The following is a 111,588-nucleotide window of genomic DNA, read 5'->3' as shown; positions in this document are numbered from 1 at the left end:
AAAACAGGAATGGTTTAACAGGTGGAGGCCACTGACATTTTTCCCTCCTCATCTTTTCTGACTGTTTCTTCACTAGTTTTGCATTTGGCTACAGTCAGTGTCACTACTGGTAGCATGAGGCGATACCTGGACCCTACAGAGGTTGCACAGGTAGTCCAACTTCTCCAGGATGGCACATCAATACGTGTCATTGCCAGAAGGTTTGCTGTGTCTCCCTGCACAGTCTCAAGGGCATGGAGGAGATTCTAGGAGACAAGCAGTTACTCTAGGAGAGCTGGAGAGGGCCATAGAAGGTCCATAACCCATCAGCAGGACCAGTATCTGCTCCTTTGGGCAAGGAGGAACAGGATGAGCACTGCCAGAGCCCTACAAAATGACCTCCAGCAGGCCACTGGTGTGAATGTCTCTGACCAAACAATCAGAAACAGACTTCATGAGGGTTGCCTGAGGGCCCAAATGTCTACTGCGCCCTGTGCTCACTGCCCAGCAGCATGCAGCTCAATTGGCATTTGCCATAGAATACCAGAATTGGCAGGTCCACCACTGGCATCCTGTGCTTTTCACAGATGAGAGCAGGTTCACCCTGAGTATATGTGAAAGACATGAAAGGGTCAGGAGAAGCCGTGGAGAATATTATGCTGCCTGTAACATCGTTTAGCATGACTGGTTTGGTGGTGGGTCAGTGATGATCTTGGAGGCATATCCATGGAGCGACTCACAGACCTCTACAGGCTAGACAACGGCATCTTGACTGCCATTAGGTATCAGGATGAAATCCTTGGACCCATTGTCAGACCCTACGCTGGTGCAGTAGGTCCTGGTTTCCTCCTAATGCACGACAATGCCCGGCCTCATGTGGCAAGAGTATGCAGGCAGTACCTGGAGGATGAAGGGATTGAAACAATTGAATGGCCTTCACGATCCCCTGACTTAAACCCAATAGAACATCTGTGGGACATTATGTTTCGGTCCATTAGGCGCCGCCAGGTTGCTCCTCAGACTGTACAACAGCTCAGGGAAGCCCTCATACAGATCTGGGAGGAAATGCCACAAGACACCATCCGTCATCTCATTAGGAGCATGCCCGACGTTGTCAAGCATGCATACAAGCTCGTGGGGGCCACACAAGATACTGAAAAGCATTTTGAGTAGCAGAAATTAAGTTTTTGAAAAAATGGACTAGCCTGCCACATCTTCATTTCACTCTGATTTTAGGGTGTCTACACAATTGAGCCCTCTGTAGGCAGAAAACTTTTATTTCCATTAAAAGACTTGGCATCCTTTTGTTCCTAAGACATTGCCCTGTCGTTATTTGTATAGATCTGATGTATCTAATGTGTTTCTTTAAAGTGTTCCTTTAATTTTTGTGAGCAGTGTATATATAATCCTAAGTCTAAAAGTGCAACAACTTTGTGCAATGATTTTATATGACATTTTTATGCAACTTTTTTGTCACGTTTTAAATTGGGCTTATTTTTAAACCTACATGTGTCTGGTATCATTCTTTTCAGAATTTATCGAACTTTAATGTGATGTTAGATTTTCAGATTCTTATTCCGTTTTTAAATTATCAACTAAAGTACAGTATCAAGAAATCTCATCCCGCGAGATGAGACTTTGTACCAACAGATTTAACCAGGCCCGGGGCTGGAAATAAAAGACAAAGACAGCTGCTGTACAGGCTTTTAAATGTTCGGAGCGATGCATGAGGTGCAGATCACGCACAGCAGTAGCTGATCAAGCAAAGATGAGGTAAAAAAACCCAAACTATTTCCCATTGTATCACTGTTTCGGAGCAGCGACTACGTCTCCTTGGGGGTGCATTTAGCCCCCTCTTCACAATGCGAGCAGCAGAGACACAAAGTGGCTGGCGTGTAGCACAGGCCACGGGGGTTGGTGAGCAGGGAGGAGGTAAGCCCCCTAGTATATGTACATTATAATAAAAAAGTCCCCACTCCCTAAACACACACAGTGACTTCTGACTTGAATAATCAAGAGCTGCTCCTGCTGTCTATAACCAGGAGTAAGTCGATGTCAGAGCTGCTCACATTGTACCATAGGTTTAGATTAAAAGTCCTTAACTGTGAAATGCGTATCAGAATTCATTGCTTTTTACAGATATTAAAAATGTTGTACAAATAATGAGATTGTTTTGAAGATGAGACCAAAAGACATCCAGTTTGGATTTCCTTTAACAACATGAAATCTGCCCAACAATGCTTTTGGTGTGCCCGCCACTGCCTTCTGCTTATCTGTGAACTAATTTTTCCAATGTTTGGTTATTTAATGAATTTATATAAATATACTACAAAGCATCTTAACTACCTGAAGATAAATGCCAGCACAAGTCATTACAGAAGGTGAAGTATTACTTTTTTTTTTATAAACCAGTTACCAGGTTTAAACAAACTGTTTATCCTGTATTAAGTTTAATTACATTAGTATGTTTGGTTAAAGCATTGAAATGTGATATGTGGATTATCAGTCAACAGAAGTTGCGATTAAGCAATTTAACACACTAATAAGACCTCATCTGGAGAATAGCTTGATTTTCGGTCTCCATATTAAAAAAAAAACAAATTCAAAGCAGCACTTGATAATGCGTGTCTGTTGCATTCAGTCAGCCTGTGTATGTGTTTTGAAAAAGAGCTCAAGAAGATTACTTTCCCACATAAACAGAATTTTTTAAGAAACTTAACACAGGTTACTCACCTTAATCCGGTATGTGTGTGCACGTAAGCACAGTCAGTGATGGTTGGCCTGCTGGAAGTTTCTCTCATCCCCATTCAGGTTCTGGGAAGCTCAGCCAAAGTTATCATATCATCTTTGGTCACCTCACCTTGTCCCACATTTCCTCATTTTGGTTGGGCAGCCAGCTTTTAGAAAGAGTCATTTTTGTTCCAAATTTCTTCTATTTAAGAATTATGGAGGACCCTGTGCTCTTGGGAACCTTAAATGCTGCAAGCAAATCATTTCACCTCATGTCTTGGCTTTCGCTTACTTGGGGGACCTTCGAAAGACAAGTGTGTGTCTTTACAAGTCATGTCCAAACAGTTGAATTAACCACAGATGGGCTCCAAACAAAGTGTAAAGACATCTCAGCTATGAGCAATTCAATGGGATGCCCCTGAGCTAAAGCAAAGGATCAAAATACCTGTGTCAATGTGATACTTCAGATTTGTATTATTAATACATTTGAAAAATATCTGAAATTTGGTTTTCATGTTTTCAGTCTGGGTTATTAAGTGTTACTTAATGTGGAGAAAAAAATGAATTGAAAAGATGAGCACAAGGCTGCAGCATCAGAAAATGTAGAAAAACGTCAAGGGGTCTGAATATTTTAGAAAGGCACTGTAGGTTTGGACTGTAAAAGGAATTTAGTTTAGGTGAAGGTATTTGTTTAAGCTTAAAAAAATAACAAGACCCCCTAAGTGTGTTCATTGTACTTCATCTACGCACAGAAAATATGGTTACTCAAACTAATAATTGCTCATTCTTACGTAGTAATAAAAAGTACAATCATAACAATAATAAAAATATGAAAATTATACATAGGAGACTTCCAAGTGGTACTTCGTCTAAGTTTGGTTCCTGCCTTGCACCCAATGCAGCTCAGCTAGGCCTCACTCCCCTTGACTCAGAACTGAATTAAGCCATTTTATATATCCCCTTTAATTCAGCATTGCAATCCGATTGGAGAGACCTCAAATTAAACTCATAACGGAATATGTGTTTCCATGTGTGAATAAGGAAACTCTCTATAAGGTAATAGTGTACATATAAATTGTTGCAACTGACAGTTACTGTGAATTAAAATTATTCCCAGGATGTAGAGACCATTGTTCTGCGATCATAATAAAAATTAGACGGATTAGCGCAGCGCTCAGACGATCATTTCAGCGCCAAGTGACTGCGCATGCGCCTTGCTAAGTACCGCCCAATTCCTGACGTCACGTTGCCACTGCGGAGCCTCGCGGTTTCGGGGAAGGCGGGTGAGCTGGACTCGGTGTTTAGTGTTCTGCTGTCCGGTGGCAGTGACACGCGCACTCTGGAAACTAAGCAAACGAGTGGGTTTACGTGGATTATCGTATACGGACGGCAACACACGACCGGGAATTCTTTATAACGTTGAACTTCGCAGTTGGACTTACCTGGAGTTTTGTGTTTTTTTGGTCTCGCGCTACTTTTTTTCCCCAGCGTTTGTTTGGTGTGTTTTTTTAAAGATATTTCACGCCCTTCTACCCGTAAAAAGGCGCACCATAGCGACGGTGAACATGAGCGGTGAGCTCACTGGGGCCGCTGCTTCTCCGAAGCCGACTCTTTGAGACATGGCCAAGATCCAGGAGAACGGGATACGGAGCGGCCCGTCGCCGAGTCTGAAGGGAACCCAGGAGAACCAGAGTGACAAGGACAGCAGCTCCATGGGCTCCGAGTCGGAGATGAACGGCTTCGCCGACACTCGCGCCGACAAGTACGGCTTCATCGGCGGAGCGCAGCAGAGCCTCGAGGACTCGTGAGTGCCCTTTTCATTCCCCCGTAGACTCGCTCTGTTGAAGCTGGGAGATTAGTGGGCTTTAGCTTTGTCCAGTCTTGTATGTGTTCGTGTGTGTTTCTAGATAGATGTCGCGGTTTGCCCCAAATTAGAAGGGATAGTCTTGGACTGAGACCCCCGAACTCGCACAGTGTGAACGGGTCCCAGGTGTTGGCTGAGGATCTGCGCTTCACTTTCTTTTAAAGAGCATCCGGTTGTCGTTACTGCATTTCTTTAAGGTTAAAGGACAGGGTTAAGGCTGAGAGGAGGGTTTGGCTTAATAACTACAGATGAAGCACGCTTTCTTTAAAAAAAAAGGATGTCATTCTTAATTTACATAAAATTAACAGTTAATATTTAAGGGTCCTCCTCTAAACTTGTGTCTTGTAATAGAAGTTGATAAAGTAGAGGGCTTTGTGCTTCAGCGTACTTTTGCAAAGGGTCTTCTTCTAAATCTGTAACCGTTTCCATGTGGGGTCGATGTATTGGACAAACTCTTCTGCTCCATCTCCATGTCTGATACCTCCTTTCACCACTAGCACCCGTCCCCCCTCACACAGTCAATCCACTTAATCTCTGGTCCTTCTCTTCACGTCCACCATATTCATGATGCTTCTCCCTACATTGCTTACCCCCATTTCTCAAGACTAGGGCCATTTTTCCAGTATGTTCTTTGAGATTTCCACAACTTGAACTGCATTTGCAAAGGTTAAAATGCGCAAATAGGGTTATAAAGGAAAGAGGCTGTGCATTTTAAAATTTTCCTTTTTTGTTACTGTAAGCCTTATTGTTTCTTGATGTTTGAAATTCCCGGCTGCTCTTTGAAGTCCTTCCATTTTTTCTGGGATTTTGTAGCACATTCTGGCAGCCACCCTGCCCCATTTACACATTCGGTGTCCTCCTCTCTGAGGCAGAGTCAAACACCAGCAGTTAATCGTTTTGACACAGTGGTCATGGCCTGTGCAAAGTTGTCACCCACTTCCTCTGTTCAAAGAAATGCTTCCTGGTTTTGTGACCTGAGCACACTTGTTATTTTTCTCCACTGTCCTCAAAGTTGTTTCCCCCCCAGAAATAAGGTTCAGTTTGCTTGAAAATCACCATGGCCGATAATGGAAAGTAATAAGGTTTGAATGCCTTAAATTTGCTTTTCCTCATACTGTCCAAAGCCTTGGAGTTCAGGTGGATTGGAAATAGTAAATTGGCCCCAGTGTGTGAGTGAATGTGTTCACCCTACGATAGACTGGCGTCCTGTCCGGGGATTGTTCCTGCTTTATGCCCTACTCTTGCTGGCATAGGCACCAGCTTCCTCCTGGTCCTCGCTCAAAATATGTAGCAAAGTTGGGAAATGGGTGGGCGTTGTCTTTTGCTGAAGACATACACTACAGTAAGTGAATAGGATCAGGTTATGGTAAGCCAGGAATGCACCGATGGCTTCGGCAGCCCTCCCAGAAGCCTTGACCAGTGCATTCTGCAAAGTTCATTTTGACAGGACCTGAGGCAATCTGTTCACCAGACGTTAAACCTGATGTCCCATTACGTGATGTCTAGTCATAGGCAATGTTAGACTTGCTGATTGCGGTGGCTGATCTCGTCACGGGACCATGTCAGTGTACAAGACTGACTGCATGGCGAATTTGTGTTCACCCCTGATTTCTGATCACCAGAACAGCTTGGTGCTTTTCTAAGGGCCAACAGGTATGGCAAGTTAAGCTGCAGTCTCTATTGTGATATGTAAAACACGAGACAGATGAGCTTCTCTTCTGTTTGTGAGATCCAGCGCATTCCAGGTTCCGTATTCCTGTTCATGTACTTCTGGATGTGCATTCATGGGTTATTGGCTCTCATGCACGCAGGGTCTACCCTTGAGTACTTGTCGTCTAGGCCCACCATCTTCATTTCTCCTAGCTGTAAGGGTGCACCTTTCAGACTAGATGACTAGCACTCCCGTGAGTGTGGCACCAAGTGCCTCCCCCTCGGTATGATTGTGTAAGTGAAGGCTATGCCTGAAAATCGTGAAGAAAGTCGTCTAAATCCGTTGTCACATTGTGCGACTTCTAGTTGTTAGGCCTGTCTAACTTTAGTTGCTGATCTTCTCATTGGACTCGTGTCATTTTTAACAACTGAAAATTGCTGAGCATGTCATATGTGGTGGGTGAGTGTCTACCTTCCACCACATGCTGTGGCAGATGATAATAATAATAAGTTCCATTTATAGAGCGCCTTTCACAAACCCAAAGTTGCTTTACATATAGATGGGGAGAAAAAAAAAACATCACACAGAAGACAAAAGTTTGTCAAAGGGGAAGGTTTTGAGTTGAGATTTAAAGGTGGAGAAAGAGGAGCAATCTCAGAAAGTTCCAGCACTGAAGGACCTGCCTGCCCTCCAAAGGTGGAGGGAGAGTCGAGTGTGTGGGACAGTAAGGAGATGACTGTTTGAGGACCTGAGAGAACGACAAGGAGTGTATGGAGCTCGGAGCTGAGTGAGGTAGAGAGGGGCAAGGGTTATGTAGGGCTTTGAAGGTGCGAAGTAGTGCTGGGCAGTATGACCAAAATTCTATATCACGGTATTTTTCAAAATTATACCAGTTTCACGATAGTAAATGGTGTATTTTTCCCATGCAGGAGTGGATGTTAACCACATTTTCCACTGCAATTACTGCAGTAGACTGGCTAAGAATAACCTATTCCACTGTCATGGCAATTGTAGATTGTATAAAAAGACATTTTAATGTGCACACAAGTATTAATGCAGGTTTGCATGGCCCCATAAAGTGATAGTTTTCAAGGGAGTGGCACTAATGAAGTGAAGGAATTGCATTGCATGACAGGAATAAATAGTCAGTATTTTTTGTAAACTAACTACACTTTCTGTTAATGTTAACAATCTCTGTCCACTGACACGACAGCTATATGGATTGAAATGGCGTTGGTTATCTCAGAGCAGGGGAGTGGAAATCAAATTTGTTTCTACTTGTCCACAGACAAGTAAACTTAGAAAATCCACTTGTCTGCCAGTTAAATTCACTTGCCCATAAACAAATAACAAAAGTGAATAATAGTTTATTTTTTCTGATCTCTTTTATTGATACCAAAACTGCCTTCCATTTTAAAACTGAAAAAAGTTCTTTCAGGGAGTGGTATTTTGCCACCTTGCTCTAGAACATTGTATAAAAAAGATTCCCTTATCATTTTTACTCACCAATAAACAATGCCTTCATTATAGCTACACTAGTTCCGTTTCACATATTACAGTTACATAACAGAACGCTGTCCTGATTCATTTTCTGCCATGTTGTTCAGCTTTTGTCTTGCAACATCTTCTCCCCCAAAGAATCTTTACCATCTCAGACAGCATGGGCTGAATGCTGTTCATTTCTACTTGAGCTGAACTGCATGGTTCCTGGACTGATGGTCCTGCAGAAGTGGATGCTGATGACTTTTCAGGTTTTTTATGAGTGATGTGCCTGGTGCCAGGTGACAGCCAGAATTCCACAGCTGGTCGTGGGTCAAACTCTTCTAAAGAAGCAGCATTGAACAGCCTAGCATAACGCTCAACCTCCGAGCGTTTAGCTTTAGAAAACGCTTTTTTAATTCAACCAACTTTTTTCTTACTTTTAGACTCATGTCTCTATTTGACGTACTAAACCCCCAGTTCCTATCCTTCTTCTTTCTGCACATAACCAATCGCCACACGATAAACGTATTTGTGAAATTAAAACTAGTTATAAGCTTAGACCTCTGAATGGATGGCATAATTAAACATGTATAACGAAAATTGTTTTTTAAACTCTGAAAACTGAGGTGCAGGTTTTAATTTCACAAAGACGCTTATCGTGTGGTGATTGGTCATATGGAGAAAGACAAAGGCTAGGAACTGGGGGTTTAGTACGTACGATAGACACAGCAAACATGCAATAAAGAAAGCCTGCTCAGAAAAACATCCATTGAATTCTTCGTTCGTATCTCCGACCTCCAGATCACGAACCCAACATTTACACAATATTTCAGTTAAACCTGTGAGATACCCATTCAAATACAGTATCCAGTTTTTTTGGAGCCTCGTCACACCTGCCATAAACTTCTCTACACTGAACGTAGACCTGAGAACCCTAAAACGCAAGGGAGCAGCACTACCGCCACACCACCGTGTCCCCCGCCACCCATGTCTAATACATGCTTTAATGCATTTCATCGTAAATAAGATATCAAGTATTTATCTTAGTATTCTGAATGTTCATTGAGCAGGAATATCATGAAGTCAATGTGCGGCGATTGCTGCCGGCGCCTCTCACTGCAAGAGAAAGCAGTTTAAGAAGCGCACAGAGATTAACAACTGGGTCGGGGAACACTTAATATAAAGCATTTAATGTGCTACATTAATTTATGACGGGGTTTGAGAAAATCTAGTAAATGAAACATTCATTTTAAGATGAAATTTAGTTTGAGACATTCAACTGACAAAATAAACTACGAGAATAAAGTCAACATGTCGACTTTAATCTCGACATTACATTTTTTTGTCTTCACTGTGTCCGTATTTTTTTCACAGTGGCCTTACTACGCTTCCTTAGGTTTTTCAAGGCCTATTGTGCCAGTTTTAATCAAGAAATGATGCTACTTGCTTCAGTTTCAACAACACGCATATAGCGAAAACAACATGCTTACCGCAGTGCATTATGGGTTACGCAGGTAATTCCTAATGACGTATTCGAAATTCAGCAAGAGGTTACATTTCCAAAGAAGTAAATATTACCGATGTTGTCGGGGGAAAAAAAATAATCGCGTCTAAGTGAAGATTTTTATTGATATTTCATAACATTTGGAAACCGTTAGAATATTTTCTTTATTTTTAAAAAACTGACAGCGCGAAACCCACTTGTTTATTTGAAAAATTCTCTAATCAAAAATGATCTATAGACAGCTCATCAAAATTGATGTCACGCAATAAATTTCTTAACTCCTCAATATATCACAACCTACGCGAAATTGCAAATTCCAGAAAAGATCAAATGCCTAACAACTTTATGTGGCGAAAACAATTGCATTGTAGGTGAAATGACCGCATTTTTATGTAGAAAAAATTAATTTTATTAATAATATATAAAAGTTACTGATTATAATGAAAAATCACCAAATTACATCGTTATGTCGGCATAAAAAAACCGCATCTCCAAGCGTGTAAATAGTAGGGTAAAATACTTATGTAAGGTCACAAGAGTGCTTCCCCTTTGAAAAATCAGCCATCATTTTGTAAACAATATTGAATACCAATTTGATACATGAAGAACATGCCTAAGTAAGCTGTTTCCGCACCAAGTACATACCCAAATGTTTAAAATTTGAAAGTAGTGGTAAAAATGTGCCCTGCACTGCACATTTAATCCTTTTTTTCCTCCAGAAAAATTGCACTTGTCCGCGGACAACTGAAACCAGAAAACACGCTTGTCCGACGGTCAATTTACCCGTGTCGGACAAGTCGGGCGTTGGATTTCTGCACCCCTGGTCTCGATCCACCACTGGGTTTTTTTGTTGTAGTCAAACACGTCTGACTCGAGCGTCTTCTAGCTTTTTCACTGAGGATGTGGAGGGTGCCAATCTTTGATCCATACATTCATGGTACTCCAAAGCATGTTTGCAGATAACTTGGTGCAGCAAGTTGCTCGTGGTGACAACCTTTAGCTCGACAGCAATGCAGTAAACGGTTGGTTGGTCCACATCCGACCTTTTAAAACCAAAGTATCTCCATACAACAGACACGGCTCCGTTTTTTTGGCAAAATTTCTTGTGTGTCACCATTTTCAACTTTATCGTCTGCTTCAGCTTCAGTTTTGGAATGTGCTCTGTCCATTTTCACTGCTCAATACCTCCACTAACATATGAACTCCGTGGCATGCATGTTTAGTGGTGTAGCAGTGAAAATTTTGAAACAATGAACCAGAGTTTGAGCTTCATTAAAGGACACACATGGACAATTTGCTGGAGGTGATAGATTGAAAGTTTGGACAGAATCATAGCCCCTGTTTTTTTATATATATTTTTTTCTGTTCTGTCATGGTACATAAAACTCTTCTGTTCATGAGGTTTGGAACATGCATGCTGTTTAATCTGCATCGCTGTGTTACATGCATTTGCTTGCACACAGAGCTGCCTCTGCCACCTGTCTGAGGGGCGCATTGTGGATTAATTAGAGTGAGTCACTGGACATATCACCTTACACCACCGACTACCTCAAACTCAGATTATGCAAGTGAAGGCTACGACTGACAATCTCTTGGAAAAGTCGTTTAACGTGACATGTCCTTAACTGGAGGTTGATTGATTAAAGTTTTTGTTTAGGGGTCTGTGTCTTCCGGGTGAGTAGCATCACATGAGTTGCATTGAGCTACATGAGAGGCTTGCTGTGGTGTAAGGCACCCTACATGGTGTATTCGTGAACATTTAAGGCTGGCAGTATGATTCATGGCTGACATAACATTACTCAGCGTTGCTGTTATCAGGTATCCTGGTGTCGTCTTTTTGTCTTCAAGAATGAGTTAGGTTGATAGCCTCCAGATTTGCTGTACTCAAGAACATGGTGCGTGCCTTGTGAGGGCTGTGGATGACCGTTCAAACTGATAATTTTTGCCGCTGCTCAAGTAGGCATCTTGACTGTGCAGCAATATGATTTTCATGCCTCCTCACAAAAGGCTGCCAACAGTTGAACATTCTGGGGTGTTATCCTCAAGCTGCGTTATACACAATGGGTGCCTTTGTCTCCCGGCTAGAGCAGCTATGTAGTGCTCCTCAGGACCTCATTTGGCATCTGTAGGTTTTGGAATATAGACGGTCACTGAAGTAGCCATTTACCCGATGCTAATACACACCCCCACTTCCCAGCAGCCAAATTGTGGAGTCAAACGTTAGACCAGTGGTTTGGTTTTGGCAGTTATTTTCTGCTCATGTGTCTCCTCTTACATACAACCGTTTGGATGCTGCAATACATTTCTATTTGTTTATCAAGCCACAGGTGTGAAGTTTGACACTCTGATCTTTCTTAACATGGGTTAGGCTTTTTTACGTATAACTTTTGGCCTTTGATCAGTGCATGTGGGATGAAATAGTAGAGTGTGATCGATTGATCGATCGATTATTAGTACCACACAGGCTGTGATGGCGCTATGATGGTTACTGTGCTTGCCTTTGTCATAGAAGGAAGAACTAAGAATACTGAAACTAACTGTAGTTGTGTGCTAAATGCAGCATGTTGTAAGGATAATAAAGTTTGGTAGTACTGTATATCATTTATAATTCCTTTTTACCGTCGTCATCATTTTCACTCTTGGGCTCTCAAAAAATATACTAGTAGAAAATGAAAAATAACACTGCATAGGTATCACACCACACGAGTGGGAGAATCATTCTGAATGTGCTAAGAACGGGATCTCACACACACACACACACACACACACACACACACACACAGGGTGGTACAGCTTGGTTTATTTAGTGCATAGTGTCACATGCCACAGCATACTCACATTATTACAGGGTGTAACCTCCTCATTCTGCAATGCAGGCCTGGCTTATAAACACTCCCACAGATGATGAATGTCCTCCTGTTGACATCAGACCATGCCCTTTTGACCTGACAGGTTTTGCCAGTGGTGACCAGTCTATTGCAGTCCCATATGTCCTTAATCAAGGAGAGCTCTCTTGAGCCTACTGTCCAGGGAAGTTGGTAAACAGCTGCTAGAGCATGGTGAGTTGTGTGGTTGGAATGGGGCTGGGCATTTTGTACTCTGGAGGACATCTCACTTTTTGTGCAGAAGCAGGATCAGTACTGGCTAGATGATATCTATTACATAGGTAGCACTGCCTATTGTCTCCACCGTAAATGCCTTGTTTGAGTAAGCACTGTAGAAGATGGTACCCTTCAGCATGATGCCTGGCATTAACTGTTTGTGTCACTGGTGTATACAGTGTGGATTTACCTGCTGTCCAGGTCTTTGAAGAACATGTACAGGACTCTCACCCATTTGCCGACAGGGTCTGCTGTCGTCACTAAAGATGTCAGGTGAGGAGAACATGAGACTGCAATTTATCTTCAGAAAAACAATTGCATATGATCCATATGGGCATTTCTGGTATGACAGTGTCTCTGATGAGTCCCTTTTGATGGTGCTTTGTTCCACACATGCATTTATATGATGTCTGGGCTGTCCAGAACCACTTCTCTGGCAGTGGATATCTTCCATTTTCGCTGTTGCTAAAGCTGATGCACTGTAGAACCATCCTTGGTTTATCTTACATCACAAAAGTCCACTAAATGACCCAGCTGAAACTCTAATTATACATTGCCATATTTTAGAGTGTGATGTCTATCATTTAGGAACAAAAACACTTTGTGCACCACCTACTGATGGCAGCATTGGTGTGACCTTCACTATACTTTGTCACCAAGGGGTGCTCCTCTGACCTTGGCACTTGGATCACTACATTACCCCCCTCTGTTATTCATCTTATTGTATTACAGTACTCCAAATGGATTCCTTCTGGTAGATTTATCCATGTGTAATCATATTAGCTGAAGTACCTGACATTGCCTGGATATAAATAAATGTGAAGAAATGGTCTTTTGAAATTCATCATTGCCAAACACAATCCACAATAAGACAAAAAGGCATAAATCTTAGACAATAGTTGTATTCTAATGAGACAATGATTTTGTTATCCAGATGAGTTGAGAAGAAAACTCTGTGCCTAGCGGTCTTAGGTGAAATCCTCCTTTGACTGGTAGAAAAGCTGGAGCTGATGGGAGGTCCATATCATCAGTGCACTCACTCCTGCTGACAGATGGGGATTGTAGTCCCTGGTTTCTGCAGTGTTTTTAGGGTTGCACCCTCACCTATTGGGACCCCTGTCGTCAAAATGTAATATAGTACAAGTCTCTACATTAAATTGGACAAATGACAACATAGGTGGGCAATTTAATGGAAAATGTTTCAGTTGTTTTTGGTTGTTTGGCAAGCAAACGGCTTAGAATTGTATTACTATAGATAAAGCAGTATGCACAGCTAACTGTGATTCAATGCTGAAGATTTCATGTAGTGCTCTACCAAAGGTGCTTCTGTTTTATTTCTTGTGACAGATGTATATTTATATGAATATGGTTTCTACACAATATGCAGACACACACTCTTTCCTCTTGAATATATTGATTAATGGTTGGTATTTGTTGCTAATCAATGGGTAGTTATTAGGGATATGTCTTAGAGAGGTAGTTACAGTAATTAAATAATGTGTCAGACAGAAAAGAAATATAATCGGAAGGGTACACCCACAGAAATGGAGATGCATGGACATTATTAAAGAAGAATCGATTGAATGATATTCATTGAGACCCTTTGCGGTGTACAGTTCTTATCTGAGTATTTTATCAATCTGTCATGAGCAGAACCTCACCTTTGCCTCACTGTGGGCAAACTCCTTGGCTTTTTAACAATATTCCTGGATAGGCTGCAAGATGTTTTCCCTTCAGCTGATGCCTGGGGTCACCTTAAGTGAATCTCGGTGCCTGATTGTTTCTGAGTTTTCACACTGATTCCATGCTGCATATTAAGCCATGTGGGTGGCGCAAAATTAAACTCATTTTGGCAGCCAATTGATTTAAAGAACACCAGAATAGGAACAGGAGTCCCATGTGAAAGTAAACAAATACCATAGGCAAATCGGTCATAGTTTCAAAATTCATGGCAAAAAAAATAATTAGCTTCAAATTTGGATCCCACAATTCCCTGTCTAAAACTATTAATACATTTCTTGCTCCCAAGTTTCATTTCCTCCATTTTTTGAGCAGTTTAACCATTACCATTTGATCCCCACAAACTATTTTTCCTCTTTGTAACAGCTTAAAGACTCTCTTTTTGGACTGCTTCTTAGAGGGGGAGAGTGCACTTAAGCCCTCATCTTTGGCCCCTTTGTGTTCTGCTTCTGAAAAATGCCTGTCAATTCCTACTAGTTCATGTAAGCTGACCTGCTCTGGGATGTTTATCGAGGTTTGGAGAAACAGCTCTATAGTTTCTTGTTTGTAAACCTACTTTGTTTACCCACTCATGCTAATTCTTCCATCATGTCTTAGCCTGTCTGAATAAAACGTTCCCTTTAACTGTAGGGATGGGCCTGTATCAGTAACTGTGCTAAACTTTTACTGTGTTTGTTGTTATGTGTAAAAGTTAGCTTAACTGCCAATAACTTCCCAGCTATTCCCACAAAGCTGTCCAAATTACAATCCGTGCAGTGGAGGTTTGCCCCCCCTCTGTCTTTGCCTGTACTGTCAGGGATCAGAGTAAAAAATCTTGTATTATGTTTGTGTGTGAGCTTTTGTAGTTTATTCATTAAGAATAGTGCTAGATAATGATTCAGTTTTAATGGGATCTTGTTTGTTTAAGAAAGGGTGCTGGGCTTCAGGGTTTAGCGGGAAGTAGGAAGTATTTTAAGTTTGTGTGTTAAATGATAAAGCTGTGGAAAATCACAGATTTCTTACCATGTCTGTATTAAAGTTTCATGCTATAACTGTGGAAATCCATTACTTACAAAATAAATGTTGTTTGATTTACACAACAAACAGACTGGATAAATGTGAAACGTCAAGGAATGGACACACATAAGTTAAAGCAGCAGCCACACGTTTTTCACCTTCACTTTGTATTATTTTTGGCTTCTGACTGTGGATACGATATCTGGTTGGCCCACCTGGATATGCAGTTGACATCCCTTCTAGAACTACACTGTGCACACGAGCTAATCCATTTTGCATATCTTCCAGATGTTATCAGTCTTGACTTTGACATCAAATTGTCTTCCGAGAAGATCACGTATCGTCTCCGTTCCATGATTTTTTTTTTTATAATAGATGATTTTTACAGGTATATTTATTTATTTATTTGGCTGATGCCTTTATCAAAAGCGAATTACAACATTTGAGGTACAATTGGTTGCACTTCTTTTCTTTTTCCAGTTGGAGCACAGGCAGGTGAAGTGACTTGCTCAGGGTGGGATTTGTACCCACATCCTCAGGTTTTGAAGTCCAAAGCCATAACCACTGTGCTACTTGTTTTCTATGGGCCAAGATGATTATTTTGTGTGAAAGGGCCTGTTAATGTTGGCTCTAATGTGCATGTTGAATTAACCTGTTACCAACAGATCATGCTAGTGAAGATACGGCTGATGCGTTTTGTGTTTTAATCCTCGGCTTCATAGCCCTGAAATAAGCTTACTTAAAAATTCTTACAAAATCACAGAATGCTCGGAAGGTGATTGTGAAATAAATTGTCAGATGGTTTACACATGGAAGGCAGTACATAATTTAAAAGTCAATCCCCATGACGACAGCCCATTTACAGAATGATCCACACTTACCAAATACAATTCTAGCAATTGTGTAAATAGTCTTCCTTCCTCAGGCATTCCAGACACAGAGTGATGCAAGCCATAGAATTTCTTGTCCAAGTGTTAGCACTGTTTTAATGTGCTGTCACAGCCATGTTTTTTTGAAAGCTGCACACTCTCCTATGTTAGAACAGCAAGTTACTCCAGTTTGACACCCATGCAACTGCCCTCCGCTTGCTCACTTCCTGATGCTGTCCCGTTGTGCTACTTGAACTACTAGCCTGTCATAACCAGCTGTGGTAATCTTTAATCTTATTTGTATATTAAATCTATTGATGGTAGCTGGTTCCCTCGGAAACGCTGACGCTGCTGGCAAGGGCATTGAAACATAACATGCAATATATTATGATTGTTACGTGTTGGACAAGATTACCCAGTGAGGCCTTCACACCTCTCAAAATGCTTGTTTGGGAAAATTTTAAAGCTGTCTGGCGTTTGGAAGCTTTCAGAAAGCAGCTATGAAATTTGTAGGTTATGGGGCACTTTACCTTAGGTGACATACACTGGAATGTGAACAGAAAAGGCAACCGATGACAATGTTCTGCCTACGTTTCTTAGGTTTTTGCTTAATTTCATGTTTTTATTTGCCCGCAGTATGAGGTCTGTATAGAGCTCTGTGTACTGCTGTTTTGTTTCCTTTTTACTTTTTGTCCAGAGTGAAGTGAAACCCCTTTCACATTTTATTGAAGTGCTGCCAGCTTCTAAACATGGTTGTTTTAGTTGGAGGAGGGGAAGCAGTTCTTTGCTTACAACCTCCCATTCCACATTAAACCATGACTGAAAAAGGTAGTGATTTTAAATTCCCTTATTAGCTTAGCAAATAAAGTGGCACAAATAATATTTGCCAGCTTTCCAGGTGCCCCTTGAGCTTGTGCTAAGACTAACTGGGGAGTAGACACAGCACAATAGCATATGGCAGGGTTCTGATCAAATCTTAAACATATGAAGATTATGTTGAGGATGAGAACCTATATTTATAGAGTACTTAGTGTCACGTGTGCAGAGTACAGTGCAATTCCTACCAGCATGTGCTAATCAACGTCCAACCTGTTACCACTCTCTGGAGCCTTAATTAGTGATGCTAACAAACTTAACCTTGAATCTTTTGTCTTCCTTACCTGATAAACCTCCAAACATAATTGTCATCCCATTGCAAACAGTTTAGTGTTGATGATCAGCTTATTGAAGGATTGGAACAAATTAGTCAGAGGCTCAGGGAGAGCCTCACTGATGAGTAAGATCCCAACCTCATTATCTCTCACAGATGAGAAACAAATGGGGCCGTATAACATAAAACATTTTATTTTATAATGTGTCAAATATTGAAATAATTCATCAACATGATCATTGTGGACGGCAGATGCGATAGTGTCAAGGACTTCAGGGATTCCAAAATAACAAGACGCAAGTCTAAAGAGACGAAAGAAAAGGGGTTTTATTAAGGAGCAGCTACACCAAGTATTTGTACACAAGGGTAAAAATAAATGGGCACTCTTAAATATGCTGGTTCTTTGATGACACTTTATGCTTCTTTACTGGGTTGTGTGGTTCATTGCTGAACTTTTGCTTGACAAAGCACCACTTCATTCTGGGTTGAGTTCTTTGTGTATGAAGTTGCTTTTTTGTGCTTTGAAAAACATCCTAATATGTAGGGAAAGAAAAAAACTGCAGTCTTTTTAATGTTTGGTAGGTTATCTAGCAGGACACCAACAGATTAAGAAAGTCTGGACATGGCCTTTGTTATTGTATGCAGCCTGAGTTATTGGTATTTCACAAACCTGTCCGCATAGATTTATTGTGATTTACTGTGTTAAGCCTGTTACTGATCTTAATTAATTTATTCTTAAGAGTGGATTGAAGCCTCAAGGCCTGTTCTGACCACCAAGTGGGGTAATTGGCCACCTAACCAATGTGCCATTTTTTTCCCTGACCATGTCACAATGGCGTTCCTTCCACCTGCTAGCTGATACCGTCTTTATCACTACCACCCAACTTAAAGCTCACAATCTAAGTGGTTGGAGGGGGTTTTGAAGCCTGCTTCTGTAATAACTTCTGAGTAACATGTGACAATCACTTTTGAATTACAAAGTTTTGCACGAATCTGTTTATGGCGCTTCAGGTTGGTCAGGAATGAAACAATAAATGTATAAAGCACAAGAATCTGTCTAGTTGGAAACATTATGAATATTATAAATGGAATGAAACGTTGGTTATCCACCAAGCAATCTGAGTACTGTGGCATTTGGCTCAGGCCCCCATTCCTCCCAAAAGGGCACCAGGTGTTCTCCTCACAGCAGTGTTGTACAGGGTAAAAGAAGAGTGACTACCCCTTTTTGGGGTTTGAGATACCACAGCAGCATTAATTTTTTTTTCTTCTTCATATCTGGCTCTTGGGATTGGAGCCATAGTGGTGTGGTGCCTTCTGCCAAATATAAAATGTTGTGTTACATCCAATCTGTGACAGTCTTTTATTCTCTACTGAATTTTTTTCTATTCTCAGTGACGTGTAAAGTTTGGGTGTTATGGCTTTGAATTGGAATTCTGATGTGTTAAATTAGAATACAATAGGCAGGTGCTGTAGTTTGTTCAGACCTTTTGTTGTGGATATTAAGGCACATCCTGACATCAGGACTATTGTTTGTAGGATACTTGTTTTAAAACTTTGATTATATGGAGTTCATTTTCTGGCACGCACACAGCATAATCTCATACTGGCTCAACCAGTTCACTGGTGGTGATTTTTTGTTTTTCAGAACATGAGAACAATTGTGATGAAAACCGGTTATTCAGCCCAGCAAGTGCTCCCTCTGTGTTCCTATTCACTTAATTGTCCTGATTGTCCATAAAGTCCTAGTCTCCTCTGCATGTCTATGGTTCTTTGCATGAAGAAAAATGCTCTTCTCTAGGTTTTCAATGAGGCTGGAATGTCGCCTTTGTAATATGGAGGCCAAAACTGCACACAGTATTCCAGGTGGGGTTTCAGCAGTGCAATTTGAAGCTCACATATAACCTCCTTTGTCTTGTACTCCACATATAGTAATACTTAACCTAACATCCTATTATTATGCTCAATCACTTGTGCCAGCTCTATGGATGCCGGTAGTGATGCGTCTACTGTGACTCCCAGGTCCTTCTCATAAGCAGTGGTGGGCCGTCAGGGCCTGCAAGGCCTTCTCTGCTAGCCTAAAAAAATCTGAATCACAAACTGATGTTAATTATATTTTGTCCATGAATACTTATTAAATAATTCCAAATAGTCTGTCCGCTTCCTTTCATAGCTTTTCCGATGGTTGTGCTGCTTCCAGACATGTATTTTCGTATTAAAGCATTTAACCAATCATATTTCAGCCATCATTTGTTGCCTGGCAGAATCAAAGTCAAAGAGGCCTTCACAATCTGTTCTGCAGGCCCTCTAACACAAAATAAATGTCGATTAAACTGTTGCTTCAACCAATCAGATTTTGAGTTGGTGTCAGTACGGCCCTCTAGCAGGCGTACGGCAACATCACCTTATTCAGACCAGTTGATTGGATAGAAGCCGATATGAGGAACTCTACGAGGCCACTGAATGCACCGCAGGCGCTCCGAGCGCACAAAGAGGTCAAGCGCAAGATCCTCGCGCACACAACTGCCAACTCCATGGCAGGATTCTGGACAATATTTGCCAGACACAGACCAGACTTCAAGACCACGAAAAACTGATGTCTCGCTCCGCGAGCCCCAGAAGTTTCGGGAATACAAGAAAAATTTCACACATGCAGCCTTCTCCAGTTTAACACAGAGCCACGGAGCACTTTTTGATTTGTCTCGGCTAAAAACAGAACTGACTGTAATGTATTGCATGGATGATTTTGCAGGAAGATCTCCCACTGATCTCCTTGATTTCCTTCATCAGAAAAATCTGAATGAGACCTTGGGCCAGCTGTACACATTGGTATATTTGGCGGTGACCATTCCCGTGTACTCTGCTTCTGTCGATCAGACATTTTCAGCCCTAAAGCGAATTAAAACTTATGCCAGAAGTACGACAGGGCAAGTTCGATGGCGATAGAAAGTGACTTTTTGATGGAACTGAAGCGCACGGATAATCTGTACGACAGAATAATTGAATGAACTGTTTTAGAGGAAAGACAGGAGGATGGATTTTGTTTACAAATAATCAGAATTTCTGGTGAGTAAAATATGGCGATTTTCCTAAATGATATTGCAAGTTTATGAGTTATTATTGATGTTTGTTATGTGTGTCGCGGCTGTAGCTGCAGTAGAAAGGAACTTGTTCACCCCTAGTTTGTATATTCAATAAAGGCATTTATTGTGGCTACAGGAGTTATCTGTCTGCGATGCAACAGCTCTTTATACTGTATTTCTGCATATTAAGATGGTTTTTATAACCATAAATTAGTTTTTGAGGGGCGGGTTGATTCACACGGAGCACTACTGAAGGCCTAGGTTTAAAATGCACGGTCCGCCACTGCTCATAAGGGGTACTTTCAAGTTTCAGACCTCCTATTGTGTATTAGGTCTTTCAGTTTTACTTCTTGCGTGTAATACAAGCCTGTATATTCAGCCCATGAGTGTCTGTAACAGTTGAGCTGATTTATTTCCATTATCTGCCCTTTCACCCAGTTTGGTATCATTTGTACATTTAACCAGCTTATTGATGATCCTCTTGTCCAGATTGTTTCTGTATGTAGTTGCATTAATGGTAACATTTTAACTAAATTGTGAAATTAAATTACAGTCCAATTTCATTAACCATATTTCACCAGTGAGATTCCAGTCTCGCAATACATGCTGTGCCATACATCTTGAGTACAACAGTATCTAATGGGGTACTGCAATTGTATATAATGATTTGATGTCTTTAATGAGATATTCAAAATAATCAAATTAATTTGAATCCACAAGAGAAACCAAAATTTGCCTAAAGTCATGCATTTAAGGAGGAAATGGGCTATGTTTCTTTATAGACACTGTAACTGACCAGATAGCTGGAACAGAGACCAGGACAACATGTAAGCATCAATTAGATTAGAGTTGGCGAAAAAATTTGCAATTAAATAACCAAAGCAGCTGTTAGAAAATGAACACCACAGCAAATATTTAACTCTTATTTCACATGTGCTCTGTGTCTGTTGTCATAGTTAACATTTACTTAAATTAAATTTCATTTGCTTCTAATCTACCCAAGTCTCTGTAACTGGAAGATTTTATCTGATTCTCCGTTATCTGCACTTTCACCTAGTTTGGTGGTATCTGCAGACATAATCAGCTTATTGATTTTATTCATATCCAGATCACTCTGTATATTAAAAAGAGCAGCCGCCCCAGCACTGGACCCTGATGGATGCCACTTAAAATATCACCTAATTCTGATGTAGTTCCCCTCACCAATACAGTTTGCTAGCTGTGTTGGAGTATCTAAATCTGTACAAATTTGAACTCTGTTTACAACATGTCACTTGGCAGTGGAATGACCCTATGCAGAAGCAGTTTTAAATTTTGAGTCTGGTGCTGTCAACCTGATAAAACTAAGTACAGGAAATGATTATATGTTACAGTGTACAGTTAAGTCAGTCAAGCCCAGGACTTGCAGATTTGGTCATGGCACTTAACCATAAGCTGCGAGATGCACAAATTTAATGCATTGACCTCAAGAATCATCAACACTAATCCGATGAATATGGCCAACCACGTTTATGTTAAACAGGTTGTCTCAAGGCAGTTGTGAGTTGGAGGTTACTCATATCTCAGGACTGTTTGATTGTTTTGAGATTTTGTGTGAGAGCTTCACCAAATCAGATTTCCATACAACTGGCTTTGTTATGATGATAACATAAAGGTGTCAGTAACCACAGCATAAATTTTGCTGAATTACCTTTTTTTTGTTTGTTTATTATAAAGCCAGTTTTAAGTTATATAACAAGCATGAAAAGTACAGTTAAGGAGGTATGGCATCTAGATTTTTTTATGCAGTTTAGATTTTCTGAAACGGTCCATCTGCATTCCTGAAGAACAGTGCCCTCCGTATACTTTATGGCCTGTTTGGGCTATGGAGTGTTTTTTTTTTTTAGTTTTTTTGTACGTGTTTTCCTGCCAAAACTACTTTGAGGTTTATGCGAGTGAAAGACTGAGACTTTACTCCGCACATTTCGGCAGACACCTTTTCCTGACTTGAACACTTCCTCCACCTTCCTAACATTCACTACAGTGGCATGCAGGACCACTTTTTTCAGGGACAGATCTTTTAAATGCTGTTTGTCCCTGTACTGAATTTGTGGATCTTAAGGTTTATTATGTTTTGGCCTGAAGTGGGGAGGTCTACTGGTTCCCTAAACCTAAGCAAACATTAAGGAAAAGGGGTAAAGACTTAGAAGAGCTAAATAGGGTAATTGGCTTTCAAGTAAAAAAAAAAAGAGAGAGAGAGAGAGAATAAATCAAAAACACTACTTCTTGCAACTTTCATCCTCTTGTCCGCTCAACACTCAGTTCACAGGAGCTACTGCCACTGGGGTCTGAAGTCAGATTTCTGGAGTACATGCCAAGTCATTTTTGGTCTCTCCTAAAGCATGTTGATGCTAGTCATAGCCCTACTAAATGTTGTGATTGGCAGCCTCTGGTTTTAATGAAAAAGGCCAGACAGCCCTGAAGGATCCTTAATAGCAGTTACAGGGTGGGGCACGTATAATCTTGTATTGCTTATTTCCCCACTATACATCCTCCTCCTGGCATCACTACCATGAGCAGGTTAAGACTGACATCCCATCCGGGATGTCCGCTAACTCCTGCTGGTACAGGCCCTGACCTTCATAGTTTTCTAATACTGTAATATTGTATTAACTTCGTACTTCACTAAATGCTAGGCAGTCAAATTATAATTAAACAATAGGTGTGAACTTCAGTGAACTCTAATGACTGCATGTAAAAATGCAATTATAGATCTGTTCCACTGATGGCCAATGCTGTATTCTTTACCCTTCTTTAGTGTTGTGCAGTTTGTAATATATAAAATTTTCATACCAGACTTGTACAAATGTTGAGATTTTTTTTTTACCTTTATATAAATTAGTAATTACCTGTAACAGTTGCCTGATTTCTTGAGTTTCCAGAGTAAGTGGAAGTTTCTGGTGTTCTGCCTTAATTACAACATAGATACATAGTTGGCCCAAGTTAGATGAGTGCCCAAGAACATGAAGCGACTGCTCTGGCAGCCACATTGATGTAATTGGCAGTGTTAGCCAACACCAGCCAGGTCTTTAGTTTGGTTAACCTAAAGGGACGGTTAATGACAATGGTCAATGATGATTTTACTTCCTGGGCACTTAAGTTTACGTTTCAGAATTTGGCCTGCTGATCACCTAAATCCATCCATTATCCAACCCGCTATATCCTAACTACAGGGTCACGGGGGTCTTCCAGAGCCAAACCCAGCCAACACACACACCCACACTAGGGGCAATTTAGAATCGCCAGTGCACCTAACCTCTATGTCTTTGGATATTGGAAGGAAGTCCACGCAGACACAGGGTAAACATGCAAACTCCACGCAGGGATGACCTGGGAAGCGAACCCACCTTACTGCGAGGCAGTACTGCTATCACTGTGCCACCCATCACTTAAATCCATCCTTCCATCTATCCATTATCCAACCCGCTATATCCAAACACAAGGTCACGGGGGTCTGCTGGTGCCAATCCCAGCCAACACAGGGCGCAGGGCAGGAAACAAACCCCGGACAGGGTGCCAGCCCACTGCAGGGCATACACACACACACCTCATGCACACACTAGGGACAATTTAGAATCTCCAATGCACCTAACGTTCCTCCTGTGGGAGGAAACCGGAGTTCCCAGAGGAAACCCACGCAGACACGGGGAGAACATGGAAACTCCATGCAGGGAGGACCCAGGAAGCGAACCCGGGTCTAACTGTGAGGCAGCAGCGCTACCCACTGTGCCACCATCACCTAAATAACCTTTACATTTTCCTATCACATATTGAAGTAATCTTTTTTTGTGATTTCCTTTCATATTTAACAACCTCTACATCTGGGTTATCTGCATTGAGCTGTAAATTGTGACACTGCAGCTCAGATATACCAAGTGCTATGTGCTAAAGAGTCTAACTGTATTACAAAAAACTACATTTGTTTTCAGAGCAGAAAAGTGTGGTACATAAACTATTACTAAACCCAAGAAAGATATTTTTGCCTACTCTTCATATAAAATTTGGACCAATGGTAAGATTTGTGAAAGCCGTAAACATGGAATGTGAAGGATTTCAATAAATGGGACACATTTGTCCGCAAATTACTGATGCCAAGATTAAGGAAGGCCACAAAGCAGACACATCATCAATGTCAAGCGTTTCACATGTCTGCTAGTGGGACAGAGGAAATTGCATGGAAAACATTCGTGGATGTTGTTTAGAATTTCCTTGCACCAAACTGCATCCATTTGGTTGACAATGTGCTTCAAGCATACAAAACAAGGAAGTGCAACATGTTGCTAAAGATGCATTTTCTTTATCCCCACTTGGACTTCTTCCCTGCTAATCTTGGTGCCGTCTGTCACGAACATGGTGACAGTGCAATGATGCTGCAGTGATGGAAAAGTGATATTGGGATAAGTGGAGTCCATCAATGTGGGCTGGCTAGTGTTGGACCCTGAAATGAGAAGCATCAGTTGTGGAGTACAAACTAAAATCGGCAGCAATATATTTTTAGCTCAGTCAATCAAGTGCAGTGTGTCATCTTTAAGCAATTAAACATGCTTAATTGAGCATGTTATTTTAATGTCTCTCAACTCAATCTGAATTATATTTGTTTTCAGTTTGAAGTTGTCTATCATAGATCCTAAAATCCTTTCAGTGTTGTTATAGCCCAATACTGCCAGGCTTTTAACCTCTTGTGCAGACAGTCTGGTCATTTTTGGTGACTGTTATCCACAAAATTGATAAGAAATTAAAGCAGTATCTAAGGTAGTTCTTTTTGTAGTGGCAGATTTAAACCTGTCCCTTAAGAAGGAGATGTGTCTGCCAGCTTAACTGGCAGCTTTGAAAGTGTTACTTGTTTAGACATTATTATTCCTAGCTTCAGCCATAGTAACGGAGGACACAACAAACCCAGCAGCTAGTACAGCTTGCACCGGCAGTTCTGAAAATAAACATCGAAGGAGGAAGACGTTGCCGTTTGCCTTGTTAAGCTTACATTATTGTTGTACTTCACTTCAAATTTGTATTTTGGCTGGGCTAATGGTTGGTCTGAAGGTCATACCTGCATTTTTGTTTGCTTTTCCTTTTTAAGTAAGTCAGTGTTGACCAATTAGAATGCACTTCACCAGATTGAGGAGCTAAGTGCAGTTACATACTTAGTTACCCATATATTTCTGTAATTACAGCTTACTGGTTAAAGTTTTATTATTCCACACGCAAGTATGCTGCTCAACTCTGGCAGTTAAACATCCATCCTTCCATTTTCTAACCTTCTTATCCCATCCAGCTGTTTGTACAGAGCACATTGAGGATACCCTCTGCATGACCTTCTCTTGCAAGTACTAGTTGTTTCTTTACAGGTAAAAAAGACTTTGTTTTCTCTATTGTCTTTCTGTTGGAGATATCTCCCCAAGGCACTTGACAAGGACAGATCTGTGGTACAACTGTTAATGTGCAGTTTTATTTTACATGTACAATGTGTTCAGAAAGTTTTCAAAACCCATTGACTTTTTAAAATTTTTATTTTGCAGGCCTTCTTTCCCACATCAACCAACACTCAGTATACCATAATTACAAAGCAAAAACATTGTACACCTGCTATTAATAATAAAAGTATTGCCATTGTGACTGCACTCCCATTTTTATTAACGCTATGAGCAAATTTTTTTTTTTTGGTTCCTGTGTCTGTGTGTGCCCCCTTATTACTGCTATTGGCAGAGTTCTCATTCAGAGATGAGCCTGGTGTGCTTTGTGAAGCTGTATATGTACACTGCAGCAGACCCTGAAAGTCTTTCCAAATATTCGCTCAAGTTTCCAGAGAAGTTGGAAAAAGTTTGCCATTTCCAAATCAAGTGAGGTAACAAACAGGACAACATCTGTTTCTTCTTGTTAAAAAGCAGTGGTTTCAACACTTAATTATGGGACTTTTTTTTTTTTTTTGTTTAAGCAGGAGGCATTTGTCTTGCAGTGTTGGTGTTTTGTCCCCCTGAGCATAGTCTTGTGCCGTTTATTATCCGGAGTGAATGAGTGACTGATAGCTGAAATTCCATGATGCATCCTGGGTAGCCCTTGAAACAACATTTGATCAACTGATTAACCCTGAGTAGTGAAGAAAGACAAAGACGTCTTAGTGTTTTTATGAATGCTTTGTTTGGTTAAGCACATGCTATGGTTTTCTTGCAGTCCCACTTGGTTTTTCGTTTATACATAATGGACTCTTAATCTTTGGGCGCAGCTCATGAAAAACTATACTGGTAATTTTCAAATGTTTTTGGGGTTAAAACTGAAATGCTCATTCAAATGATCTTTGACTTTGTAGTGTTGAGAGGCTGAAATGCCTGCTGTGTAAATTTAGTGTTAAGTTTTATTTTTTTGTGCTTCCTGTGTGTTTTATGTACTTCTAGGCCTTGAATTAAATGTTCATACTTAAGGTCAGTGTGGATCTCTTGTAATTCCTTTGTAGCCTTCCCTGATGGCTATACACCCAGTTTGGAATTCCATCCTTTTCATTTCCTCTTATTTTATTGTAATTTGCATGCCCTCTAAATGGCCCATCAGTACAGTATCATGATTCTTCTGTAATTATTTTTCATTGTAATTTTTACTTTCACATCTTTCCTATGCTTCTCCAGTGTCTGTATAACAATTTAACATTGAATCCATACCATAATTATGTAGTAGTTTTAAAAATGTAATTTCTCAGTGCCATTGCAATATCCTACTACAGCTTGTTCGATACACCCATGAGATGCCTCATTGACTGTGTTTAATATTTGACATCACAAAAGTCTTCCAATACCTCTTGACTTTGACCTTTAAGGTGCCTTGTTGGTGACATACCTCACACTTTAAGCATCACTAATTATGTAAAGTGCTGGCACTGGTTATGCTGAACAATGGCCTTACGTTATCATTGAGAATTTGGGACAACTTTGGTAAATGGAGCGTCTTGGGTGGTGCTCAGATCCAAAACAATACGAGAATTAACAAATAGTTGCTGCATGTCTGACCTGTTCCACCAGTTTTCTTTTTGTCTGCCTGTCTTGTTATGTGGTTCTGATGCTTTAGGGAGGTAGAGAGCCAACAACTCTTATGGAAGTAAATCAAGATAAATGTAGATTTGGCAAATTATTCTCGCACACTTAAACATCGACTATTCAGGGTATTAAGAATAGTGAGAGAAACTACGGTGTTTCCCTTGTGTTTGTGTATGTAGTAGTTCCTTTTTGTTTTGGTTTTGTTTCTTTATTAACTGTTGCAATAAGGCTTTTTTTTTTTGCAAAGCTTTGGAAAAGCATTTTTAGTTTGCTTTATAAATATTTTTGATTCAAAAATGAAATGTAGCAATGTCAATATGTATTGGGAGGTTCAAAAATACATCTATTACACATGAAACATGTAACCTCTTTTTACAGAGCTGTTTTTACTGACATTTCAATAGAAGCCTCGTAAATAAATCCAAATTGGCTGTAGTGTTAATGAGCAGGCGGGAGCAGCCATCCTCAGACATGGGCCCGTTAACTGAATCACTGACTCTTTGCGGTTATGTGCATGGTTGAACCGTGCACTGGGCTGGTACGGTGTCTGAGGCTGTTACCTGCCTTGTGCCTAGTGCTGCCTAGATAGGCCTCAGCTCCCTGACACACTGAACCCGAGTTGAGTAAAACTGAAAATGTTATCATAGATTGCATCAGTGACCAGCTAACACCATTGACATTAAGGAAAAGTCAATGTGTACATTGTAATACTTTTTAGAACATTTTAGAACTTTTTTCCTCAACATTTTGCTGTTCATTGTCTTTGTTTTTGCAGCTGCTTTTTTATAGCTGAATATTTTATAAAGCTTATTGTCATTATAATGCAGAGGTGCTTTTGGAGAATAACTGTTACTGTTTGAAGAAGGAATGGTCCACAAAAATTTCCAGCTTTTAAATTTGGTCATGAACTTGTTGTGCTCTTTCCACATTGGCATTGTTATTGATTTTGTGTGTGTGGTTTTTTTTTTTTTTTGGTATTTCTTATGATGGGTATGGAAGAATGCTTAAATAAACCTGTCGATTTCCCTAGCAGTGCTTGGTAATTGCTATGTATTTGTTTTTAATATCCTGTGAAATAAGCACATTGGTGCATTAAGGCAATGACTGACCGCAGGTTTAATCCTGGTGATTTACATGAAGCGGTCCACCTCCAGAGAGCTGTGCTCAGCAAACATACTTGAATAATATTATTTATTTAATCCTCCAGCAGTGCACCTTTTGTAATGCCTCACTGGGACTCCTCTTTTATCATTAGCCAAAGCAGACATTTTTCTTCTTTTTGTAACTCTTGTTTGTGCTTGGTGGGGGGTGGTTGTTGTAGTTTGTTGTATTATTTTTAAAGCTTTTATAAAACCTAAATTTCCCTTTGGAAGAAATAGTCCTGTCTGTCTGTTTATTTATGTGACTTTTTTGTATCTGTCTTTCTTTTAATCTTCCAAAATATATACTTCGTGCAAATGACTATATTTTTTACTTTAAATAGGTTTTAATAAACCCAGTGAAGCTGCTTTTGCCATCTTGTCTTTTACGTGTTTCAAGTAGACTTAGGGTTGTTGAAAGGGCACTTTGTAATATTGAATGTTGCTCTTCAGAGAAGAGGTACTGTGTTTTAGTCATAAAAATGAATGCATACACATTTTTGTTATTACACTAGTTAAAATAAGCTTTCATAATTAATTGCCATAGTGTAATTATCTTTGCTTTTGAATATTCGCTTTTATGATGCATCAGTTCTGTAGAAGGACTATAAAAATATGTAGTTAAAGCCTCCAACCTGCATATCTCTTGGGGAGGGTGAGTGGGGTGGCTGCCCTGAGACTAGGGATAGGTTTCCTGTCATGGTTTTGACAGCAAGGGGCCTTTCCATATTGCACCCAATTGCTTGATTAAATAACCAGGTGTCCTCACACTGAAACGAACAGTTAAAAGTGAGTTCAACGCTCTTTTAGGGAGATGTCTTCATTGAATACCCCAGGGGCACACGGAGATCTTAATCTGGTCTTGCATGACACTCGTTCTTAAAACGGCCCTGGCGGGAACTGCACCTTAATCCTCATTTTAGGAACAACTTTTTGTTTCCTTACCATGACCCCGCATTAATGAACCTGTCAAAGCATCCATCACCAGCACTTCATCAGGTATATTGGATCTTATCAGGGCCACCCCTCATATGCACCGCTTGTGTGTTTGTGCAGTTTAACTTCAAGTCCTTGGCTTAAAGATAAATCTTTTTAAAGCAGTCATAGCTGTTTGGGCAGGCACCATGTGAGCATTAAAAACAAGGATTAAGTTCTCTAGAGGCCAATGTTAGCTGCTGCTTTTGCTGTTCTTTCCTTGGTTGTCTGTAAAATTTCTGACAAGGCTGAAGGAAGCGACTCGTTTGCAGCTGTTTATTCATAAGGGTGTTTTTTGACCAGTTTTAGTTTAGTCCTAAATGTTATTCTTTGATTGTTGAAGCCTGCCTGCAACTCAAGGTGGTGTCCCATGCTCTGACATCTCACACACCTAATTGGTTGTCCACTGACTTGGTGTTTTCTGTGTTGTGGTTTGTGTTTTAACGTGTTTGACTAATCATCATAAATGATTTTGTCTTTTGGGATGTGTGTGTACCCTTTTGACTTTTCTTTTTAATCATGCCACATTCGTTGTTTTTGACAAGGGTTTTGTTAAGAAGTGTCAGGTTTATTTAAAGGGTACCATATCCACCTGCTTATTTAAAGCATTTTCCTGAGACAATAAAACATTTCATGCATTGTTTGCACACTGTGAACAAACAAGTAAACACACAGGTAACAAATTAATGTTAAATTAAAAAAAATGCTGCAAATGCATCACCTAGACTACAGTATTTAAGCAACAGTGGATCCTGAAAGTGTTCAGACCCCTTCACACTATGCACAGTTTATTGTGTTGAAGGTTTAATGTTAATTGGAAACATTCACTGTTATTGTCCATCATTCCGCACTCAATGATCCATAATGACAAAGTGAAAAAATGTTTTCAGAAAATGTATTCAATTTAAAATTACATCTAAAACACAGTGTGTGCAGAAAGTGAAGGAGCCTGAATGTTTTCTGAATCGACTTTACACGCATGTCCCCATCACAATTATTGGCACCCCTGAGAAACATGAATCTTCTTCTCCTTCTTTCAGCTACTCCCGTTAGAAGTCGCCACAGCTGATCATCTTTTTCCATCACTTTCTGTCCTCGTCATCTTGCTCTGTCACACCCACCATCTGCATGTCTTCTCTCAGCACATCTGTAAAGCTTCTCTTAGGCCTTCCTCTTCTCCTCTTCCCTGGCAGCTCTATCCTTGACATTCTTCTCCCAGTATACCCCTCATCTCTTCTCTGTACATGTCCAAACCAACGCAATCTCGCCTCTCTGACTTAGTCTCCTAACTGTCCAACCTGAGCTGACCCTCTGATGTCCTCATTTCTAATCCTGTCCACCCTCTTCCACCTGCTGCTCTGTCTCCTGCTTTCTGGTCAATGATGATTCAAAATGTGTTTTTTTTTTTTATTTTTTTATTGATTTCATTGTAATCATTCCATCCCCACGTAAGGCTGGACCCCACTTCACAAAGTCCCAGTCCTTTGACATGCCTAGAGACAGAGCATGTCCAAAACAAAGCAAGCCCCTCAGCAATGGTGTTTGAGGATTAAAAAATAAGAGATATCTATTGCCGATAAAGTCTACATACTATAAGCATAAAATATATTCAACAGTCTTGAAACATTAAGTTAGTAAACCCAAGGAATGGTGTTAAAAAGTCTCCCAGGATAAGTCTAGTAAACCCTAATGCAATAATAAGAATAACAAGAAACCAAGGGTATGATGTTAAACAGTCTCCTTTAGAAAAGTAAAAAAAGTGGCAGAGGAGAGACAAGTATGTATAATTATGGTACCCGTATCATTGCAAGCGGATCAGACAGCAGGTAATATCTTCTTGCCTTGCCATGACTGGATGTGACTCACGATCGTATTTCAAAGTGTTGGGATCAGCTTTCTTAACTCCTTTTCTGCTTCCTCCGTTGTGGTGAAGATGTAATATTTGTCTTGAATATCCACTTTGTTTGGCAGGGTACAAGAGGCTGTATCTGATATCGGCTTTGTGTAACCGCTGTTTAATGTTGTAAAAAACTGCACATTTAGCAGCTGTTGAGGGTGAGAAATCAGGGAAAATACGAATGTGGTTATTTTCAAATAATTTCTTGTTTCTGTCTGAGAAGTGACATTACATTAAGCTTAAATTGTAATCTCTCAAAGCGAACAATTAGAGTCCTAGGTTTAGAGGTATTTGCTCCACATATACGATAAGCTGCTGCTAGCGGTGTTTGATTTTAAAGTTCTCTCCAATTATTTTTGAGAATAGTTCAGGTACGAATTTCACTGGGTTTGGACTTTCACGACTCTCAGATAGACCTTCGATTCTAATATTATTCCTTACGCATCCATCTTCCAGAGCAGCAAGTCTGTCTCTGAGTTTTTTGCATTCGCAGTTCGTAGCTGTAGCTTTTCTATCGGCAGTAGATGCCAAATGTTCGGCTGTTTCAATTCGAGTCGTGAATGTCTGCTTAACATCTTCCCAGCTGATCGGCAAGTGCTCTCAGTTTGGATGCATTTTCCTGAATGTGTTCCTCAGTTTTTAGCAGCATACCTTTTAAAGGCTGCATCAAAGTGATTATATACACATTTTTCAAAGTCTTTATTATCCTGCCGCAACTCCTGCATCTCCAGCCGCAGCTTCTCGTTTGTCTTCTAGCTTTCTTTCTTTATATTTTTCTGAATGTCTTTCTTGAGCTCATTTATGGCCATGGCCATTGTTGCAATCATTACCTTCAGTTCAGACAGATCGTTTTGGCGTTTGTGCTCTGCTGGTGAAGTGGCAATCCCCGTTACAGCTGATGCTTCCGGCTCACGAGGAGCAGATGAAAGCATGGACTGCAAGGCCATTTCCAGTTTCAAGTGATTTTCTGGAATCGGTGATCTATTGTGACCTGCATCACTTGTACATTTGCTCCCATTTTCGTTCTCGACAGGAGACAATGCAGTGAAGCAGGGTCCTGGGGAGGCTGTGTTTTCGCCTGTCTGTTCCAGGTCAGTCTCTGAAAGGCCGTACCTTGCACTTGGACTTAATGCTTGTCTAGACTTAGATGTAGCTTTAGATTTCATTTCTGTTTCTTTCTGACCTCCTTTCTTGTTGCTCATGTTTATGTACTGTAGTAGAAACTCCTCAGGTTGGGTAAATACAGGATACCTTGGGATAATAAGAAATAAGAGAAAAAATTAAGCTGCTGCTAACGGAGCTCCACTTCAGACGTCCATCTCCTATAAAAAAATGTTTATATATATAAAAAAAAAAAAGCACTTTTTGTGAATTGTGGCCCAGGTGGTTTTGTTAAAAAATAAGTTTTTTTCATGAGGAATTATTTTTTTCTCAGAATAAACTTACTTCAGTTAAATGTTGGATTTCTCATTTTTTCTAGTGCGAGATTTGACTAATTCACTCAAAGGTGACTTTTTTTTTTTTTTATGAAGTTTTTTAATAACCTTAGATGTGCCAATGATTGTGGAGGGGCCTGTACAGCATATATTTAATCATTACCTAATTGCACAGTTGTAATGTATATTTATTTGTTCTATATTGGATGTTGAAATTGACATAGAAACTTCAAAAGTAATTAGAGAATTCTCTCAGTAACATCCTTCATTCTGCGTCATGACACCCTGGAGAGCTCAGCTTTAACTGTTTTTTTTTTTTTGTACGACAGATTTGACTGGTCTTCATTCATTTTGTTGCCTTTCTTGATGTTTCCCCAAACACCCCCAATTTACAGAACATAGGAAACGAGAGGAGACATTCAGACCATTTTAAATCCTTACAGCTTGTCAACAGGTTCTGAAGCTTTGCCTTTTCACCAAAGTTGTTGTAGTTCTGTTATTTGTCCAGAAAATGTATGTGCATCTCCTACCAATATAGTAATAACCAAGTATCCTTCAAATTGGTATTTTTCATAGAGCTGTAAATGGTTGCTTGTGCTGTTTCTTCTCGAGACATTTTATTAAGAAAAACAGAATTCACAAAGTACACACTTAGATATTTGTTCCCAGTCAGCTTCTGGAATACTTAGCTGTGTAAAAGTGCCTGACCTGCAGATGGTGGCATCACTGACTTAAGTTTTATTTATTTTTTTTTATTTTAATAACTTGTTTCAAATACTCTTTAAAAAAAATAAAAATAAACCCTGGGGGAAAGCTTCTGTACCTTCTGCATTATTAAGTCATACAGTAAGTGTGAGAACTGACAATTTATATGGAGTCTTGATAGCACAGGACACGTATAAATTAGAAGCTGCAGTCATAATGACACGTCTAAACAATGTCAGCTATTGCAGGCACTGTACTTGTGTTGGCTGATTAGCTGTGTTAGAAGCTAGCAGTCTAAATTATAAAATTCCTGCAGCAGACAAGCTTTCAATTTGGTGGCAGTGCAGATATGAAGTAAATTAACATAGAAAATTGCAAACCTAATGCTGTCCCTTCCATAGTGCTTTTGGTAAATGAGGCTTTAGTTAACCAAAAAAAGCTTGTTCGCAGTTTCTCTGCTTAATGAAAGTTTTAATTAAAATATTTTGGATATTTTAACTGGATTAGCTAGATGTGGTTGTGGCCACTGGTGTCTACTAGTTATTGTCCCTCTGTCTTCTAAAACCTTAAGCATGGTTTATGCTTTGTCAAATAATAAACCTATAAATACATATAAATAATTAAGTTTTGTATGGATTTCATTGCTTCTATCACACACAAAACAGAAGCAAGTGTTTGCATCAGATGTGGACTTAACAGAAATGGTGTTTATACTTTCTGGCCTCACCCTTGTGTAATCCACTTCCTCCAATTTCTGCTTTCATTCTCCTTGAATTTCCATTTCATTGTCTGTTAATTTTTACACAAAAAGCCACTTTACTTTGATGATAGTTGAACTACAGCTGCTGTTGTTGGTTGATGCCAGAATGGTTATCACCATATTTTGCATTTGTTTGATTCCATTCTCAGTTAGAGGATACTTTGTGCTGTTTTTATTTCCTTGCAGTTAAAAGATATATTTGAAAAAAAACAAGAGACATGTATTTAATCAATCAAGACCAGTATGTTACCTTAAAACGGGTTCCCAACCTGGGGTGCCCCAGTGGTACAATAAAGAAGGAGGCTGGGGCGTGATGTGCCAAAATTGAGTGGGACACGTTGTTCGACTTCACTGTAGCACAGTCATTTTGAAGTATGTCGTCATTTGTAGGTCTTTTACTAGAAAGACAAATTACTTTTTTTAAGGGAGTGTAATTTGGACCTTGCGATGATTCATGGAGAAGGACAAAAGTTTTGGATTCATTTCTGTGTAAGGCCTGATCGTGAAGTGTCACTGATTCTGAGGTTTGATTGACATTTTTGCTTGGGTGATTTTGGTACAAGGGGGACTAAATTGGACACAAACCTGGCTGCTTACACTCGTTCCATCTTTCCTGTTGGTGTTCCTGGCAGTAGTGCAGCAATTTTAACTGTGCGCTGCATCTGTGTTTGAACTGCAGTGCAGGTGTCATCGGGGGGCAAATCTCGTCATCAGCTGTGATTGATTGCCTACCGGCACACCAGCCCTCGATTATATATCATATGCCAATTCTTCATGGTGCTTGATGCATTGTGGGATACCCCAAACCCTGGATTATCAGTTGATTGTCTAAACTTCACGGGGAATACATTTGCAAGATTACTGAGATTAATACATTTTAATTGCTCCATTTATATTTAAATGTTATGCACAGAGTTACAAGCTTTTATTTATTTTTTTTACTCTCTCGTATATAAAGTATAGGGAAAGTATTGTAATCGTTTGTTGAATCTCGACATTTTCGACCTCCCTGACTTTCTTGTATATGAAATATACAGAAAGTATTGGAATCCTCCAAAAATTCAATTTTAAGATTTTTATGGATGTCGATGCTTTACTCCTCACTGAATACGAAAATACCATTTTTACTATTAGGTCTGTGTGTGTGTAAACATGGTAACCCAAGTATGCTTTCACTTTGGCCAACCAAGTTTTGCATACAGTTATTACGTACAAAATGTAGATTTCTGTCAACTAGGCTATTTCTGCTTTCCAGAAATGATACTTTACCTTTTATTCATGCTGTTGCACGGTCTGATTTATTCAGCTTTAATTTTCCAATAATTCTTCAATATATTAATTTGATTTGTTGTTGATGGTTCTTTAATGGACAAAATATAAAAATAGAATCATTTTCTTGCGGTTTACTCAAATATCCATCCCCATATCTAAATATACGAGAAAGTCGAAGGGAGACCATTCCCGATTGATTGTTTAGTCGCAGCACTGTATGTTTCCCAATTTGTGATTCAGAAATGGGAAATCTGACTTCATCTTCAAATGTGATTAAACTTTTCTAGTGGCTGCAAGCATAAAGCAAACATTTTTTAGGGGTCTGGGACATAGAAGAGGTTGGGATCCACTGAATTGATAGGACGTTACCTTGGTATCTTGCTCAGCAGAGTTGGTGCTACAAACCCTTGCAAGGCTGGAGTTTTTTTGAAAATGTCATGTTGTTCAGGAAATGATTTCCTCTTCAGCTACGTAACCTCCTCTTATCTTATCTTTTTAGTAAGGCATAAATTGTGACTGCTATTGAGGGTTGATCTCAAAAAAGTGACTGCCACCAAGCCACACTGTGAGTAGCAGGAAAGTAAGCTCAGTAAGTTCTGACTCCCCTCTAAAACTCACTTTGTGAGTGAGTCACTTAACCTGTTCACGCTCCACATTCATACTGTGTCCTGACTTTGTATGTCACCTGATAAAAGGGTGTCTGCCAAATATTCAGTGGAAAAAAATGAATATTCAGCAAAATTAATGGCAAGTTTGAGTAAACCGTTTGGGAATATAGCATGGAGATGGATCATAGAAACCGTTCTGCACATTATAATAATGCTGAGCCAGGTGTCCATTTGGCACATTGAACATCCCCGTTAACTGGCTATTTACGGAATTAACATGGATGGATAAAGAAAAAACGGTGTTGATGTGCCAAGAATCTGATTTTTGAAATGCTAACTGCCAGTCAAAGAGCAGAAAGGTGATGCATGGTATGGGACGTCCTGAGTCTACTCTGTTACTGATTACACAAATTGGCACGAGTGGTCTTTTCCCACTATTTTAGGTGAAAAAGTAGATGGCAAATGATTAGCTAGATCTTTTTTGAGTTTCCTGGTGGAGCACATTATAGCAGCACAGTTGAAATGATCAGACATCCTGTTTGTGTTTAAAGTGTGGTGATATGTCCTTGATTATTAATTTTTTAATTATTTAAATCACCCCTAGCAACTCTTCAGTTAAAGAATTTGCATGATTTCTGTTTTGTATTCTGTGTGAACAAAACCGTATGATTATCAAGTTAAGGACACTTGAAATAAAAAGCTGTGCTGTTAATAATGGTGGTCCAATTCACCTATCAGAAAGTTCTGTAATCCTTAAAGTAAATCAATTTCCTAACTCACTTAATCTAGGCCAGGGTCACCAGTGGCTGGGGCTAATCCCGACTAGCATAGGAAGCAAGGCAGGAGTGAACCTTGGACATGTCGGCAGTCCATCGCAGGACACTTAAAATAAAGTGATATTCAGCATTCCTTTAGTAAGGTATGCTTAATCTGAATTTTTTATTTTATTTATATATTATTTTAAAGACTGACAGAATTTACCTTTTACACAACTTAATAGATTGTGTTTTTTTTTTTGGTTTTTTTTTTTAGGTAGAACAAATTTCGGTGTATAGTCATCTATAAGATTTTATAGCATATTAAGGTGTGTGTGTGTTTATTACTTTCAATCAAATAGTCACTCAATGCAATGGTTTCACCAACATAAACTCAATAAGAACTAATTTATGTCTAATCTGTACTGGCAGAATTGAACACACAAGAAGAACACGAGTTGTGGAGTGAAGAGCATTTGGTGCAGGTTAAACTACATTAATGTTGTGTCGATCGCCTTGAGGCTGGTTTTTGATTGCTGCTTTTGATATTTTCTCTGTCCTATCCATGCACCAAATAGTGAATTTCACCAGACTCTTTTAGTGTGAAAAAGACCAATAGATATATTCGACTGGACTCTGCCCAGAATATTGTGGCACTGACCTTAAAAGGAGAACTTCTGGTTATTCATTGACAAGCTACTTTATATTTAGCTTCACACACTTGCATAAAGTGTTGCTTAGATTTATTGCTAATGTGGTAGCGTTGGCTTCATTTCTGCTTAATGCTCCCTCTAGGTTTTTGCTAAGATCATCGGAGAAGAAATGAGAGGCATATTAGCCTCCAAAAAGTAAAAAAGACATTTGTATCATTCTACTTTGGAATCATTTATTCATCTCACATCCAGATAAGAAAACGCTTGTGTGTTTTTCTTCTTTTTCTTATTGAGTTTTGTCCTCCTTACATTCAGTTTTTCTGTTTGTTTGAAACAACAAAAATGCAAATATAAACTTTAATTGCATAATGGGTACAAGTAAAGACAATTTTATTTAAACAGACTGGAAGACAAAGTGGTTTGAAACTGATTAACATAAATGGAACCCAACATTATCTGTTCATTAATTAATTGTGGAATTATGTCCAGTTGACAGATAAATATCTTCACTTGGCAGAAAAAGTGTGTGAAGAACTGGCAAACTCTTGTGCAGACGCAGTCAGAGGAAGATGCCATTGATGGCACTGTCATGCCAGTGATAGCACAATTGCTGGTGTTCTTGACTGTTGAATCAAACACATTTGTCCCTTCTTCTGCTTTACATGATTTTCTGCATTCCAGAGATAAAAAGTAGCATATGTTTAAAATATAAATAAATGATAAAACAGTTTTAAGTCCAATTGAACTGGAGAAAAGATTTGTTTATTTGTATTCATTGCATATTTTCTGGTTTTGGAATTGAGGAAAATCTCATAAAACCCTGAAGAACTGTCACTAGGAAATTCGTCTCCATCCCACCATCCTGCACATCAAATGTTTCTTCCTATTTTGCCTGAAACGTTTAATACTTTTGAACCCACTGACTGCATCTTGTTCTGGTATCATATGGTAACAGAGTAATGTGTTAAAAATGCACATATAAGCAGCACTAAGGTGTGCACATTGTGTATCCATCAAACAAATGGAATTTGTTAGGTCTTTGAACCCAGCAAGCCAGTTTTAGGGGGAACCGCATTGCGCTATATGCCTGAAAGGTTGGTATAATGGCACCTATTTACTGTCATATCCCTGCTGGCCTGATTAAAGGCCTGCACATAGCTCTTAGGGCAGGTTTATACTTCACACTCAGAACGCATACGCACATTCATCATGGCTGGCACGCGTTCCGAGTGTTCATTTGACGTGTCCTCTGAGCAGGTCCTCGGAAACTAAGGCAACGCGTACACGAGTTGAAGTACCAGTAAAAAATCGTGGGGTGCGGTGTGTTCGTATTCGTTAACTATCAACATGTGACATCAAACTGCTTTACAGATCCTACAGGATCAGTGTGCATGCTTCGATGTGCGACGAAAGGTTTGGTGTGTTTTTTGCACTTTCATGTATTATAAGTATTTTAACCACAGAGACAAAAAAATTAGGTACACAAAGAAAAAAGGTCTATTTTGTGCTTAAAGTGGAAATTTTGACTTTATTCACGTAGTTTTTTTTGGTTACATTTTACAGATAAATCGTTAATGCAATTTAAATAATTAATACTGTTAATAATTACACTTATGGGGGTGGCAGAGTGGTACCGCTGCTGCCTTGCAAGGAGTCAAATCGCTGGTGTTCCTTTTTTCTGGTGGGTTTCTGCAGTGTACTCCGGTTTCATTCCAAAGACATGCAGGTTTGGGGATTTGGTGATGCTAAAGTGACACCAGTGTGTGTGTGTGTGCGCTCGTATTCCCCTTGTGATGAGCTGATGCCCCGTCCAGATGCTTGCTGGAATGGGTTCGTCCCTGGATTGATGGATTTCAGAGTTATTATGACAAAGTGTCCTAGGAATTTAATGGGTGTTTTGGGCAATTCACAACTCGGCAAAGCCGATCTCCGTGATGATGTCTCGCACTTCACCTGGTGGAATCCTCCAGATTTACATAAAGTACATGCCCAAGTATAGGCAGTACATTGTTTGCATAGCAGTAGCATCTGCAGGTGCATGTGTCGTGTCAGGTGAAGTTTCAACCCGGCCTAACGCACACCACACTATGGTCTAAATCTTTCAGTCTGCAGCCATAGAGGCATATTTCAATAAGGCCACTAAACCTGTCTGTCGTCATAATCTGATCAGTTTTGTTTTTGCTCATGCATTATCAGAAGGATTTATTTCAGTTGTATTTTAGTGTGGTTTTGATTATCTCATCATGCCAAAATGAAAATTCAAGTGAGACTAAAAAAGCAGTAGTTGGTGAAGAATCAAATAAGAAAAAACAGGCAAACTGAGAAGCCGAGCGCTCCTTTCTCTGGCAGTAGTGGATAGCTGAAATATTGTGATTCACTGCTGCACCGGTAAGAGAATAATTTTTAGTCTGCACAAAAAAGTACAAACGGGAAAGGAGAGCGAATCCGGGAGACAAGGACCTGCCAAAGTGCTCTAAAACTGTGTACTGGTGTAAGTCACGTGAAGTGTTCTTGTACATTGCTTCTGCCACTAGAACCTGTTTTGAAGCAAATCACTCAAACATGCAGCTTTGGTATTTGGTCTGTGCAATGAATGGACTGCAAAAAATGAGGAAGACTGTAAGGGACACAGCTTGTCCTATAATATCATTCTGTTTTTATAACATTGTGGCATATCTTAATCCTTATAATAGAAATTTACTTTTATAATTCAAATTTTAGTTTTTCAAAGTTGTTGAGATTTACTGGTGAGGCTATGTTTATATATTGCTGAAACACTGGTGGGAGCTGTGTTATATGGTGTATATAGAAAGAAAGATGAAAAAGAATGTCAGATGTCATTTTGGATAATTGTTCTGTGTGTAACTGGCGTTGTCGTGTAAGCAGGGTGGCCGCCTCATTTTTGTATAACAGAATTAAAGCTTATGAATCAGTCAGTTCTGTCACTTAAAGCGTCAAATTCATGTGTCAAGCTGTCTCAACCCTCCTTTGTGGTTCTAAGACGTAGCGCTGAACGCCAAGTGCTCAAATTGCCTTAGCTGCAGTTGTGCTGATTCAAGGGGATTTCTGGTTCAAGTGGAAGTTGTTAAATAAAAGGTTATGGGTAGACATCTTGAAAAAGCGAAGCAACACAACTTCCATTTATGTGGCAGTAGAAATGCCTCAGGTTTCTTTGACGTTAACTGTAGAATGTATTTCACCCTTTGATCTTGCCTGGGGCCAAGTTTGACATTGTGAACTGTGACAGTGAGAAAAGATCATTTCTCACCTTTTATTCTTTCCTTTGAGAAAGCAGTAAAAGTAAACAGCAACCCAGCACACTATGATTTATTTATTTCTGTCACATAATCTCAGTCCTGTTGTATCTTCCTTATCATGAGGCTGCGTTCGAGGGGCTGATGTGAAATTGTCTCCAGGAGAGCATGTTCTGATTTATTCAGACAGACAGGTTTGACATCTTTGTCACGTCACTGGCCAGAATGGTTAGTGTCAGCATCTGGGAATGAGGCTTCTTAGATGGCTGTTTTAAATGTTAGTCATCACTGGAAAGCTTTCGTTTGGTTTAATTGCCGTGAAGGTTTTACTGCCACAAGAGCTGCAGTGGCACTGGTGGCTGCTTTTACAATTCTTAACTGACACAAGAATATTGCTAGAAAGATTTATGCTTGTTTAAACATGCAGTATATTTTTATGATCTCAAGGTAGGGAAATTGTGTTTTCGTGATATACCACAGTATCTTTAAATATATTATTGGTGTCAACGTTTTAAGTTCTGTGTCCAAAGCAGCCTTTCCACCACCCCCAAGTTGGCTGTGTTTCCTGTGGAGGTCATGTGAAATCTAGTGGGGTTATCTTGTGCAAATTTCAATCAAATTAAACACAGCAATTTCTGTGGAAACTATAGCAAGTAACAGATACCTGGATGAGAGGGGAACCATGTGATTGATAGACATGGATAAATCGTACTTTATTCATCCCAGAGGGACAATTCATTTAATATAGAAGCAACAAAGATGCTAAAGTTGTAGTTCAATGTATTGCAAATTGTTAAATTAGTTCAAGACACTTTTAATGTGGTGCAGATAAAGACATACATACCTTCATTGCTGTGTAGAAATGTTCAGCGTCTGCACACACTCATCTGCTTTTGTAGTTATGTGGAAAGCGTTTTCTGTTTTGAAGAACTCACGTACGTGCTTTGTGTAGCCTGGTCTATGGTGTGGTTAATAAAAGTGAAATGCATACACTTGCTCATACTTCACCTCACTAATGACGCCCTGTGCATTGTTGAACCACCAGCAGCGTCTGTGTTAACAAAGATAACTAAAGGAAACCACAAATGCTATGCCCTGAGACTTGATTCCTCTTAATTTAAGAATGGATGGCTATATAATTTACTTTAACAATATATTGTGTATTTTCTTTCAGAATTGAAGATATTCCCCCAGATGTGCTGAGACAGAGAGAAGCCAAATGGCTGGACATGCTCAACAGCTGGGACAAATGGATGGCAAAGAGGCACAAGAAGGTTAGTAATTCTGCAAGACTTGGCCTCTTCCTCTTCATTGCGCCTGCACTGACAGTGGGCCCATCGTACAGTCGTGGCCAAAATTATCGGCACACCTGGAATTTTCCCAGAAAATGCAAAACCAGAAAATTGTTGCAATTCCAGATGTTTTGCTATACACATGTTTATTTCCTTTATGTGCTTTGGAACAACACAAAAAAAACAGAGAAAAAAAAGCCAAAAATGGGCTTGACAAAATTATTGGCACCTTTTCAAAATTGTGGGTAAATCATTTTATTTCAAGCATATGATGCTTGTTTGAACTGACCTGTGGCAATAAACAGGTGCTGGCAATGTAGCAATCACATCTGAAGCCAGTTAAAATGGAGAAAAGTTGACTCAACCTTTGTGTTGTGTGTCTGAGTGTGCGCCACCCTAAGCATAGAGAACAGAAAGAAGAGCAGAGAATTGTCTGAGGACTTGAGAACAAAAATTGTGGAAAAATATCAACAATCTCAAGGCTTCAAGTCCATCTCCAGAGATCTTCATGTTCCTTTGTCCACTGTGCACAACATAATCAAGAAGTTCACAACACATGGCACTGCAGCTAATCTCCCTGGACGTGGACGGAAGAGAAAAATTGATAAAAGACTGCAATGAAGGATAGTCCGAATGGTGGATGAACAGCCCCAATCAACTTTAAAACATATTCAACCTGTTCTACAGACTTAGGGTGCAACAGCATCAGCTCGAACTATCCGTCGACATCTGAACAAAATGAAACGCTATGGCAGGAGAGCCAGGAGGACCCCACTGCTGACACAGAAACGTCAAAAAGCCAGACTGGAGTTTGCCAAAATCCTTCTGGGTGAACGTCTTGTGGACAGATGAGACCAAGGGAGAGCTTTTTGGTAAAGCTCATCATTCTACTGTTTGCAGAAAACGGATTGAGACCTACGAAGAAAAGAACACAGAACCTACAGTCAAACATGGTGGACGTTCTAAGATGTTTTGGGGATGTTTTACTGCCTTTGGCACTGGATGCCTTGACTTTGTGCAATGCATCATGAAATCTGAAGACTATCAAAAGATATTGGGGCGCAATGTAGGGCCCAGTGTCAGAAAGCTGGGTCTGCGTCAGAGGTCAATGGGTGTTGCAGCAGGACAATGTCCCCAAACATACCTCTAAATGCACCCAGAAATGGTTAAAGACAAAGCGCTGGAGAGTTCTGAAGTGGCCAGCAATGAGTCCGGATCTAAATCCGATTGAACACTTAATGGAGAGATCTCAAAAGGCGCCCTTCAAATCTGCGAGACATTGAGCAGTTTGCAAAAGAAGAGTGGTCGGAAATTCCAGTTGAAAGGTGTAACAAGCTTGCTGATGGTTATAGGAAGCGCTTTATTTCAGTTATTTTTTCCAAAGGGCGTGCAACCAAATATTAAGTTGAGGGTGCCAATAATTTTGTCCAGCCTGGTTTTTGAGTTTTATGTGAAATTATGTCAGATTTGGGTTTTTTTTTTCTGTTTTTTTTTTTGTGTTCCAATGTACATAAAGGAAACAAACATGTATACCAAAACATTTGCAATTGCAACAATTTTCTGGGAGAAATGGTGCATTTTTTGGGAAAATTCCAGGGGTGCCGATAATTTCGGTCATGACTGTATGTGCTCATAGAGTTATTGAATGGTGCACCATGTGGTGTTTTAGGAATTCATGATCTCTGCAAGATGGAAAGCAGCGTTTGTTTTCTTTCTTTCTTTCTGCAATGTTAGATGCCTACTGAAGTGGCATCTATAATTAAAATCGATGTGTTTCCTTACCCCCCACCCTCTTCCACCGACTGCTAACTCCCTAGGCCTTAAATTTCCACTTTCACGATTTAAGTTGCATTATTCTGGATTAGGGGTGTGCAGCTAAAATCTTGGAGGGTTGCATTGTCTACAGGTTTTCATTCTAATCGTTTCCTTAATTACTGCCCAGTTTTTTCTGCTAATTGCTTTTTGCCTGCAATTTAATTAAAACAGACTCAGGCCTTTCAATTATTCCTTTTTCCCTCAATTACCAGCCAAACAATAATGACAAACAAAATGAATGTTGATCTGCTCAGGTCAGTTAAGTATTTTGTTGGTGCTCTTAAAGAAGAAAATCAACTGTTTTGTAAATGTGCGGTATGGCAGAATTGGAGCACAAATAAGCCATGGACAAAATAACATTTAAGTATTGGCTTCTAATTAAGAACATTTTTGGAGTTCAAGGAACTGACTTGGCTGGCTCACTTCACATCTGTTTTTTGTTTTGCTGCCATTTAAAGAAAAAAGAAGCATTCGAGAGGTGCGAGTATTAAATTAATAATAAATGAGGCAATTAAAATGAAGGGCAAAGAAGTTCCTTAACAGCAGAAATTGATCACTAATGAATGAAGTGGCAGGAAGGAAAACTTGCAGCCACTGTAGCCCTTCAGGGTCTTCAAATATTCTCTTGCGTTACATCTTTTATAAGGTGTTCATCTCCAATAATTTCATTGTCGTACCATGGTACTCTTTTTATTTAGCAGCAATGTCAGGCTCTTTGTAAATTCTTTTAATTTTCAACATTTTCTTTTGAACTGGTCAGGAAAACTGCAACACTGTTGTAGTGCATAATTTTCGTCAAACACTTGTTTCTCGATTGGCCAAATATCAGCTGTCAAAATAAAGCCATTTTCAGAGTTTCTAAAGTCTGTCTTTATTTAATGATGACATTTTAGTATTAAGCATTAATGTTACAATTGTATTAATCTGGTTAATATGGTAGAGAATTAAGTTGTTGAACTTCTGAGGTGTCTATAGCTATGCTGTAGCATGCTGATTTATCAAAAGCATAATAAAATTTAAGCTGATCTAAAGCATTTACATTTGTAACTTTTATTCATGGAAGGTGATTCTTATATATCATATCAGCATATTTTACTAGTATCTGTTTTTTTTATTTTTAATGATATATGTATGTATGTAGAGAGAGAGAGAAAATATTTATATTTAATGTTGTCAGCCTTTCAGTCAAATCTAATGTGTCTCCAGGAAGACATATTTCATGGTAAGTTAATTTTACTCACTGATGATGGTGATGATGTCTTGCATCTTGAGTAGTACAAAAAATTAAAAACTTTCAGTGTACTCTGCACATGACAGACATGGTCAGATAAATAATTAGTATTTTTTAATATTCTGTAATATTATATTTTCTCTATGTTGTTTTAGGATTTTACTCCATTTTTAAATATCAGTATTGGTAATTGAATAAGTATGAATTAAATTAACTTGATGGAATTAAATCCCTTATCAAATAGTGTCATTATAGACGTGCTTTTTGCCAGTGGCACATCATTTCTTCATTGCTGATGCTTTCATCAGGTGATGACCTTATTAATAGTCCACCGGTTTCAGTTAACATTCAGGACTTTGCTTTCTGTGCTTTTTTATATTACTGTTTTGTCCTTGAATGGCCAGAAGCTCCATTTCCTTGAAATAAAGACAAAGTCACATTTTGGTACATCTGTCTAAGACCTCCACAGTTGCCAATTTAACTCTGTCACACTTTTCCTTTATGTTTTTATTTTTGGGAGTTTAAACTACTGCTTTATTTGTTTTGTGTGGCAACTTACTAAATTTGCAAGGTGATAGTTTTTGTTTGTGGCTTTCGTTTTGTAAAGAGGAAGCGTTTTGAAAATGTTGTTAAAATTTTATCTTGTTTTGTTTTTGTACTGTCTTTTAAACCTGGATTGTAACCTCTGTATAGTCTAAAGGTGCCTCCCCAGATTTAAGTTATTTTATTTACCGGTAATTGAGTTGATTGCATTAGGTGCTACTGAGCATTCATTTTTAACTGTTCAGTCCTCATGTTGTTTATTTTGCATTTTACAGACACAAACAGAAGTAGCACATAAAGAGGTATAATAACTATTAATGGAAAATGGACACTGCGGTGGGCTGGCGCCCTGCCCTGGGTTTGTTTCCTGCCTTACGCCCTGTTTTGGCTGAGATTGGCTCCAGCAGACCCCCGTGACCCTGTAGTTAGGATATAGCGGGTTGGATAATGGATGGAAAATGGACATGCGTTAGTGCATGCATGTATGTGAGAATCAGGCCTATGAATAGACATATGAAAATTTTTACATTAAATCATCATAAAGCTGTGTTTTAAATCTAAAGTTTCCAGTCTTTCTGTGGATGACATTGTTTTATGAATTTAAGATAAGGTGACATCCTACATACAGTAACTTTGAGTAAATTCAAACAAAACATTTTTTATCAGAGGCTTTAGTATAGAACTGCTTCCTCTCATTCCCTCAGGCACAGCTGAGCTTTTGATAACTCAAAAAAAAGTCTACCCATCATGTTTGCATTTGGTTAGGCCATTCACAATAAGAAGCCACCTGTAAAGCTGTCAAGCCCTAAAGTGGGTATCATGTCATTGCAATCTAGTACCTCTTCTCTGTTCTTTTTTAGTAGAATTATTAGGCTACAAACATTTTTAATTATGATTCTTTCAAATAACAAACCTTAGAACTTTGCTGGGTTAAAAGAATCCAAGCAGTTGCTAAAATGACATCTTCACAAACAGTTGTTGCTTGGACAGCAGAAAATGACAACACAAAGCCCATGAGACACTTGGGTAGATGGAGATAGTGTTGTGTAAAGTTGCTGTTGTGCTAAGTGCAGACTGATATCCTGCTCTTGGGAGGCAGCAGTTCATAATTTCCATGTGATCATGTGACTTGAAAATCCCTACAAGTGTGAATCCCTCAAAGATCTGTTTGTTCGACAGCGGCTGCTTTGAGAACTTTCCCGAGCCGCTCCCAGTTTTAAGATGATGTTTTTACATTTGAGTACTGAGGATTATGCCTGGTTTAGGAGAACAAGTACTTGGCAGGCTGTCCCAAGAAAAGGCCTTTCTGATTTGGCAAGGTTGTGTCAGTGGAATTTTTTTTTCTTCTTCAAAAGAGACTGTTCTGCAACCAAAGACAATTCTGTAAAAAGCTTTGGTGTGGCCACTCCTTGTCTATAGGAGACGCTTGCATTGTTAAAGAGGGGTGCTTCTACACAGATTTCGCAAAAACATTGTTTTAGTGGTAGTGTACTTTAAATCCAAATGTTGTAAAATATGAACTGTTATCACATATAGTGTTAATTCACACAAGGAAAAAAGGATACATATGAATAAAAACACAGAAGTAAGACAGCAGCTTACATTTAAAGTGTGAAGGTCTTCAGATTTTTGAGAATCCTGTGTCAGAAGATCTAGCAGGTTGTTAAGATGCACATATTGACAGCTGGAATGAAGGTAACTCCTGTGTAAATAAGATGAGTTTTGAACTCAGTCTGAGGTGGAAAGTGCTTACACCACTGCAACATGGACAGAGTCCATTGTGACAAAATTACTGTCAAAACTAGTATTTGGCATGTTACTAACGCAGTCCACTGAGCGGGTCTGTGCTAAATTCATTTGGGTGTATGGATTTGACAGGGAGAGTGTTAGCATTGCCACAAGATGGGTGGAACCCTTTAAAGCATGGAATACAGACAAATCTGGCAGTGTGACAATGATGAGGCCATCTGGCTAGTGCAGTGTTTCAGCTTGTGAAGTGTGATAATGGTCAGGAAGCAGCATTTCTGAAAATATGTGCCTCTGGCATTATAGTGTTCATCACTCTGAGGAATTAACTGAAAAAGAAATATTTGATAATATGAGTACTGTTGCTTGAAAGGGTGCCAGACCAACCAATAGCCCTTTCACAGTACGCCTCTTATCCTTTTCTAAGTGTATGTCATGGGGGTTTTCTTCTTCCATAAGATCAACGGGTTGACAGGTATCCTGACATGATGCAGTGCAGTGGACATCATGCTGAATTCATCCTCTGTTTTTCTGGGACCCTAAATAATAAGCATATTCTACTATGGACTGCAGAAATCTCAAGCAAACACTGTTTCATTTGTGTGATGCAGCAAGTTCGCCCCCAGTCCTACCCATTAACACTTTATTCTGGTTTGAGGTACAAGGGCTGCCTGTTCCACCCAAAGGACATAGATCTGTTTTGATTTAATCTGTATATGGGAGTAACCAGGGCTTGTTTTTCTGGCATTTAATTTAGCAGTTTTTTTTTATTTATTTATTTGGGAATGTATCAAACCCATATTTTGTCCTTTTCAGCATTATTTCACATTAATACAGTATGAAAAGAAATTAAGACCTTTTTTTTTTTTAAAGCATTAAAATAAAAAAAAATCTTTTTTTTAGACTTAGTGCTTACACTGAAAAATAAAACCATGGTAAATTCAGCTAGCGGCTGATCCTAGATAAATTAGCTTTGGATTTTTCATCATCCGTCCACTTAATCCAAAAATCACACAAGCTTTTAGCAGGCTGCGATTTAGATCTTGAAGCCTGGTGCTGCTATGTGGCAGCACTACCCACCATGCCAAACAAGGTTTGTTAATGTTTTGTGGCGTTAATCATAGATACTCAAACAGCTGTCACTGAGTGCATTAGCGTGTGTTACATCCATAGTGATATTTTGTCTGCTATATATATCTACATGCTCCATTTTCTTTGACCTATTATTTATTTTTCATTTTAAACCTTTGTTTAACTGTTCCTTTTTGTCTTCCTGTCAAGCCTCTGTGCTTGCACTTTTTTAAACATGGAAGACATAATCTCATGGGAGTAGGTAATCTGTTGTATCTACCTCCTTGTTCAGTGAGATAAATGGAAATTCAAAGCAAAAATACAAAGGATTGAGCTGTAGGACCACTGCAAAATCAGTGTGCGTGTTCTGGCCCTTAACATCTGTGAGGTGAAGATGGAAAGCTAAAACATTAGCTCAAAATTCAGTTTTTCTCTAGTCCAGTTAGGTAGTGGTATTGTTACAGATGTGGGGGCCTGGGACGGAACGGTCCTAAAGGACCCTGCATCACCTTCACAAACTGTGACTAACATCATAATGCTCATCACTGTGAGGAATTAAGTAAAAAATAAATATTTGACAATATGAATCAATATATATTTTATAGCATTTCAGTCCTTGCCAAATTTCACCCTGGAGAGAAATAAAGTTGTCTGTCTGTCTATGTAAGCAAAACATTGTCTTTGTTATTTTTCATATTCTTTTAACATCATTTAAAACAAAATTCATAAGTAACGAGTCCTATTTTGCTATTTCACCTCTGTGCTTTTGCAATTGTGAAGTCTTCAATAACACTCATAAAATTTACTTAAACACACAAGCTCTTATTCAATGGATGGGACTGCAAGACTGGTTCATTTTGGTACACTGAGTGTAATCTTTAGTCAATTTTACTTAATTACAATAACATGTAGCTCTCACATGGTCACAGTGACTGCTGACATACAGAATACAAATACACAGTGCAATGCACACATCTTTGTAAAATCTCTGAAGTTTATTTCTTAATAAATTTGAGAAACAAAAGGAGACCATTCAATTCACCCCAAAATAAAGTAACCATCCATTATCTGCTTATCCTGCTGGTTGTGGGGATGCTGGTGCCTACCCCAGCAAGCAACATGTACAAGACAGCAGCAATCCTTGGACAAGGGCGCCTGTCCATCACAGGGTGAACCCGCCCACCCACATGCCAGGGCCAGTTTAGCAATGCTAGTTAATCAATCTGCGTGCCTTTGGATTGTGGAGCACATGGAGGAAACCCACTGAGAGAACATGCAAACTCCAGGCAGGGAGATGAATCCTCGCGTTCTTGTTGTGAAGCAGCAGCGCTACCATTGTGTCATGTACCCCATTAGGACATTAAAGAGGTGTCTGTTGATCTTTAAATGTGGCACAGTAGTTCTTCACATGACTGATGTTTTCATATCACTGGGTATTGTTCCTGATGTTGCTGTTACCAAAAACAGTACGTTTGTGCACAGACCATCCTGGGCCCCCCACTAGCTTCTCATCCCCTCCACACACGTTGACGCCTCACAGTTAAGTTTGAAATGCTCTGTGCTGTGAAGATGCATGATCAGAGGAGATAATTTGTTTGTGAACATTATAGCAGTTTTTTAATAAAGTGTTCACTGACATGTTAGCAGCTGTTCTCTTAAAGTGCATTGTTTCTATTGCTCTTCACATTTTGTATTTGAAATGCTTTTATTTAGAACACTGTGTGCAAAAAATAAAAACAAGTCTTATCTTAATGGCAGGAGAAAACAATCAGGGTATCCTGGCAGCAAATGCCCTAAGTAGTTCACACCCCACAGTGTCAGTTAATTCTGGGGTTTATATGGGTTTGTACCTATTAGGAGTTCTGTATCTGGCTATCAACAAAATATTAGTAAGTAGTAAATGCTAATAGTATGTTGTTTGAAGTAAAGCCTGATTCTTTTGACGATGGGGATGCCATTTCTGTCACAAGAAAGTTGCTTTTTGAGTTCCTGGACTCTGCTGTTTCATTTCCTTTTAAGGGCCAAAAACGTGACTGCCAGACAAAATGTTTTGTTTTAAGTTTGTTTAGCTTAAATTTCCTTGTAATAGTAGACACGCACATTCTGATCAGAAGTTTATGACCAACTGATACCTTTTAAAAACAAAATAAGCTAAGTTTATATAAGTCAAACTTGTAGAGTAAGAAAATGTTCACTGGATTGACTCCATTCTGGTATCTGACAAGAAAAAAAAAAGTTTAGGAACTTTTTAACTGTAATGGAATTCTTGCCTACGTGCAGTTAGTCTTTACCTTGGATACAACACATGCCATTTTTTAGAGAGAGTGAAATACAGAAAAAGTGGCAAACCACTATCTCAGCTGATGATTCATGTGCATCTGGTTTCTGTTGTACATGGACAACATTTAGCACTGTGTAAGGCACAGCAGTGCTTCTGATCTCTACAGATACTTGGCGTGATTTTACAATTAATTGTCACAGGTGTTATTTAAGAGAAATTTACAGAAGGCAAACAACTAAGATGCAATTCGTATATGATTTGCTTTTAAGGATGCAAGTACTGCTGATGCTGGCAAAATGTGGCACAACATATAAAATATATAGCCGCAGGCTTACTTAAAATATGACATTGAAACTTGCCAGATTTTAATGGAATAGTATAACCGCTTCTTTGGTGTAATTGTCCTCCTTAAACTTGCGAATGGAATGTAACCTTAAATTGAAAAACTTGTTTAGATCAGCCAGCCTTCTTAAGCTGATGTCACATTGTGTGACTTTTTGTCATAGGGCGTGTCAGACTTATCGATCAGTTGCTGAACCCTCTGCGGCACAATGTCAAATTACATGACTAAAAATCGCAGCCATATCACATTGGCCAACTGAGGGACGATTTTCCAGTGTAGTCGTGCTCACCCCTTTTTCTCACAGTCAGTAGTATGTCACCTGATCGACGGTTAACAGCTGCAGTGGGCGTAGCAGCAATTTTGTACCCTTTAATTTTTTTTGCCATTTTGTTATGGTAAGCTTCTCTTTTGTTTTTGATGTATAAACCACGGTGTTCACTGTTCCTTGTTGCTACCTTCTATGGCTTGTACTTCATGTGGTTGTTGGCTCTCCTCTGTACATGGACTTCCCCTCTTCAATGAAAGAGAAAGTCAGACTGGTTTGATTTTATCCTAGCCAGTCAGAGAATATGTGGTCTGAGTTGTTAGTATGTCACATTAGGCCGTTTTCTTAATGTTGGTGCACTGCCAGCTAAGACTTACAAATCAAGGACAAAACTGAAAATCACTGGAAATGTAATTTAATGTGAAATAGGATTTAGTTAACAAAAGCAGTGAAAGATGGTATCGTTGTGTATCACTATGTAGGAGTAGGGGTTTCTTTCATCAAATCAGGAAGCACACACGGAGCAAAGGAGGTGAAGCCGAAGAAGGGCAGACAAACCCCGGAACTACTTGACACCGTGGGGTGCGAACTACTTGGGGCATTTGCTGCCGAGACACCCAAGTTGTTTTTTCCTGCCGTTAACATAAGATATGTTTTTGTGTTTTTTGATTGTTTGTGGATTTTGCACCATGATCACTTGTAACCCTATAAAGTTTTGGATAGGCTTTATCAAGTCTAAATACAGGAGAAAGAATATTATGGCAGTCCTTTCTGCTCTGCTCCTTTTCTGTTTACCCTGTAGATTCACTTGGCCTTTTTATAAGTGCTAAACTGGTAAGACTAAGCATTTGATGGCAGCTTTAAAATTGAAGTACATTTTTTGTCCTCCATTCTCTTGTTTGACTAGCAGTGCCTTTAATTATGTCATGTCTGCTTAATCAAAGTGGGAATAGCTTAAGGTTTGCCAAGTTAATTTCATGTTCTTCTTTTTCACTTATTGACGCCCACAGCTGTAATTAAAAGGAAGCAGATCCTGTAGCTCGTCTTAGTGCTTCTTTTTCTGGCTGCTTTAAACGTTTTTTCCAACTTTGGCTAATGACTATTTTGTGTTTTTGTTGTCCTATAATTACAGTAAGTGATGCTTTACGAAGGGCTTTTTTTAACCGTTGGACTTAATTTTTTGTTCAGGGTTTGTAGCACAGCCTTAAGTGGCCTGGGGTAGCCTCTGAAAAGATTTCCTCTGACCGAGGAATTGACAGCCCCCTGGGACGTCTATACAATGAATTGACTTATCCAACAGATTAACATTGTGACAGAATGTTAATGTGAAACTAACACTGTCCAAAGCAGATATTTGCACCCCCATCCCATTTTTATACAGATCTTTCTTACGTTTTGACTTCTATAACATTGCAAAGAAGAGTTTAGTTTCATCTTTGGATATGTGCCCTTTTTCACTTTGAGAGATTTGGATTGTGGGGGCTGGAATTTGGCTTTGAGTAGTAGTGATTACGGGGTCTGCAGACGGGTGTGGCTGCATTGCAAAGTCTCACTCTGTTTGCTTTTTTACTGTCAACTTGCGTTTTGCAGACCAAAGTCTGAAGGGAAAGGAAAAAAAAAATTAAAAAAACGTATCTGGAGGAAATTGCTGGTTTCATGGAGTTTCCGTTAGGCCCCACCACTCATTTGAACACAAGTTAGGCAGCTGACTGTGCCGAGCTGATTTTTATGTGTGGGTTCCTGTTTTCTTTGAGGCAGGGTTATCTTTGACTGTTTGAATGGACTCTGGCAGTCAAGGGGAAAGCTGATAGAGCTCAGTGATTAGATAAAGGAAGAAGCTCAAGTAGGCCTTGAGATGTGAAGATGCAAAGATTTGCATGTGCAGGTTAGTTTCTTGTCATGTAAGTTATACATGTGAGAAGTGTGGGGTGAAGAATGCAATACGTGTTCATGCAGCTCAGTCTATGTAGGTCTGTGTTTATGTAGGACACTTGAAAGTATGAACATCAAATTGAAATGATGCACTGCCAAGCAGAATGCTGCTCTTCCAAAAGTAAAAGGGATGCTCCAATCAGGTTTTTTTAGGGTCAATGCCAATCATTGATTTAATGGTTCAAAAATTTAGTACGAATCCTGGTCTTACTGAGAGGCAGCAGCGCTACCTCCACGCCGCCATGTCACCCTTATCTATTTTACCGCCTACTAATTTGAGTCCTTTGGGCCTATCGAGAGGTTAATGTTCACTGACCTACAACTAGAACCACCTCCATTAATTCTAGTGCTTATTTTATCAAAATAACTTTTCTTCAGATAATTCTTAGATTTTAAAGTTGGTTAAAAAAAAAAGTGACCAACTAAGTTTTCATGTTGTATGGTATTGTTCACAATTTCACAACTTGCGTTGAGTAGCACTGTTAACTATTCAGGTACTGAAATGAGTTATTTATTCTATTTAAACAAAAAAGTTTATTTGCTGGTAGAGCTGTAGAGTGGGATCTGTGCAAATATTGATAAACACAATGGCTTAAGGTAAACAATGATGAGAGGGTGATGCCTTTCTTCCATGATTCAGTTCCAAAAATGGAAGTGAAAACCTGATTGTAATAGCCTTGATGCCACAGATCACCACTGGAGAAAAAGGAAGGGTAAAGTTATTAAAGGCTAATATCTAATATGAGTTTTTTAATAATCTAGATAAGGTTTGCTGTTGAAGAATAAGTGGAGGCTTTATTTGTTTACAAATATTCAAGGATTAGTTTTATTTTTTTGTTTTTGAAAAGTGGTTTTAGATCATTATTTTTACTTTGTTTCAGATTAAGCTCCGATGTCAGAAGGGGATACCACCTTCTCTTCGTGGCCGTGCCTGGTTATACTTATCAGGAGGCAAAGTCAAGCTGGAGCAGAATCATGGCAAGTTCCAGGTGAGCCTCACATCAAAAGAGTGATAAGAAAAAGACATCTGTCTTTATGATACAGTGCATTCTTATCATAAGTTATTTTTATAGAAGTAGATAATTTTTTGATAGTGAGCAAAAGCTCTTTCCTCATTTTAATCATCTTAACAGCTGTTCCATCAGGCGTTCAAATCACCAAGGAGTCCTCTGCTTAGCGTTTCCTCATCTTGACAATACTGTGTCTGCCTCAGTCAACGAACTGCAAACATGTAGAGACACTGGAAATGTAAGAACTAAGCTGCACTCGCTGATTTGTGTTATGGCTATCTTTGGCAGCTCACTACTTCTCTGCTTGCTCTGCTTATCACGGAGTTACCAGACACTGGTCTGGTGGTTAAGTCTTTTTTTGATGGCTGCTTTGATTTTTACATTTGGACAGTATGTGAAATAACAAGAGAATGAACTGGGTTATGATTAAACAAGCATGGACCATGCAGTTGAAATACTGTACATTGACACTGATAGAAGAAGACTTCATTTGTTTAAATTGTGCTCAGCATGTGACACTCTGTTGTAAAACATCTTGAGCATTAGCACAGCAGTGCATGTCTAACATTGGCTCATACACAACTTCAGATCAGCAAATGGAGGGCAAAAACATGGAACCTTTGTACTGATAATCTCAGTCCTGCATGCATTAACAGTGGCGTGGCTTTGGTAAAGTTTTCAAAATTTGGCCAGGCTGTTGCATCTGGTTTTGTCATGGATCATAATTTGCCCAGCATGCATCTTACACTAGGTATAGGAGTTAGAAATTCCTTAATTGGATTACACGTCATGTGTGTGCATTTAGTCGTGTTTTTAAAAAAAAAAAAATTGTTTACAGAGATTTAAAAGTAATTAATTGGCTGGTGCACAGAAATGAAGTTGCATTGTGGTTGTAGCAGCTTTCTAGCTGCTCGTATTAGCTTGGAGGATTTGGACTAAGTGTAGAAATGTAAAAATGAAAGGTTGAAATAAGGGGAAAGTTGAGGGTGGTTTCCAACTAAATCAAGCCCACCAAATTCACAGACCCTTTTTTTTTTTTTGTGAATTCCCACACAGTCAGAGTTCAGACCAGTACAGTTGGTGGTTGCTTGCATTTTAGAATTGCCTGCTTTATCAGTAATACTTCTCAATCTAGGAAGGATCTAAGAAATTGTGCTACGTATCTAATATACTGTATTATTAAAAAAATCAACGTGCAGTTTTAGCAATAACATTTGCAGGTATCGTTTTATGATATCTAAGGAAATGGTATATAATCATATCTTGTTGAAAAAATGGGTATACTCCTCCTCTGATGGGTCTACATTTGAGTTGCATTATGAAGCACATTCAGACAACACGTGTAAATCGAGCTATGTGACCTTAACCAGAGTTAAGGTACATCAGGAGTGTTGTTTTTAGGGACCAATGAATTGCTGTACAGTGTAGGCCCTGCGCCACTTGTGGTCCCTGACCACTTTGACGTGTTTCTTTCTCACCATACAACAGTACCTGTAATCTTCATGCAAACTGTGTGACTTTTAAAGATGTGTGCGGCAGTGCAAAGTTAGGCACATTGTCACTTCACAGGGGAGGCCATTGCTTCGATACTGTGCATGGCACCACGCTCCATGGAGGTGGCTATAAACACCACTCCATCTTCACCAATTGCTCTCCAATGTCCAAACTACTAACAGATTTGTAATATGGCGCCAGTGCCTGTGGTCAACCAATAATCAGCACAATTTATCACCCGAGCCCCACCTACGGTACTTCCTGTTTGAGGAAAAAGTACATATCCTGGAGTAGGAGTGGGAATTCTACAGACGTTTCAGAGTTTCTAAAAAGACCCTGGTTCCTGAAAAAAGTTCCTGCAGTGGGAAAATGCCTGTATTTTGGTTAATAGTACACATGTTCCAATATGCCAAGAAGAAAACATTTAAAAGTGGATCAATCAGTTTGCAAAACAAATTTCAGGCTACATTTGATATCTTTTTTATCTATTTTAGAAATCTAAAATATAGGGAGTGAGCAGTTTCCTGTGTTTGCATGTATATTAACCTGCCTGCATTTACTTTACATGAGACTAATGTGCACGTAATAGAATTTTTTCTGTTAAAGTTTTTGAGATAATATTTACTGTAAGAGAAGCTGTAAAGTAAAGGCCGCTGATGTATGCCAGGGCCATTTTCCTGATGTCACCCTGGCTTGATGTCTCGCTGCTTTCAGCCTCTCATTTCCCAATGTTGAATTTTAAACAATTAAACCATTTACATAAGAGCGACAAGTCCTCCAGAAAATCCTACATTTAGTGTGGGTTAAGGTGCATCTCAGATACCCAGGTCTGAATGATAAACTCCAGTAATGCGTCCCTTCCTTGTAAGGATCAAGTCACCATTGTTATAGGCCTTCCCATTTTCGGTCATCCATATACGAGGGACATTCAAAAAAAGTTTCTGCACTATTTTTTTTTTTTTTTACACTTATTTATTAAGAATTTCAAAAACAAATGACATCACTTTTCTACATAGTCACCTTCCTTTCAAAGCATTGTACCAACTTTTTAATGCCATCGGCAAAAAATATTTTTGGTTGAGTGCGTAGCCACTGATTCACCACTACTTTCACACCAGGGTTCTTTCTTCTTTCCTCATGGACGTGGCTGTAGCTGAATATCTGGAGCACCCTGCATCCATCACACTAGTGTAGCCATTTTTGAACATTTGAAGCCAATCATAGACTACTCTACGTGAGAGAACTTTATCCCCATACTGAGCATACATGCGGAGACGAGTTTGTGCTCCAAGCTCACCACCTGCCCACAAGAAGCATTTGACCGAAAGCTGTTCCTCTTTGGTGCAATATATACGTTTCTCAGCCATCTTCACCACAGGGTGACAACTCTTACACTAAACTGCAAGGGTCGCCATCTCACACTCTCAGACACGACCAATCACTACTCCTCCCGCCTTCACTGTTTCCAACAAAAATATAAAAGTGCAGAAACCTTTTGAACGTCCCTCATACTTAATTATACAATTGTGAACACTTATTTGCCATCCCCATTTCCAACATCCCAAAGACATGTGCTTAAAGTTAATTAGTGGCATTTAACTTGCCTAGAGCAAGCAAGTTTGTGTGTTCAAGTGTGTCTTGCCATGCCTTGTTCTTTGTGTTATGCACAATTCAGCAGCGATAGTCATCATCATCAAGCCCTTCCTCATCATCATCAAGCCCTTCCGTGAGAACCCTAAATCCAAAGAGGACTGTTTCATTTATGTTAGGTAGAATGCCCAGAGGGGACTGGGCGGTCTCATGGTCTGGAATCCCTGCAGATTTTATTTTTCTCCAGCCATCTGGAGTTTTTTTTTGTTTTTTCTGTCCCCCTGGCCATTGGACCTTACTCTTATTCGATGTTAATTAATGTTGATTTATTTTGTTTTCTTATTGTGTCTTTTATTTTTCTATTCTTTATTATGTAAAGCACTTTGAGCTACTGTTTGTATGAAAATGTGCTATATAAATAAATGTTGTAGTCATTGACTCTAAATTGAGGCGGAAGGGTTACAAATGGAGGGATAAACAAATAAATAAATAAATTCAGATTCTCATCAATTTTGTAGGAACTGGACTCGCAGGCTGGAGATCCCAAGTGGTTGGATGTGATTGAGAAAGATCTCCATCGCCAATTTCCCTTTCATGAGATGTTTGTGTTACGCGGAGGACATGGGTGAGTTGAAGCCATATTGCACTTTGTATTCTGTTTTGGGTTTGGATGGGTGGGAAAAAAAAATAACAAGTAAATTGTGGAAGGTTTAGCTATATATCCTCTCTCTCCCCTTATAAAGAATTACTGCAGGATTGTATTACTATTGTGGACCAAGCCTGTGTATGCTCATCTATTTCTGTCCATGTCCAGGTTTTTATAGTTTGTATGTTTGCTGCCCAGTAATAAAATTGAATATTCGGTAGAGCCATGGCGCCTTCCGCCTTAGGTCTTTGCAGGGTTGCCCTTTGGATACATGGATGTTTTGAATTCCAAATAAATGAGGTTATGGTTGAGTGTAATTTATTAAAAAAGATCTATTGATGTATATTGGAATGTTCTGAAATAAAAAGAGAAGTTTAGGAAGGATATTCATCTTAACAACGTTAATTCTTCCATTTAAAGTGAGATGAAGGGTTGAGCATCTATGCAAGTCTTACTTAATTTTTTCCATACGGACGTCCAAATTTTATTGATAAAGAACTTTGTTTACCCCAAGGTATTTAAACTGATCTGTGATGATAAAAGGGAAGGTCTCCAATCTAATATTGTGTGCTTGAGAATTCACTGGGAAGAGCACACTTTTGTTCAAATTGATTCTGAGACCAGAAATCTTTTGAAATTCTGTAAGTGCTGTTAGGACTGCAGGCACAGTATTGTGTGGGTCTGATATGTACAGTACCATATAATCTGCATACAGAGAAACGTTCTGTTCCAATCCTCCTCTGATAATCCCCTTTATTTTAATACCATTTCGACAATGAATGGCCAGTGGCTCAATGGCAATTGCAAAAAGCAGTGGTGACAAGGGGCATCCTTGTCTGGTACAACGCTGTAGTTTAAAGTAGTTTGAATTGATGTTGTTAATACAAACTGAGGCTAAAGCATATAGTTTAATTTTTAAGCAGATTTTCTGTGCATGTCTACCTGAAATGCAAACACAGCTACTAGCCATTTTGCGTCTTCCTGTTTTTCCTCAAATTTCTTAGTTCCAGAACTGCTAAGCGTCAATAAACAGCAGTCCTTTTATGATAAATACGTGTAGGCTGTAATTCATTTTATCATTCCTAAAAGTATTAATAAACCACAGCTCATCATTATAGTTTAGGCCAATTGCCTAACCCGTTCCAAGTGGTGCCGGCCTTTCCTCCTGACCTTGTTTGCTCCTTCTTCACTTCCAGACAGCAAGATCTGCATAGAGTGCTGAAAGCTTACACCCTGCACCGCCCAGAGGAGGGCTACTGCCAAGCCCAGGCTCCCATTGCTGCTGTCCTGCTGATGCATATGCCAGCCGAGGTAGGTTATGCTATTATCTACAGGGAAGCAGTGGGCAGTGACCAGCCGAGGAACATTTATTTACTTAACTGTTGTTTATTTTTGCTTTGTATGCAACCAGGAAGCATTTTGGGTGCTAGTACAGATCTGTGAGAAGTACCTGCCAGGATATTACAGTGCTGGACTGGTAAGGGAGTCCTTTAACGTTATGAGTGTCATTGTGAAATTACTAGTTTTACTGACATTGATTCATTGGCTCCATTTGAGGAGTGGTGTCCTTTATAATTGTTGAAGACTGACAATTCTCACTCTATATAGGTGGTAGTTTATTTTACAAGCACAGACATGGGATGGTTAACAATCATGTCACTGTTCAAAATGTGAACAAATAGCCGTGTAATTTTGAAGTGTTCATTTAGAAAAACTCAAATCATTCATTAAAAATCAAAACCTGCTTTCAATGGATTTGCTTGAACGTTTTGTTAAATAGTGAATACTGCTAGGCAAAGAACAAATTCTGAAGCGCCGTCTTATCCTCCTTCCAAGTTCCCAAGAGGCTCCTTATCATAACTGGATTTCACTTTTTTGTGTATCCAGTTGTTAGTTTATCTTCGTAGATGAGAGCTTCTTTGTGTTATTTGGTCCCCCCCTTATGATATCTGAACAGCTGTATTGTTTGTCCATGTTTGGTGTCTTATTTCCTCTGGCACTTGAACAAACTCCTGTTGAGATGCCCTTGTGCTGCAGCTTGGCTTTGCTTTGTGCCCACTCAGGGCATTAGTCTTTGAGTGCCTTTGTGCAATGAGCTACTTTGTGTTTTGAAGGGTTTGCTAATAATGTGTCTATGGGGGTGAAATGTGCTGTCTCCATCTCTGGACTGAAATTTTTAGAATTGTCCTTATTCTAAGTTCCAAATGTTCTCTTTTCATAAATGAAAAGGTCTCAAAATTTGCACGTAATATGACATCCTGTGACGTTGCGGGTTCCACTCCATGCTCCCGTCTTCCTTCTGGGAGCTCTGAACCCGACACTGTCAGTAATGTTACCAATGAGCTGGACAGTGAGGCACAACAATGAAGCAAGGGGGTGGTGCAAAAGTGCTTTTATTAAAACAACAATCAAAATCAAAACGGTGTCCAAATGAAAGTGCAGTGCATCAAAAGTCTTCATATAAATAATCCATAAAAACGAGTGATGAGTGGAGGTTAAAAACAATAAATAAATCCTTAAAAAAAAAAAACAAGGTTAAAACAATGGCAGGAAGCAATCTTTTAAAACAAAGCCTGGTGCTTTTCATCTGGTGACTCCCCTGCTTCTCCCATCCAGGCTATGCACTATGGAAGCCACCCTACAGCTAATCTTCTTTCTACTTTCTCCTGCTGGTATGTTCACCTTTCTGATCCCTGGCTCCGGTAGGCTTCACCAGACTGTGACTTGGGCTCCGTAGCAACCAGGGCGCTCACGCTGGGGCTTTCACATCCCAAGTCCTGACTCTCGCTGCCTTCTCTGCCTTATGCGGCGAGCCATCCTCCATCCAGTCACTCTCGCTCCTCACAAGCGCTCGGTGGGAGCAACCACTACCGACTGCCCGGGGTGCCGGCCAAACATCCCGCGAGGGCTCACTGTCCTGCTGCCTTTTGTTTTCCTGCTCACTCATGCACCGGCTTTCTTCTCCCTGCTTCTTGCCTTTTTCTCCTTCTAACGTCCGACCGTCTTTTCTCTCTCCTGTTTCATTTTTTCTCCAGCCACCTCGCACTTCTATTCATTACGGGGACGTGGATCAGATGTGGCAATTAGCAGCTCCCGGCGCCAATTACCGATGCGGACGACTCCTCACCTGTGCACTTAAGTGAGCACCCACCGCATCACAAATCACTTGGAAACCGCTCCAGCCACACATACCACATCCCCTCTCTTTAAGCTGCAAGCGTGGCGATTATTTATTTTAAAAAGTGGCCTTTTTGACGTGAGCTGTGGACCCTCAAGCGCCCCATGTTGGTGCTGTGGCTAGCACCACTGACCTCCGGTTCAAGCGTCCAGAATTCAAGCTTTGTGTCGAGTGATTGTCTGTGTTTTTTTTTTTTCTGATGCTGTCTCCATGGGTTTTCCTCCAGGTCACAAGTTTTATACAATGCTACCCCACAGAAAAGACTCCTCTAGTGAAGCTAGTTTCAGGTTCGTGAATTCTTAAATATCTTTGATTAAATGTTTGACAATGTCCTGCAGGAGGCAATCCAGCTGGATGGGGAGATACTCTTTGCTCTGCTTCGTAAGGTTTCACCTGTTGCCCACAAACACCTAAGCAAATATAAGATTGATCCCATCCTCTACATGACTGAGTGGTTCATGTGTGCCTTCTCCCGGACACTTCCCTGGTCATCTGTGCTGCGGGTCTGGGATATGTTCCTGTGTGAAGGTAAGTCATAGAAGAACGGATAAATTAACTGTCATATTCTACATTGTTCTGCTGAATTTTGGTGTCAAAGACTATACTGAAAACAGATTTGGATCAAATAGGGCTGGGCAATAAAACAGTAAAGATAATTATCGTGAAATAACTTTTCCTTATTAGAAATGTAAGACATGGTCGATACAATGTCGATAGAACTCACTTCATCCATACAAAAAAACATTGGTAATGAGACTAGCGCCGTGCCAAACCAATCATGTGGCTGGAATGGAGTTAAAGCCACATCAGATTAGGTCAATTCACACAGCACTGAGCGTGGGCATAGCAGCTGGCAACAGCACATGTGCTAATGTTTTGGCTACTGCAGATGCGCACACCAATACAGGACAAGACCCAACCTTTTATTCTGCCAGCACTGCCAGGCAGGTGGTGCAAGTGCCTTGAGAAGGGTGGAGACTCCATTGAGAAATGACAGCATTGGTTTTGTGAAGGTTCGCTCCATTTTCTATCTTTAGCTTGACTCCCACTTGTATATACCTATTATTTTATGTAATTGGAATACAGTTGTATAATGTTTTACAATACATTTGTCATGTTCAACTTCTGACAGAAAATAAATAATATTTAAAAAAAAATAACCTTAGTATATCTTCACATCTCACTTAGGAGTAAAATAAGGAACCTTTAAGCTTGACAGAAATGGTGATTTGATTTATATCGTGATATATATTGATATTGACTGATATAAAAAAAAATGACCATTTTAAGATTTTTTTTCAATATCGCCCAGCCCTAGGATCAAAATAGGTTTTTTAGTTTGAGTTGTACTGCAGTTGACACCTTAACCAATTTTTATAAATAATCTTACACTGGGAATATTGGCACTGTGATGAATATATTTTTATTAATAAATTGTTTGATGATAATATGCTGTTCACCTTAGCTTAGCTCTGTACATCTAAAGTGGTTGAAGTTTGAGAATCCTCTTAAGTATTTCTGTATGCCACACTACAATTAAACTCATTACATGTATCAGTTTCTTATTTGTGCACAATTTCACCTTAACCATGATCATATGTATGAACTGAAGAAATTATTTTAAATCAATGTCTGACATTAACCCTTCATAATTATGGATGCTTCCATTATGTTCCCTCCTAACCTTCATTTGTGTAAACTGAAAAAAATTCACCCCCTTATATATTCCATTATAATTCATGCCCCACAATTCTGGATTCGGCTTTTCTGTGGGTATTCTCAAACTCTCTTTTTCTGTATGCAGAGACCGACGTGTCACACAGATGAGGACACACGTGTTTATATGGTCTCTCTTGATTTGTACTCTTGTGCCTTTACAAATCTGTCGAAGACTGAATGCTGTCTAGGCCCATCTGTAATGTTTATTGAATATCTGGCATTCCATGGAATTTAGCTTCCTCAGTATTTTTTTTTTGAGATCATTTATATCTCAGTCTTAGCACTGACCCCTAAGAGATCCCAAACTTATATTTCCCGATTTAGAAAAAAAAAATACTTGCCCATTAACCCTTTTTTGCCAGCTTTACATCTATGTGCATGCTGCACCTTGAATTCTTAATGAAAAGATAACTTGGATCAACAGGAATGATTGATAGACTGATTATTTACTTTTACAGACTTGAATGAGTTTTTTAAAACATTATGTAGTGGCGATGCTGCATGGGGGGGCTGACACAGAGAGAGATTAGCTTATGTCACCGGAGAAGGACATGGCTCACAGTGGCCTGAGATGGGTTCTCTGCAATTGACAAATGGAGCTCTCCATTTAGCTCACACCGCAAAGCACTCGTCCCTGAGCCAGAGAGGTTTGTAGGTCACCACTGGCAGTTCACCACAGTACAAATCTTAGAACTGTGATGCTTTGTCATTATAGAGTTCAAAGCAAATCACTTGGTGGCATTTGCACCGTGGATGGGTGGACTGTAGCGGTGACGCTGTGTAGAGGAAGTGGGGGCTGACACAAAGATAAATTGGCTGATGTGACCTGGGGACCGCACCCCTCACAGTGATCAGAGTCAAGCTTTGCAGGGCTGAGGAATGGAGCTCTCCATTTAGCTCGCCTCTGAGCTAGAGAATGCAGGTTAGCAGCTCACCACTGGTAGATCACCACAATGCAAATCTTAGAACTGACATGCTTTGAGGTTTGACTTCACAGCAATTCACATTAAGTATTCTGTGATTAGTTAGCTCTTGTTGTCAACTTTTATATTAATAGAACAAATAACCACCTAGCAAAAATAATAAAAATTATGTAACCTGCCTAAACTAGATAAGAAAGCTCTGCATGAGTGGTTAAATATTACAAGATCATTAAATTATTAATAGTAGGAGTAGGAGAGTAATAACATAATAGACCAAAAGTATCCATCCATCCATTATCCAACCCGCTACATCCTAACTACAGTGTCACGGGAGTCTGCTGGAGCCAATCCCAGCCAACACAGGGTGCAAGGCAGGAAACAAACCCCAGGCAGGGTGCCAGCCCACTGCAGACAAAAAGTATTGAAAAACCAATTACACAAGTCTCATATCAAAAGTGTGAAGATGTAGTTTAGTGATTGCATGAAAAACAATGCAGAGTTTGTCAATAATGTTAAGTGAGAAACTAAAATAGAAAAATGCTCTAATTTAGATGTTGGTTCACATTGCATCATTTTTTTATTTTTGTTGTCATCTTTGCAGGTGTCAAGATCATCTTCCGAGTGGGGCTGGTCCTCCTCAAGCTCATGCTTGGTTCACCTGAGAAGCTAAAGGCTTACCAAGGTCAATATGAGACCATGGAGTTACTCAGGGCCATCAATCCCAAATACATGCAGGAAACATTTCTTGTCAGAGAGGTAAACTTGACTGCCTTTATCACTTAAACTTGATTTTGGCGGAATGACGATTACGCTTTCACTTTTGTGTTTTGCTGTGAGTAGCTTTGGATATAAGATGTTTTATAAGATGTTATCTGAATGGGGAAAATTAACCATCACACTCTGTCTTCCCTCCTCCTGACTCTGGCTCCTCGACTGGGGGTGAGGCGGCTCCTTTTGTAGTGCACTCAGAAGTGCTCCAGGTGTTTCTTGACCTTCTGCTGGCAGTACTTCCTGGTGTGATGGAAGTGGTGCCACAAAGGGCTCAGGTGTACCTGCAGCACCTGTTGGCAGCGCCCATGGAACCCAACACGGCTGCTCCAAACTTCAACTCCCAGCATGCTCTGCGGGGTTCCATGGTGCTGGTGCTGTAGAAACCCAATTGGGTGGCCCACTAGCATCTTGGGGCAGATAATGTCCCAAATGTGCTCTCTTCCTCGGTCCTTCCACGCCGGCTAGGTAATGGCCCTGGCCCTCCGTCACACCAGTTAATTATTCACTTTGGGTCCTCATCATAATTTGCTGTTTTTCCTTGAATTTTGTAAGTTTTCTCATTCTTGAAGGTACTGTAGTCAACCTTTCAAATCCCAAAAGATGTCAATGTTGGGTTAACCGGCAACTCTAAATTAAGATGGTGGTTGGTTGTGTTCACACAAGCTGGCTCTGATTTGGTCTGTCATTCTATCAGCTGTTTGTTCCCAACTTCTCCCATAAAGAAATCTCAGAACCCCATCATACTGAATATGATGTAGTCTATACTACGAATGTAGTCTTACGTTAGAATGTTCAGTACATAATGTGTTTAAAACCATGATGTATCATAACCTCATTACAAAGCATGAAACCTAAAGTGGCCTGTGGGAGCAAGAAACAAGGGTGACATGTCACTGCAGGCAGAGGCAGAGGAGAGCAGAACAGCTCTTCATGCAGCATATGAAATAAACGTGGTGTTGTTCGGACACTGAGTGGTAGCACTTTATCTGATGCCCTTTATTTAACATGTTGGCTTCAAAATCTGTCCAGATAGAAAAGAAAAACTGCTGGGAAAGTGAGTTAATGTTAGTCATGTTTTTATGCATTCATAAATTATGTATTCTAGGTGAAAAGATGAATATGAGACCAAACTACTTAATGCCAGCATTTATTTCTGGGAGATATGCTACGTACAAACAATACTGAGAATAATGACATTTTTTTTGTTTAGTCCTGCAATTCCATTTGAGCAAAAGTTTTTAGACAAATTAATCTAAGCAACTTAATGTGTAAAGTGTAACCTATACTTATTTCTCATGGCACCAGAGAGTGGTGACTTATTGCATGCTGGTTAGACATGAAGGTAAGAATTATCTGTTCTCTGTATACATAATATCACATGACATGACTGTTGCTTCTACTACATGTTAAACTTGGCATATTTAGAGGCTTTTGATGAGAGGAAGTTTACTGCTGTTAAAAGTAAATTACTTTTAACTTATTATCTTGAATTGTGGATATCTTTGACATTTATTTTCCATCCTTCCATCAGGTGATTGAACTGCCCATATCGGAGCGTGAAGTTGAAAAGGAGCACCAAGTTCAGCTGAAGCGCTGGAAGGAGAAACATGGCGATCTGCACTGCAAATCACCACCCAGGATGCATGGGGCGCGAGCGATCATGGAGGCTGAGCCGCATACACGCCAGGACCTACGCCAAGCCCCAACCATCATCATGGAGTCCCCGAAAGAAAATTCAAACTTTAAAAAGAACAAGAAAGAAAATAAGAAAAAGGACAAGGGTAAAAAAACGCCACCTAGTGCTTCATTTGAGAACCGCAGCCATTCAGTGCCTGAGGTGGAGCCTGTGACACCAGTTGATGCAGTCGGCAGTTTGGAGAAAAACTCTTCATGGCAAGGCTCGAGGCAAAGCTTGAGCTCGAGCAGCACGGAGCAGGACACCTACTTGTAACCAAGCAATTGGAAAAACCTGCAAGACGTTGGTCTTAGTAAGGGAGGATTACGAGTTTATGCCAATCCATTGTATGTCCAGTCAGTGCCACTTTTTTTTTTTTTACCCTGAATAAAAAGTTGTCGCCAGTTGTGCGGCAGAGGACTAACTTGACAGTTTGGAAATAGTTACTCTTCTTTAGGCTTTAATAAAAATGTGCCATTGCACTCCACATATTTAATTTCATCTGCGATGCCTGTGATACCTGGGGGTGAAGAGACAGATGGGCTCATTGCAAACAGACTGCTGTCTTCATGGCCTTAGAGCTGGGCAGTGCCAGCCTCTTGTTAAATGGTGGTCTCCATATGGCAAACCAGACCTTATTTATTCCTGACATTTTTATTTTGGGGTTTCACTTGTTTTCTGTTTAGCATTTAAAGCTGCACCATACCATAAAGGCGCAATCCAAATGAACTGGTCGTCTTGGCAATATAAATCTGCAGAAGGAGTGGGCTGTCGACGTCTCTTAGGACCAGGAGGACTTGCATCTTTTTTTATCAGAAGTGCAATTTGATTGGGGAGGTGGTGTGAAAAATTTGATGTGGGTGACTCTAGCTAAATTATTTTGTTTATGCTCCTTAAGGCTCAGTGTATTTACACAACATAAAATCGATGTAGACCTATTTTAACCAAAAATGCACTTGAATGTTATGAAACTGCTTTGAGTGCTCCAAAAGAAGAGTGAGAAGCACAACAGATTTGCCTAACAGAACCTAATGGGATCTGGGAGTTGTGGATAGGCACGTTGGGGCAGTATTGCACTCCACACTTGGGTCATAAAGGTTATTCAGGTGTTGGGGTTGGTGGATAACTGCTGACCGCTTTGTTATTCAGTCAGTGAATGTCTTAATTTTCGGAGCTTTGCTTGTGCTAAGCATGTCAGCAGATGATAGCAGGAGGAAGATGAGCTTTAGTGACACTAATGGGAATTGAGTTTTCTTCACTTTAGAAGGAATGACTGCTGTCTTTCAGAACCGTTTAACACTAACCCAGACGTCCTCCTTTCACGATTGTATCAAGCACTTTCCCATTTGTGTGTGTGTGTGTGTGTGTGTGTGTGTGTGTGTGTGTGTTTTGTCTTGGTGAGTGACCCCTGCTGGACACACAAGGCTAGTGCTGCTCTTTGAATATACTGTCCAGTATTTCTGCAGAGTTTTCAGTCACTGGTCACAAATGTTTTTGGAGTCTATGAACTGTAAGCTTAACGCTTGTCCAGAAGGGGGTGCTGCAGACCTCCGAATCGACACTTTTAGACGTCTTACATGGCACTCCGTGTATTTGGAAAGCTGCTTGAGGAGCCCTCCAGTGAGCCACTTAATTAGCCACTTTTGTTCTCCCTTTCCCCCCATACATACTTTCCTAATTGATGGGGAGTAAATAATTCAAATGTTTTATAAATATATATAAATATCTATTTTACAATAATGAATTATGTTGTATTTAATACTTTTTTTCTGTACAGACTGTTTGCCATAAATAAATTTGATACTCGGTTCATTTCCTTTTGGTCATCTGCCTGCTTTGTTTTGATTGTAATGGTGTGGCACCCGTTTGCCACCTGTGCCAAGTTAAGTGTATTCTGGCCTTGTTGTTTTAGAAAAGTCTGTGCTTATTTCCACTGTTACTAACACCACCACACTGGCCCCATTGATAAGGGGGGAGTCATGTGCTGCTAGCGTAAGCTCCCGTTTTTTTGCTTATCTGACATCCTGACGCTTCCATTTTATGTCAAGGCTCCTTCAGGTAAAGCTGTTCTTAGGTTATTTTTGTCAAGTAGTCATAAATGTTGTGGGTTTTTGTCAGATTTTGGCCATGAAATTTGCAGCATTAAGACGCTCCTCTTTAATGTCCCAAGACTAGACTAAAATGCAGAGACCTTTTGGCTTTAGAGCGTGTGTTCATCTGCTGAATGCATAGACCAACCAGCCTAACATTAAACCCACCTGCTGACTATTGTGTAAGTCCCCCTCACGCCAACCTGCCGAGGCATGGACACCTCAAGACCCTGAAGGTGTCCTGTAGCACCAAGGTGTTAGCAGCAGATCCTTTAATTCCTGTTAAGTTGCAAGGTGGGGGCTCCATGGATCAGAATATGTTTTTCCAGCACTTCTCAGAGATACTCCATCACATTGAGATCTGGACAATTTGGGGGCCAGTTTTAACACCTCAAATTCTCTGTCTTGTTCCTCAAACCATTCCTGAACTGTTTTTGAAGTGTGGCAGGATGCATTATCTGGCTGAAGGAGGTCACTGCCATCAGCAAGCACCGTCGTCATTGAGAGGGGTATGTGGTCAGCAGCTGTCTTTAGGTAGGTGGGACGCATCCCAGTAACATCCATATGAATGCCAGTACCTATGCTTTTCCAGCAGAACAGCGTAGAGCTTCCATCTCTTCCAAAGTTAAAAGACACACACCTGGTTGTCCACCTGATTTAAAAAAAAAAAAAAAAATATATATATATATGATTTGTCAGATCAGGCCACCTTGATGACTTTTTTAGGAAGGTGGACATAGCGCTGTGAAAAGGTATTGGCCCCCTTCCTGATGATGATAATTCTTTACATTTACATAGTGCCTTTCTCACGACTCAAAGCGCTTTCCTTACAAGGATGACGCGGGACACGAGCCCACAGTTTCCTTACTGCAAAGCAAGTAAGTTCTCTGTTTTTGCTTATTCGTGGTACTTAACGGTTTCTGATTGCCAAACAAATTTGTTAGAACACGAAAGACACCCTGAGATAACACAATGTGCAGTTGTGATTTATTGAAGGAAAAAAATCACCATTACCTATATCACCTGAGCCTGTTGGGCTCCAGACCCCCTCGTGTCACTCAGTCATACAGGGGTTAATAGGAGAAGCCTCCAAATATACAGTGTGGGGGTGAATGTATATTGTATTGTGTGTGTGCCTATATATGTGTGTATATATATCTATTACACATATGTATGTATATGTGTATATATATATATATATATATATATATATATATATATATATATATATATATATATATATATATATATATATATATATATATATATATATATATGTGTATGTATGTATGATAGATTGATAGATTGATAGATAGCCATTCAGGGGAATTAGACAGTCTGTTCAACCCAGGTACCCATTCTCTGGACCCTCTTGGCCAATTCATTCCTCAAGTGGTCAGAGTACCCCGATGTACACAAAACAGCATCCTTTGTTCAGCAACTTTCAGGCAATTTTTAATTTTTTAAACGTTTTTAATGTTTATAGATTACCACTGCTGTCATTTGGATGGTTAACCTTGACTCCCATTTTGTTTTTCTCTTTCAAGTTAGACGCTGCCATTTGGTTTATCATTTGCGGAGTTAACAAGTCACTCATGGAGCACTGATGTCACTGTGCTGCAGGCACAAGTCGGGGCGCTGTGGGGTAAGAATAAATAAAAATAATAATCCATTTCATTTATTTAGAGCCTTTCTCAAGCTTCAGAAGTCCTTTCTATAGATGGGAGGACAACCATATCATGAGCCTCCATCAGTTAGGTGTCCCGCTTGGGGTTTGTCAGATGGCATTTAAAGGACCCTGAGAGCAGGAGGAGCAAGATGATCTGGTCTGATGAGACAGAAACTGGACCAAACTCCAAGAACCTTTTTTGTTGAAGACCTGGAACTGCTTATTACCAGTCATCCATCCCTATGGGGAAGCATGATGGTGGCAGCATCACATTATGGGGACAGGGAGAAAGGTCAGAATTAAGAGCAGGAATGAATGCAGCCAAATACTGAGAGGTCCTTTAAGAAAATCTGAGACCTCAGACTGGGGTGACAGTTCAGTGACCCCAAGCATTCAGCTAAGACAAGTCTGGGGGGGGCTTGGGGACGGGCAAGTCATGGTGACAATTAGACTGGAAGGATGAGAGCAACCAAATGCTGAGAGGTCTTTGAAGAAAATGTGTTCCAGGGTTTGTGCCGTCTTTCCCCTTTCAGCATGACAGTGACACAAAGCACGCATCGAAGAAGACACCGGAGTGGCTTTGGGTTCAAGTCTCTTAAGTGTCCTCGAGTGGCCCAGACTTAAAGAAGTGTGGAGAGACCTCAAGATGGCCGCTCACAGATGCTTCCCGTCCAGTCTGTGCAAAACTGGTAGAGACTTGGCCACTAAGACTGGGGGCTTCTGCAAAGTGCTGAATGAAGGGTCTGAAAACGTCTATGAATGAGAAATTTCAGTTTCTGATTTGGAATACATTTGCTCACATTTTTGAAAACATCTTCACTTTTATTATGGGTTATTGAGTGTAGATTGATGTCTGAAAGTGGTGGGTTTATTCATTTGTGCAGCAAGTGAAGGGGTCTGAAGATGTACTCAATCCACTGTAGATGGGGGTCCCATTGGCCACTGTAGCTTTATTTTTTGGCAGGAGGCTCCTACACTTTAATTTTCTCCTTTGCTTTCCAACGATTTCCTCTTTTATTGAACGCGTTAATCAGTCTGCAAGTTTCAGCACGCCGGTGTGTGCGTCTCGCATGGCTCTCGTTCCGCGCTCTATGTCTCCAATTCCCAAATCCCAAATGAATCATCGCTAAGGGAGGAGGGTCATACATACCGCCAAGAAAGATGGCGCCACTCAGGATCGATCTGTCATTCGGGCAGATGTGTGAAGCAGACAAAACACCGGCAGATGCGGAGTGCATTCTTCTTCGCGTGTTCCCATTTCCCCAAACCAGTACCCCAGCAGCGGAGGTTTGCGGCCAAGGATTAATCCATTCAGCGTGGGATTGCCATCCATCTGCAGGGTTTTGACAAGTGTTTTGGATTCCACGAGTCGGAATGTGAGTAGTGATGAAAATAAAATGGGGGAGGCGTGGGTGACATGACAGACCTGCGGGGACTTGGATGTGAATTCGGAGCGAGGCCGTGCTCGTATCGTCCGTGCGTTTGGCTGGCTGGCTGTTTTCCTGGTATGTCGGTTGCTTTTTCTATCCTCTTTTATTTATTCATTCATTTGCTCACCAGTCTTAGCAGTGAGGCCCACACGTCCCTTTCCCTGGCCCGTTTGCAGACCATCTAATCCTCCCAGCAAGCCCGGGGTCTTCCCTGGGGTCTCTTCCCGGCTGGCCTCCACAGGGAGGCGTTCAGTATCAGATACCCCAAACCAGCTCAATTGGCACGCCTCGATGCGGAGGGTCAGCGGCTCTAACCCTGACCTTTTCCGGATGTGTCTAAGGGCCACTCCTTTTAGAGGGAGCCCCCTTTTTATATCCCACCGAAAAACTGGCACGGCGTACATTGAGTGTTTGCTATTCCAGAACCAGGGGGTTAGTAAAGAATTGGATGTTGTGCCGGTGGTCATAAACGCCGTGTCCTACTCCACAACTCGGACACCCACTTCTGGCCACTGACATCCCTGGTGTAGCACCAGATGACCCCGACTCTCTTGATTCACTGACCCCAATGTCTCACTTGTGTTTCCGAACGGATGAATAGTAATTTTCTCAAGCTAAATAAAGAAAAAAATGAAATAACAATGAGGTTATTTGAAATAAACTTGATACATTAGAATTAAAAGTCAAGACGGAGGTAAAGAATTTAGGGGTAACTATTGACTCTGACCTGAATTTTAAATCACATATTCATCAGATTCCTAGGACAGGATTTTTTCACTTAAGAAATATAGCAAAAGTTAGACCTCTTATATCATTGAAAGATGCTGAGAAATTAGCTCACGCTTTTGTTTTCAGTCGTCTAGATTACTGTAATGCAATCCTCTCGGGACCCCCCAAAAAAGACATCAATCGACTGCAACGAGTGCAGAATGCAGCTGCTAGAATCCGAACTAGGAAAACAAAATCTGAGCACATCACCCCAGTCCTGATGTCACTACACTGGTTACCGATGCCATTCAGAATTGACTTTAAGATCCTGCTGATGGTTTACAAATAATCTGCTCCATCTTATATTTCAGAATGTCTTACATCTTACACTCCAAGTTGTAACCTTAGATCTTCAAATGAGGGACTGCTTAGAATTCCAAGAGCTAAACTTAAAAGAAGTGGTGAGGCGGGCGGCCGGCCTTCTGCTGTTATGCACCTCAAATCTGGAATAGCCTGCCAATAGGAATTTGCCAGGCTGATACAGTAGAGCACTTTAAAACACTGCTGAAAACACATGACTTTAACATGGCCTTCTCATAACTTCATTTGATGCTCTGTATATTCAATTAATTATCATTACTATTCATGGCGGCTCCAACATCCGTACTGACCCCTATTCTCTCTTCTGTGTCTTTTCCGGTTTTCTGTGGTGGTGATCTGTGCCATTACCACCTGATCAAAGCCCTGTGATGTCCTTACATTGATTGATTAGAGGCCAGAAGTCCACGTGACTGTCATCTCCAAGTCCTTCCATGAGAACCCTGAATACAATGAGGACTGACTGAGGTCATTTATTTTTGGGGGGTTAGGGGGGGCTGGGTGGTCTTGTGGCCTCAGAACCCCTGCAGATTTTATTTTTTTTTTGTTTTTGTTTGTTTTTGTTTTTTCTGTCCTCCCTGGCCATCGGAACTTAATTTTATTCTATGTTAATCAGTGTTCTCTGATTTTAATTCTTTTTGTCCTTTTTTTCTTTTTCTTCATCCTGTAAAGAAAGCACTTTGAGCTCATTATTGGTATGTAAATGTGCGACAGAAATAAATGTTGTGTAATCTGACATCCACAGGCAACCAGATCTGCCAGTGACGTCCCCCACTCCGACTAGAAGTCACGTAATGCAACGCTGGTTCTGTTTCCGATACAACACTCTTCATGTCCACTGTAAAAGAAAAAATAAGGGCAAGCAAAAAATATTTGGGGAACCCTGTACTTATAACTGAATATTTGAGGAAAGAGGGGAAAAAAAAAAAGAGTGTAAAACACAAGAAAAGAGTTGGCTGGACTGGCATCTCAGGTAGACTGAATAAGATGGCCGCTCCAATGGCATTTAAGGTATTCAGGGAGGAAGAGGTGGGGCCAGCAGGGATGGACCACTACAGGCGAGACAGCATCCCTCTGACTCCGCCCACTTTCTAGAAGCCACTCCCTATGTTTAGTCGGCATGGCACGCCTGTCGTATCGATTTCAATTCCTTTCAGTTCCGTGTAGAGTCGGTAGTTGAGAGGCCTGTGGATTCAGCTATTTATTAAACTTCTAAACTATCGAGCTCTCTCAGTTCTGAGTCTAAAGCAAAACCACAGCATGGATGTGTCTTTTAATTTATTTATATTGACGCAGACCTGGCCGGGACGCCCCTTCACTCTATACTCAGGGGGAGCAGCCCTGGACGGTGCAATACCTCCCCCTGGACGCTAGATGGCCGTCCCCTGGGTTGAGTGCTGACTCAGTTTCCCGCAGGGCTCCATGGGAATTGGAGTTGGATGCAGCCCTGTTGGGTCCCGCAGGCACCGGCAAGGGGGTGCTGCAGCTGGGACTCCTGAGCTCTTATGGGCAGCGTATTCGCCACACCCGGGCTATAAAAGGGGCTGGCAACCACCACTCAACGGCCAGAGTCGGGAGGAGGAGAAGGAAGAAGCTTACAGGAGGAGTTGTGGTGTTTCGTTTCTGTCTTTTGGGACTGTGTTGTGTTTGTGGGGTCATGGGGAAGACGTGCCACACAGGTAAAAAAAAATAAAACTTATTTTATACGCGCCTTCTGAGTGAGTCTGTGTCGGGTCAGGCACCTATATAGCGCCTTTGTTACAATATATATTGTTACCTTTCCTGCCTGTCTCCGGACTGTGGTCGGGGTGACGCAGGGGAACTTCTCCTTCCTCGTGTCCAGTGGTGTGAAGCTCTAGGGCCAGAGCAATGTGCTCTGAGGTAAAACTCTGTCCCTGAGTTCCCTTGTCCTAATTTACAGCAGGGAGTGACACTCAAGGCTTGACTGCTCCAGAGTTCATTTTATTAAATCTTTCTTTTAAGGTGCTTGTTTCAGCTTAACAGAGACCATAACCAGGAGAGCCCCACCACAAGCCAAAATCAAAAGCCAACCACACCTTATCTCATCTATATTCAAAACTCCAGCCACATCCCACATTCAGTATGATCCGGATGACAGGCTGCTGTTTTAAGCTCTGATCCCAACAATATATATATTGTGGTGGACGCTGGGAGTACCAGGGGAGCAAGCGTAGCCAGAGCATTGCCTCCCCGGAACACTAGATGGCAGTGGTGCCTTGGACTCCTGCAGAGCTTCATGGGAGTTGGAGTTTGGTGCAGCCCTATTGGGATCCGTGGGCGCCACCAGGGGGTGCTGCAACAGGAGCTGCTGAGCCCTGGAAAGAAGCTCTTCCTCCGCACCCGAAAGTGGGTGGACAAGACCCTGCAGCACTTCCAGGGGTCTTATAAAAGAAGCCAGAGTCAGGAGGAAGGAGACAAAGCTTGCTGAGTAGGAAAAGAAAGAGAAGGAGAAGGAAAATCACTGGTGTGTCGTGTGCTGTGCTTACTTGGACTGTGAGAGAGAAAAAGAAATAAAAAAAATCACGTGTGCTTTCGCAAGTGTGCCTCCTGCGTCTGTCTGTGTCGGGTGGGCTGGTTGGGACACCCCCTGCTGGTGTCACAATAGAGTTATTTTTTTTTTATAAGTCAACATAACTTCTTTTGTACATAAAAATTAAGTGAAGCGATTTTGTAGGTAAAGCAACACATCGCATTAAAAATGTCTACTGAATCCAGTTAGTAACTTATTTTAATTGTGCAGTTAGTTATACAAGAGGTCGTGTTTTCTGAGGGTCCGAGCCTCATAGTGTCTGAGGGCCTCGGAGCTCTAAAACTGTCCTGACTGCAGCGCAATGGAAGTGACGTCAGATGATTGTCAGTACACAGCGCCACCTTCTGTCTCGGCGGAGAACTGCCGTCACCTAAGCCTTCAAGCTGTTTTTGTCATTCGTGTGGCGTGACACCACATGTTGTATATCGCCTTTGGTATCTGCCAATTATAGTGTGCCTGTCCATTCTGTATTTGCCCTTCATTTCTATTATATAGTGCCTTTCATCTCCTTGCTTGACTAAACTATTTAGCTCTTCTCACTTTGTGTCAGGCCAGTGTAGTTTCATCAATTTATGTACAGTGATCAATTTAATACGTTGTATATTATTAAGTCATTTATTCACAGTTGCACACTTTGTTTTGCCCAGCACGCTGATTTCTCAGTGCCACGGCCACAGGGCACCAACTGGCACCCCGCCTGGCATTCTTTCCACCCTACCCAAGCTTCAGTTTGCCTGTTTATCAGAACAACTCTAACTGACGCCCTCTCCTGGCTGCCTAGAGACATTGCAGGCTCCCAGAGTCCCGGCGTGAACTGTTTGAGTGGATTAAAAATGAGGGGCTGTCGGGTTCAAGGGACGTCGGCGTGTGGAGGTCTCCATTATTCTGCAGTTCACTCGTGTATTTGAGTCGACTCTTTGAGGCATGAGATGTGATCAATTTGAACCCGATGAGTGGGGTCTTGGTTGGGGGGGGGTGGTTTATGTCTCTGTTTGCCAGTCCAATACCACCTTCTTTAACGACAAGGAAAGGAGCCAACCCCGCATGGTGTGCCAGTCCACCAGGGGGCACCAATTAACCCAACATGGAGTAGTCAACTATTGAAGAGAGTTGAACCCATGTGCCCTCCCCACCCCTTTATTTGCAACACTTCTTTTAACCTGCATGGGCGATTTTAAATTGTCCTTGTGTGTGTGTTTGTGTGCCCTGTGGTGAGCTGGTGCCCTGCCAGGGTTTGTTTCCTGCCTTGCGCCCTGTGTTGGCTGGGATTGGCGCCAGCAGACCCCCGTGACCCTGTGTTAGGATATAGTGGGTTGGATAATGGATAGATAGAGTTATGAAGTCTACAAAAGTGAAGGTCAGAGTTTTTATGTAAGAAAAATCCTGGAACGGTTAATAAAATCGCCCCTCATCCCAGGGTGGATCTCTTGCAAGACAAGGATTTGTTAAAAAGAGATGGGGGTGTGACGTCTGTGTCGTAAGCCATTCTCAAAATGTCCACCCATCCAGCCACTCTGTGAGCCCACCTAACCCAGCAGTGGGATGCCAGGCCATCATGCGGTCTGCTTAAGACCCCAACTGATCTTCTCTGCCTTTACTTTAAAGGGCCGAGTACTGAGAGTGCTGGAGGCTTCATCCCAGTTAAACTGCAGGCTCCATGCCCAGATTCTGAGGCGATGCCCTGATTCTTTTTTTTTTTTTTTGCACACCCTCACTCTGTGCCTGGAGTTGTGAAGTGGCCTGTTGTTGGTGCTGCGGACCACCAGCAGAGGACGCCATTGCACTGGTCTGGCCTGTGCCAAGTGAAGCCCCGGCTCCTGCTCACCTTCCGCATCCTCTTCTTAACGGTAGTTTGGTGGAATTTGCTCTCGGGCTGATTGTTCTTCACAGTTGTGCTTTAGTGGGCACCTGTGCCATCTTTCTCTTAAATAATTAATTTACTAAGTTCCCTGGGTTCCAGATAGCAATATAAGGAAAAAGTCAGACTGAGGGCAGCAGAGCCCCATGCCCGTGTGGGTAGACTGGCACCAGCAAGATTTAGAAGATGCCAATGTTATACCACCTTAAGGTGCTAGCTGGTGACAGGGCACAGGGGGAAGGGAAGGGAGGACATCCACTATGCTAAGATGGACGTTGCCCACCCACCCACTCATTCATTTCCTAAACCTGCTGGGATCGGGCAAGTATTGGGCACACGGCAGAAACAATCCCAGAGGAGAGGGTGCCAGCCTGTCGCAGGCTGAACACACAAACAGCAGGGGCTGATCTAAGATCACAAGACCACCTACCGGGGCACTACTTTGGACTAGGACAGGAAGCCCACCTGGAGTGGGCTAACGCCAGGACTTGAACCCTGGTCAGCCCGCAGCCCCCATACCAGGTCCATTTCACTTTAAATGCCCAACCAGTAGGCTCCACTTGGTTCTAAAAAGTACTCGGTGCCCCCGGCTTGCATTTGATGTGCAGCTCCACACCTTTGATTTCATATCCATGGAATTTTGCACCGATTCCCTGCTTTTCCTACGTGCTTTGTTCCGAAATGTAGTCGGTACTCCCACACCAGGCAATGGCACAGGTGGCCCACCTTGTGACCTTAGAGAAAAGAAACCAACCTAGGATTGTGGTGGGTGGGCATCCGTCTCACTGCCTGTGTGATGTGGAAGTCACTTTGGAGAAAAACCAAGTGTGTCACTCCCTCCTTCTGCTCTGGAAAGCCACCCGTCCATCTTTTTTTTTTTTTTGGGAGAAGGGGCATCAGTAAGCACCGGCTGAGCCCACCTGTGGTGCTCTGAACACAAATACGCCAGCCTGGTGTTGGATTGTTGGCCTGTTTGTTTGTTTCCATCGAGTTATCTCGGTGACCCCTGGCCTTATTTTTAGCCTCGTTTTCTCTCCTAAGGCTGTTGAGTCAGAAGGAATTCAAGGAAGTAACACAACGTGAAGGCGGCCGGGTGAACGCCTCAGGAGGTGGCGACATCTCGTCTCGTTTTTGTGGCTTGTGCTCGCCTTCCCAGAACTCATTATTTATTCATTTATTTATTTTTAACGATTTATCACTTCAGCCACGTTAAACTTTCTTTCAGGACCCGCGCTGCCGGGCAGCCTAAGGGTCTTCACCTACGTCCACATCTTTTAAAAACGCCGACCTTATTCTCCACACCACCCCCCAAAATGGAGACCACCTGCAAATGTTCTCCAAGGCCGGACGCTTCTGAAAAGGCCGACTCGGCATGGCGGTGTGGATGGGTGAAAACGCAGGCCCGAACCGCGCTCTGATTGGTTCCTGCTTATTAACACGGCCCTTCCCTGATTGGATTACATTTTCTCCACCGCTTGGCTCCACCCACACTACTAATGCGGACATTTCGTCTCCCGGCTTTGCCTTTAGTCCACACAACCCCAAAGTTTTCAAGCCACGACAACGGAAACTTCCTAAAATTGACCCCAGAGACGCATCCAATCTAATGTAATGTGAACGAACTGAAACATGGAGATGTATCTACTCGCGCTGTGATTGGTTTGTGCTTATTCCATGGTCCTTCCCTGATTGGCTCCTGCTCATGACAACATCTCCTTCTCTGATTGGTCACCCTTCATAGATGGAAAGCACAGTTCAACATTAGGAACGAAGAGGAGTTGCTTTCCATTGCACGTGTAGTGCCGTCTGTATGCCTCTAAATTACAGTGCGGAAGGAAACGGCAAATAATTTACAGGTCACTGCAATAAATCCTGTGGGGGGCTTTTCAAGGATTTTCCCCGACAATGCGCACGTGCCCTGTGTAGGCGAATGTCTGTGTCACATTTATTCATTTGGTAGCATGGATGGAAATCGGTTTCGTTTAGAAATGAAAACCTAATGGTGTGGACGGCACATATGCTGGCATCATGGAGAGGGTGGAGCAAAAGACCCTTACCCAGCGCGGAGGCCAATTTAATGGAGGGACTGGCAGGAGACAATATATAAACACTGCACTCTCCCATGACACGCTTAGATGGCAGCATCTCCGGGCCCTCCGTAGCCACTGGGACACACGCAGGGCATGCTGGGAGCTGTAGTCCCATGGGGCAGTCCTGCTGCTGGAGTTTGTAATCCCCACTTTCTGGGATTTCAGCTTGACCCAGAAGTGCTTCTTATGGGGTCCTACCCCAGTGCCAAAAGTACTCCCAGGTCCGGTAATGACAGGAGCCGCTCAGCCTTACCCTAGGAAGTTGGTGTTGGGAGTGGAGGATGGAGACAAAGCTCACGGAGGATAGAGACAGGGAATAAAGAAGGAATTCGGTTGCAATGAACATGTGAGTTGTATGTGGGACTTGTGTTTGGGGTTTGAGGTGCTATGCCACCCCCTACAGGTCACACCTCATACCCGTGTGCTACTCCCCTCAATCACATTCCCACCTCACCACTGCTGTTCTCCATAAGCTGCAAGTGAACGTCAATGGTGGACACGTCTTCTTACCGTTTCTACACACATGTGAAGTGTAAGCAAACATCTACGTCGTATGTGTTGTCGGCCATTTTAGTGTGGGCGGAGATTCTTCTGTAATCGATGTGGAAGCAGCAGCATGGACACAGATAGTTTTGCACTTGAAAACGTCATAGCGTAGGGGTAGCCTTAGATACTGATGTTCATCTGCTCCATACGTCATCAACTCCAATGGAGGTGAAGGCCAGAAAGCAATTCAATAAAGGACCAATTACTGGTCCGGCCCAGTAAGCGTAACTGGTCTGGTTGTGGTATGAGGGAACAGAATTGGTGCGGACCTGCTAAGGTCTTCGTGAAACGTTTTAGGAGCCTCCTCATTAATTTGAGTGGACAACACAATCTAATCTGGGGCTGTCCCCACGATGGATGGCTAGGCGAGGTCAAGGAAATGGAGCAACAAGGAGGAGATGGTGGTCTGATCCGCTCTCCTTTTCCTCTGTGGCCTCGGCCTTTGATTGATGGCTCTGCTGTGTCGGTGAAAGTTGACAGGATTTCTGTTTCTGGCCTCCGGGCTTCTTAAAGTTAAGGAGGCAAGTGGGCTGGGGCTGTTAGCGTATCTTCCCGTCTGTCGCAGCTCCGTCTCTTGTCAATACAACAATACAATAAATAACCCGCAGTTGAAGTGAGGGTCGCAGGTGGGAGTTCTGATGATATACAGCGCCTTTCATGGTGCACCGCGTCTCAATGGACGTTGTCAGTGCCGTGCGCCGCTTGCCGTATTCCTGTAATGCCAAATGACTCAAAAAGGGTGATGAGACGGAATCGGCCACCTTTAGTTTTTATAGCGCCTTTCACAGGGAACGTGTTACAGGATGATTCCACAGTGCCAGGAGGGGACAGAACTTGCTTGGGGTCACACACTGAGTTACCCGCTACCTCGTGAGTTTGGTGTTTTTTTGATGGCACCTTTCATCCCAAGACGATCAGTTTCCATACTCTACCTTCATCACCTTTGTCATCTACCGTTGAATAATCCGCTAAGGTCTGTGTGTGTGTCCTCTCCTGCTGAGAAATCGGATTGACTTTGATCAGTTTGACTTTGGTGATGATGCGATTTTTTTTTTTTTTAATTTACTGTGTTAATGCCTGAAATTGGGAGAGGTCATGTGAGGGTGAGGCACAGAGGAGTAGGAGGCACGCTGAGAGTCGCCTACCAAAGACGGCAAGTGTAAAAGCGGACAAGAGGCACCGAGAAAACAATGACAGAGTCGTAGGAGCAGACATTATGGGAACGCCCTTGAGAGACAAGAAAGGCAATGAAGGGACTCGTATGGCAAATACATTAAAATATCCTCCTCAGGTGGTGTGGAGGACGGCCGGGACGCCTCCACACTGGAAGGACCAGGGGAGCAAGCAAGGCCAGAACGTTCTGCTACATGGCGGCCCCCCCTGGGCTGCAGCAGTGCCTCGGACTCCCACAGGGCATCCTGGGAGTTTGGTGCTACCCTGTTGGGTGCCACCAGGGGGTGCTGCAGCTGAGATAGGAGGTGCTGAGCTTTGGAGAGCAGCTCTTCCACCACACTCAGAAATGCTGCTGGAAATAGGGCAGCGAGCACTTCTGAGTGACCTATAGAAGGGGCCAGTCGAGAGGAGGATGATGATGATGATCATGAAGATGAGCTTGGTGTTGAGGAGAAAAGAAAAGGACTGAGAGACAAAGATAAAGTAAAGAAAGGAAGGTGTGTGATTGGGCGGTCGGGGACGCCGTAAATAAAATTCACGTGTGCTTTTTGGACTTGTGCCTCTAGCGTCTGTTTGTGTGGGGTTAGCATGTTATAGCGCCATCTGTCTGCCACAGGGTTTAGTGTAATGAATTCAGTGTGTTTATATAGTGGCAGAGACTCACTGTTGGTGCTGCTGTCTCGCAGTAAGGAGACCAGAGTTCCTGAGCCGGGTCCTCCATGTGGTCTCCCCGTGTCTGCGTCCAAAGTCGTGCCTGTTGTTTTGGGAGTTCAATCGGTGCTAAACTAGCATGTGGGTGTGGACTGGCACCCTTGTCTGGGGTTTGTTCCTGCCTTGTGTCCTATGCTACCTGGGATAGGCTCCAGCCGACATGTGACCCTCGTGTGTGGATTAAGCCGGTTAGAAAATGACCTGGCATGTCCGTAGTGCTCTTCTAGCTACTTCAACCACCACCAGTATGCAGCAAGCACCTGGATGATGTGAGGGCAGCCATTCTCACGTCATTACGCTCACCACACATCAGCTATTAGGTGGTCAACGGGTGAGAGCAATAGGAGCCACAAAAGGACAGGTTTATAGGGGTAGACTAGGAGCGGACTGGGCATCCTTCAACGAGTGCGGTGACGAGGTCCGTCATTCATTGTCATTTTCTTACAATTTGTGGAGTACGCGGTTCGCTTCTTTCTATGAGCCTGTGATATCTAAACCGTTGCCAAACTCCATCTGCACACCGTTGTTTAGACAAAACTTAAAATTTGCTTAGAAATCAAATTTTAAGCAGTTAAGTGTGCGGCATCTGTGTGGAGATCAGGGCCGAATTTAGACTTGATAAGGCCCTAAGCTATTTGAGACATGGAGCCCTTTATAAGTCCAGATATTCTATGATTTGTTTTGGGGGCCCCCAAGAAGGCGGGGGCCCTAAGCTATAGCTTGTGTAGCTTATTTAGCTTAACAGGTGAGGCAGTAATCAGGCCTGGGGGTGGCTACGGAAATTGAACTCAGGTGTGATACACCACAGTTAGGTTATTTTTTGAACAAGGGGGCAATTACTTTTTCACACAGGGCCATGTAGGTTTGGATTTTTTTTTCTCCCTAAATAATAAAAACCATAATTTAAAAACTGCATTTTGTGTTTACTTGTGTTATATTTGACTAATGGTTAAATGTGTTTGATGATCAGAAACATTTTGTGTTACAAACATGCACAAGAATAAGAAATCAGGAAGGGGGCAAATAGTTTTTCACACCACTGTAAATCCTGCACTGGTGGAGATTTTTCACTTCCTTTTAAGAAGTTCAGCTCCGGGCCAGACTGGTATTACGTTAAAGCTTTCGGGTGTGGTGTGCAAAACACAGATAACGGAAAATGAAATAGAAAAGAAAATACAAATAAAAGGGAGAATCGGCGCAAAGACTTCCCGTTCATCAAGGTAAGAAAATAAATTGCGTTATTTATTTAAAATACACCCACTTGGAAGGTCTGGCGGGGTGGCAGCGGGTCCCGTCCACAGGTGGAGCCTCCGACATTGTGCTCGAGTAGCGCAGCTTGGCAAGTCATTAGAGACTAAAAGGGCAGAACGCTCTGTTAGTAGTGAGGGTCGCGGGTGGGCGAGAGCAGCAGAGAGAGACAATTGGTGACCGGGGATGATTGGGGTGGGGTGTTTGGGTCAGAATGACCCGGCCAAGGTGGTCTGATCTGAAGAACAGCGGCACGTTGGGGTCCCCGTGGGATAAGTACCCCCTGCTGGCCTCATCAGCACCTCTTTGAGCAGCAACCTGAGCTTTTCCAAGGTGGTCTCCCATCCAAGCACTGGCCGGGCTTGAACAGGCGAGCTGCTCTGAAGTGCAGGTGGAGGGGCTGCTGGCCATCTGTTTATAGCGCCTTTCACCGTGAAGATCATTACAAGGAGTTGCTCGGATTGACTTTACAGAACTGAAGTCGTTTGTGGTTACGTAAGGATCACCCCAAGGGGCTCAGACGTCAGTATTTATACCAGCCATATCGCTGGCGTACTTGTGAAGTTGGGCAGGTTATGTGACTCCTCGTCTCAGTCAGGGAGGTTGAACTGGCAGCCGCGCTGCCTTTGGCAAACATACCAAATGGCCAAGAATCTGCCCTCCAGCTTTCTTTAGGGTATTATTTGCTCATTAATCCTTAAAACTGGGGAAGCTGTCAGGATTTTATCCCTTTGGAATTGTGGGGTGTAATTTGCAACAAGCTCTAACCTGCAGGCGCAGCACTGGCCCACCTCCTCTGATGGGGGGGGTCCTCTCCGCCCGCATGGCCAACACAGTTTAGTACCCGCTTCTCGACTGCCTGTGTTAAGGGGAAGGTTGGGCAGGCAGGCACACTCCACGTTCTGCTTTACCTGTGATGGGCTGGCATCCTGACCTTCTGCCTGATGCTTGCCAACCCCAAGGGTGCCCTGGAAAAGCAGATTTAGAAAATGGATCAGTTTTTATACTCCATTCACATTTTGTATTTGGCATCAAAGCTCTCAGGTAGAATTCAATATTACAAGTTCCTAAATACTGTAGTAGATGTAAAGGTGCAAGTTTCATATGGCATTCTTCTTGAACTTTTTCTTTTAATACAAGGTGGCTGGGAGTTGTGCCCACTCTGAAAACAAACTCCCCCCAGAAAGGACAGCAGTTCATCACCTAATGCATTAGGACAACCTTGGCGATGCAAGTGGCACATAAAATGAGTGAAGCACGGCAACTCTTCCCATAGGCTGCGCCATTACTTGAACCCGAGTCTCTCAGAGGTGAGTGGCAGCTGATTCGATACCGACAAACGTGATAGTCTACTGCTGGGAGAGGTGTTGTTGTGCGGCCAGCAGGGGGGGGCACTTACCCCCATGGTCTACAAGTGCAGGGACGGGGACACCAAATATTACGCTGTCCTTCGGATGAGACGTCGAACCGAGGTCCTGTAAAGATCCCAGTGTCCTGCCTAATTGCCCATTGTGACCTCGTCCAGTATGACCTTCTAATCATCTGCCGTCTCTCATTTGTTTTCCACCTAACAGCTAATGCATGGTGAGTGTACTGGTACAACAATGGCTTCCCTCGCCACCATCCGGGGGTGCTACACATTGGTGGTGGTTGAAGTGGTTCCCTTCTGTCTACAAGTACAGTATATAAAGGGCTCTATAAATGTAATTAGTGATATTATTGTCCAGAATTGAGGACATTCTGGGTATCTCTGGAACTGCCCTCCAGTGGTTTAAGTCAAAGTGACGGACTGGCAGGCGTTTGTTCATTTTAGAGCCGCTCAGTCACACGGCACTGTCCTCTGTCCCCTGCTCATATTAGTCATAGCTTTGGATTGGGTTGTGGTGTCCATGCAGATGATAATCTGATCTGCTGCACTGTTAAAAGTGAAAGTCCATCTGCGCTCTCTCAGCTCACAATTTGTCTGGATGGAACAGAACCCTTCAAAGTAATTTAACTGCAACCCAACCGTAGTCGGGCCAAGTGGCACCAAAGCTCAGCTTCAGAACATGAGCTCCTTCTCAGTCCCCGTTGGTGACGATCTCATCAGACCTCCTCCAACTGCTATAGGAATCGCGCTGTCATTTTAGATTCCTCCCTTTCTTATTCACACGTCCACCTCTGTCACATACTCCGTGTTCATCCATTCCTCTCCAATTCCGATGCGGAGACACTCGTCCCTGCTTTCTTGACATCCTGCATGGACTACCGGCAAGTGCCTCTTCTAATCTGTTATCACAGCTCTGGTTGTTTCACAAGTCTGCTGAAAGAGTGCCAGCATTGGCAGGCACATCAATGCCATCCTGCTCCAGCATCACAGGCTCCCTGTGTCTTACGGGATTGAGTATCAAAGTCTATTATTAATCACCGATAAAACTTTAAATGGGGCCGTGTGCCACACTACAACACTAAACTCTGTCACTCTGCTGCATGAGTGCCAGCACTGGTGGGCATGTCACCGCCAACCTGCTCCAGTATCATAGGCTCCCAGTGTATTATCGCTTTGAGTATCAAAGTCTACTAATCACCTATAAGTCTTTAAATGGCCGTGTGTCACACTACATCACTAACCTCCGTCACTCTGCTGCTGCCCGCCCATTAAGGTCCACTGATTCCTGTCCCTCGGGTTGTGCCCAAAGTTAACCTGAGCATTCAGCCGTATATAGAGCGCCCAGACGTTGGACCGACCACCTAAATGAATGAGGTCAGCCGACTCGATTCATTCTTTTAATTAACTCATCTGTTCAAGAAGGCATTGAACTTATCCTGACATGCTGGGCCTTCTGTCTGTATGTCTACATGCCCAGGATTATTTGTCTTTGTACTACAATTTATTTGATTGGTTCAGGGTTTGCTTGCTATTTTTGCATTTCTGTATTTTGTTATGCTTTATTACTCGGTTTTTACCATTTTATTGTGATACCATTTGCACCCAGTGTATTACATGCCGACTTGTTCTTCCTGAATTTATGTAATGCACTTTGAGCATTGGAAAGGCGCTATATAACTAATTTCTTCCTCGCTTTCGTTCATGCCAATCGCCACTTGTTCCGGTCATGGGCGTCCACGGGGTTGACGTCGACTTGTCGCATATCCTCTTTGATTCGGTCGAATATAAGCGCTATACAATATAACTAAAGTTCATTTTTAGTATTAGCTTCACTATTGTGTTGCATGCGACAGATCTACTATACAGTACTTTATATACGCGACAGAAAGGACCCTATCTATAGCGAGAGGTCGCGTCGTCCCTTCGTGTGTTAACCGATCGCAAGTCGCCGCCACTACACGGTGGCTGAGGACCAAACACTCATCTGCCTGGTTTTGCTGCTGTTGTCGGTGGCTGCCCGCTGACTAACGTGTTTCAAAGGATGATCGTCTCAGACAATCTGTTGTCGAATAAGTCCCGATATAAATAAATGCTGATAATAAAGTTCTTTTGAGGGAGCCTTCGCACACACGGGAACCGCTCGGCGCCAGATTGGCGCGGGTGCAACCTTGGACCACGCCCCCCTGACGTCACAGGCGACGACGCGCAGACACGTTCTCGTTCGCGGGTTAAAAATGGCGGCAGTTGGAAATTGATGTTAAAAAAAAAACAGAATTATTTAAAGAAAACAACATCAGCACCCGTTCTGCTTCAAGCAAGAATGTTTTAAGTAAAATGTACGTTGCTTAAACAGATAAGTGTGAGGGATCTGCGTGGAGATTTTTCGCTTCCTTTTAAGAAGTTCAGCTCCGGACCAGATTGGTATTACGTTAAAGCTTTCGGGTGTGGTGTGCAAAATACAAGATAATGGAAGATTAAGTAGAAAAAAAAACAAATAAAATGGAGAATTGGCGCAAAGACTTCCCGTTCATCAAGGTAAGAAAATAAACCGCGTTATTTCTTTAAAATACACACACTGGAAGGTCTGGCGGGGTGTCAGCGGGTCCCGTCCACAGGTGGAGCCTCCGACGTTGTGCTCGAGTAGCGTATCTTGGCAAGTCATTAGAGATTAAAAGGGCAGAGCATTCTTAAATGTCGCGGGTGGGTTGACGGGGAGTGAAATAGCGCCTTGCCACCTGCCGCCGTGCTCGTCAGCCTAATTAAACCTCCCTTTGACACCAAGGCGTTGTGCGGCTCATCACGTGTCGCTCCTCCCTTCCTTTTTATTACCTTTATAATTCCAGAGCTTTTTCCGTTTTAGCGCTTCAGTGTTGCTTTGAACCCAATCGTTCAGTGATGTCCGCTCCAGTCAGACCTGCGCTCATTTCGTGTTGGTTTCCCTGAGCTATTCTCGTAATGTCCGCCCCGACAAGAAGCTGGAGTGTAGCCGCCTCATACAAATAGAAGTGCCCGTTCTTTAGGGTATCCGATGTTGTTCGGGTGGCCGTCGGCACCTCAGTGGGTGCAGCGAGTATCTCTTTGCATCCCAGACAAAGCTCAGGACCCTTCCTAACAGCCGAAAAACCGCCCAATAAATGACGTATAATAATCTGCAATATACATAATAGAAGAAAGCAAAGAGGTACTTGAGCATGGGAGAGGCGCTACATGAATAATGTTGTATTATTATTATTACCAGTAACGGCGCATGCACTGCTATAACGATAACGTGCAGTGATTCCACTTGACTTGAGTATTCCTAGTTTTCATCCTCATTCTTTCTCTGTACGTTTACCATTCGTTTACTCAGAGGTTGATGCGCCTGCTGCTTCCTGAGCTGCTCTTCTTGTCTCCACCGTAGCGGCCCGCTGCTTCCCTTCTTCCGTCAGCATCTTCTTACGTTAAAACTGATTAAGTCAGTGTTTGTGTTTTAATTACTTAGTCCGTTTTCTTTAATTTTTCATGTAAGCTGGCACTTAAGTCTTCAATCTGCCTCAAGAATGATTTAAGATATGAAGAGGTAGGGGAAGTGATGGCGAAGGTGGTAGGGAGGAGAACGGCGCCCGTACGCATGCGCCACCCTGCTGGCCGTTGCTGAGAGTTGATTCTACAGTAAAATAAAATAAACAGAGGAATAACCTCGGAGCTCAGTCATCACACCGAAAGCGGTTAGTAGACGTCACGTAGTGTATGTGTACCAAATTTCAGGTCAATATTTCAAACGGTTTGCCACCTACTGGTGATTTAAAATCCTGGACAGACAATTGGCCAGCCATGGTAGCGTATTATAGAAGAAGATTATTACACAGAAAATTCCACATAATTGGGTGTAGCCAGCCTTTCAGCTGGGATGGTTCTTTTTTCCATATAAATTGAGTTGTTTTCGATTATTTGCTTACCTTTTTGTTCATTTTCAATATACAGTATGTTAGATATTTCTCAGGCCTATGGGTTTCTTATGAAATGATTAAAAAAAAAAAGACATATTGAAACAGTTACAAGTACCATGGAGGACCGACAGGCACGCAGCAAATTTACTGGCACAAGGCGGTAGTCTGGGTTATTTGTGATACACAGGTTCAGGCCTGGCCAGTACTTGTGTGAGTGACCAACCAGGAAAAGCTTGGGTTGCTACATGAAGAGGTGTAGGTGAGGCCAGCAGGGGGCACTCACTCTGTGGTCTGTGTGTGGATCCCAATGCCACCAGTGGGATGAGACGTTAAACCGAGGTCCTGACACTCTCTGTGGTTGTAAAAGATCCCGGGACATCTTTCATAAAGTTTAGGGTGCAGCCCAATGTCCTGGCTAAATTGTCACCCCACCCGTCTCTGATTGGCTCTCTCTTTCTCACCCCATCACCACCTGATAGCTAAGGAGGCGAGTGTACTGGTGCAGTAATGGCAGCCATTGCATCACGGGTGTTTGAATTGGCTCCTCATTCACTGTGAAAAGCGTTATAGTAAATGTAAAGTATTATTATTATTATTGTCTGCAATGAGTGGAAGCGTTTAGTTACAATTATTGCTGCAACCCAGCCTTGACACGATGGGGGGCAATTACTTTTTCACACAGTTGACAGAGTTTTGTTTTCTTTTGTTCCCTTAAATCCAATATTACATTTTATTAAAAACCCTGAGGCCATTCCTGGTGCCAAATACGTAAGAACAGTGGAGGTGAGGAAAGGGGCAGATATACTTGGGTATCAGTTGGTATTTCCTGGCCATTATCCTGATACTCTTGTTTTGTTTGTGTGGCATGAGGGGACTTGTGTGAGGCGTCATCATCAATGCAGCTGTGCCCTCGGTGGACTTGTGCCCCCCTTTTTTATTTTTTTATTTAATCATTCCAGTTACACAAACGTGGATGCTGGGCTGCTGCTGCCAGAACTCCGTTTAGAAAGAAGCAGGGTTGACATTTACCTCCCCCTCCTGGTGTCTCCATCTTGGGGTCTGACTTGTGAGCCGAGAGGTGGCAACAAATACCTGAAAGGGACAGTGGAATCCCGTGGGGTCACCGGCTGTCAAATGTTTGTGACAGGGGTGAATCGTAATGATAAAGCTGGAGTGCTTAATGAGCTGTAAACGGTGAATAGTTTCGGTAAACGCCAGTGGGATTCTGTGCCTGAGGGGGCTAAAGCGGCCCTCACAACATCTGGATCAATTCAGTTGTCGGGGAGGGCAAAGGATTATAGCCTCTCGTTGTACCTGGTCACTTTTTAAAGGTCACATGAACACTTTAGGGGGAGCCCAGGAGCGAGTGCTGCTGTGTTACAGCTCCAGAAGTTTGAGATTGATAGATATGAAAGGCACTATATAATAGATAGATAGATAGATACTTTATTAATCCCAAGGGGAAATTCACATAATCCAACAGCAGCATACTGATACAAAAAAAAATTTATAAAGTATCTATCTATCTATCTATCATATAGTGCCTTTCACATCTATCTATCTATCTATCTATCTATCTATCTATCTATCTATCTATCTATCTATCTATCTATCTATCTATCTAAATTCCCATACTCCAACAGCAGCATACTGATAAAGAACAATATTAAATTAAAGAGTGATAACAAAGCAAGTAAAACAGACGACAACTTTGTTTAATGTTAACGTTTACCCCCCCGAGTCACATAGTGTGGGGTCTCCTCAGTCTGTCAGTGGAGCAGGACGGTGACAGCAGTCTGTCACTGAAGCTGCTCCTCTGTCTGGAGATGATCCTGTTCAGTGGATTCTCCATGATTGACAGGAGTCTGCTCAGCGTCCGTTGCTCTGCCACGGATATCAAACTGACCAGTTCTGTGCCTACAACAGAGCCTGCCTATTGGCGTGGACTCTTCTTCTTTCCCCAGTTCTTCCAATCCTGCATGGTGGGTGACTGTTCCATAGAATCACAATCAAAAATGTAGAACATTCTTTATAAGTTGGTCCACAATGCTGCCGCTTGCTTTCTGGTTGGGGCAAGAAAGTCTGATTCTGTTTCTCCAATATTAGCTTCTTTACACTGGCTGCTGCCTGTCAGTTTTCTGATTGATTTTCAAATCTTGTTGCTAGTTTTTAAATCTTTACATGGGTTTGCTTCTGCCTATTTACCTGAATTGTGTGCTTTACACCAGCCATCTGGAGTGCTTAGATCTTGTGGTCAGTTGTCTCTTGTTGTCCCTCGTACCGAGTGTCAAACTAAGGGGGACAGACAGGACTTGTGCTGCTGCTGCTCCTCACCTGTGGAGCTCTTTACCTTGTCACATAACGGAGTCGTCAACAATTCAAAACGAGTTTAAAGACTCATTTCTATTCACTTGACCTTCAGTAATACTGATGGTTTCCTCATTGTGATTATGTAGCACTACTTCTATTTATTTTATTTCATTTATGTTAATTGTTTGTTTTTTTTCTTCTTTTACTGTTAAGCACTTTGGCCACAGCATTCCCATGTTGTTTTAAATGTGCTATCGAAATAAACTGACATTGACATTCTCTATCACATCCACAGCAGACAAACAGATGACGTCACTTCATTGGCCGTCCCTCATATCTGCGATTCTCACTAAATAAGCTTTATGTTTTGATTCCCCTCATAGCTTGCTGTAGTTTTGCCAGGCGTTTTTCTTGAATAAGCAACACCTTGCAGCTCTGTTGTTTGTGCTGTCTCGGGTATCTTCCGTCTGTCGTCGATTGTGAACATTAGCTAGTGCCACTAATCTTAATCAGACCAGGACCATCCAAATGTTTCCTGAACTAAAAGCGACTGCAGAAAGATGCAGTTCATCGTCGGCCCCTGTTATTTTGGGGCTTTGGAGGGGGGGGAATCGAGCATAAACAAGCACGGAGGCGAATGGCATTGTCTCCGATTCTCTCTTACCGTATTTACTTGTGGATAAGTTCTCCCACGGGACTTGATTTTATCGTATCATTTCTGGTAATTTGTAATGTCAGTCGTATAAGTCGAAAGCGGAAAATTCCTGCTATTGGTCTGAGAGATTATGATATGCCAACGGCTGCCCACCTGAGAGAGGAACCACGGAGCACACTGCCTTTCTTTTTCTATGCATTGTGCCTACATGACCACACGGTAATACCCGGACTATTCCGTAGAGACGTTTGCACTGATTTTGTGTTTTTTGTATCTCGCGTCTTCATACACCTTTATCGTAAGAGCATCCTTTATCTGCGATGGAGCGTTCGATCAGAACGAAACATGAAGCTTGTTTTAAATGAAACGTCATTGAAGTGAACAAAATTCGATGTGTCTGAGAAACTGGAGTGACACTGGAGGAGGCAAGAAGATGTAAAAAAAGAAAAAAATTACAGGTCGCATTTTTGAACGGGCGTATAAGTCGGGGTCTGATTTTTATGATTGATTTTTCAGGTTTCAAGACCTGACTTGTACGCGAGTATATACGGCAGGGGTCGCCAGCTCCGGTCCTGGAGGACCACCATGCGTGCTGGTTTTCATTCTAACCCTTTCCTGAATTAGTGACCTCATTTTGCTGCTAATTATTTAATTGATTTGCTCTTGAAGACTCAGACCCTTTAATTGTTTCTTTTTCCTTAATTAGCGGCCAAACAATAATGAGATACAAAATGAGCCAAAACAACTGGTGTCCATCATACAACATCTGAAAATGAAGAAAGATGAAGGTCTCAGCAATGTCGATCTGCTCAGGTACCCAAAACATTTTAACAGAACTCTTAAAAAGAGAAACTCAACAAATTCAGAAATGTCTGCTGATGCACAGTGAGAGCAGCAACAGGCCATGGAATTAAAGAGCGAGTTTAATTAATGACAGGAATCGGCACCTCATTAAGCAACTGGTTGGAGTCTGAGGCCCTGACTTAGGTGGTCTTCTGTTGGCTCCCTCACTTCACACATTTAAGGAAAAAAATGAAGCAATTCAGAGGAACAAATCTTAAAAAAGCAATTTCATTAAAAAGAATTCACAAGAAGTTAACTAGCAGCACAAACAGGGCACTCATTAACAAAAAAACGGTTAGAATGAAAATCTGCAGCCACGGTGGTCCTCCAGGACCGGAAATGGCGACCCCTGCTTTAGAGTTTCATTACGCACTAGATAGAGGAGCTGTATTCTTAAAGTTTGTTTCCCTTCCCTATTGTTGTAATTTATTATTATTATTTTTTTTATTTAAACATTAGAACAATCTAGACAAGAACAGGCCATTCAGCCCAATAAAGCTCGCCTGTCCTACCCACTCAATTCTTGTAAATAAAAATCAAGTCTAGTGTTTAAAGTCCCTTTTGCTCCATAGTAGTAATAATAATAATATTATCCATCCATCCATTTTCCAACCCGTTGAATCTGAACACAGGGTCACGGGGGTCTGCTGGAGCCTATCCCAGCCAACACAGGGCGCAAGGCAGGAACAAACCCCAGGTAGGGCACCGACCCACTGCAGTATTATTATTATATTTTTTTTACCATTTTTATGTACACAGTGGGGAGCTGTTTATGTGACCGAGGACCCCAATTCATTGAAGTCTGATAATACTGTCAATGCGTCGTCACCCGACTGGTGCTGCTGGCCGTTTGTGAAAGCGAAGTGACACGATATGTATAGAGAGACCGAGGGGCACTGTTTATGTTATATCTAATAGTACAGACTGCCTGCTATGGACATTGAGGGTGCCAGCCTGCAAAGGGGGTTACCAATGGGCCTTGACTGGTTCCACTCAGTGCCAATCGACCATAAGCACTGTGGGGGCATTTTTGAACTCGGAAAGCCACCCAAATGTTTTCCACATTAGCGAGTGGGCCTAGCAAACCGGAGGTCTATCAGGTCGCTGTCCCCCTTAGGTGGCTTCTTCTTCTGGGCTGTAGAGTGGGACCTGTAAAGGGGAGTATTGGTTTCCTGCATTTCCTCTGGATGCCCCCCCCACTCCTCCGTCTCACTTTAATGCCCCCAAAGTGTCTGTTTTCATAGTGCCCACCTGCCTGTGGCGGCTTATGCATCCCCACAGTGCCAAGGAGAGTTACTCTTTGATTGCCTGTGCTCATTGTTCTGTTTGGAACCCTCCTCTGCTTCATAACGCCCAGATGTCACGTTTTTCCCTTGGTAAGCCTTTGCCAGCCTGACGTTCTCCTGCACACCAAAAAAAAAAAAAAAGTGTCCTAAAGCAGTAAAATGAAGTCCCACACAATGGAAGATAAGAATGGTCAAACCCCCCCGACCCACGTCTCCAGTCCAACTCTGTTTTATGTCATTCATCAGGCTGAGCTAAAACCTTTAGCTGACATGTGCCACCGAGGACAGGCCCAGCATTGACGTCTGCTGTTGATGTCCAGCAGCTGGATGGCTTTCGCATCCCGGTGAGACCACAAACATCAGCAGGCCTTCTAATCAGCAGCCTGCTCTTAGGCTGACCTTTCTGGTTTTCTTCATTTGCTTCTTTCCCACTAGTGAAATCTGATATGAAGCAATGGCCCGACGAAGAAAGAAAAAGCAGCCATTTGCCAAGTTACGCTACCGGGGCAGTCCGCTTTCCACCCACCCAGTGTCTGCAGAGACGGATCTGAATTGCAAAGAGGCTTGAGGCTGGGCAGGCTTAAGTTTAATTCTAGGAGCGTCCGGAGTATTTTAAAGAAACACGCCACCCAAAGATATGTTTTCATTTGTTAGTTTGTAGTAAAGGCCGAGAAAAACTTGAGAGTCTCGTGTTTTTTATGGAGATCACAAAGTTCCTTCAGCAGTTACCATCGGTGTGGCCCAATGCTGTCATGGGACCTCCTCAGACTTATGCTTCATCCTGCTGGTGATTTTAGAATTTTTCTTTTTCTTGTCGTGAAGCCACTCCATCCACCATCATTGTCGTGATGACACCTCTGAGGTGGCCGGTGCAGGTTTTCTTCATGGACTTCTCTGTATTTGGGCCCATTCATCCTTCTCTCCATTCTGACCAGTCTCCTTGTTCCTGCACCCCATGGCATGATGCCGCCACTACCACCACCACCGTGCTTCACCGTATAGGTGGTGTTGGGCAGGTGGCGAGCAGTGCTTGGTCTTCACCGGACATGGTGCTTGGAATTCTGCCCAGAGAGTTCAGTTTTGGACTCGTCAGATTGGAGGATTCTTCTTCATACGCTCAAGAGTCACTTCTGTCTAGTCTGATCGATGGAGGACTGCTGAGGGGATCCGAATCAGTTGCTCCCCACATTTCGCTCCCCGCATTTCACCCTGATACAATTTTACCCAAAATAGTTTGCTCCTCACACTTCGCCCCAGATATTTTTCCAATCACTGACCTAGTATGTGGGCGGAGCCATGGGGGACAGCTAGTAGTAGATAAAAAATTTTTTTTTTGTCAAAGAGATCACAGCTACATGTTCACCCCCTGATAGCAAAACCAAAAATATTGTCAATCAAGAGGCCCTCGGATACAAAAGTTCTTCTCAATACAAGTTATTACATTTTTTTATCTGATTTTTATTTATTTTTTATTTTATTGATTTTATTATAATCACACAACATTTCATACAAATAGATCATTTTAAAACAAAAATAGGATCAAAAACAAAACCCCCCACCTCTGAGAAAGAGAGCATGGCCAGCAGAGTAAAATTTAAAAGCTTTGTAAAAAATAAGTACAGTAAATAGATAAATTGATAAGTGAATAAAGATAAATGGAGAAGAAAAAGGAATAGGGAGAGAACCTGCTTCCTCAATTTAAAAAGCTTATTCTAAAATATTGTTGATCAGACCCTGCCAGGTTTTGAAAGAGGTTTGCACAGATCCTCTAAGTGAGAATCTGATTTTTTCCAATTTCAGATACGGTAATATATTACATCAGTGATCCACTGACTTAGAATAGGAGAGTTAGGATTCTTCCACTCCCCGTGTCTGCGTGGGTTTCCTCCCACAATCCAAAGACATGCAGGTTAGGTGGATTGGCGATTCTGAATTGGCCCTAGTGTGTGCTTGGTGTGTGGGTGTGTTTGTGTGTGTCCTGCGGTGGGTTGGCACCCTGCCCAGGATTGGTTCCTGCCTTGTGCCCTGTGTTGGCTGGGATTGGCTCCAGCAGACCCCCGTGACCCTGTATTCGGATTCAGCGGGTTAGAAAATGGATGGTTGGTTGGTTGGATTCTTCCAGCTGAGCGAGATAAGTCGACGTGCCAGTAGTGAAGTAAAGGCCATTACAGTCTTGATTGTCCTTCTTCACTTTAAGCCCCTCTGTGAGCCCACCAAACACAGCTGTTAGTGGATTAGGAGGGATTGGGACACCAAGGCTGTCTGAAAGGCATGTAAAGATTTTGGTCCAAAATGATGTTAATGTGGCGCAGGCCGAAAACATGTGATTCAATGAGGCCAGAGCTTGATTGCAGCGTTCACAGGTTGGAAAACATTTTGGACAACTTTTAAACGAGAGAGATCCACTCGACTATATAATTTTAAGTTGGATATTCAAGGTTTAGTTTTTAGATGAGTTAGTATTAAACATAAAATATATAAACATAACATATATATTAAGCATAAAATATAGACATTTTAAACGAGACAGATGTGCTCGATTATATAATTTTGAGTTGAGTAATTGTACACTTTGCACATATGGCGCTCGAGTGAATTCTCTGCATTACTACCTTCCACTCCTTTTCTGAGATGTTGAGCGAGAGATCCTTTTCCCACTGTCCTCTTGGATCTTTAAAAGGGAGGGACTGTAAAATGGCTTTATATATTACGGAAATGCTGTCTGAGTCCTCAAGACTCATCAGTATTTTTTCTCGCATAGAGGTGGGTGGCAGATGAGGAAAATCGGGCAGGTTCTGTTTAACAAAGTTTCAAATTTGAAGGTAAAGAAATGTGTTGCTGGGAAATTAAATTTGGAGCGTAACTGTTTGTAGGATGCAAAGGTGTTGTCTATGTACAGACCTCTAAGTGATTTAATCCCAAATGTTTTCCAGGCATTAAAAACTGCGTACGTTTGCGAGGGTGGAAAGCGGTGGTTATCATGTTAGAGGTGCCACAGATAAAAACATCTCTGTCTTAAAATACTTCCTACATTGGTTCCATATTCTGAGTGAGTGAAGCCCAATTGGGTTAGTATATTGGCGATAACTTACATTTATTGGAGCATATAGGTATTTAAAGTTTATCCTGTTTCACTACGACGTGGTCGGAGCCGCAGTGGACAGCTAGTACAGTGTATGAAAAACTACAAAAATTTTTAAAGTCATTCAAAACGACCTGAACACCTTGGAAAACAACGTTGACAACGTAAAAAAATCAAGAATAACTAACAGTACTGGATGGCGTAATCATTACAACTGCCTTGTTAAAATAAAACGAGCAGAGACGGTACGCTGCTAGGAATCGCGTTATAGTTCAGCTTGAGGATTCGCCAGAGTTGGGGCATCCTCTGGTTATACCACTAAGTTCTTGTGACGAGCTAAGAGCTCATCTCTAATGTTGGCCACCATATGATAAACAGGAAGGCGTCCCAAGTGAAGAGAAGGAAAATGAAGTACATTGGGGCAGATTTTCTGGATGTCTAATTTGTTCAGTGGGCCTTCACCTCAATTACTTTTCCATCTTCAAGATGGAAACTTTCAGCCTTGGTGGTTCATCCACTTATTATTATTTTTATTATTATTATTATTTTTTTTTATGATGTGCAGATCCTGCTTGTGGCAAACAGGAAGGCAGATTTGAGGCCAAATCTGTGCCAGCACTCTAAGCCCCCTAATGAGATCCTGTCCAAGTGAAGCCTGTTTTCATTTATCATCTTCAGATCAACAATGAGTTCCTGTCATTGTTTTCACAAGGACGCCCCACTGACTGAAAGACAGGATGCCACACTGATTGCTCCTTAAAGCTTTTTTTGGATCGGGGCTCTCCAGGTCTTCGTGTGCTTGTAGTTCCATATGTGTGTCTTGCAGTAGGGACATAAATGGCATATCATCATCGTTGTTGTTTTACGTTTCAAATGCCATCCACTAGGCTGGAGGCCATTCAGTCTCCTATTAAAAGATAAAATGAAGGTCTTGAGTTCATGTCACTTACCTTTGTTGTTTTTTTTGACACCCACAATTCCCCCAACTTTGTGCACTTTTGAGCAGATCCATTCATCAATCCCACAACAGGCCTGTTGGGCCCAAAGGTCAGGAGGGTCCTTTTAAAAATTTAACCAACTGGACATTCAAAGTCGGCTTCTCTAAGGTCTAAGACGGCCCCAGCCTCTTAACATATGAGGACAGTTCATTGACGTGGTGCAGACTTTTAAGTGTCTAGGAGTCCACCTTGATGACAGACTGGACTGGTCTGTGAACACACATGTCCTATACAAAAAGGAGAAGAGCAGGCTCTTTATCCTCAGCAAACTCGGATTATTTGATATGTGTAGCCAAATGCTCTGTTGTTCTATGACAGAGGCGTTGTGAGTGTCTTGATTTTGCTGCCATTTGTTGGGGAGGAAGAATGACAGATACGAACACTAAGAGGCAGAAAAAGCTGGTAGAGAAGGTCGACTCCGTGCAGGGCAGGATTGTGGTGGAAAGGTGGATGGGGAAGAACGCGGAGGCCATCCTTGACAATAACAGCCACCTTCACCTCAGTATTATGGCGGGTCAGAGAAATAAATGCAGCAGTCGTCTTGACCCGCTGCGCTGTAGAACAGAACGCTTTAGAAGATCATTTGTTCCTACTGCTGTGAGATTTTATAACGCCTTGGTCAATACAAGTGATCCATGACCTGCTCACCACTCTAACTTACAACACTGTAGCAATTGACCCTTTTGTATGTTTTTTTACACTTTTTATTCATTAATGTTTGTTCTCCTTACCTTTATAATCATTTTTAACAATTTTACTGATGTGTTTGGAGCTATGGTACACCTGAAAATCACAGAGGGGATGAATAAAGTATCTATCTATCTATCTATCTATCTATCTATCTATCTATCTATCTATCTATCATATAATGCCTTTCTATCTATCTGTCTATCTATTTACTATATAGCGCCTATCCTATAATGCCTTTTTTTATCTATTTTTGTAAGACCGAACACCGTTCATTTCTTCACTTGTTTTTAGGTTTCGTTCCATACTTGTTCATTGTGGTCATTTTTTTAATTTTATTTTTTTGCATCACCAGCTACTGCTAGCTGTGACATTTGAATGAGGTTCCCTAAGGTGCGTCGAAGGGAAGTGCCTCATCATTCTATCTTTATTGCAAAAAAATTAAAAATAAAAATGCATGCAGACACGCAGTCTGACCATGACACTTTTAGAACAAGTTCAGAAGAAGCCATAAAGGGATTTGGGCAGACAGGAGCAAAAAAAACCAAGAAGAAATACAGATAAAGATCTGAAAACCACTGATGCTCTGTTAATGTTTAAGGTCCTCCTTCAAAGGAGATTGGAGATTGAATTTGCATATTTTAAACTAATTAATCAATTATTTAGAGAACTCTGGGCTGTAAATTATGTTTTATGTTCCACGGAAAGTCTGTCTGTCTGTCATAGTGCCTTTCCCATCTGTCTGCCTGTCACCAGCATCTCTATGAATATCTATTATATATTACCTTTCACATCTATCTATCTATCTATCTATTATATAGTGTGTCTATCTATCTATCTATCTATCTATCTATCTATCTATCTATCTATCTATCTATCTATCTATCTATCTCTGCCATCTACTCTATCAATGTATCCTATCTATTTGTCTATCTGTTATATAGTGCCTTTCCTATCCATCCATCCAGCGCCCTCCACAATTATTGGCACCCCTAACAATTTCTATAAAATAAAAGTAATTGTAGCATTTTTGTAATTTCTAGTTTAGTATTAAAAGTTGATCAGAGTAAATTGGAACTTTTTATTAGTAATTAATGCCTTCCTGTGTCCGTGGGGGATAAATTTGACGTGACACAGAGTCCTATTGCTCTTAGCCACTCTTTTAACATGGTAAAGACATGAGAACATGCCGTTCAAGTCAGGCAGATGTGTGTTGACCTTCATAAGTCAGGTAATGGCTCCTCACCTAAAGCTGCCTGTATCTACAGTCAGAGGAATACATTAGGAAGTGTAAAACAGTGGGAACAGTGACAAACAAGGCTGGACGAGGACCACCAGCCACAGTGAGGAGGATGGTAAGAGAAGTCACTGTTAGAGAACTGCACCAAAGAGTGGTATCTTGGGGTCACAGTCTCCATGACAACCATAAGACACTGTCTCCATGCCAACAAGCTGTTTAGGAGACATGCAAGGAAAAAGCCTTTTCTCACCTACAATCACAAATGTAAACATCAGGAGTTTGCTAAGCGGTACTGGGGCTTCAACCGTGTGCATTGATAGATAGATAGATAGATAGATATGAAAGACACTATATAATAGATAGATAGATTCTTTATTAATCCCAAGGGGAAATTCACATAATCCAGCAGCAGTATACATATAAAAAAAAAAAAATATTAAATTAAATAGTAATAAAAATGAAAAATGAAAAAAAAAAATTGTTCAGATGAGACTAAAATTGAGCTTTTTGGCAACAAACATTCTAAGTGGGTCTGGTTTGAATCCAAGAATGAGTATGTGGACAAGCACTTCATGCCCACTGTAAAGTATGGTGGAGGATCTGTTATGCTGTTGGGCATAACAGGACATTTTAAATCAAAATGTGGTGGCCTCTGCCAGAAAGCTGAAGATGGGTCATCATTGGGTCTTCCAGCAAGATAATGACCCTAAACATATGGCAAAATCTATACAAAATGGCTCAGCAGACAGAAAATCAAGCTCCTCCTAATGCCATCTCAGTCCGCAGACCTCAACCCCATTGCAAACCTGTGGGGTGAGCTGAAGAGAAGAGGACCCAGGACTACTCTGGACGATCCAGTAAGATTTGTGCGAACTGGAAAGGTCAAAAATCCCTGTGAAATGTTATAGGAGAAAATTAAGCGCTGTCTTGTTGGCAAAAGGGGGGTTGTATAAAATATTAACAGCAGGGCTGCCAATAATTTTGGCACACATGATTTCATGTAAAGAATGTATTTCTTAATGTGGGATTTTTTTTTTCCCAATTAATAAATGTACTTCAATTAAAGGTTGGATTTGTCTGTTTTTTGTGTTGTGAGCTTATTTTTTTGGGGGTAAAAAGGAATTTATTAGAATCCTAAGAACGCATCTTAACCAGGGGTGCTAATAATTGTGGAGGGCAATATATGTATATATAATAATTACTCACTATACCTGTGATGTGAATGTCAGCCTTGTCCCTTACCGTGTCCGATGGCCATTTCTACTGAATTATCTGTAACAGTGCAACATGTGAAGCAGTAGTGCATCCAAGATTGAGAAAAGGAAGGTCGGAAGATGGAGTGAATAAAATAATAAAGACACAGCTGCTCATGTCCACAACAACAACATTTCTGGCATTTATTAGGAATGACGTGCGTCATGGCCAGGGGCTTCCTAGACAAGCCGACCCCAGTGAGATTTAGGCAGTAAACTTTACATTTTATTTATTAGTGTTCTTTGCACACCTGATATATTTGGAACAACTTGCTTTTTTTAAAGTAGGCCGGCAGGGATAAGATGGAATGTTCTTTGTCCTACCTCGGGAGATTAGAAGGCACTTTGGGTTTGTTTTGGGGCCAAAAGATGAAACGTTGTGAAGAAATACAAGCTAAGGCTGAAAGAACGGAAGTCGGTTAAACCAAATAATGAAGCCAAACCGTACTTTGAGAAAACAAGGCAGAAGGATCTAAACTAGCAGTCCTTAACTCTTTCAAGGCAGATGTCAACTTTTGATGAAATTTGGGCTAGAAGACGTAATTGGCTGTAATCTGCGACCAGTCTCACCGTTGCGTCTTAGTTTGACTCTCTTTGCTAGAAGGAAAGTTCCCGTCGTTGACTTGACGTCGATTCCCTGCGCGTGTGTGTGAGTAGTGAAGAGCAAACCACCTCTAAAATGATATCGAGATCTGGCAAGAGACCGAAGCGAATGTACAAAGCAAAATACTCCGTGGATGACATGTTGCCTATCATGGCTGAATTGAGCTCTGAACTGTCAGACTGCGATTTTGATGCTAGTGATCTGGAGATGGAGGTTGTAAACAAAAGTGAGGTACCAGATGATTGTGCTGTTGAACACGTTTGTTTAACCGATGTGCCAACAGCAACGTTAGCCTGGGAGGACCACCACTTGAGATGACAAGAGGAACCAACCAGATTGCGTCGCAGTGTGAAGATGGCCATCAAGCAGCCCACTCCTGCACAGCCGCTGCTGCCAGAGACACCAAACCGGTACGAACAGCAGCCTCAGCAAGTAGAAACAGACATTTTATGTTGATTTATGTGTGAAACCATTGCTTTGTGCGCTTTCCAGTTTTTTGGGGGAAAAAAATATTCTGCCCTCAACGAGTTAAGTAAAATAACATAAATGCAAAATCCTCGAAGTGGAATCCACAAATTCGGATGAACGAGAACTGATTGGTGCTGACTTTTATGTTGTTTATACACCTGGGAGCAGCCCCAGTGATGCCAAGGCCAGAGATGGTGGCATGGAGGATCTGGAGGTTGACTGACTGCATCAAAAGCAAAGGAGTGGTGTGGCAGGATAAGGACAAATGACATGATGGGAACTGTCACCTACTGTGACGTATTGACAACAGCGAGTTAAGACGCCTTGTGTGGGGTGGCCCTTGTTAATTATATAGCTGCTTTCCTAACTGTCTGTCAATCAGTTGTAAGGTCTTTTATATAGTGTGTTTCATATCTGTCTGCCATTTGTATTGTCTTTTTATATGACTGTGCACCATACAGTGCCTTTCCTGTCTGGTATTTCTATTGTCTTTTATTCTGTCTGTCTTTCCTATAGTGCCTACCATCTGTCTGCCATTTGTATTCTGCCTTTGGTGCCTGCCTGCCTTTCCTATCTGTCTGTCTGTCTTTGCTATCCAGCCTATTACACTAAAATTACTATCTGTCTCTTACATAGATGGATGGATGAAATGATCTATCTGTCCCTCCTATAGTGCCTTTCATATCCATCTGTCTGCCTGTCTTTTATATTTAACATATACAGTAATCCCTCCTCGATCGCAGGGGTTGCGTTCCAGACCCCCCCGCGATAGATAAAAATCCGCGAAGTAGAAACCCTATGTTTGTATGGTTATTTTTATATATTTTAAGCCCTTATAAACTCTCCCACACTGTTAACATTATTAGAGCCCTCTAGACATGAAATAACACCCTTTAGTCAAAAGTTTAAACTGTGCTCCATGACAAGACAGAGATGGCAGTTCTTTCTCACAATTAAAAGAATGCAAACATATCTTCTCTTCAAAGAATGCGTGTCAGGAGCCGAGAATATCAGAGAGAGAGAGAGAGAGAAAAGCAAACAATCAAAAAATCAATACGTGCTTTTGGGCTTTGAAGTATGCCGAAGCACCGAGATAAAGCGGCATTTTTTAGAGGAGCGTCCGTATCCTCTAGGCAAACAGCCCCTCCGTCAGGCAGAGAGAGTGAGAGAGACAGAGAAATGCAAACAGTCAAGCACCACGCGGGAAGCATATCGTATATCATTGAGGAGTTTTATTTAATACGTAATATGTTCTCTGATTGGGTAGCTTCTCAGCCATCCGCCAATAGCGTCCCTTGTATAAAATCAACTGGGCAGACAAACTGAGGAAGCATGTGCCATAAATTAAAAGACCCATTGTCCGTAGAAATCAGCGAACCAGCGACAAATCTGTGATATTATTTAGATATGCTTACATTTAAAATCCGCGATGGAGTGAAGCCGCGAAAGTCGAATCGCGATACATCGAGGGATCACTGTAGTGCCTTTCCCATCTGTCTGTCTGTTGTAAGGTCTTTTATAACGGTCCCTCATATAGTGCCTTTCTTGTTTGTCTTCCATTTGTATTGTTTTTTTATCCGACTGTGCAGCATATAGTGCCTTTCCTGTCTGTAATTTCTATTGTCTTTTATTCTGTTTGTCTTTCCTATAGTGCCTTACATATCTGTCTGCCATTTCTATCTATCTATCATATAGTGCCCTGTCTGTCTGTCATTCATTCGTATCGTGTGTGTGTTTTTTTTTTTTAATCTTTGTCCAATTTCCGTCCTTCTGATTGCCCCCCAGATGTGCCAGTGTAGGCCTTTCAGGCTGTGGCTCTTCTAAAGGTTCCATGAGTGGTAAGACCCAACACCATTCATTTCTTCACTTGTTTTTAGGTTTCATTCCATACTCCATTGCTCATTGTGGTCATTTTTTTTTATGTTATTTTTTTTTGTGTCGCCAGCTACTGCTGGCTGTGACATTTGAATGAGGTGCCCTAAGGGGGTCGAAGGGAAGTGCTTCATCATTCTATCTTTATTGCAAAAAATAAAAAATAAAAACGCATGCAGACACACAATCTGACCATGACACTGTTAGAACAAGTTCAGAAGAAGCCATAAAGGGATTTGGGCAGAAAGGAACAAAAAAGCGCAAGTAAAGCAGAAAAGGGAGGAAGAAGGCTCGCTGTACGTCAGCCCATGCCAGAATGAGGAGCTGTGGATTCGTCAGCCTGTGGTGATTTGTGTTTGTGGCGTGGCTGCAGGCTTCAGCCCAACAAGGGACTGTTTAACCCTTGTCACCCACATGCGATTAGGGGGAAGCTGATTGGACCAAGTGTGGTGGGGTTCTTCTGTTCTGTCTGCAGGCCAAATACGGGAGAACCTACCTGATAGGTCTCCTAATTGTATGTGTGTGATACCCTGTACGTGGGAGGCTACCGGTGGGCTACCACCAAAACTTGTTGGGTTAGCTACTAGCCTTGGACAGGTTTTACTGTAAATGGTTAATAGTTGCGTCCCTCCATTTAATTTTAGGGTAACCTCCTGTCTAGTCTGTTTCAGAAGTCATTGGATGCAAGAGGGGGAATATTATCTGGACGGGGCGCCAGTCTACTGTGAACACACACACACACACACACACACATCAGTCCATCTCACCTGTAAGTCTAAGTCTGTAGTGCTGATCTTTTGAGGTGCTCTTTGTATCAGACAGTAATGACTCCATAAGCCAGTTAGCTTTGATCTTTTCTTTTATCAGTTTTTTTTATATTCCAGTACTCACCATGTGGACGTTCTAACCCATTTGTCCAGTTCAAATAGTTGCGTTAGTCCAGTGAAATTCTTGCTTCCATGTGCTAATCCCATCCTTTCTGGTGTCGTGACCCGCTCTTTTCGTGGTTGTGTCTTCATGACTCCCCATCTTGCTGTGAATCGAGAACGAACGTCTGAGCAGAGGAGGAACCCACTTAGCAAATCGAGTTGATCCAGTGTGATCACCGTGACCCGCTACAATTAAAAACAATAGCAGCTTGCGACCAATCAGCCCAAACCCGGTGACTGAGAGCCAATCATCATGCAGTGTATCTTTAATTTGCATATTTAAGCTTTGAAGTGCTTTGTTTCCATAGTTTAATGTTGTGATCTGTGACTGTTCAGGTAAGGAAGACCCCATTTTGGAGGTGAGGTGGCCCTGCTGACTTGGAGTGACGTGTTACATGTTGAATGTCACTGCGCTCCACACACATGACAATAGTGATCCTTTAAACTTATTTTACTTATGAGCAAGTTTTCAAATTGCTTTACTTGTTGTCTTATTCATTTCCTCATTGCCTATGAACCTTTCTCGTCTTGAGCATTACCCAAAATGGCCAAGGACATTACAGGTGTGATCGTTCAAAATAAACAAGCGATTTTAACTGTGGGTGGGAGTCCATGACCCATCTGGTGTCTCTGGCTGTTGCTATGATGGTAACGCTTACTCCAAGCTTTGATAGTTCAGATAAAGGTGCTTCCCTTCTCAAATTAATGGCTTTATCTTTGTTCTCTTCTTTGCCAGACGCTGTCAAAATGAGGCCTGCATTCATCCTGCAGCAACTACTTAAGGAAATGTGTTAATATATATGGGGCTTTAGGTGACCAGACCACTTGGGGTCATTTGGTGCAGCACTTTTCATAACAGCCGGTGTTATAAATGGTCTTTTGTTTCCAGTTTAGTACTCATTTTTTTCCAGATCTGAGAATCTATGCACGAAAATACTGGGATTTTGTTTGGTAGAAAATTGGTTTCCGACATTTGTTTTTTTTTTAGTTGCACCAACTTTTAATAACACATTAAACATTTTACACCTTTATTGCTGCCATTTTGTGGAGCAGTTACCTGTACATTCCTTTAGAAGGCATAACCTCCCAATTATGACAGGATCAGAGGTCAGCATTGTGCACTTCTGGGTTATCATAGATGTGTTGTGGTTTGCCTTCGTTAATAAATGTTTTGGTACTTTTACTAAACTCTTTTGGAATGTGGCAGAACTCCATTATTGGTGCTCCTGATTTACAGATGCCATGCAGGAACCTCTAAGTCTGTTACACTATTTTTCTTAACAATAATTTGTAAAAGCTTTGCCAGGTGTATTGCTTCAACGCACTTAGGGCTTGACAACTACCAAGGAGGAGATACTGCGGCACCCCTGAGACACTCGAGTAAGATGGGGGGCTTTGTAGTTATTGTGTCATTGTGATCAGTACGTCGCGCTATCAAGACAGAAGCAGTGCATAGTGCACCATGATAGCGAGGAACACCAGAGGGGCTCGCGATTGGGAGGTGCACCGGAGAGGCTGGAGTTCAACATGGCGAGTCTCACCACACCAGTACTGTGGTTTGAAAAGCTGGAATCGATACCAACGTCTAGATTATCGGAGGTTTAAGTTCCCAGAGGTAGCATCAGTCCTCGATAATCAGGATTCTATTGTACTTCATACCATTTAGTAGTTTTTTGAGGGGACAAGTCATACAGTACATTGCTTTCATTTTTTTAGCTTGGATTATCTATCTATCTATCTATCTATCTATCTATCTATCTATCTATCTATCTATCTATCTATCTATCTATCTATCTGTCTAAAGATTTTTTCCCCAACATGTGTAATGTGAATTTCCCCTTGGAGTTTGTCTGTCTGTCTGTCTGCCTATCTATATATGAGGGATGTTCAAAATGTTTCTGCACTGTTTTCATTGGAAATGGTGAAGGTGGGATGGTGGAGTAGTGATTGGTCATGTGATTAGTTCTGTCTGGCAAGCCAGCGGCCATTGCCGTTTAGTATCAGAGTTGTCACCCTGTGGTGAATGAAGATGGCTGTGAAACATGTAAATTGCATCAAAGAAGAATGGCGTTCTGTTGTATGCTTTTTGTGGGCAGGTGGCATGTTGGGAGCACAAATTCATCTCCACTTGTGTGCTCAGTATGGGGATAAAGTTCTCTCTTGTAGAGTTGCCTATGAGTGGGTTGAAATGTTTGAAAATGGCCGTACTGGATTGATGGATGCAGAACGCTCCGGATGTCCAGCTACACCTCCGGCCATCAGGAATGAAAGCTATGGTGCATCGGTGGCTGATGGCATTAAAAAGTTGGTATGACGCTGGGATAATTGCATTGCAAAGGAAGGTGACCGTGTGATGATGTTTGTTTTTGAAATTCTTAATAAATAGTTAAAAAAAGTATGGAAACATTTTGAACATCCCATGTGTGTATGCATCTATCTATCTATCTATCTATCTATCTATCTATCTATCTATCTATCTATCTATCTATCTATCTATCTATTATATAGTGCCTTTCATATCTATCTATCTATCTATCCTATAGTGCCTTTTTTATCTATTTTTGTAAGACCGAACACCGTTCATTTCTTCACTTGTTTTTAGGTTTCGTTCCATACTTGTTCATTGTGGTCATTTTTTTAATTTTATTTTTTTGCATCACCAGACATTTGAATGAGGTTCCCTAAGGTGCGTCGAAGGGAAGTGCCTTATCATTCTATCTTTATTGCAAAAAAATTAAAAATAAAAATGCATGCAGACACGCAATCTGACCATGACACTTTTAGAACAAGTTCAGAAGAAGCCATAAAGGGATTTGGGCAGACAGGAGCAAAAAAAACCAAGAAGAAATACAGATAAAGATCTGAAAACCACTGATGCTCTGTTAATGTTTAAGGTCCTCCTTCAAAGGAGATTGGAGATTGAATTTGCATATTTTAAACTAATTAATCAATTATTTAGAGAACTCTGGGCTGTAAATTATGTTTTATGTTCCACGGAAAGTCTGTCTGTCTGTCATAGTGCCTTTCCCATCTGTCTGCCTGTCACCAGCATCTCTATGAATAACGACAGTTTACATGAGTGCAGGTTGCTTTAACTTTACACTCAGGTGTTGTTCAGGTGTTCAAAGTTTGGTGCAGAATTAGAAGTGGCCCGTTGTGACACGTACGTATAGTCGTTATCACATAGCTCCATTTTCCACATAACGTTACCACGTCCTCCTACTTTCATTTCTGCAAGCAGCGCCTGGCTTCTCCGTGTAGATGGAGCCACCCCATTACGTTCAAGATGTGTGTTGCGAATGACCTTTCCTCTCAGATGTCAGATGGATCTCTTTCTATCAGTTCATTGTTGTTCAGCGTTTCCTTAACATTGCTCCTTCTCCGGGCTTGTGTATGCCAATCTCTTCTCCACAGTCCTCTTCTGGCAGCTCCTAGTGAGGTGGCTCAGCTCACTGTTTCTCCTAAATCTTGGTCAAATTAGGAGAATTTTCCTAAATTAGGGAAGTTGATAAAACGCTGTTGCTGCTGCTCGTAAGAGTCACTCTTATTTCGGAGTCTGTCAGGACCGTTGGCCTACCCCGAGAAGAGCTCTTGGTTACCTCGTTGGCATTTTATAAAGCACTTTGTATGAATTGTGCTATAGAAAGGATGCGGGTCTCTGCTCCAATTCTTCCACCGGCTTTCTTTACTTAAGCAGAAGAACCGTTCCCTGCCGTTCAAGCGTTGCAGTCCACCCAAAAGTGAAGCACCATGTCTGTGCCCTCCAGTGCCAGGTTCTGGGTTATTCTTTAGAATGTTTTTTTTTTGCCTGTGACTCAATGACTTTCTTCAGCAGCATCCTGCAAGCTGCTAACACAAAGCCGTAAGCAATTATCTCGGCTAATTACACAGGCGTCGGAGTGAATGGTTTGGCACACGATATTTTTTTTAATCTGGCTGTCCTCCCCCCACCCACTGCTCAGCGTGGTTTAGCAAAACATTAGGGCTCTGAGTGTGACAGAAGGGCAAACATTTTACAAGCTTGGGTGGCATCGGCGGCCTGCAGCTGACCAGGATGGTGGCGCGGTGTTTGGTGGGTTTCAGCTGTCGCTTCGTCTGTCTCTGTGAGTTGTTCTCAGGGTTGTTAGAGGAGCAGACAGCTCTTAATGGTGTGTAGGTGTTTGTGCATCCAGTGGAGGATCGGGTGATGTCTGCGTACCGCATTTTATAGGGGATTATGGCGGACCTGCGACAGATGTTTGTCTCTGTTTGTGCGGTTTTAGTAAGCGAGCACGGATGCTGGCACCGTGTGCTCACTCATCTTTCTGGTGTCAGTGCGCCAGCTGTGTCTTGAGTAACTGCAGCTGTTCCCCCCAACTGGCTTGCTCTGCCTTGGGAGTGCCTCTGCAGATCAGAGAGTTAAAATTAAACACACACAGATTTGGGTTTCCAGCCTTGGCGCGGACTCGAGCGTTGACGCAAGAGGGGAGCGGACTGGGCCTTCACATCCACTCCGAGCACCTGCTGGGATGTTAGGCTGTCCAAAACGAGCCAGTGGGGCACTCACACTTAGAGCCGAAAGTGACTGGAGCCGGCCCGGAAATGGCGGGCTACCTATGTGGCAGATCCAACACCAAAAGCTAGCGGAGCCGCTGCAGATGTTAACAGCTGGCAATAATGGATTCCAGATTCACATCCTGCGAGATGTGAGACAGTCCAAGTCAAACAACCACTTCTTTTTTCTTCCCTTACAAAAAACTGAAAGCCCCTCTGCTGCCCAATATGTTCACTCTCTCCAACGACCCCTGAAATGTGAGGGGAATGCTGGTTTTTACGTCCGCTTAAGAAAATTATGTGGAAATTTTAAATGCTGTAGCGCCCCTCACATAAACCTAATGTGGACTCGTATGGTGAGTTCTTGACAGGATGTTTAGCGTGACGCCATCCTGATCGCACGAGAAAATAGGAGGAACCCGATGTTCACAGCCTTTGTTTATCTTCTTCTGGCTGGCCACAGCTTTTCTCTTTTAATCCCGAAATTCTTTCACAATTCAGTTCCTCAGGTTCCCCAAAAGTGCACCCCGGTCATGTTGGCGTAGGCCTTGTTAGTCGTGATTAGAGTACACAAACTATAAATGAAAAGGGTGTGAGGCCTGCTAAACGTCCCACCGTGGAGGGCAGGACCTTCAGTAGCCTGCCCAGGGACGGTGAATATTAAAAAGTCTACACACCCCTCTGCCAAAATCACATAATAATTGGGAGTGATCTCCCCTCGACCTTCTCATATACTCAGATATGGAGATGGATATTTGAGGAGTAAACCGCAAGAGAAGGATTATATGTTTATATTATGTACGTTAAAGAACTATCAGCATCAAATTCAATCAATTTATTAGATAGATAGATACTTTATTAATCCCAAGGGGAAATTCACAATTTTTATTATTAAGTTAATTAATTAAGTAGTATCTATACTAATAAAAGGCAAAGCCCTCACTCACTCACTCACTCACTCACTCATCACTAATTCTCCAACTTCCCGTGTAGGTAGAAGGCTGACCCCATCTTCATGAAATTTGGTAGGTGGCTTCCCTGCGCTAACCAAAACTGAAGTACGTACTTATTTCGGTAGTATGACACCACTGTCGGCCGCCATATTGAATTTTCCAAACATCACTAATTCTCCAACTTCCCGTGTAGGTAGAAGGCTGAAATTTGGCAGGCTCATTCGTTACAGCTTACTTACAAAAGTTAAGCAGGTTTCATTCTACGCGTAACCGTCATAACAGTCGACAACGTCTGCCATGTTGAACTTTCTTATTTATGGCCCCATCTTCACGAAATTTGGTAGGTGGCTTCCCTGCGCTGACCAAAACCGATGTACGTACTTATTTCAGTGGTATGATGCCACTGTTGGCTGCCATATTGAAGTTTCCAATGTCACTAATTCTCCAACTTCCCGTGTAGGTAGAAGGCTGAAATTTGGTACTTATTTTGGTGGTATGATGCCACTGTCGGACGCCATATTGAACTTTTCAACAGTCTTTGTTACTTATGGGCCCATCTTCAAGAAGTTTGGTACGCGGGTTCGCAATGCTAACTGAATTATATACGTCCATAGCCTGCAGCTCGGTCGCCGTGTGAGGTGGCGTTGGGTCCCCCATCCCAAAGCCTCCCACGTTGTTGGCTGCCTGCCTATATAAGGCCGTCCGTTGCTCCAGTCTCTACATTCGCTTCCTTGCTTCGCCATGGGATTCACGTCTCCCTGCTGATAACTACAGCCTTTTTATTTAATCCACGGCTTCTCCGCTGTGTTATTGTTCATTTATTACAATTATACTTATTGTATAGGTATTTTACACTTACTTTACATTATTCAGGTACCCATTTACTTTATCATTCCAACCGTAACCCCATTAACATGTCTATCGAGGTGGTCACCATCGATCAAAGCACTGTCACTTACCGAGTGGTTTCCATGCCCAGAGATGGCGCCTGCCTTTTCCATTCTCTGTGTTACATATTGCACGGCCATATCAGGCTCACTCTTGATATCCGGAGGAACATTCTGTCTTATGTATTGAATGACTGGCACAGGTTCAAGGTGTGGACTGATGACGTACAGGAGATAATTAGACTACACAGGAGCACTAGAAGAGTGAAATGCTTAAGCCCTTCACCTATGGTCCTGAATGTGAGTTGATGGCTGCCGCTAAATTGTTCGGTTGTCGCTTTCAAGTGTACCGAAATGGACAAATATTTTACACCTTTGGAGAGCCGCTTAAACATCTTAGATTCACAGGTGACGATTTCAGTAGTGGACACTTTGATGTTTATGAATGTTTAAACTCTCAAAAGCTGGATGTAAAGTTATCAATGAAACTGGTTGTATACTTACAACGCTTGACAGATGCCGAGTGTCTCTTCAACACAAGTTCTACAAATACTGTCGTCATTGAAACAAATCATGAAACTCAAACCGATTATGACAGCAGCAATCCAAGCTGTAAAATTTGAAACAAGATTACTGTTCACACGGCCAACTATACGTTACATGCTCAAGAGTAAGCTCAGCGCACAGCTTGGTCATATTACAACTGGAGGGCCGAACTCACAATGTGGTATACAAAGAGATCCTTAACAAATAATTATTGGTATATTTTCCCTCAGTTTAAAAAGGTTTAATTTTCTTCTTAATAAAACTTTTAAGACAGTACTTTTCCGCTGCGAAGCACGGGTATTTTGCTAGTTATTAATAAATTATATTTATTAATATTTTGAACAACTATTAGAAAGTAAAGTTGAATAAATCAGACTCTGCAGCTACATGAGTAAAAGGTAAAGTACCACTTCCGGTTAGAGGGAATAGCCGAAAAGTTGATAGAAATCTACGTTTGGTACGTAATACTTGTATGCATATTTGGTTGACATAAGTGAAACCGTACT

At 41.6% G+C, this 111,588-nt stretch overlaps 1 protein-coding gene across 1 annotated transcript; it reads left to right on the top strand.

The window, feature by feature from the left end:
• The first annotated feature begins 3,937 nt into the window (after positions 1-3,937).
• Positions 3,938-67,998, top strand: tbc1d10ab (TBC1 domain family, member 10Ab). The gene is made up of 9 exons (XM_039772229.1): positions 3,938-4,513; positions 41,836-41,935; positions 54,062-54,169; positions 57,793-57,899; positions 59,117-59,231; positions 59,332-59,397; positions 61,437-61,626; positions 64,342-64,496; positions 66,043-67,998. The coding sequence occupies exons 1-9, from the start codon at positions 4,329-4,331 to the stop codon at positions 66,460-66,462; spliced, it is 1,446 nt and encodes a 481-aa protein (XP_039628163.1). The 5' UTR covers positions 3,938-4,328; the 3' UTR covers positions 66,463-67,998.
• Positions 67,999-111,588: the final 43,590 nt, after the last annotated feature.

This window comes from Polypterus senegalus, chromosome 12 (assembly GCF_016835505.1).
Source record: "Polypterus senegalus isolate Bchr_013 chromosome 12, ASM1683550v1, whole genome shotgun sequence".
Lineage (NCBI taxonomy): Eukaryota > Metazoa > Chordata > Cladistia > Polypteriformes > Polypteridae > Polypterus > Polypterus senegalus.
The sequence above is the reverse complement of the archived record's forward strand: the minus strand, read 5'-3'. Positions and strand labels throughout refer to the sequence as shown.

Bases quoted from the DNA above. Each gene is read 5' to 3' on its own strand.
- tbc1d10ab (XM_039772229.1), top strand. From the start codon at position 4,329: ATGGCCAAGATCCAGGAGAACGGGATACGGAGCGGCCCGTCGCCGAGT. The intron at 54,170-57,792 runs GTGAGCCTCACA...TCAATTTTGTAG, and splicing joins AGAATCATGGCAAGTTCCAG to GAACTGGACTCGCAGGCTGG. The intron at 59,398-61,436 runs GTAAGGGAGTCC...AATGTCCTGCAG, and splicing joins GATATTACAGTGCTGGACTG to GAGGCAATCCAGCTGGATGG.